This window comes from Podarcis melisellensis (genome assembly GCF_964234715.1).
Source record: "Podarcis melisellensis genome assembly, chromosome: 17".
NCBI classification, from domain to species: Eukaryota; Metazoa; Chordata; class Lepidosauria; order Squamata; family Lacertidae; genus Podarcis; species Podarcis melisellensis.
Window position 1 is genome coordinate 4,385,272 of NC_138534.1, and position 125,060 is coordinate 4,510,331.

The following is a 125,060-nucleotide window of genomic DNA, read 5'->3' on the forward strand; positions in this document are numbered from 1 at the left end:
GGAAGAGCAGCTCTATCTGGGCTGACATGGGATATGCAAGGAGGAGAGAAAAACACGACACCTGACCACAAAGAAGTTATTTCGAGAGTGGAAAGTAACCGTCCTCCAACACCCACCTCTAAGTAATGGAAATAGCCAAGCAAATTGACAAAGATAATGCCCAGCAATGGATTAAAGGGTACGGGAGATCTACGACGGCTGAATTTGAATTCTATACATCTGATGCCCTTAGGCAACCCTCATCCTCAGATGCGGAACAGTTATGAATGTCCTGCTAATCCCACAATTTTCATTAGTTGAAACCCCACCCCCCTGACCATTTCTAGAATGCATCTATGATACCACTTCTCCTTTTCATTTAACTTCCTCTTCAAAGCTAGATTACAACTTCCATCACGCACACCCCAACCATTACTCAAACTTACAATGTAATCCTATGCATATTTACTCAGAAACAATTCCCACTGAATTTCAATGAGACCTACTCCCTAGTGCGGGTAGGATTGCAAACATTAGCTAGTACTCATTCTTACTGCCCTATCAAACAATGAAACAAACCATTCCATGAAGACTTTTGGAGCAGAACATGCCTCTCTCCACCAAGACTAGAACAGAACAGGCATCTCCTTACCTCTCCTGAATAATTACAACACATGAGGGGCTCCTAGTTTTGGTAGGTGTGGGGGTGTGTGTGTCCTAATTTACTCCATTCTCTGCCTGATTGTTAATCCATCTCCAGCACTGTCCACCCAACCAGGCAGTGCAGGGGAGGGTGAGTGGGGTGATGAAAGGGAAAGTGGTCCATAAAATGGATTTGGGGCCATAGTTGAAAAGGTAGATTGAACTCTTTAGGCTGACGGGTGAGAAGGGCAGTTTAGTAGTAGTAAAGTCACTGTTTTCCTCTGGCACAAGATCAAACACCTTTAATTGAGACACTCAACACAGCAAACGATCACTGCCCTCAGAACAAACTGTGCTAGACGAGAGGACTGGGCACAAATGTCACCACTTTCCACCATGTCCCCTGTGGTATGCCAGACACAGCCAGCCTGGAAATAGTGAAAGGCAAGCAGACTGTGATCTATACTCAGCAGGCATTCTGCATGAGTAGTGAGAGCTGAAGTTGAACTAGCTCAGTGGTGGCCAACGTGTGGTTTTCCCACTGTTGGACTTTAGCTCCCTTCACCCCTGACCACTGGCCATGCTGGAGCCGGAGGCCAACAGGTTAGTGCCTGCTGGACTAGGAGGATACTGAATGTTGACGCAGCAGAGCTGGCTCTTCACAGGTCAGAGGTAGAATTCCTTTTGTTCAGACTGCTGAGCGACAGCATGGTCTGCATATACAATTCCTCACTGCCTCCATTTAACAAACTTGTTTAACGATGCAAAAACATTAATAAGAAATTTGTTTACCAGAGGCAACAGTAGAGAGGATGCATATATATTCTTACACACACTTATGCACACACAGGGAGGGAGACTACAATGCCCCTCTCATATTCCCTGTAATTCTCTGAAGAAAACGATCACCCAACTCCAAACTTTTTTTTACTTCATTATATAAAAAGCAAAGGTAGCCATCTCGGTCTATAAGAAAATAATAATAATCCAAAATCCACAGTTGGGCAACACCTTTATTAGGTCCTACAAGTGACATTTTGGTTGGTCGTAATAAAAGGCATCGCACAAGTGTGGATTTTGGAGTTTTTATTTGTTTCTGACATTTTCACCCAAGCCTTCAAGCACATTTCAGGGGCGCTAGCTTTTTTAAAAAATGTGAAAAAATCCTCCTAGGCTGCCTCCACGTCTGCCCATCACTCCACAAAGCCCAATTTCTGCAGCTCCTGGAAGGAAATAAGAAGAAAGACAGCCACACAGAACATATTATCTCTTTCGTTTTATTCAAACCCTGTATCCCTGGTGAATGGGAGAGAAGAAATGGGTCAGTTCCACCCCCCATCTTCCACCTCACAGTCAGTACAGCTCTACCTCTAAGCTCCAGAGGCACCACTCGCTGTGTAGAAAAACAAGTAGACAAGAAAAAAGAAAACAAAAAGGCCAGATGATGTGGATTCCTAACACACAAGCAGCCTCTGGGAGGTGTGTGCTTCTCACTTCAAAGGGCCCCTTTGGTACCCAAGCCACCCCTTGAAAGGTTGAGAGGCTGAGGCCTTGGAATCCACACCCCAGGGATGGGGGAAAGCACCCCAAGACCAGCTTCTAAGGCCTATGGTATCCGTCTCTTCGTGCCGGCCACAGCCAATGTTTTGACATCTTTGGTATCTGCCTCCCCTCACCCAGGAGCACTCAGGAGCCAGCAGAACAGAGTCTGTTGTATGCCAGGTTCCCCAAAACCAGCAACAACATCTCTGAAGTGCTGCTCAGGGCCACGATGAAAGGAGCCTGCGAGGCAAAGTCAGCCTGGGCCCGCTGGAAGGAGAGCTGCAGCACAGCCAGAGCCAGCAGGCTGTTCTGTACCCCAACCTCAATACTAACCGTCCGGCGCTGTGGCCCAGGCAGCGCTAAGCACCAAGCTAGCAAGTAGCCCAACAGCAGGCCAAAGAGGGGCACAGTGACGCCCGCCAGCACAATCGGGGCCTGCACATTCGCCAGGATAAAGGCGCCCATGTGGTACGCCATGAAGAGTCCTCCTATAATGAGGGTGAAGCTGAACGGCTTGATCAGGAGCAGCAGGAGGCGGGCGAGGCGAGGCAGCTTGCACTTGACCAACATGCCAGTGGAGATGGGCACAGCGATGAAGAGCAGGGTGATGAAGATCTTGAGGAAGGGGACGTGGAGAGTCTCGTGGGCACCCAGCAACCAGCCGTAGAACGTCGAGGAGAGCGGCATCAGCCCCGTGGCTGCAATTGTGGACAGGAGGGTCATGGAGATGGCCACGGTGACGTCGCCACCCAGCAGCAGACTGTACAGGTAGCCACCGCCACCGCCAGGTGAAGAGCAAGAAATGACCAGTCCCAAGGCCAGTGGCTTAGGCAAGGAGAAGGCCACGGACATGAGGTAGCCATACAGTGGCATGACCACAAACTGGCCTAGTATGCCTAGCATGACCGGGTGGGGTTGACGCACCAGGTTCCACAGGACCTCCACCTCCACCTTGCAGCCAAATGCACATTTGTTGAGGAAGATGAGAGGCAGGAGAGCATAGAGGATGGGGTTCTCAGAGAAGTGGCCCAGCCCCGACGATGCCACCGGCTCTGGAGCACTGACACGGATCTGGAAATCGGCTTTCTCGATAAGTCGGTTCTGCTCCAGCAGCTGCAGCTGCAGAGGAGCTAGGCCAGCTAAGCTGGACTGAAACCCAACCATAAAACCTCCTCCCCAGGAAGCGCTGACGTTCTCAACGGCAACAACGGTAGGTTCCAGAGATTCCGCGCTCAGCCAAGCGTTGGGCCCTGAATAGCGGCAGGAAACCAGCAAGACACCACGGCTGTTTGCAGGGAAGTCAAATTCCAACGCTGTCCCGTCCCCCACACTAAGGTAAGGGCTGTCAGCAGTCGCTCCCTGAGCCCAACCAGCCACCAGCAGGTGGAGAAAGAAGAGGGCTGCCCCACCCATGGCACCGCTGGCTGGCAAAGTCATGTAAAGGACTCATTCCATGCAGAACTTCTTTCCCTCTCCAGCATGGACAAAACATGGATTCACTGGGCAGGGGCCATTCTCCTTTTGGGCTCAGGTCCAAGGGCACCCTCTGCTGATGCAACAGTGATGGCGCAGAAGCATCCAACCTAATCAGGGAGTGGATAGGGAGGCAGAGTGTTCAAGCACAGTGCACAGTGTTCACCTACAAGGAAATAAACATTGGTTAATTCTTAGAGGCACACACCCCATGACCAAGTAAACCACTTCATCTGATCTCCTACCAGGGGTCAGCAAACTTTTTCAGCAGGGGACCGGTCCACTGTCCCTCAGACCTTGTGGGGGGGATATATATATATATATATATATATATATATATATATATATATATATATATAACAAATTCCTATGCCCCACAAATAACCCAGAGATGCATTTTAAATAAAAGGACACATTCTACTCATGTAAAAACATGCTGATTCCCGGACCGTCCACGGGCCAGATTTAGAAGGCCAGTGAGTTTTGCTACCCTTGGCCTAGAGCATCCGAAGTGAGGGTTGTCATAATACAAACTGCAGAACCCTCTAATCTTTAACAGTCTTGCAGCCACAGATCCTCCTGTTCCACTGTTCCCTCCATTCCCAACAACTGGAACAAGGAGGGCTCTCATTCACTTGACCCTAAGGCAGGAAGGCCCACAGAGTGGGTGCTGAGACAATGAGCATGGGCAGGAAACCCCATCTGGGGGCAATTTCACAGGCTGGCTTGAATATGGGAGGGTGAATGACATAATCAGGATTATGAGAGGGGCAGAGGGATTGCCAGAGTGCTCCCAGTCTATGCAACCCTTTGCTCAACAGAGCTAATCCAACAAAAAGGCAAGCTGGGCAACCACTGGGGCACCCAAATTCCAGGGGTGCCTGCCCCAAATAGCTAAACAATGGTATGAGGAAGCGCCTGCCTGCACTTTCAAGCTTGGCAGCACCCCAGTAACCCTCAGACCTTCATCGGCTGCCCTGTGTTAAAAGTAAAGACGGGCATAACAATCAGTGTGTCAACATTTCAACTTGCCTAGGGCGGCAATAATACACGGGGGCAGCCCATTTATCTTTTCTTAAAAACCTGACAAGGAAGTACGGTTCCCCTTAACCTCCCTTTTAAATTCAGCAGATAGTTTTAAAAAGAACCGTGCTACTTCCCCTAGGCAGAGAAAGACTAAAGAATGATTTCCCCTGCCTTTCCATCTCAGGATTGTTTTAAATAGCACCAGGCTTGCCATAAATGTACTCGCTCTAGGTGTGTTCCATTTGTTTTGGCTTGACCTCCTACAATTCCCCTTTCTATCTGAGGCGTGCGTCTTTAAGCTGCTCTGTCCAGGCCTGAAGTGTTTCCAATTCCTCCAACATTTTTAAAGCCCACGAGGGCAAGGTGTTTCCCACAGGAATTGGCCCACCACCCATTGCACTCAGTGGCCGCCACCCATTGAGTGCCCACCACCCATTGCACTCAGAGAAAGGGGCAGGGAGATGAAGGGGAGCAGGAGGCGCAGGGCACCAGCAGCCCCCCCCCCGCTTTGCTCTCCTGCTTCCCCTGCAGTTCAGCTGAGTCACTTCTCTCTCCGAGCCCTAAACACCTGTTGGGAAAGAGCCGCTGGCCACAAAACTTGCTTGCTCTCTCTCGCCCCTTTTTTCTTAGGCAAGAGGAAAAGCTCGCCGCGCTCTCGCAACACTTTCCTCCAAACCGATTCCACTTTCCCTGAAAGGGAGGCGGCCCGTCCCTTCACCCCCACCCAGTGCATCCTCTTATCTCTCTCCCTCCCGCTCCCCCCGCCAAAAAACCCGCTACAAGAGTCTTACCAAAGAAAGACCCCCCCCCCAAGTCAGCAACGATCCAGCAGCAAGAGCCTTGGGCAGCTCCCCCCCTCCCGATTCTCTCCCCAGCCGTCCATTAAACAGAGTCCTCTGCAAAGGAGCGCGCAGGGAAGCCGCGATCCTCAGCCCGGAAATCTGCCCTGGTCTGACCCCTCCGCCTCTATCGCGCTCCCACCGCCTCACCTGCCGCCGCTGCCGCCGCCGCCCCAGAGCTGAACTCCGCCGCTGGATTTGCTTGCGTTCTCCTCCTTCCTCCTTCCTCCTTCCTCTCCGACTCCGCCCCCCGGGGGTGGCGGCGCATCACAATCATAGCCACGCCCACAGCAACTGAATGCGAAATCATGGCAGGATCACCCCGGGAGTTTAGCAGGGCATGCTGGGATTTGTAGTCTCCCCCGCAAAAAACATAAATAAATGCTATTTAGGTGCAGAGAACAGCAGGGAAAACACTTCGGATCTGGTAGAAGCAAGAAGAATTCCCTGCCATGCGCTGGTTGGCTGGCTTGTGTGTGTTTTTAATTCTCAGAGAGCAGCAGGAGGCATTAAGCTCGCTCTGTGCCTCGATAAATAGGATCATAGGGGCTCTCTGGGTCCTGATTGGAGGAAGTGGACAACCACGTCTGTCCTAAATGGGAGATTAATAGCTACATTCTGCTCCGTTTAGCAAAAACCCTTTGCCGGGTTGGCTGGATCAGAAACTCGCTGAGCGCTGATTGGAAGACCCGGATGCACTCCACCGCTAACTATCTCAATGGGATTAGGCGGTGATGTGATGGAAAGGATTATGCTCATCCTTTTATTCGATTGGGCAATTTAAAGGCCTTCTATCCTCGGATTGATGGGATTGGGAGGCTTTTTGCTCTGCTGGGATTACGGATTCACTTGTATCAATTAAATGCATTTAGTTAGAGTATTTCCTGTGCTCAAGCAGAGGGTTTGGGATTATTATTTTTATTCAGGGATGATGAGAGGGAGGACTTTAATCATTGTTCCCCTTGTGCAATGTTGTGGGGAAGATATAAATGCAAGGAAGAAAACCAAAAAGCAAACAGAGTCCTCCCAGTGCCATTTCCTGTCAGGTCAGTAACAATATGGCACCAGAGGATGTGCTAAGCAGAGGTTGATAGAAGATAATGGGTGGAACTTAATATTTAGGATCTGGGATAGCTCAGTTGGTAGAACATGAAACTCCTAATCTTAGGGTTTTGGGTTTGCGCCCCACATTCCGCAAAAAGATTCCTGCATTGCAGGCGGTTGGACTAGATGATCCTGGGAGTCCCTTCCAACTCTATGATTTTCTGTGATTTATATACCACTTCAGATTGCTCAAAGCACTTTACTCATCATGTCTTTTGCAATACTGTACGTATTTACCTGGGCGTTATCCCTATTTTACTAAACAGGGCTTGCTTCTAAATATATATGAAACATAGCTGTCAACGTTTCCATTTTTTTAAGGGAAATTCCCTTCTTCTGAATAGGATTCCTCGTAAGAAAAGGGAAAGGTTGACAGCTATGATATGAAATAGGATTGTACTATTAGCCACAAGACTGTATCATTTGAACTTGCTAAATTATGTAACTCCAAACCACCACGTTAAAGTGGAACAAATGGCATTTGATAACAATGGAGGTTTTTTCAAAACACATGGTTTACCTGTGGTTTTTTTTTTTAATTTTAACATCTGCAGGGATTATGATTGGGACTGCAATCATAATTTTCCTCTTGTTTTATAGTCCCATCTCAAGACATTTCCCTCCTGCTTTGTAGTCCCATCACCTATTAAATGCTCCTATGATTAGGCCTTCAAAAGATGTAACAAGTATACCAATTTAACCACCTTAATGACTGGCAAGCTTGATTGCTGCAATTCTAGTCTTTGTGCATCTGAGTACCAGTCACTGGGAAAGAACAGCAGGCACACACACACACACAGTCATGTGACCTTTGGCAAGATGTTTTGGTGTGGAGAGGTGTGATTTTTGCACCCTTTCCTGGGTGGGGGCCAACCTAGCGGACCCCCTAGGTACGACCCTGTCTGTAGGTTCCCTCCAAGCCTGTAGTTTTATATCTGTAAAATGATATTCTGAAGAAAGAAAGGCTACTGAAGTAGTCAAACCAGTCTCTTAATAGCTCTAGCCAGGCCTGTTTAGCATCCCTTTGCATGACTAAGAAGTCCAAGTGACTGATTTGCCATAGAAACTATGACTGGAGATGCTTTCAGAAGCTGAGCAAAAAGTGGATAGGTTCCCTGCCGCTGCCCCACCCTTGAAGTGAATGTTGGAGGAGAGGAGATCATCAGCTAGGTCAGTTTTGGCTTTTGTGGAAGTCTGGAAACTTAATGGCGGAGCATGATGTGTTTGAGTGCTAATGCTGTGAACCCTTCCATCTTATACTCAACCTGTAGATGTGTGTAAATAAAACCATGTACTATAAAGATGTGTCTATAGCATCCTTATTTCTAAGGGTAGCACACTCAAGGTATTGGTATCCCCGAGATCTCGTACCACTCAGGAGTTTAGCCTGCATGTAAAACCCCACTTGTGGACTTCCCAAAAGCAGATCCATTACTATGGGGAGGCTAGCCAGGTTGTTGTTTTTTTGCCCTGGGTGAAGCCTCCAGAGGGACCCTATTGAGGCTCCCAGCCTGTGTGTGTGTGCAAATGCACATGGGGTGTGTTTGTTCCAAACAGGGTCTTTGACTCGGGTGAAATAAAGCCTAGTTTCACCCCCTGCCAAAGGTGGTCATTGTGGAGACAGGATGCCAGCTTACATAGGCCTTGGTTCTTCTTACGTATTTTGTCTGCATGGTAATGATCACTGTAATTGTGAGCAAAGATGAGGGACTTTGGTGAGCCAAAATAATTGCTTTAAAATTGCTTTCAGGGAAAGGGGCAGGGGAACAAAAGGAATATTACCATGCAGACAAACTACTTCAATCCATTGCTTGTTGCTGCCCACTCAGAAGTCACAAAGCTGCAACAGGAGACTACCAAGTACGTGTCAATAGCAAAAAGTGTGAGGGGACAGAGAGAGGGAGACAGCTTAGGGGTGCCTTGAGCACCCTAGAGCCTGTAGCCAGTCTTGGAAAGCAGAACTGAGAAACCCCTGGTCAAATCCCAGGAGAGCTCCTGTCAGTAGATCAACTGTTCTAGGGGTTAGGTGTGCCAGTTGTCCAACTCCATACAAGGCAGCTCCTTCTCTCCAGTGTGCTTACTTTGGTCACTGACCCAGCAGAAGGCAGAGCAAGCTCCATTAGTAAATCACTGGGTGAGAAGTTGGCAAGGTTTCTGACTCCCTATTGTTTAACAGTAACAACAATGGATTTTTGTATGGAAGGACTGTGAGCTCAGCTCAGTTCTGGCACTTAAACTAAATCCATTTGTTCAGCAGTGGCCCAGAGCCAGGATATTCTTAATTCTGTTTTTTGCACCAGGCTCCACTGGCCATGAGACATGCTCCTGTGTCTTGCTCCTCTGATGCATTTTGATTTTCTGCAGCTCAAGGAACTTGTCTAAGTTCTCTTCCTCAAACCATTCCCATTCCACAAGGAATTTATTGCACAAGGCATGGCATGGTAGGTATTGTTTCTTTACTAACGAAAACTGATTGCAAATCTGTGCCTTAGATGACCATAAGCATGTGAAGAGCACCTGTAAACCCAAGGCAGCATATCTTTGTTTCCTTCCCCCCTTTCCAGCAGAAAGTGATTGACCCAGGTCAGCCTTCCACAACTTGGTACCCCCCAGAGATCATTGGGCTACAACTCCCATCATTGCTGATCACTGGCCAGCTGGGAGGTGGAGTCCAAAACATCTGGAGGACTCCAGGCTGGGGAAGGCTGCCCCAGGTACTCGGCAACACTTGAAAGAATGGCTACCTATGGATCCAGAAGAATCCCCATCCCGGGCAGGCAAAAGTTGAGATTACCTGGAACTTCTTCTCCACGGACACCTTTTGCTCTCTGTTCAACAGGCAAAAGTGATTAGTTTAAGCTAGGCTTCCCTAAATGTTCCATTAAAACTGCACAACAGCAGTCATAGGATGCAGCCAGCCCAGCTTTTATGGACATGATCCAAGGGAAAACTACATGTTATTCACACTCTAGAAACATGTGTCAAGTGTCCACTATTTTAAAGAGAAAGCAGCTGCTGATCTGGATTGGGGCCCCAGTATTATTATTATTATTATTATTATTATTATTATTATTATTATTAAAATTGCATATTGCTCTGTAGATCTCAGGGCAGTTCACAAGGTCCCATGCCAGTTTCCTAACCTAAGTCTCCTTCCTCAGCTGCTATTTACCCTCAAAGGTGCCAATGAATGCAAACAGCACCTTTGAGGGCACGGTGATGTTGAGAAAAACCCCGATATGATAAGAAGCAAATACTGGAATGGGGCAGTGGCTACTTTTTCTTCAACATAAGTGGCTAGTTTTAAAAAAGAAGTGTGAGTAAAATCCAGTTTAGTCTTCAGCACAGAGACACATGTATGTCCCAAGTCCCAAGCGTCAGGGTGATTGTGAGATTGGTAGAAGTGCTTCCCCCTTCTGGATGTTGCTCCCAGTTACAGAGGACATCAGGCTTGTCCACCCTGCTGCTTGTCCTGTGCTTTCTAGGCACAGGTCTGAGCAGTTTTGCCTTTGCCACTTTCCCCTGGAAATCCTACTCTTTAGCGCTCAATTGGAACAAAGGCAGTCCACAGAAAATCTGACTGCCATTTGTTCCAATTCAGGGCTAAACAGAGGGTTTTCTTGAGGAAAGTGCTGGGGTAAACTAAGGTGTGGATAAGCCCATCTGGTGGCAACATGATTTGGATCACCATAACTCTGTACACAGTCTTATATTATGCTTGCGGTGATGAAAAACCATGGACAGGGTACATGTTGGGGAGAAAGCAGGGGAACAGGTGAGGGAGAAGATAGTAAGCCCAAATCCTGGAAAAGGGCTAGAGAACCTTACCAGCTGTAGTCACCTCTGGACAACTCAGTTGTGGGCAAAGGTGAGAAGAGCAAAGAATGTAAAGTTTTACCTTTGTACACTAGGCTAGTTTCTACTCACACTCTTCTTTGTTTTCCCTCCATCCAGGGAAGCAAGAGGCTTTATCTGAGTCAAGGACACATTCTAGCCAGGCTAGACAAAAACACTCAAGGAGAGCACAAAACAAGACTAGGAGGGGGTAGGGCTGGGAAGAGTCCCAAGGGAAGCATTTGTCTTCAGTCCCTAAGGTTCCCCACCCCAGCTATTAAAAGAGCTGCTGTAGCCCAGGTTCAGACATAGGTAGCATCCTTTCCTTCCAAGAATGTGTGGGCTGGGTCCTCCTACTGCAACAGGAAAGAAATTAGGACCCCACTCTCCAAGGGCAGATTAGGCGTTATCTGCATTGGAAGGCCAAAATGCTGGTGGCAGACCTCTACCTAAAGCAGAAATGGAAGAGTTTACAAGAGTGCAATCACTCTCTTGGCCACTAATTGCGGATCCCAAGGGAACAGCACTGGTTCTGCTCTTGAAAGAACAACAATTAACCAACAGCTGCTGTGCACATTGTTTATTGGAGACACCGTTTATGAACAAGTGTTCTGAAAAAAAGAAACTCAGCTTTGATTCCTTTCCACAACAATGTATGAACAGTGATCCATCTCCAATTCCCATCACAGTTTAAGTACCAACATTGTCTTTCAGGAAACAGCAACTTGACATTTTTCAAGAGATTCACCAAAACCAAAAAAAGGATTGTCCTTAATCTCCTTCCTCCTATATATTAGTGTCTGTAGTAGTGGAAGAACTAACTTAAACCACATCAACTATTATAGAAAAGTAGTGGTCCCTTTAACGCAGGAATGAAGAACCCGTGGGCCTCCCAATGTAGTTGGGACTACAACTCCCATCACCCCATAACCACTGGCAGGGCTGACTGGGGCTGATGGGAGCTGGAGTCCAGCAACATCCAAAGGGCCACAGGTTCCCCACCATGTGAGCAGATCACTGTGGAAAACGAAAGACTGTCACATAAATACACTTGCTTCCTCTGAGCAGAGGGCACCAATCTGCTCATCACATTCAGAGCAACAGGCAAAGGGGAAGTAGGATGAGCTCTTCCAACCAAGAGAAAAATAAGGCACTAGGGGAGAGTTGGGGGGGTGGCCTCACATATACCTCACTTCCTTTCCCAGGGTTTGGGCCAGACGTGCCTTTTGTGGAAAGGAAAATTTGATTGCCTAGTTGAGGCAGAGGCTGCTGGAGAGAAGGAGAATGGATAGCTGCCACCATATGGGAAGACAACAACAGGTGGACAAGCAAGGACCTTTCCCCCACCACAAAAAGACACCGCAGGCTTCAAGGAAACAGGTCCTCGCTAGACCTCAGCAGTTCGCTGTGGAATGCAGCCCTCCATCTCAAGTGCTTCAGGCCAACCCTCATACTTGTTGGAGCTCTTTTTGTTCTTGACGTGCTATGAAAATAACAAAATCAGGGTTTACATGGATATTTCACACTCCTCTGCTTCTCCTCCCAGATTTTATCTAAGGCAGAGGTAGAGAACCTCCAGCCCTCCATATATTGTTGGACTCCACCTCCCATCAGTCCCAGCCACCATGGCCAATAAGTCAGAATCAATAGAAGTTGGAGACCAACAATATCTGGAGTGCTCCAGTTTCCCTCATGTGTGAGCTAGTGATTTCAGGATTTCTCTGAAATACAGACATTTTAAGGTGACATCTGTGAAAAGGAAAAATGGTTCAGTACCTGTTCAAAAGGACTTTTGTTCTGCACCCCTTTGGCTCCTACAAAAACCCAGCTATCTCGAAAAGCTAGGTCTTTGGCAACCTTGCTGCCCAGTTCTGAGAAGATTTTACGGGTCTCCTCATTCATCCTAGAGGGAACAGAAAATGTGAGTAAACAAACCTCTACTATTCACTCTTCTGGCCCAACCAACACAGTAAAACATTATTCTTTCTGGAAAAAGTTCAGTGTGGTGCCAAGAAACTACTGTACAGAGCAAGACTTTCAACTGGAATTTCTTCTCCCATCCAAATGCTGTAGTGGTGTGAGAAGTTGTACTTAAACACAAGTTATTCCTTCAGGTGAAAAAGCCCTGTCCTGCACCAAGTCTGGCAATCTCCCTTTGATCCAATATTCAGCGATGGGGAACCAGTGCTCCCACCATGTTTCTTGTCTACAACTACCATCATCCCCAACGACTGGCCATGCTGGCTGGGAATGCTAGGAGTTAGGAGTCCAACAACACCTGGAGGGCCCCTGCTTCCCCATCTCTGTCCTAAACCATAATATAAAGCCACAATATCTTAATTTCAAACCCCCTCTCTTATAAGCTTATTCATACATGCATGCCCATCATTTGAAAGTTGCAGCATCAAGCACCACACATTGCCTGTGTGGAGGAGTCATTACCAATCAGATAGAACTTTCATATTTCATGTTTGCATATTTTCATATTTCATATTAACGTGCTTGTTAACAGGTCCAGGCTGCATGTTCATCAAGGTGTGCTGAACCAAAGGTGAACTGTTCCAGAGGCTTTGCTAATGCCATCTTGTTAGTCAAAATAACCCCACCATTAATTGGCAGTTGCTGTAGCAATGAGGTCATGTATGTTTATATACACTTGCTTTGATATAAGCTAATTGGCTTGCTTTGATGTTATCCTTATCTGTGGGCTTGGGGTGCTGGGCTCTGACCTCAGAAAGGGGAACTATCTGTAACACTTGGGTATTTGCCACCTATGCTGTCATTTGGGCAGAAGTGGTAGACAAAGTAACATATGTTGGATGATATGGAGTTATGCAACTCCCAAGCCAAGGAGAGAAGTACTGTATTTTTCGCTCTATAAGACGCACCAAACCACAAGACGCACCTAGTTTTTGGATGAGGAAAACAAGAAAAAAAATATTCTAAATACCAGAAGCCAGAATAGCAAGAGGGATCGCTGCACAGCGATCCCTCTTGCTGTTCTGGATTCTGGGATAGCTGCGCAGCCTGCATTTGCTCCATAAGATGCACACACACTTCCCCTTACTTTTTAGGAGGGAAAAAGTGCGTCTTATAGAGCGAAAAATACGGTAACTTAAAAACCTTTAGAAGACATCTGAAGGCAACCCTTTATAGGGACTTTTTATTGTTTAATGTTTTGTTATGTTTTTTATATATGTTGGAAGCCGCCCAGCGTGGCTGCGGCAATAACTAAAAATTGGGGTATGAATAAAAATTGTTCCGGCACCTCTCACCACACCTCTGGCTCACAAGAAGATTCTCCCTGGAGCGCAAAGAGGACATCCTCTATGGGCAATGGAGAGGGTCTTCTCATGAGCCAGAGGTGCACCAGGGCTTTAATGAGGCTCTTCAGCCTCCAGTTGATGCGCAGGAAGAAGCCTCCTCTGCCTCAGCTCTGCAAGCTGCCCTGTCTCTCCAGCTTGTGCAAGCAAGCAGAAGGGACAGGGCAGATTGCAGAGCAGATCTCCTCCTGTGCGCGGAAGCAGGAGGGACAGGGGAGCTTGCAGAGCAGACACACAGGGAAAAAGCTTCTCTGCTCATCTGCTCTCCCCCCTCCATAGAGTTGTCCTGCCCCTCCTGCTTGTGCGCGGAAGCAGGAGGGACAGGGCAGCTTGCAGAGCAGACACACAGGGAGGCTTCTTCCCTGCATATTATCTCTGCCCATTCACACAGCAGCCCTCCCTGCTCCTTTGGTGCAGAAGCAGGAGGGACAGGGCAGCATTCCCGCACCTGTTTTTCTAGAAAAAAAAGCACTGTTTATATTCACTTGCTTTGATATAAGCTAACTGGCTTGCTTTGATGGTATCGTTATCATTGGTTTAGGGTACTGGGCTTTGAGCCCAGAAAGGGGAGTTACATGTAAGACTTGGATATTTGCCAATCTATGCCTTCATCTAGGCTGGTCAAGTGATGGGAAATTCTAGACAAAGTGATGTATGCTGCTTTGTATATAAAGAATGTGTGCACATTTGCTTGGGTGCAGACAAGCCATCTCCCTGCTGCTGTGTCTGCCTCGAACATGTAACGGCTAGGAGACCTGGCAGGCTGTAAGTCTACTCCTTTCTTTAATAAAGCAATCTGGTGTTTTTGGCATCCTTCTTCAGGATACCTGCACTCAGCCACTCCCATGATCCCTCCTTTGGGCCAGCGGTTCAGGACACAAAGGCTGAGTAACCAAAGGATAAGTAATCAAGCCATGGGTATGCAGGTCTGAATAAGCCCTCAGTGGCCCCCATGCTAGATACAGGATAGACCACCCTCTCAGTCCTCTGAAGGAGACCAACTTTGGATCTCAGAGTCTCAAATGCTAGGCATCAAAAAACAGATGCAACAAACGGCTGTCTTTTCTCAATACACTCCCAATTTTACTTGAGTACCTGTTAAAAGGGGGATTCCCCAGCCTCCTCAACAACCGCTTTGCATTAGTTTTATATAAGTTAGGTAGCTTCCTTTCAGGCTGAGTACATTTTTACTACATGAGTTGAGCGTAACCTGTGCTGGCTGCCCCCGTTTTGTTTTTATTAAAGATTTTCTTGTTTTACAGAAGTAAGTATAACTGTCCCCCTGTTAACACTCACTTTGTGGCAGGATCATCGTATGAGGCCACAAACACCAGCGTCCCCTCGTGCAGCGGCCGGATAAATTTTAACAACTCGTTCACATCTGGAAGGGTAGGGAGAGAATGGAAGGAGATCTCAGAACAACTGTTCCTCCCAAGTGTCATAGACCAAAGGCTTGCATAAAGGCTACAATTCTGCAGAGATGGTGGCATAGGGTGTAGAATTCAGCATTATGAAAAACTTAACTATAAAAACTCCAAAGTGGTTGGGGCAGATATGCTCCAAAGTGCAAGTGGGCAACACCTGCTGAATTATTAGATGATAGAAGGGTGGCTGGACACAATTCTCAGAGGTTAGGTGTGAGGTTTCAGCACTCTGCTTAACCTCTAGCCCTTCCCCAGTACTAGCAGAGACAAATTAGGAATACATTGTGCAAAAAAGGGTGTAAGTATCAACACAGAAAATATGCAAGTGGGATCAATGTGCAAAGCAATTATTTTATGGCCATGACCCCTAAAGTCTGTTCCTTTACAAGGGATGGCCTCCACATCATCAATATGTTGTAATCTGGATGTGCCCTCTTGATGCATTTACAGTGTCTTGACCTTTGAGGAGCCTTCAGCACACGCACTTGTACTGGGTCTTTTGCTTGACTCAGAGCCCATTCCCCCCATTAAGCATCCAGAGTTGTGCTGGGTGTCAAAGCACATTCTGGTCCCCTTTCAGGTCCAGTATGCACCAGTACCACAAGCTATTTGCACAGCCTCAGGTGCCCCTGTTCACACAGACCTAGCCTGCAAATCCATCCACTGTTGTTCCGCCTTCTGCCCAGAGCTCTTGGCCTGGTGAAAAAGCAGTATAGAGTGACAGCAACCCTATGCTACAGCATCTTCTTAGGCAGCCTCTATCTTCTGTAATCCAGTGCATGTTAGTCAACATGGCAACCTTCCTTGAAATTATTTTGCCTTCCTCCTAAAATTGATGGACTATGCAGAACTAGATAAACTAACGGGAAGAATTCGAAACCAGCGGGACCGGACATTCACAGAAGATTGGCGTAAATTTACGGACTATTTGAAAAGTAATTGTGATGATCAGATTACATTTGTAGGTTTGCAGGAAGTTTTGTAAGGGGAATAATTTGAATTATTGCATTATTGAACGAAAAGGATGACGTTAATTATGATAATTAAAGGCAATATGAATTTAAGAACTGCAGAAGAAATCATAAAAATGGGAGATCATCAGAGGTGCTGATGGAAGTCCAAAAGATTGTATAAGAGGTGAAATTTTGTGGAATGTATGACAATTAATATGTTTTAAAATGAATAAAAATTATTGTTATTATTATTATTAAAATTATTTTGCCTTCCTCCAAATCCAAAGGCTGCTTGTGCCCCCATAACCATATTGGAACACATCCTTAAGATTTTGCAAATAATCCCTGTATCTCCCCTTCTTTTTGCCCCATCTTGAGTACCAAACTCCTACTAACACAGCACACTCACCTCCTGCCCACATGTCAAAGAACTTTGCATCAATCAGTTCTCCATTCACCCCTGCAAAGCAGAGCAGAACAGGACAGTGTTGGTGACTAGTTTTTATGTTGCCCTACAACAACATTATTCATGCCCACCACCCTCTCAAAAGCCCACCTTACCATTCACCAGTGCAACGTTCAGGCCCCGGCCTACATTGTTCTTCACGCTGCTCATTAGCCTGAAAGGAAGATCAGGGCTGGTCAGAAAATGTCCCATCAAGAGATCTAAGTGAGGCTAGAGTGGGGTCACATCTGGTTGGTAAGGCTTTCCCCTAGTTTCTTCCCCCACTCCAATAGCCACCCATAGGGGATTGCACCTGAGCAAGTAGATGCAGCCCATGAGCATCACCACCTCCAGTCAGGTTGGTTACAGAAAGGCTTTGAGAGCCACAGTCCTCCTCAGTGGCAATGACTCACATTTTATCCTCAAGGCAGATCTTGGGCCCAATGACATTAGCTGCACCGCTCATGATCCGGAAGGCGAACGAGTTGTCTGGGCAGGCCCGAGGAAGGCCACACTTGTACTTCTTAGGCCTAGGTTCTAAGAGAAATCCCAAAGCCCCGTCGTTACAAGTACCCTTTTGCGCCAAACAGGATGCTTTCTTGCCCTGTCAAGAGCTGGGCAATCTGCGGACTCCAATTCCCATCAGCCCCAGCCAACAGGGTCAATGGTCAAGGATGGGAATCCAGCAACATCTGGAGGGCCACAGGTTCCCCAACCCCACACTGCTGCATTGCTCTTAACTGCCGGTGATGAGGAGAGGCACAACAGTGCTTTAGTCATCCAGCCCCAAGATACAGCAGTGAACGTCACCTAAAAGATCCTGCCCACCTTATACATTATAATAATGGAATTCCTGGGGCAATCCTCTCTGGGAATGCCTTGCGGGAGATTCTGTGATGGCGGCCAATGCCACAGGGCTAAGTGATGCTTTTTGTCTCATTCCTCCCCAAGTAGGCTGACTTGTGCTTTCTTTTGCTTTTCTCACTGCAAGAGTGACCATCCTTCCCCCCCACCCCCAATTCTAGCAAGGAGGAAAAAAGAAGGGACAGCAGAGGGGGAATAACAGAGGCAATGGGCTTTTTTTCTATTAGGATAAGGAATGCTGTACAACAAGGCAAGTAACTTTTAAGGTAAAACTAGACAAGAAAGATAAAAGGCTTAAGAGCGGACCAGGCAAAAAAAAGGCCAAGAGAGGCAAGTGTAACTAATCTGAACTTGGGCAAGGCAGGGAAGGAACCAGGGTGGAGCCTTCTCTACCTGTCTCAGGCTTCAAAGCTGCATCAATTAACCCTGCCTGTCTTGAGGGAGACACCCCATGTCTGGACATCTCCCTTCCACTGACAGCCACTTTTTGACCAGCTGAAGGAAAGCTGTTGCCAGGAACTGAAGGAGACTTATGCATGGAACCGGCAACAGCTCTCCAAGAGGCCGGGTTGTGGATTTTCCTGACATCAAAGCAAACATTATTTTAAACCCAAAGACGGCAGAAAGTTACATGGAAAGCACGTGCTCTATGACTGAACTATGATAACACTTCTTCTTCTGACAGTTAGGGCAGGCCAGAACCTGCTCTTAAAGTAGGAATGAGGCTTTCTGGGTGTTCCTTTGGGACTCCAGCTCCCATCAGTTCCCCAGCCAGCATGACCAAAAGCAGAAAGCTGGGAATAAGTATTGCTTTGAACAGGCCTTCACATGCTCCACTGTACTATCCTCTACTTCCACCCTCTCAGCTCATCTGAACTCACTGCGGTGTCTACTGTTGCTGCCTGCTTTCTCTGCCGTGACCACTCTGATCTCATCAAGCATGCTGGCCAATTCTTGGCGAATAACCCGAGGACATTGAGGTAAACCAGTATTTTCTAGGGATGGCAAAACACACATAAAGAGCCAGAGGAGATGCACAAGAAAAAGTGATGTGGAACCCTCATTTCCCACTTACCCTAACAAGCAGGGATGGGCAAACCCTCTAGATCAGAGCTTTCCAAATTGTGTGTCATGACAAGTCAGTGTGTCAGCGTGTTGCAAGAATGCTCCTTGTGCTCCTCCCAGGGCTGGAAAGGGGTTAGTTTAACCTCTGGTTTGCTAGTAAAACTGTATTACTGTGTCGCAAAATGATGCATGTAAAAAATGTGCCACCAACATGAAAAGTTTGGAAAACTCTGCTCTAGGTGCTGTTGGAGTCCAATGTCCATCAGCCTCAGCCAGTATAGCCAATGACTAGGGATGATGGGAGTTGGAGTTCACAGTACAACATAATCTCTCCTGAACTGGTCACCTCAAACTCATTTCCTACCACAGTGGAGTGGCAGGGAGTCACTACCACCACATCTGCTGCTAAGGGAAATTAATGATTCCACTTTATTTTAAGATATACCACAAAGCCACCCCAAACTGAACCCCACTCTATCAGATAGCTACTGAGAACCGCAATACAGCACAGAACTGTCCTAGATAGCCAATGAAGATTTCTCTCTGCCACCCCCTTAATTTCTGTGAGCATTTTGTTTGGTCTCCCACCACTGCTTGGTAGTTGGTGCTACATGACAAACTGTATGTCCCTCAGCTGGTGGTGCTGTATGATGGGCTATGATGAGATAAATCTCCCATTTCCCCCTGAGGATTTCCTTGCTCTTTCCCTTTGCCTTCTCCTTGATCCAAAGTGACAATCAGCACTGTGAAACAAGCAGGATCTCTCTGGTTTATCTCAGTTGCACTATGGGAACTTTAAAAAGTCTCTCCATTAAGTGGCAAAACAGTTCAACACAGTTTAAGAGTGCCCAAGCTCCAAGACCTGTGTTGCTCCCAACAAAGTCAGAGTGAGTGATGAGTTTGCAAACCGGGTGTGTGTTAGTGTAGACCCCATAAGAATGTAGCCAAAGCCATCTACCTGATGTAGGAGGATTCTCAGGACCTGCAAGGAAGCAAAGAAACAGCTGTATCAGCAAGATCCACTCCAGATCTTGTGCCTTGCCTCATCACTTCAAGGATGTAGCAGCAATATGTCAAGATTAAAATTCTTTTACTCCTCAAAACACCCCAACAGGACAGGTGCCAAAGAACTGAATTAAATCCTCTTCGGTTTATTTATTTAAAGTATTTTATCCCACCGATCATCACAATGCAATGCTAGGTCAGGAGATATATATATATATAATTGTAAGGCTTGGAGGCGATACTCAAAAAGCAAGAAAAGAAACACTCTTCTTGCAAACTTGGAAATTATGTGGATTGTATCACTAGGCTGAGCTATCCAGTTTGCAAAATCACTCAATTTCATCATTAAAATAACAGTGTAATGTTTGCAGGGGAAAATCAGCTTCTTTATGGTGAAAAGTAGATTAGAACTTCCCAGCCAAGCAACCAAGGGTGCCAAAGGCTACCTGAGCATACATATATTCCATCACTGAAGAAATAAATGTGTAACATCTCTAAAGCACTATAAGAACTAGGCAAATGAGGATTTAGATGTAGGGTCTAGACATTTAACAGGAGTGAAATCTCAGGTGCCAGAAAAAAATGTAGATCAGCTCAGGGATGGGGAACCTGTGGTCCTCCAGACAATGCTGGATTACAACTCCCATCAGCCCCAGGCTGATGATGGGAGTTGTAGTCCAGCAACAGTAGGGCCACAGGTTTCCCACCCCTACTCTGACTAGTAAAATTTAATTATGTCAGTTAAAAAAACACCATATGGGATGGCTCCTGCATTTCCACACTATAAGCTGTGATAAAGGGCGGTATATAAATCAAATGAATGAATAAATGAATAATGAATGAATGAATGAATAAGTAAATAAATAAATGTGATCAAGTTTGACACTATCCACTTCAACATGGGTCTTCAGAGTCCAAATCTATGTTTCAGGGATTAGGCACCTGTGGCTCTCCAGGTGTTGGACTACAACTCCTATCAGGCTTGGCTACTGACCATGCTGGCTCAGGCTGATGTGAGGTGGAGTCCAACATCTGGAGGGCTACAGGTTCCCCATCTTTCTCCTACATTGTCACAAAGCTCACTCAGTGACCCTAAGGCCATCACTTTCTGTCTGATCCAACCCAGACTAGTAAACAAGCTCACAAAAAGTTAGAAGCATTCAAAATTTCTTAGCAGCCTGCTGGGGGTTTGCAGTGGAGGAATTGAGGGGTCCAGCTCCAAGGGCCTTCTGGCAGTTCCCTCCCTGCAAGAAGTGAGGTTACAGGGAACCAGTCGGAGGGCCTTCTCGGTAGTGGCGCCCGCTCTGTGGAACACCCTCCCATCAGATGTCAAGGAAATAAACAACTACCTGACTTTTAGAAGAAATCTGAAGGCAGCCCTGTTTAGGGAAGTATTTAATGTTTGATGTTTTATTATGCTTTTAATTCTGTTGCGAGCCACCCAGAGTGGCTGAGGAAACCCAGCCAGATGGCTGGGATATATCTATATCTATATTATTAAGCTCTGCATATTCTCCAGCATTTCTACACTAGGCATGAAGGAGACAGCTGCCCCCCCCCCCACCTCAGCAGCCTGCTTGGATCTCATGCTAGGTTCAGAGGTGTGATGGCGCACCCTGTCCATCTTCTACCAGCCTACATGCTATGGCTAACAAACAAGTGCTTAAATACAAGGCTGGCCTAACCTCCTTTACAGGGACATTGATAGGGGGGGGGGGGGGAAGTGTTAAAGCCCATGTACATGGCCCTCAACTCCCTTGAGTTACAAAAATTAGCAAGGCAGGGAAAGGGAGGAATAAATAAACTGCATTGGAATGGTAAGTGCAAATTCTGCAGAAGTTACATAATTAGTACTCTTGGAATTATTCATTAGAGTAACATCTCATGTCTGAGGAAGTAAGTGTGAAAACATCAGCAGAAAATAAATTGCACTCAGTAAATGTCAGAAGATTTTGCCATGAGGGAGCTTCTGTACCCTCTCTGCTTTAAGCCTAATTACTCCTCTAAAGTCACATGTTATAGGCACAGAGACTTTAGTGACCCTGCGACTGGGCTCCATAAAGGTCTCTAATCTCACTTCTTGTTTAGGGCCATGTAGAGCTAGCCCAAGACACTGAAACACTCACAGATACAATAGCACAGTGGAACTTTCTCTGCAGCTCACCATGCAGCCCTCATGGAGCAGATGACAAGCATGAAATGAATGAAGGCAGGGGCCTTCTCCCCTTGTCCGTCCCTAGCAGCTGGTATTTGGAGTTACACTGGCTGAAAAGATCCACTTGGATCTTTTCTTACTAGACCTATGCAAGGCTAAACTAAAAATCATCCTAGCCTTCCAGTTATTCTGCTGCCAGTTCCACACAGCCACCTCTAGATCAGGTATGAAGAACCTGTGGCTCTCTAGAGACTGTTGCACTCCAACTTCCATTAGCCTCAACCAGCATAGCCAATGGCCAGGGATGATCAGAGTTGGAGTCCAACAACATCTGGAGGGCCACAGATCCGATCCCTGCTCTAGGTTTAACAACCATAGTTGTCCTCTTTCTCCTTTTCCTGAACCCAACAACATGGCTGGGACTGAAGCATGAAGAAGCAGGCACAGGTAAGGCAGTGGCAGCTGCAAAGGCAACTGTTCCGCCATGACCCAGTGCTCCAACCCTTCCCCACCATAGCCCATCATCCCCACTCCTAGCTGTTCTGGTTCTTACTCCTGAGGAACTGCTGCAGGCGAGAGAAGCCACTCTGGGTACCCAACAAGACGCTGACAAGGATCCAGGTCAGTCCTGCTGTCAAGACGATCACAACAACACGAAGGGGACCTGAGATGGTTAAGACAGACAAAGTCAGACCTGCAACAACACCAGCAAACCCCTGAATGATTAAACCTAACTGCCGCCATAATTCAGTGCTTCTTACTACATCTTTCCCTTGTTGTCCCAGGAGCTTAAGGGCTCCAAAAGGCATACCTGATATCACTGGCTAAGTGCTGCAATTCTGTGTCTTAACCAAATCTAAATGTTTCTTTCAAGCTAAAACTTTCAATGCTTCTTTCAAGCTAAAACTCACCTGCTAGTCTCATGGCCCCTTGAGGGTGTCCGGAACCAGCGACAATCCAATGCTACTAGGCTCCTGAAGTGCCAGGGCAGGTGAGGGATTCTGAGATGGGTTAGTCACATGCACCCTTCAAACTACAAAGATCAGAAATGGTAATCTGAATCAGCGCAAAGAATTTTAAAAACGCAAACAGCCCATTCTGTAGTCTGCACTACTCAAAAGACATAAACATAAAAATGTCAAACAATATTAAAGTGCTACTTTCACAGCACCCAACGAGACAACCAAGATAACAATCCTGTACTATTTCCAGGCTATGGGCCATTTCAGACATTTATACAGCAACAAACCCTGGTTTGCCCTCTCAGCAGGCAGCCACACTCAAACCCAATTTTAATTTTATTTGAAATAGATTTATTCTGCCAAAACAGTCGATTCAGGCCCCTGTGGTGGCAAACTATTACAAATAATTTATGTACTAATAAATGAATCTGTAAAAAAACAAAACCTTCAATTACTAAAAACTGTTCTGAGGCTTTTTCTTACAATCAAGTGGTATGTGTATATATATATATATATATGCAGGTTTTGGTGTCCTCGGGTGTCTTCCCGTGTAAAAGTTGGGGTGTCTAGGCGACGTTTCGACGAGGTCTCACTCGTCATCTTCAGGCTGGTGCTTTCGGCTTCTTGTTACTGGAACAGAGCAGGATCTCAGTGTTTGAGTTCCTATAAATACTGTTGAGGGGGTGTGGTGTATAGCCTCCAATGTTCTGGGCAGAGAGGAAGTTCCCAGGCTAGTGTGCCTTTTCTTCTTTTGTTCCTTAATTACTTGAGGGATATCTTGAGTGATTTCTTGAGTGATATCCTGAGTACCACTTAGGTGGGTCATTAGGTGTGGATTAGTTGCTAAAGTCTTTGTGTCTTGACCTCTTGAACTTTGTGAAGAGTTTTTCTGAGAAGATGGCTGTACTGCACTTAGTTGTGCTCTGGCTTGGCTTCGTGTATAGGGGCGAGCTGTGGTTTTGTGGCCTGTGTCAGCCAGATCTGTGTAGGGATTGCAGGGGGGTGCAGCACCCGGAGGTGCCACCATGGTTTGGCTACTGGATGGTGTCTGTAATTTATCTGTGGAGAGGGTCTGGGTTTGGGTCTGGTGTGGTTGATTGGTGATGGCGTTCTGTGTGCCTCTGGATCTGGTGTCAGTTTTTGTGGGGAGGGCTAATTTCCAGATGTCTGGCAAGCGGGATGTGTCGTCACGCTTGTTCATGTTGTGAGGGTGTTTCTCTATCTCGATGGCTTCCATGATTATTCTCTTGTGGTGATGTTCCATGTTAAAGAGCAATTTGGAATCTGCAAAATTAATTTCGTGTCCTGTTTCTTTCATGTGTTGGAAAAGAGAGGAAGTTTTTTCTTCTTTTTTGACGGCATTCTTGTGTTCTGCGATACGTGCATTTATTCGTCTGTTTGTTTGTCCAATGTACGTGGCTGGGCAGACTTTGCAGGGTATTTCATAGACCCCTTGGGGGTCTATGAAGAAAAGGCACACTAGCCTGGGAACTTCCTCTCTGCCCAGAACATTGGAGGCTATACACCACACCCCCTCAACAGTATTTATAGGAACTCAAACACTGAGATCCTGCTCTGTTCCAGTAACAAGAAGCCGAAAGCACCAGCCTGAAGATGACGAGTGAGACCTCGTCGAAACGTCGCCTAGACACCCCAACTTTTACACGGGAAGACACCCGAGGACACCAAAACCTGCATTCCTGTACCCGTGAAAATCTACGAAAGCATATATATATATATATATATATATATATATATATATGTGTGTGTGTGTGTGTGTGTGTGTATAAAATGAAATGAATAAATAAAATATATCAACATCAGACTGCATAAAAAACCCCATCAACCCACAGGGAAGGGGAACCTGTACCCTCCAGGTGTAGTTGGACTACAATTCCCATCATTATTGCTTTATTACTTTTATATCACAAAGAGGTTCTCCCCCTCAGTTAATCCCAACAACCCTGTGAGGTAGGTTAGGTTGAGAGGCAATGAGTGGCCCAAGGTCACCCAGTGAGCTTCATAGCCAAGTGGAGATTGGAACCCTGGTCTTCCAGGTCATAGTCTGACACACAAACCACTATACCTCACTGACTGCTGGCCATGCTGGCTACTGTAAGGATGATGGAGCTGGCGTCCAACATCTGGAGGACGCTAAGTCCCCCAACCCTGTGCTAAACCAATTATCCAAATACTCTTCTAAAAATGAATAGTTTTCATTAACCTCCTAAGTATTTAGACCAATCAGGGGAATTCCATTTCTGGAACATCACAACCCTCAATCATGTTGTTGCCAACCATAAAGGGACCACAATTATACCTGCCAATTCCTCAATGGTGTATGACTGACAAACAGACCTGGCTTTCCCTGACCTCAGAGGCACCTAACATCTCACTGCTTTCTGAGTGACTTGGAGCTAGACAAAAATTCAGGTGAAACCCCTACCTACTCTAGTCCCAGACTCTGTCCTTTGTTTATGTTACAACAGGATGAAGTGTCTCATCCTTGCCTTCTACCCCAGCTCTAAACTAGGGGGGGGGGGGGTATCCTTGGACTTGTATTAGCGTCAGAAGCGTTTGTTGCACCTAAAGGTAGCATGACAGAAATGAGTTTTGCATTCTTTCTCTCCAGCTCAGAGCTACTAAGCCAACATTTGCAATACCCCTCAATCAAACATACGAAAAGTGAGCAGGTGAGGCGGTGGGGAAAGCGATGGCCGACAAGATCAGCAAAGCACATGTGGTGCAGCCAGGCAGAAACACTATCTTCTTGAATACTTAATTATTGTGGGCAATAAATGTGCAACTCAAGTAGGGCTGTTGAGGGGATACCAAATAGTGGTGAATGAAGGGCCAGGTGGTGGTCAGTCTGTCTAACAAGTGCATCTCCATGTCCTTGGACATGTCAGATGGGTTGGCCTCCAGATTAAGAAGGTGGGCAAGAAAGAATGTTGCCCCCAAACTCCCTCAACAAATGTTTTCAAAACCCAACTATGATCAGTAACTTCAGTAACTTAAACTTTCCTGTGAGTACAATTGAAGTTGTACAATTATTGGACAATAAAGTTACAGGCATGCTAGCTCATCCAAAAATAAGAAACCTGACAGCAGCTTTCTGCTGGTTGAAAGACTGGCTGCTTCTTGAAAACACTGATGTTTTAGATTTGGAAAGATTTAACAATGCTTTTGGATGGCATGCATATTTGTGGTATGACAAGGTTAAAATTCATAAGGCTTTCAAGAACCATATTGTCAGGAAAGCAGTGTTCAATGTCTGGATAAAATACAAAGACTTATTGGAAAATAAGACCCCAAGGTGGTTATCACCAATGGAAGCCAAGGCCCCGAAAAGACTCAATATGGAGGCCAAATGGCCGAAATATTGGGAAATAATAGAAAAAGATGGAGATAATTGGAAGTTGCAGAGTTTGGAGAAATTAAAAGATAAAGTGCGAGATTGGTTACATTATGCTCAGATCAAAGAAGTTTTTAAGTTGGATAAAAAGATAGGATTCCAGGTGGAAAAATCAAAGTTAGAAACGGAATTGTTAGAACCTAAGACTAAGGTACTCTCAAGAATGTATAACTTGCTGCTAAAATGGAACACACAAGATGAAACGGTCAAATCGGCTATGATAAAATGGGCACAGGACATAGGGTATAATATCATGTTTGCTGACTGGGAACCACCGGTGTGAGATTCACGGCATGTAATGCCTTGAAAGAAAATATTATGAAAATGATATATAGGTGGTACATGACCCCAGTCAAGCTTGCAAAAATATACCATTTGTCTGATAATAAATGTTGGAAATGTAAAGAAACTGAAGGAACGTTCTTTCACCTCTGGTGGACCTGCCCTGGAGTTAAGGCTTTCTGGGAAATGATATATAATGAGTTGAAAAAGGTATTTAAGTATGCCTTCCCTAAGAAACCAGAGGCCTTTCTTTTAGGCATTGTCGGCCAGAAGGTGTTAAAGAAGGACCGAACATTTTTTATGTATGCAACAACAGCAACAAGGATACTTGTCGCCAAACACTGGAAAACCCAAGATTTGCTCACACTGGAAGAATGGCAGATGAAACTGATAGACTATATGGAACTAGCAGAAATGACTGGCAGAATCCGAGACCTGGGAGAAGAGGCTGTGGAGGAGGATTGGAAGAAATTTAAGGACTATTTACAAAAATACTGTAAATTGTATGAATGTTAAGAAAGATGTAAGATTATCAACAATATGGCACCAATAAGTTAGTTAAAAGGAATATGAAGATAAATGAAAGTATAAGAAAAGATAAATTTTGGATAAATATTATGTTAAAATTAAGCTTCTAAGGTTTGGGTTAAATTATCTAAAATTAGGGATACAATATTGGAAAATTATAATATAAGAATTGAAACAAGGTAATAAATTGCTGGACAAAGCTCAAAAATTTGGAACGCAGGAATGAGAGTTGCGAGGAAGTCCAAAGAAGTGAAGAAAATGTGATACTGAAAAATTATATGTTATTTCGTTTGTTCTTTCTATTGTACTAAGAAAATCTTTAATAAATATTTATTAAAAAAAAGAGAAGAAACCTGAAAAAGTACAATAGTATGTCCAATAGGACTTCCTCTTAAACCTGTAAGGCAGGTTTGGATGTATCCAGATACGTCCAGTCTCCAGATACCCAAGACCCTAGCTAGTCTCCCTGGGTTCCATGGGACTTAGTCAAATATCAGTGGGTTTGAATTGAAGGTCAACTTATCTGTAACCAGTGCAACTCCTTCAAAGTAGGCATTATACTACAAGACTTCAAGCAAGAGTTTTGCACCTACATTTTTTAACCAATTGTAACTACTGGACACTGTCCAATCTCAAAGTAAACACAGCAGGAATCTTTATGGCTAGCTGTGCAAACAACTGTGTTCTGTTTTAAACATGTCTTTGTCCTGTTTAAAAATCCAACAACTTCAGCAAGTCACCATGGTAAAGATGTTTTACAACTGAGATACAGTGACTGAGGAATGTCCCAGAAATGTTGTCAAACCACTCACTGGACAGCAGTGAGGCCTGGTCTACAGCAAAACGAGGTGGTAGGATGGATTATACCCTTTTTGGCAGCAGCAATGTTTTGAATGCTCTCTCACATTAAACAAAAAAACAGGTGCACAGTAGACTGTGAGGGAGACCTGAACTAGAACTCTCCCCCCATTCTGCTAGTTTTTTAAGGTGGTTTCTGTTCACGTGCTTGTTTACAATGGAGAGTTTTGGGGAAAGAATGTGGCTTCTGGCCTTTTGACTGAAGTGGTACAATGCATTGCAGAACCTCAGAATTCTCTATCGCCCTCTCATTCTGCTGCCTGTCTGCAGACCAGGCTTGAAGTGGCTTCCACTGTATATTAGCAGCATTGGCCTAGGGTTCAAGTTCCTACTCCACTATGATCTCTCTGGTCACGGGATCTTGGCTAGTCCTGTTCCTCTCTGCTCCACATCATCATTTGTCCTCAAAAGCCACAGGGGCAAAAGGAGGTAATCACCTCAAAGAAATTGCACAGTACTATAGTTAATAACAACCCCCTGGATTCTGGGGAGTTGAATTGACCTCCATATCTTTCCTGAGCCCAGGATAGGGCGGTGGGGCCTGCCCTGCCACAATTGCCATGAGTGAACCGCTCCTTGTTTGACCCGGGGCCTCTTTTCCTTTTAACCTGCCCTGGATCACCTCTCCACCTACAGTTTCGGGGCTGGGGATCCAATGATCCACCCATCGCTCGGCACTGGAAGGGAATCTGATACACACAGAGAGAGAATTTAAAGCTGCTCGGATTTCCCTCCAATCTGGACCTTTTGGGGCAGCGGAGCTAAATCCCCCATCTTGTTCTCCAACCCTCCCCACGTTACTTTAAAATCAACCTTTAAAAATATTTCTCCCTCCCTCCCCTCAGGTGACAGGCGGGCCCCGAGCCTTGAACAGCTGCACGGGCGGCAGCGGCGCAGCTCCTGCAGCCTCCTTCCCGCCCGCCCGTCGCTGCGCAGGAGATGCTGCAGGGAAGCGAGACCTGTTGCACTTCTGCCTGCCGCGGCCCTGGAAAGGACGCCGGGCCCTCGTCGCGAGAGAAGGCGGCTCCCCCCGTTGCTCTCGCTCGACCGACAACCCCTCGCGCACCCCGGCCCCTTCCGCCCGCCCCCCAAAGCAGCCCCCTCGTCTCTCCTGGTCAAGTCCAGCGGCCCACATACTCAACTCCCCCGCCCAGCGATCTCCTCCTCATGGCGCCCCTCGATTCTCGCCCTGAGGCGCCGGCCTGGAAAAGCGCCTCCGAGAGGCCTCCGAATCCCGCCGCTCCTGCGCCGCCTCACCCGGATCCGGCCTCCAGCAGGATCTTCCTGCTACTGGAGCTCGGCGGCGGCGGCGGCGGCTCCTCCCGCCGGCTCCGCCCAGCGCCCCGGGGCAGCCGGCGCAGGCAGAGGTGGCAGCGGAGGCGACCGGCGCCAGCTCCACGGAGCGGCGCCCATAACCCCGCCTGCTCCTGGCGGGACCATCAACCGCGCGGGGCCTGAGAGCGGGAGGCCCGGGGCAGCTGCTCCCCCACCTCACCTGAGGCGGCTGCCGCTACCTGGGCGCCCTGAGGGAAGGCGGCAGGGACGGCGCCCAGTGCTGGCATGAGAGCTCTCAGTCTCTCGACGTTTTATATAACGTATATATAACCAGTGCTTTACAATGGTAAACTGCCTTGGGTGCCCTGGCAAAAATCCAATAAATAAATGTTGAAAGGTCACATAGCTGTTGTTGCAGGAAAAATACAGGGATTTGGCTTTTGCTGCCCAATTCCCCAAGGGACTGAGTCCCCAAAGTCCATCATGGGTCAGAGATGAATGGATGGAGGCAAGATCCATAGAAAGCAAGGCAGATCTTTTATTTTTTCTGTTTGCCACAGAGTCCCACCACCTTCTTGCAAGGAGGTAGGAGAGAGCCAGAAAAAAAGCGTGCAGGAACCTTTAAAGACTTGAGACATTGCCTAACCCCTTAGCCAAAGACCACCCTCAAGGCATCATGCGTACATCACAGGAGGAGGTGGTCTACACAACAACAATTTGAGAGTGAGGTTATCCCCTGTTTGCCAAAATTTCTGATAATGTTAAACTGATTACATTACCTAGGCAGTCTGATCATTCTTTTGAGATGGTAAATGCTTTAGTTCGTGAATCCAGGTCACGGGTCTACCCTATTCATGCACAAAATATGCCCTTAGGATTTGTAAGTGAAAGAACTATTGGAAAAGGTTTCTCTTCTGTAAAGGAAATATTTAGAGTCATCAGGAGAGCCAAGATGGCTTTTGGCGATTGTTTGGTGTGTTAAAATAAGGTGCAATTTTCTTAGGGAACATTTCCTAAATTTTGAAGGGCGAAGGATTGGTTTTCTATGGAGTGTATATCTGCTATGTTTGCGCAACCTAAAATTTTATAATGCTAACTACCTAAGATATTGCACTGTGACATCTGGGTGACTCATGCTGAACTTTGTCAAGGGTGTTGCAAGTTAAAGTAGCTTTATTATACACATACATTTGGGACTGCAGCTGGTGTTAGTTGCATTGTTTTATCCTCCAAAATTCAGATTTAATTTTTCACTGCAAGCTCAGTTTCAGTATTTTAAGGGGTCACCAGTAATAGGACCAGGGGCAGCTATTCCACAATGGGAGTTTTAGTCCCACAACATCTGCAGGGCCACAGGATCCCTATCACTGGTTTGGCATAAGGTCTGAACATCTGTAGGGACGCGGGTGGCGCTGTGGGTTAAAGCCTCAGCGCCTAGGGCTTGCCGATCGAAAGGTCGGCGGTTCGAATCCCCGCGGCGGGGTGCGCTCCCGCTGCTCGGTCCCAGCGCCTGCCAACCTAGCAGTTCGAAAGCACCCCCGGGTGCAAGTAGATAAATAGGGACCGCTTTCTAGCGGGAAGGTAAACAGCGTTTCCGTGTGCAGCTCTGGCTCGCCAGAGGGTCGCCAGAGCAGCGATGTCACGCTGGCCACGTGACCCGGAAGTGTCTTCGGACAGCGCTGGCCCCTGGCCTCTTGAGTGAGATGGGCGCACAACCCCAGAGTCTGGCAAGACTGGCCCGTACGGGCAGGGGTACCTTTACCTTTACCTTTACTGAACATCTGTGCATTCCCCACCCCTCACCTTGCCACAAGCACAGGCTCTTCTACTCCATTTACACAAGGGAGGAGGGACATTTATGCCAGCACAATAGTGGTACTGCAACATGCACTATATATATTCCCAGTACATAAGTGGAGAGAGGGCAGAGCCGCAGTAAAAAAAACAAAGCACACATGCAAAACTAGTGTAGAGTTGCCATATTTCAAACAATGAAAATCTGGACATATGGCAACCTTAAACTAGTGGCAACACTGTTGTCCATTACCATTTATGGCGTTGTAAACAAAATTTGCCCTTATTTCCTTATGGGGTACACAAGAGCCCTTATAGAGTCCTTTGTAGGTTCTCCATCAGTAGGAGAAAATAACAGAGGCCAACCAGAGAATATTGAGAAGCAAAGCAGCTAGTAAGCCTGATCTTTATTGAACAGTTGCAACAGGGTGCTCCCCCCACAAGCAGGAGAGAGGAGGAGGACCACGAACCATGTGTGCTTGCCATTATATAGCCATTTTTAAATTCCCCGCCCTGGAGCTTAAGACCACCCTTCCATACATCATTCATAGATCACAGAAGAGGCAGCCTACAACAGAAATTTGAATGTTGTTGTTTTTCCTGTCTGTCAGGTTATCTGATGATGCCATATCTGATTGCCTTTTCTGGTAGTCTTGCCATTCCTTTGAGATGGTGATTACTTAATTCCTAAGACAATGGGAAGGTTTTTTTCATTTCCTCTTTCCTTGCAGAGAAACATTTGGTCAGTTGGGGAAAGTTAAAATGGTTTCAGGACTGTCTTCCTGTGCTGCTTCAGACATGTGGTTTATATATTTATATATTTATGTACGTGTATCTTAGACCTTAAAATTCTTATGTATCTGTCAGGGAACTGACATCAGAGCGAGAAGCGGAGGCAGGGCTCCAGAGCAATGCCGGAGAGGGGACCAGCAAGGGGGAAGGAATTCAGCGTAACACCAATAGAGAAGAGAGGGAGATGGAGGAATTGGTGACAGGGCTCCAAGACCCTTCACCCGAAACTAGTGGAGAGAGCGCTGGCACGCCCCTGCCTTCCCCTTACTTGCGCAGACGCGTTCCGTGCAGGGAACATAGGAGGAGACTCAGGGTCAAACAGCTTTTATGCTGGAAGAGGTTCAAGAAACGCCCACTGACGGATTCTGCAAGTGACTAACAGGTCACGGAGGGCGAGCTCTGACCCTAAGCATGGTTGGGCAAGCAATCTAACTAAACTGAAGGCAATTTACGCACAAGTAACCCCTCACAACCATTACAGTATCTTATGTATCTAAGACCTTATGTATCCAAGACCTTAAAATTCTTATTACAATGGGTTACGGTGGTGACAACATCCCTGTGTCACTCCTCCAAGGAAGGAGCCAATCCATTTGCACTGATTGTACTGTGCTCCCATGGCACCTTCCAGATGACAGGGCACCCTCCACTGCACAGTGTACTGCTGGTCTCCAGGAGTTCCTGCAACACAGTGGTTCAAACCCTGTATACTGTTGCCACATACATGCACACTGCTCAAAAGAGCAAAAGGAAGGTAAGAGGCAGCACGGCATCCAAATATTTCCTCTATCTTTCATGAACTACCCATCCCAGAGTTTGTTGTACATAAGTAGGAAGCTGGCTCCAATACTTTGGCCACCTCATGAGAAGAGAAGAATCCCTGGAAAAGACCCTGGTGTTGGGAAAGATTGAGGGCACAAGGAGAAGGGGATGACAGAGGGCGAGATAGTTGGACAGTGTTCTCAAAGCTACCAGCATGAGTTTGACCAAACTGCGGGAGGCAGTGGAAGACAGGAGTGCCTGGCATGCTCTGGTCCATGGGGTCACGATGAGTCGGACACAACTAAATGACTAAACAACAAAAGGAAGCTGGAAGAGCTGGGGGGAGGCAGGAAAAAGTTAAATAGTAATTGGGGACAGTGGGAGTCAGTATTCATCCAGAAGCCCTAAATATGTAGGAAGGGTAAATTAGGTTTACAAAAACAATTTTTATTTATACCTTGCCCATTTACTGGGTTGTCCCATCCACTCTGGGCGGTTTCCAACATATATAAAAACATTAAACAATAAAAAGTCCCTATACAGGGCTGCCTTCAAATGTCTTCTTAAAGGTTTGTAAGTTACTTCTCTCCTTGGCTTGGGGGTTGCGTATCTCCATACCCTCTTTGTCTGGGATTTTCCATCACTTCACCTGCCCAAATGATGGCATAGGTGGCAAATACCCAAGTCTTACAAATAGTTCCCCTTTCTGAGCTCAGAGCCCAGCACCCCAAGCCCACAGATAAGGATAACATCACAGCAAGCCAATTACCGTATTTTTTGCTCTATAAGACTCACTTTTTCCCTCCTAAAGAGTCAGGGGAAATGTGTGTGCGTCTTATGGAGCGAATGCAGGTTGCGCAGCTATCCCAGAAGCCAGAACAGCAAGAGTGATTGCTGCTTTCACTGTGCAGCGATCCCTCTTGTTCTGGCTTCTGAGATTCAGAATAATTTTTTTCTTGTTTTCCTCCTCCAAAAACTAGGTGCGTCTTGTGGTCTGGTGCGTCTTATAGAGTGAAAAGTATGGTAGCTTATATCAAAGCAACTGAATATAAACATATATGACCTCATTGCTACCAATTAATGGTGGGGTTATTTTGATTACCAAGGTTACATTAGCAAAGCTGGAACACTTCACCTTCGGTTCAACACAAGGACAGAGCAAGCTTATTTTCTCCTCTCAAGGCTAGGACTGGAACCAATGGAAGGAGATTTCAACAAAACATCAGTAAGAACTTTCTGATAGTAAGAGCAGTTTGACAGTGGAACAGATTCCCACAAGAGGTGGTGGACTCCCCTTTCTTGAAAATGTTTAAGCTGAGGTTGGATTGCCATCTCTCGTGTATGATCTAGTTGAGATGCCTGCATTGCAGAAGGGTGGACTAGATGATCATCCAACTATAATTCGACGGGGGGGGGGGAGTTTCCTAGTAGGCAGTTGGCTCTGCTAGTAGGCAGTTAGCTTTCCACATTCAACAGGACAACGTACCCAGCTCTCCCTAGCACTCAACACACTTTGCTTTGCTTAAGGACAGGTATATTTTCTTCCCCCACCTCTATCTTCCATGTGACAGTCCTTGAGATATTTGAAGATGGCTATCATATTTCCTCTCAGCCTCCTCTTTTCCAAGCTGAACATACCTAACTCCCTCAACCAGAGGTTCCAGCTTAGGTCCAAGATTTAGGGGGTGGGGGCATCGCGCCATGCATGTGGGAGGACTGCTTCTGTGCTGCCAATCCAGACCACCAGGGGCTTTTTCTCTCTCCCCCCACCCACTGCCCTGGCACTTACTTGCATGCACAAGGCACAGGTTACTGCTGACCAGCACCAGGACGACTGCTGGCCAAGGTACAAATTTGAGAAGAAACAAATCTGACACTGAGCATGGGTTGAAATATTTGCCCTGTTTTACAATAGGAGCTTTAAATGTGCATATCTTTATGAGGGCATTATGGTTTTCACAAACATGGGGAAACCAAGACCATTGCAATATTCTCTACCATTTTTCTTCTAAATATATGTATTTGGGGGGGAGGGAGATAGAAGGAACTTTATGTGGAGTAATGGCCGTAAAAGGAAAATTGCTGAAGAAGGGAAATGGATTTAAAGTGTTGCATTTTAGTCATTTCTCAACATAGCTGCCTGAAACGTGGCAAGCTCATAGCACTCATCAGGTAGATATGTCATGATAAATTACAGAAAGTTTAGACAAGTTTTCTTCATTTTATTATTTTTTAGAACATCCAGGTTTTTATAATGGTGGAATATATCAAACCGTCACAAATCTCACCTGCCCCCAACTTTTGCCACTATCAGTCTGCTATTGTGGTTGAAAAGCCCCCTTTGAAGACCTACCTGGAAATAAAGTAAATGACTGATTTCAAAATGACTACATTTTAACTTTTAAAAGTAATTTTACTATTAACATGCTTCAAAAGTAGAATTTAACACAAAAATTATTGAGGTAAGTTAGACCCTGCAGTGTTAATTTAAATTCCTCATTAGGCTATCAGGAAGCCCTAGAGAAGAAAACAGAAGATGTACAGCAGAAGTGAAATATTGGGTTCATAGCAGAAAACAAACAAAAAATGCCTAGATGAAATATTGAGTTCATTGTAAATTGGTTTTTTTACTTGCCAACCAATAGGAAGCCTATTTTGGCATTAAGCAGCATATAAATAAACAGATCAATAAATAACTTCAATAAGTTCTCCCTGCCAAATTAACATTACTCAAATACCCCAATTCAGTGTTACAACTCCTGTGTCAAGACAAAGTCAACCTGGCACTGTATGACTCCCTAGAGTGGAATTTACTTCTGGGGTTCAGTGGATCTCAGCAGTGCTCTGTCACGTCTCCCTCCCTTTTTTTCTTTTGTAAACATGGGAATGAACTTCAGGTTTGTTTGTTTGTCTGTTTGTTTGTTTGTTTGTTTGATATAAAAAATGAAAAAAATATATACTCCAGTGTTCTTGAAGTAGTATAGCCACAAAAATGAGCATTAATAATCATTATAATAATTATAATAATTTTATTATTGATACTCTGCCCAACTGGCTGGGTTTTCCCAGCCACTCTATATCATTTATGATAGAGGCAGAATCCTAAGTTATTTTCCCTAATCTATTTTGAGAAGGTCTCTTACCTGTTTGAGACCCCAGTTACTTTAGGCATTTGGTAATTTTCCTTGCCCACTGATATATGGCAAAGGACCCCTGATAACTTCACTATTTCCATGTAATCTTAAAAAAAAGAAGAAAAAAAGAAAAACAATAAGGATAGATTGCACCAGTGATAAGCATTGGCCTGTATGCAACACACACTTGTAGACACAAGCAGTATGCAACACACCCTTGTAGACATTGTGAGTGTAGAAAGGAACATCTAATAGAATACTTTTCTGAAATTCTCAAACCAGGATACAGCAGCAACATGCCAACATCATAGTTGCTACCCGGCTTGTCGCCACCCGCATTGCCCTCCAGCATTGTCAAGATCCAAGAAATAAACTTCTATCTTATAGCAATTCCCTTAAGGACAAGATTGCCTTGCCCTGCGTGCACTGAAGAAGCTCATGCTGAAGCCTGTTGGATGGATTGCAATTAAAATGGAAAAGCCAGCTGCTGGACCAAGATATATCTGAACAATAGATTGCAAAGAATCGGGAGTCAAAAGTTTGACTTGACCTTGTTCCTAAACGCATCGCATATACGCCTAAAGGAGTCCGCATGAGGTGATCTGTCAACAATATGCAGCTATTGATCCTGCTGATAGAAACTGAACTGAATCGAACCAGCTGTGAGGTTCAGGCTGCTCTGACAACTGAATGGGTGGGGCTAGCACTTGCCCCGCCCACTCGACCGTCCTCCCCCCTCTTCCTGTTTTCTGTTCTCTGGCGCAGGCGCGATGCGGCCCTTTAAACGTGCGCAAGGAGTTCCAGCAACCACATTCCCCTGCTGGTTGAATCCTTCCGCCTTGGCCCTGAGGGACTTTTTCTTCTGCTTCCTTTTGCTTCTGGAGCTCCCGACGTAACTCAACGCACTTAGCTGAGCCGTTTGGATGGGGGTTCCTGCACGAGATAGGTCATTTTAGAGGCGCGCGGCGACATTTGGGGGAGGCTCCTTTCGTACCTGAGGAGAGTGGCGGAGGGAGACGCTTTGTTGTTGATGGCACAGCCTCAGCGGAGGGTATTGAGAAAGTCCAAGATGGCGGCGGCTGCCAGGCCGAGGGGACCCGGCAGGCCCTGAGTCCGGGAAGGGAGGGCTGTGAGAGCGGCACCGGGCCCGGAGAGGCACCAGGGAGACCCCGGAGAGGAGGCGGGAGCAAGGCTAAGGGGAGCGGCGACCCCGGGGAACCGCTACGGCCGAGCGGCCTAGTTAACCCTCTTCAGTCAGGCCTGCGGCTCGAGTGAGGGGGAGGGGCCGGGTATGGCCCCCTGAGGGGCCCCGGGAGGGAGGAGCGGGCGGGGGGCATGGAGTCCCGGGAGGAGCTGGGGGAGCAGACCGAGGCGGGAGACCAAGGCCCGGGAGACTGGGCGCCTCGCGAGGAGAAAGGGGAGCGAGGGGTGCGGGGTTCGAGGGCGGAGAGAGGCCCTTCAGGCGAGGGTTGGGAGCACGGGGATTGTGGGGAGCGTGGTCCCAGGTCCGAGAAGGCCGAGCGGGCTGCCAAGGGGGAGCGAGGGGCTCCCAGGGGCGACAAGGCTGAGCAAGGGGATGGGGGTCCCCGGGGAGATCGAGCTCTTCGGGCTCCCAGAGGGGCGGACCAGGCGGACCGGGGGCTGTGGGGGGCAGAGCAAGGCGAGTGGGTGGAGCGTGGCCCGGCTTGGGCAGGGGAAGCCGAACCCCTGTTGCCCCCGGAGGATTTCTTGCCGCCGCCCGAGTGTCCCGTCTTTGAGCCCAGTTGGGCTGAATTCAGCGACCCACTAGGTTACATTGCGAAAATCCGGCCCATCGCAGAGAAGAGCGGCATCTGCAAGATCCGCCCTCCTGCCGTAAGTATGGAACACTGTGGGCAAGGGGACACGAGTTGGGGGCGCCTGTGGATTTCGGAGTAGCCCGTGCCTGCCAGTGGGCATGCCGAATTTGGAGCAGCAGGTTCTTGGTGTGCGACAGGCAGGTGCTTAGAGCAGGTGGGGGCCGTTGGGGCTGGTGTCCGCCAGTGGAGTAGACTGAGTGGGAATTATATTGGGGTGCTCCCCTTTCAGTGGGTGAGAGAGTTCATTTTCAAGAAGCACCAGTGACAGAGCTTGGGTGTGGATAACATGACTTTAAGGATGTATGGGGCTGTTGTAACTCCTGAAAGGAACTATTGAGAGCTGTCATAAGGATGTATGGGGCTGTTGTAACTCCTGAAAGGAATTATTGACAGCTGTCATAGTTATGGAAGGAGTAGAGTGTGGTGTGGAAGATGTATGGCCTTGGTGGGTTTGAAATATTTGGGTTCTTCCAGCAAGTCATAGCAGTGGGAGCCAACCCAGTGCCCACCAGAGGTTGTTGAACTCCAGTTTCCATCAGCACCAACCAGAGTGGCCTAAGATCAAGGATGATTGGAGTTGTAGTCCAACAATATCTGGAGATCACCACATTAGGTGTTTTTAGTCTTTGGGATGCTTGTCTTGGCATGATAATAAGAATGGATACGTAGCATCTGTGGATGCTAGAGGCAATGATGCCAAGCATGCTGTTTGGGAGCTGAACCATCTGCATTCACATTGGAGCATCACTTGTGACATAATCAGTGAATGGATGCTGAGTAGATGAGCAAGTTGATGGAGTGATTGGCTTTGTTTGGAAGAATGTTGATTCTCTGTCTTCATAGTATTTGTATCAACCTCTGTCATATTTTTGTGGGCTTGGAAGAGGCTTCAGTTTCTGATTGAGTTGTCAAGATGTGGTGAAATGTGTGTTTTGATGTAGAGCTTGTTCTTTTGCAAAGTTGTAGAAGTTGTAGATTGGGTTATCTCCTGCTTCTATTACTTCATGATTATTTCTACATTCTGGTGTCTCATGAATTTCTTAGTTTTTCCCTTGCTGGGCCTCAGCTGTAAACTGCACTACAGCTAACAGTTTCATTCAACAGTGATGAGGTTAAGCTTATATTATTGATTTGCATGCATGTTATTTAGTTCTTTCCCTGTTGTATTATTTTGATGCAGGGGAACTGGTTATAGCCTAAAGATTTCAAACCCCAAAACAGAAAGCATTTCTGTAATGTCCAAGTGACATAAACTTTGTCTAAGAAGCAGTAGAGGGAAAGGCTAGTAAGTATTATTAGAGCAATGCTGCTTTTCTAGCAGAGATTGTATCAAACAAGGCATTGCATAGAGTTTTGATTCTTCTGTGGGACCAGAAGAGATGGTGAAATGGAATTCAGGTAGGTGTGTCTAGAGGAGGGGGCCCATCTGTTTTAGCATTTCTTGCCCTCTGGTCCCACTTAAGCTATTGAAACAACTCCACCCACCCTTCTTTCTCTTCTTCACTGAGAAACTATTGTGGTGTTTAGTCAGTGCACCAACGTCTGTCCAGTGAATAGCTTTTTTGTAAAGGTAAAATGGAACATTTTGAACGTGGTTTGTTCCACATTTGTTTCTAGAGAGGTATATGCTCTAGTTCAAACTAGTCAGTGTCCTCCATATCAACTGTTTCTGCTGTAGTCAAGCTTGATGTAGGATGGGAACCTGGACAATGTGAGTCTGGACAATGATGTGAGTCTGGACAATGGTGCCTAAGAGTTGTCTTGTTAGCATGTTTGGTTTTCCTCTTCTATTTTTAGGTTTTGGAATTTTAAGAGGCATAACTGTTTGATATCTTTGTCATGATTTTGTGTGTGCGCTAACATTTAGTAGAATGTATGGCATTGTAGATCTGCTTTATTCCTTAAGCAAGCATTTCACTAGAAATCAGCAACGTGATGAAATGCCTTGCAACTGAGAAATCAGGAATTTTCCAACTTAGCCTGCCTCTTAAGTTTGTTTTTTTTAGTTGAGTTATGCTGTTAGAAACCAATAAAATACTATTGTTTGCTGCCACAAGTCCAAGAAATAGCACATATTTATATGAATCATATAGGAAAGGGGGGGGGACACAAATCCGGGTGGCTGTTCAAGCTGATCGAAATTAAAATGTGTAACCATCAATTTGACCCACTTTTCTTACGAGACCTGGAAAATCTCAATCTCTCTCTCTCTCTCTCTCTCTCTCTCTCTCTCTCTCTCACACACACACACACACACACACACACACACACACTTTCACAGGCCTTTCCTTGTCTTTATGTCTGGCATTTGATGACCATAAGCAGTTGCCCCACCCTTGAAGTGCCTGTGTATCAGCATCAGCATAGTTCAGTTCCTGTATGTCCGGTGCCTTGGGGAAGAATATTGCTAATGGGTGAAAGAGACACTGATGATGTCCTGTGCTTCTGTCTGTATAAATGCTCAAGATGAAGACATACACATGCGCACCACTTTACACTGCCTAATGCATTCATGCTTCACTAGGAGGCATCCATGTGGAAAGCTAGGCCTCTTTCAAGTGTCAGCTGTGTCTCTGCTTGATCTCTCTTGTGTATGGGGGGCTGTTTTGTTGTTACATCAAGGGTATTCCCCCTTCTGCCAAAGTTTTCCTGTTTTTAATCTAACTAACGTGCTTAAGCAGTCTAAGCTTAAAATCAAATGTGATCCTGTGAGACTACTTTCTGAGTTTCAAGGCACGTAGATATTTAACTTAATCCTTGCTCATGGTGGTGTGTTGTGAGCAAAAGTACTGGAATCTCTTGCTGTTTAGATTTAAAAGATTTACATGTGTGCACACAGAGCATTGGGATCCTAACCACACCATCTTTCCCTCTCATTCTTAGGACTGGCAGCCTCCCTTTGCTGTGGAAGTGGATAACTTCCGGTTTACCCCACGAATACAGAGGCTCAATGAACTAGAGGTGAGTCTTGCAACTGTAGAGACAGAGAACTGTAAGGTTCCTTGCACATTTTTGATAAAATGAACAAGCTAGCTAAGACAGATGTCGTGCCTTCTTGTTTTTTGGTACTGGAAAAGGTTATCAGGAGAAGCCTTTAATAATTGCAGCAAAATTAATATAATTCGAGAAATATGAGAGCATCCTGGAGGATAATGAGAAATTGTGGGATTTCTGGGTTTAATGGCTGTCAATTTTGTATGTAGTATATTTGTTTGTATTGCAGTAATTGTATTACAATTTATTTTAAGGGTTTCCCCACATCTTCATTGCTTTAATTAGAGTATCTCTGATTCTCTGCTCTTGTTCTTTCTTCTCTTGTACTTTTCAAACGATTTATGTGCATAAGGTACTGGCAAGATGGTACAATCCTATACATGTCTACTCAGAAGAAAGCCCCATTGAATTCAGTGAGTCTTTCTCCCACTTAAATGTGTATAGGATTGCAGCTTGAGTTGTACTTGGTGAAATAAGTGAACATTCTGAGGCTGCAATCCTAAATGCACTTGTTAAGCCCTGTTGGAGGCACTGAGAATTACTTACATAGGATTGTGCTGTAGGGAGTTAAGGTGTGAGATGGTGACCTAGCACTCTAGCTTCCTTTTTGGAGTGAAGTAGTCAAAGTTTAAAGTCTTAGCTATGTAGATGAGAAAAGTTGAAATATGACTATAGTGCACATGTCTAAGCCCAGTTCAATGAGTGTGTCTGCTGTCTACAAAACTGATTTCATCATGGCACCATGAAAATATGTTGGAGGTCAGTAATTGGTGATTGAAAGATTCCATGATTAGTCGGAAACTAATGTAAGTCATTGATATGAGAAAAGCTGACTGCAGTTTGTCATGTCCCTATTGCCAGGCACAGACCAGAGTGAAGCTGAACTATTTAGACCAGATTGCAAAGTTTTGGGAAATCCAAGGTTCTGCACTGAAAATCCCCAATGTAGAGAGGCGAATCCTTGACTTGTACAGCCTCAGCAAAGTAAGTTGGAAACTAAATTCCTCCATTGAAAACAAGCTATTCCTTTAAAAACAGAGATGGGAGATAATATGTAAAGTTTAAAAGGGATTGTAGAATGAATGGATTTCATTACTGGTTTGGTGAAGGGACTGCCAGGGCTCAGCCTTGGGTTGCTGTGGATCGTGATTTGGAGACAGGGATAGGAAAAACCAAGTATGATCCATTCCTTTTGTGTGATGATTGTGTGAAATTAGCCAAGCTTGGGAGGAATAGTATTTCTCAATATATTTGTATTCCAGATTGTGATGGAGGAAGGTGGATATGAAGCCATCTGCAAGGATCGGCGGTGGGCACGAGTGGCTCAACGCCTTTCCTATCCATCGGGGAAGAACATTGGATCCCTTCTTCGCTCCCACTATGAGCGCATAATCTACCCTTATGAAATGTACCAGTCCGGTGCCAACCTGGTGGTGAGTAGCAGATCTCTTAAAACCTCATTGCGCTTGCCATTTCCTTCTTATTTTAGATGCTTATAGGAAAGATTGGAACCTCATGAATGTATTCCCCTTGGGAACTACTCTGTTCTGGAAAATGATTTTTTTGTAGGCAGGAAGGCAGAGACTTGAGCTGCAAAAAAATGTCATGTGCTCCCTTGTGTTAGTCTCTTGCTCTTGTGGGAGAGCTGGATTATGCACTTGCTATCTGATTCCTAGTGATGGGTCGGTGTAGTCATGAGGTCTGTTTGGTACTAATTCTACTCTCCCCCAGCAGTGCAATACCCATCCATTTGACAACGAAGAGAAAGACAAGGAGTATAAGCCACACAGCATCCCATTGCGCCAATCGGTTCAGCCATCTAAGTTCAACAGCTATGGGCGCCGGGCCAAGCGTCTGCAGCAGGAGGTGAGTATAAGACACACCTTCAGCCCTAATTACAATTTTTGTTCTGGGTTGGGCCAGTCACTAACTCCCAGGGCTGTTACACACATGCATCTCCCTGACTCTGCAGAAAGCCTTGTTTCTTCCTAGACCTGCTGGGGTGCATCCCTCCCACATAAAAAAGTCTTGTCCTCACAGGTCTTAAAGACTGGAAATGTGTGTCTTTGGCTCTTCTGGGACAAAGCATTGCTTTTGGAAGGAACAAGCTCAGTGATTTTAAATTACTATGGCAGGAAGAGAAAGGAATGGTGATAAGACCAAGTAGATGAGAGTTTACAGACGTGGGTGTTCTTTTCTATAGAAGGGATATTGCCTCACTTTTTTGTGTGCGAGTTTCATCTTTATGAGCTAACAATGTAGGTTTAAGCCTTAGTCAGCTGTGAACCACTAAAGGTTTATTGGAATGTAGTTTTGCGTTGTTGTTTTTTTAAAAAAAGTTTTGTTTTTTGTTGGTTGGTTGGTTTTAAGAAAGCAAAATCTGGCTATTCTTGTACCTGTATAGTACAGTATGTGTAAATGTTGAATCTAGTTGTTTAGAGCATGTTCAAGGGACAGGTGTGTTTATGCATTTTTATTAATTAAATTACATAAGCTGCTTTGCAGCAGCTTCTCTGAAAGTGGCATGCAATAAAATAACTAAAATATGATAAAGATTCAATAAAAGAACATCAGACACCATGTCATTAAGAGTTGGATAAAAATATGCTGGTTTGTGGAGTGTGGATTATTCCAAGATGAAGGCCTGCCTAAAGAGGCCGTCTTTCAGTAGAGGAAAGGGGTAGAGCAGACTCACAAGAGAGAGCATTCCAGTGTATGGGTGCTGCAACTTGAGGGAGCCCTGTCCTGCATAGCCACTTGCTATCCTTTTGTCCAGAGGTAGGGAAAACTCATAGGTGAAAAACCATATTACCCCAGTGGGAAGTTGTCAGCTGCAATCCAGTAGTGGGGGGGGGGGACCAGCCCCAGAAGTGGATGGAGCCAGACCACACAGTCATATTCACACACACTCACATGCAAAGCTATTTCCCATGGAAACAGAGACATATGTTATATTCTTAGTAAATCAGCTCTAGTTTCACCATTTCTAGTTTGTTTTTAAAAGTGTAAAAAAAAAGTTCTTCAAAACCCTTTATCCTGACTGCAAAAGCACACAAAAAACAAAAAAATACCCTATAATACCAGCAGAATAGTGCAGATAACCTCAATGCATCACTGAACTTCAGGCCCTGCTTTGCAGCTATTCACAGCCTCATTTCATGCATTCAGTTGCAATATGTACAGATTCTTTTTGCATATTTGCCAGGAACACAAGACTACCTCTTGGCTGATCTTCTTACAAAGAAAGGATCTATATTTGCACACTTTGCACAACACCAAAGCAGTCTTCCCTCTCAGCCATTCCCTGCTGAACAGCTGATAGGTGGGAGTGGAACTGGCGAGCCTGAAGGAGTTCCGCTGAGTTCTGTATCTGGTTCAGAAGTTGGCAGTTCCCCATCCCTACTTTAGGCAGTGGTGGAACATGGAGCAAGACCTTTCTGCCATATCTCAGCGGGTGAGCAGGATCATGAAGAGCAAACAACATTTTGGATGTCCTTGTCCCAACCTTTTAAGAACTTATCTCAGGGTTAACAGTGTGCAGTTGGAGCGTAGCCTCATATTTTGTTTTCAGTTATAAAATGAAAGACACAACCGATAATAGTAAAGGGGTTGGGAGTTGCTCATCTTTAGGAGCATGGAAATTTATTGGGCTATGTCTCACAAACAAGGTTAGATCTTTGGCTTGAATTAATCTGAAATAACCTCATGATTCCATGGTCTTCATCATGAATATGGATTAGAATCCCCACTTTGTCTGTTTACAGTGAAAGGATAGCTCAAAATCCACATTTTCCTACTCTCAAAACTCTGAAAGAACTAGGGTGACAGCATGGTTTAGAGGTGTGAATGGCTAGCTAATCTACATTAAGGTGCCTTGGGTGTCTATAGAGGATGAGGGGTGGTGGTAAGAATTAAAATTCCAGGATTATTTCTCCCTTCCCACGTTTTAAGCTTTGCTGTGTTGCTGAATAGTTCCCCTCTTGATTCCCCATCAGTAAAATGAGCCCAAAAATAGTTGTTGTTTTCCTCCCCTTTTCTTCTTCCCCCTTCCCCCACCATGACTATCCTGAAATTCTTGAGGAATTCCAGGAGAGAGTAAAGCCTAACCAGTTTTAGCTCCATTGTAGCAGATGGCTTTCAATTGTAAGGCACCTTAATTCCTTTCATTTCTAGATGTTCAAGAAAAAGAAGTCATAGACCAGGCAGCCATCTCCTTCATTACAATCCAGTACTACTCCCTTCATTAAAATTCCTGCAGCCCTGTTGTTGATCCCTACTCCCCACTCATTTTGTCGCCCTCCTACAGGAATCCGAATCGTGCCTTGAGCCTCCCAGCGCCCCAGCTCTGTTACCTGAGCGAGCGCCTCAAGCATGGGTACAGTTCCTGTTCTGTCCATCTCTCCTGCCTCTCTTTTACTCTTACTTACCCTGCTTCATGGCTGGAAGTCCATAGACCACATAAAATGGGAAATACAGCCTAAGGAGACTAAATCTCCCATAATACACTCTTGACTTTTGTTTATGTTGCAGTATGGCATGTTTCACATCAGGGATGTATGTAATCAAGAATTCTGTTGCACAATGTGAGGTTCTGCCCCAGGAGCTCAGTCACAGCTTAGCACTATCCTTGCATTATCCAGTTCTCCCTATGCAACAGTTCTTCTCCCCAGTCTATCTTCTACTGTTGCTTTCCTTTGCTGCTGCTTTCTTCGAGTGTTTGTGACACTGTTTAAGGCTGGTAACCTTATATAGTTATCCCCTTTCTAATTACACCTTCCTTGCAGCCAGAGCCAACAGAGGAAGACATTGAGAAGAATCCAGAACTGAAGAAACTGCAGATTTATGGTGCTGGGCCTAAAATGCTCGGTTTGGGGCTTGTGGCCAAGGACAAGAATATGCGCAAGAAAGGTGGGAATTGTGAGCTAGCCCTGCATTTGAAAATCCGGAGGCAGAGTCGGCCCTCTCCATTCCTAAGGTTATTTCTCCCCAAATATAGACAAGGAGATGCCTGAGTGCCCTCCAACAGTGATAGTGAAAGAGGAGGCCCCTGTTCCGGAGACTAAGCTGGAGCCCACATCACCCCGACGCTATGCAAACATGAAGGAGGAGCTGAGGCACAGTCCAGAACCTTGCACCAAGATGACAATGCGCCTGCGTCGCAACCACAACACTCAGTTTGTAAGTGGAATCTTCTGTGTTCCTACTCATTAGTCAGGTGCCCTCCATTTACCCCTCTATATCCTGCCTTTGAATTAAGTATCCTTTGTTGGCGGAGGAGGGCATCTAGAGCGGGTTACCTCCTCTCTCTTGTTCAAGGTCTCAGGATCTCATTTTCCTCTTTTATCAGTGATGAAATGGATCAAGAGTGACTAATAGATGCTGGTTGCAGGGAGATGTGACCTCAGTCACACTTTGCCTGCTTGTATTCAATAGCTGAATCACCGTCCTGTACTTTCCTTTGGAACATGCAGTGATGGTTGCTGTCAAAGAAACACTATTGATAGGGTTTAGCAGACACATGTTATTGATTCTTATATGAGTGCTTAGGGTTTGCTCTATTTTCTTCCAGATTGAGTCTTTTGTTTGTCGTATCTGTGCACGGGGAGATGAGGATGACAAGCTCTTGTTATGTGATGGCTGTGATGACAACTACCACATCTTCTGCCTATTGCCCCCCTTACCTGAAATTCCAAAAGGCGTCTGGAGGTGTCCTAAATGTGTCATGGCGGTAAGGGGTCCCTTTCTGCCTCTTGACAGCAGGCACAGTGGAACATTTTTTGCATGTCTAGATGTGAAGATTCCTCATCTAAATGGATCTGTTTTTGATTAAAAAATAATTATGAATCTACTGCTAACCTGATCATCATTGATAATTTGGTGGGAGGGGGCGGTGGCCATGTCTGAATCCTTTTACTTATTTTTTTCTGTCTTTGTTCTTCCATAGGAATGCAAGCGCCCCCCAGAGGCTTTTGGGTTTGAGCAGGCCACTCGAGAGTACACACTACAGAGCTTTGGCGAGATGGCAGATTCTTTCAAGGCAGACTATTTCAATATGCCTGTACATGTGAGTCACAGTACCCTCACTGTAGGCTAGGCCATGGGCTAGTAGGACCCAACTTATTTCTGGGAAGGTTGTGGAATATGCTGGGTGCTGGAAGGAAGGAACACAGCATCCTGTTCTTTTGCAGATTCTGCCATGCAGTTTCTAGTGTCTTGAGTTTAAAAATGTGGGGTCTGTATTCTTGACTTCTTCCTCTGCTTCTTTTCCCAGATGGTGCCAACAGAGCTGGTGGAAAAGGAGTTCTGGCGCTTAGTAAACAGCATTGAAGAAGATGTAACAGTGGAGTATGGGGCTGATATCCATTCCAAGGAATTTGGAAGTGGCTTCCCCATCAATGATGGCAAAAGGCAGCTCTCTCCAGAGGAAGCGGTGTGTACCCTATTGAAGGCAGACGTCCTCTTGCCTACATATCTTAAACCCCTCACCCTTTGTAACTTGAGGCTTACATTGTACTACTAGCCTTACCCTCTTTCTTAGCTCTCTACATGTGATTGCAGGAGTATGCAGCTAGCGGTTGGAACCTCAATGTGATGCCAGTGCTGAAGCAATCAGTGCTATGCCACATAAATGCTGATATTTCGGGCATGAAGGTTCCATGGCTCTACGTGGGCATGGTGTTCTCTGCTTTCTGCTGGCACATCGAGGATCATTGGAGTTACTCTATTAACTACCTCCACTGGTAAGACATCTGGGGTGGGGAGGGGAGGGGCCATGGAGGCTGGATTTGTTGTCGAGTGCAAGGCTTCTCTAAAGGCAGCCCATGTTGGAAGTAAGAAAGTCACTATTACAAAGAGTAAAAAATTAAAAATCACAAATAAGGGTGAAGGAATATTTTATTTTATTTTTATTAAATCTAAATAGAAAGACAGATGAAAGAGAAAATAGTGAACACAAGTCCGCTTTCATGGCACTTTGCATGGAATTTAGAGGACCCCAGAAAGAATTCTGCTATAATGGAGCTCACATTATATAGTCTTTAAATAATAAGCCTTTAAGATAAGCAGTGCAGAGAGCACGCTTTCTTTTGTTACTCTGTCAGTTTTCCTCTCTTTTTCTGACTTCCTTCACTACCACCTGTTTTTGAACCTTGATGTGAACCGGTTTGGGAGACAAAATTTGTCTGAAATAAAATTTGTCTCTTTCTATACACTTCAGTAACCATATGTCTTGAGGGGACATTTTGAGGCTGCAAATCAGTGGATGCTCAGGCTGCCTTCTCCCGTATTTTAGGGATAGCTGAAAGCAGCACTTCCTGACTCAATTTCTTTTTCAGGGGTGAGCCCAAAACCTGGTATGGGGTCCCATCATTTGCTGCTGAACATCTGGAAGATGTAATGAAGAAGCTGACCCCAGAACTGTTTGAGAGTCAACCAGACTTGTTGCACCAGTTGGTGACGCTCATGAACCCCAACACACTCATGGCTCATGGGGTCCCAGTGAGTAATCTATCTGTCTACGTAGCATGTATGTGTGTCTCCCTTGCACTGCCCTGTTCTCATTGCTTCCCCCTGTATGCTTCTGCAGGTTGTCCGAACCAACCAGTGTGCTGGAGAGTTTGTCATTACCTTCCCTAGAGCCTACCACAGTGGTTTCAACCAGGGCTATAACTTTGCTGAAGCAGTAAACTTCTGTACTGCTGACTGGGTGAGTCATATTTCTGCATTTTTAGAATATTTTTCTTGTAAGAAAGAATGTGGTGGGCTACCAAAGCAGGACTTCAGGGTGATGAACGTGGGTTGCAGTTTATGACTGTGGAGTATGTAAGGTTCACCTGAGAATCCTGGGAGCCAGAGATCCTCAGTTGTATTGACGAATGGACTTCTTTCTTTTTCTTCTTAGTTGCCAGCTGGTCGCCAGTGCATTGAGCACTACCGCCGCCTCCGTCGATATTGTGTGTTCTCACATGAGGAGCTTATCTGTAAGATGGCTGCTTGCCCTGAGAAGCTGGACCTGAACTTGGCAGCTGCTGTGCACAAAGAGATGTTTATTCTGGTGCAAGAGGAGCGCAAATTGCGCAAGGCTCTTCTTGACAAGGTGCAGGGAAATATGATGGGTATATGATGCAGGGGCAGGGAACAATTGTATGATAGCTGTGGATGCCTGAGCAGTTGATCATTGTTTCTTCCCACCCCAGGGTATCACGGAGGCAGAGCGGGAGGCCTTTGAGCTGCTCCCAGATGATGAGCGCCAATGTGACAAGTGCAAGACAACATGCTTCTTGTCAGCACTAGCTTGCTATGATTGTCCAGATTGTCTTGTCTGCCTCTACCACATCAATGACCTCTGCAAGTGCCCCAGCAGCAAGCAGTACCTCAGGTGGGCAGAAAGAAGTAGACTGCTTTGTTTGTTCATTTAAATGCATTTATAAACAAATTTAGACTTCTAAAAAACTCTAAGCAGTGTGTAACAAAAAACACACACACACAAAATTACATAAAAGCAACAAAACATCAGTTTAAAAGCACTTGAAAAGAAGAAATCAGGTAATTTAACCAGCCAGAGCAAAAAGACATGTAAATGAGTTATTTTGAACAAGTTCTTTGTCTCCACCCCTTATTTGTATTTGTTTCCCTACATCTGGCTGACTGGCCTTTTGAGTGCTGAAGGCCTGAACTAGGTGATTTGAGTATTATAGCATTGGAAACATGTGACACTGCTTTTTTTAAAAAAGCAGCTAAGATCTTAAGACTGTTTTCTTGGTGTCACTTTAGAGGAGAGGTGCTGAGTTGGACACAGGGAAATGTATGGTTTATGACTCCTGAAGTGTTACTAGGCTCAGCTTCTGTATAGGTGAAATCGTCATGACTGTCACACTTCATTCAAAAACAAAATTAACATAAGCAGCCATCTGTCTAGCACACAAAATTGGCAACAGTCACAACTGTTCTAGGAGTGATGTGTTTACCCCAGTGGTCCACACGGCAGCATCTTGGTACCCTGACTCAGATGTTGGGGTTGGGAGACACCATGGGGAAAAGGTGGGCTTGGGAAACTTGTTGAGAACATTGCAAGATAATGGCACATCTGTGCCTGCCTGACATTTCAGGCTTGCATGTGGAAGTTTGGAGGATACCTTATTACTATGTTAAGAGTGCTCTGAAGAGCTCCTATAAACCTATTGTCTGTAAAAAGGCTGCAGAATAGGAATGCTGAAGGTTTAACTTTTTCAGAGATGCTAACTTGGAAGTGATAAGCAGTAGCCATTAGTAATAATAATAATTTATTATTTATACCCCACCCATCTGGCTGAGTTTCCCCAGCCACTCTAGTAACTACAACACAATGAAAGTGATAGGAAGATTGACACTAAAATAAATTGTAGGTGCATTCAAAGTCTTAAAAAGATGGTGTGTTGCTTTGTGAGAGGAGGAAATAATAGTTTCAGTACAGGTTGTTAGGTATGATTTGAGGGTTGATGAATGGACTTTTGTGGGCTTTGCTCTGATTTTGAGATCAGACTGATCCCTTCTTTTTACTCCTCCATTCAGGTATCGGTACACTCTGGATGAGCTCCCAGCCATGTTACACAAGCTGAAGGTTCGAGCTGAGTGCTTTGACATGTGGGCCAACAAGGTTCGAATTGCTTTGGAAGTCGAAGACGGACGCAAAAGAAGTAAGTGACATTGGGCTTCTTATTTCACTGGTGTCTTCTAACGAATAAGGTTAATCTCTATGGTCTCAGTGGGGAAGTGTGCAATTATCCCCCAAGGCCCTGCATACAGGCTGAGGTATGATGTGAGCAGAAAGTATGCACCCTTGCTGTAAGCATTAGGGCTTCCTTTTGTAAAGCAGAATGTGAGAAAAGCAGTGACAAGTGGGACACGGTAGTAGGAACTGAAGCATAAAATTCAGAATGAGAGTGATGGAGCTGGGAATCAGGTAATGTGTCACCCACTGATTGAGAGACAAGAATCCCACAATTGTTGGGAAGCTTTTGGCAACTCATGGGCTTTTTTCTGACCTGGGTTCCTGAGGTTAATAGCAGGAGGTGTAGCTGAAGAGGTGTAATTGGCTCTGAACTTCATGAAGTGTGTCTGCTCTTGCAGCCTTGGAGGAATTGCGTGCCCTAGAGTCCGAGGCACGTGAGAGGAAGTTCCCTGAGAATGAGCTCCTTCATCGACTCAAAAGCTGCTTGAGTGAAGCAGAGAAGTGTGTCTCAGAGGCCCTGGGTCTGATAAGCAGCCAAGAAACTGGGTGAGTGAAGACTGCAGATAATGAGTTTTATATACAACAATATAAAGTGTGGATGGCATAGTCTTGCATCCAGCTTTATATGTCCATTGGGCTGAGGCAGTCCGTTTTCCAGGGTGCCTCTTCTGCAGGGATACTCTTCTTTGTTTTAATCGTACTGTATTGGTGAGGTGGCTGTTTTCTTCAGTAGTTTTCTGTGGGATCAAGTTTTGTTGTATTTCTCTCTCTATAGCTGCTAAGTGCATTCTGTCCTTTTTCCTGCTTGCTCTTACAGGGAACCATCAGTCCATATGACAGTGGAAGAATTACGTGTTTTCCTAGAGCAAATGAGCAACTTGCCTTGCGTCATGCACCAAATCAAAGAAGTCCAGGTGGGATAATTGGTGGTGTATTGTGGCCCCCTGCCACAACTGGAGATATATTGTGCTCCACTGGGAACACTGATGACTGGTGTTGCTTTCTAGGTGAGACATTGAGTGACTGTAAAGGAATCTGTTTGACTTGATGATATGTATCATATTCTAGGGTGTGTTGGAGAAGGTGGAAGCTTTCCAAGCCGAGGTTCAGGAAGCTCTACAGGACCTCCCAGGCAACTCCCCAGAGCTGCACAGACTGCTGGCTCAGGGAACATGCCTAGGGGTGGAGGTGCCAGAGATGGAACTACTGGAGAGACAGGTGCAACAGGCTGTCTGGCTGGAGGAGGTCAAGCAGACTCTGCGTTCACCCCAAGATAAAGTCACTCTATCTGTTATGAGAGCACTCATCACCTCTGGTTGTGGGGTTGCACCTAGCCTTGCTGTGGACAAAGCCATGGCTGAACTACAGGAGTTACTCACTATTGCCCAGCGTTGGGAGGAAAAAGCCCAGATGTGCCTGGAGGCCAGGTGAGGTTTAAGCACCATTGTTGACAGGGAAGAGTTCAGATGCCTGGGTATCCACAGCTCTTGTTGGGAGGGTTCACCTCAACAGAACTTAGTTATTTGTGTATGTGCCAAAACATGCCCATGAAAATCCTTGTCTGATGACTTCGCTCCCCATCACTTGCAGGCAGAAGCACCCACCAGCTACACTAGAGGCCATCATCAAAGAGGCAGAGAACATCCCAGTGCACCTGCCCAATATCCTGTCACTCAAGGAGGCTCTTTCTAAGGCACAGGCTTGGATTGCTGATGTTGAGGAGATCCAGGTGTGCTGTAGCCCTGAGGATTTGGGTAACTTTGCTGTAAAGGCCTCAGAATCACACAGTAACCTCTTCAATATGTACTATAACCTCTTTACAGAATGGGGATCATTATCCTTGCCTGGATGACCTGGAGGGGCTTGTAGCTGTGGGTAGGGATTTGCCGGTGCGTCTGGAGGAACTGCGTCACTTAGAAGTGCAAGTGGCTACTGCACATTCCTGGCGGGAAAAGGCTTCCAAAACCTTTCTCAAAAAGAATTCCTGTTACACGTTACTTGAGGTTAGTGATGAGGTTGTGCATGTGAGATGGGTGGATGCCATTCTAGGGCCTGACCTCTTGAATCAAAGGCTTCATACCTCGCCTCTTTCTCCCAGGTGCTGTGCCCATGTGCTGATGCCGACTCGGACAGTGTCAAACGCACCAAGTGGCAGCGGGAGAAGGAACCAGGCCTATACAAATCTGATACAGAAAGCCTGGGCCTCTCAGCACAAGACCTCAGGGACCCTGGCTCCGTTGTGAGTGGCTGGCTTGAGAGGGCTGTTTGTATTATGAATGGGGTCTGGGGCCTTTTCTCCTATGAGAGGTGTTGGTTCTGAACTAGCCCCAGGTTGGTAGGATTGTTTCTCATACCTTCACCTGCAATGGTGATGGATTTGATTTGATCTAATATTTCTGAGCTCAAAGCAGCTCACAATCATCACAATAGCATTAAAAAACAACAGACATTGCAATCACTATACTATCAAACACAGTAATACATGAATAAAGCAAACAACAAATTCATCAAAATGATTGATACAATTCAACAAAATCTTAGCAATGCTTATACAATTCAATAAAATCATAGCAATGCTTTAGATATTGCTGAGGTCCATATTTAAATTTTAATGATTCTGAAAGTAAGTAGGACTGCATTGCTATTGAAATATAAAAATTGATATGATGGACTTGTCCTTTTGCAGATGAGTACTGAAGAATCTGGGAAATGGGTAGCATGTCTGGATTTCTGCTAATAACTTACTTTAGTTCAGAGGTGAGGCAGCTGTAACCTTCCAGCTCCTATAAATACCCAGCCAGATAGTGCAGCAACATCTGGAGGACCACAGATTTCCCATCACTAATCTAGTAGTACCTTGTTTGGAGAAGGGGAAATTAGGTTCTAGTGAGGAGAATGGGATTTTGCTTAAGTTTTTACTTCTGTGTAATCACGACTATCTAACCTTGTGCCAGCAGATCTTGGCCTTCAAAGAAGGTGAGCAGAAGGAGAAAGCGGGGATCCTACGCCTACGTCAGTCAAATGCCCAGAAGCCTGTGCCATCAACGCACAGTCCTCCTGGGGGCCAGTACTGTGTATGTTCCCAGCCTCCAAGCCCTGCTATGCTGCAGTGTGAACTGTGTCAGGACTGGTTCCACACCACCTGTGTGGCTTGGCCCCGCCTTGGCAACCCCCGCCCCTCTCCTGCATGGTGGGAATGGGAAGCAAAATTCCTCTGCCCACTCTGCCAGCGCTCTCGCCGGCCCCGCCTGGAGACGATCCTGGCTCTGCTTGTAGCCCTGCAAAAGCTTCCTGTGCGACTGCCTGAGGGAGAAGCCCTACAGTGCTTGACAGAGCGAGCCATCACATGGCAGGACCGTGCCCGCCAGCTCCTAGCCTCCTCAGATGTAGCAGCTGCCTTGGAGCGTCTGGCAGGGCTGCGGCAGCGACTGGTTGGAGATTCGGCCAAGGAGGCAGGTGCTCTCAAAGAGAGCAGCTGTAATGAACAGACCAAGGTAAGTGAGTACAGGGGGAGATGGGTTGGTTTTTAGTGCTAACTAGCCAAGTCTGGATTGGGAGCGTAAGTGTGGTGCATGTATTTGTCTTTCACATAGGTGTGTTTGCTTTCCAGTGGCAGAATGTTCTTATTTTGTAGAAACGTCAGCTTAGCAATAACAATAAAAAGTAAATGTATAGCTTTTCTGTCCAAATAAGTATCTAAATGAGACTGATGGTTATAATCCACATGTTCCAGTGTAGAAAGGGCAGTGAAATCTTCGTATGGTTGTGCAGTCGGTGTATGGTGGGTGTTCATCCTTACAGCCTTTGCAATAAGAAACTTCTTTTGTTGTATATTTGTTAGTGCCCACGCCTACTGGCAGAATTCTGAATACACTTTACTGTATTTGGGGCCTTTGAAGAATTTGGTAATTTTGGCTTTTAAAAAAATGTAAATTACAAAAAGATACTGTAGAGAGGGAGATAAGGAGGAACAATAATCTTTCTTTTTTACAAAAAGAAGTGCTGGAACCATTAATATGCAAGAGAATGGAGCCACTTGGAAAAATACAATTCTTTGCCAGCTTTTGAATCTTAAATCTTTTCATCTGTTATGGAAACCAAATAATTATTTGATTCAGATCAATATGTGAAATTCATTTCCCACCCCTATTGCTTGGCCTTCATTTCCCTTGCCACACTGCTATAATAACAGGAGCCACTGCTGCCAGAATTTCCCCTTATACACCCCTGCCTGCCCACTTCCTGTTATTAATGCGCAGTTGTCCTATCGCCAGACACTGTGTGTTATTTTGCCCCACGTCCATCACCCATTGGTTCTTCAGGCCACTGTCTAGTTTGTCCCACTTGGTTTTAGCCACCCTCTTTCTGGACCACCACCTCCAGCATTCTTCTCTCTTCTCTCCTACTTAGTATGCAGCACCTCTCCTTAAGCACTGGAAAGTTCATTCAGTGTCCTTTTCTGCTTTTCTTGATTAGTCCCTTCTCTCAATTCCTAATTTTCTCTGCATTTCTGCAAGCCTTTTTCTCCTGACACTTTCTACAGGTCTCTCATTGTATTGCTTATTCTGAACCCCTCTTTCCGTAGCTGTTTCATGTCCTGGGACCTCCTCACAGTCCTCAGACTGTGTGTGAGATTTCAGCCTCGCCCAAACCTACCACGTTCTTCCCTCAAAAGCTGGTTTGCCAACTGCTTTGTTCCTTAAACAGCTGAGCATTCCAATCTATCACACCAGTTTTGCCACTCTGTCTCTCAAAGGTTTGAACATGACAAAGTGTGATGTAATATACATCTTTTGAATTGCCTTGCCTTGACTACCATGATCTCAAGTGAATCTCTCTGCAGGGCTACATTAGTCCCTGTGCAAAAACTGCATTTGTGACGTGGAAGTCCATTTCATCACGCATCTTCTTTTTCCTCCACCAGGTTTCCTTGGAGAACGGAGACTCCACAGCTCCAGAAAAGAATGTCTCCTGTGCCTCAGGTATTTCTCTAGTAAAGCCCTTATTTTGCCAGCTTCCCTACGTAGAATTTAGAAAGTTTTGTAGTTGAGCGTTCCCCTTATTTTTAGGCACCTTTGGTTCTGCCTGGTTTAACAATTATTTGGGGAAATTAGTCCTAGCCCTGTTGTGCAGCAGAGGATTCTAGCTGTTTCTTCTCCTCAGTTGCCTTTCTGCCCCTCTCACAGACCTGGAGACACTCTGCTCTTACCTGCCACGGCTGCAGGGCCCTGTGCTGGAGGTGACAGATGCCATTCGCCTACCCCTGGAGGAGCTGCTAATGGAGGGAGATCTTCTGGAGGTGACGCTAGATGAGAGCCAGAGCATTTGGCGCCTGCTGCAGGCTGCTTCTGCTCCCCAGCTCGACAAATTCCACCAACTGCTAGATGTAAGTGACCATGCTTTCCCCCCCTCTGGGGGCATATTCTAATTATCATCAGAAATCCTGATCTGATTCCTTATTTGTTGGGACTTCTTTCACTAGCCATGAATTCATTATGGCCTCCTGTACGAGGAGGACTCGTGGATGTGGCATTTGTCAGTGAATTAGGAGTAGATTCATACCTCAAGGGACTCTTATCAAAGCTGGAGTCGCTCATGAACTGAGCAGCTGGTTGTTGTTCATTTTTTAAAAAAATTGTTACATTTGTATCCTGCCTTTCAGCAAAATGGTGCTCAGCTAACAGCAATAAACAAAAATACAATGAAATTCCTTGGGGCACCTTTAAAAAATGTCATATTTGTTGCACCTTTAAAGTGCTGCAACATTCTTTGTTGTTTTCCTAACATGGCTTCTTTTATCCAACCTGCTCTCTAGCAGAGAGCAGATCTAGAATCCAAAAAAACTGAAGGCGGTTTATTAGAATAAGTGGTAGACTTCTGGTGTAGAGTAAGTGTGCCTATAGTTGCATTACCTGTGTGAAGGGGCCTGAGGAAGGGCTTATCATGTAGTCAGTGCAGAGAGGTTGAGTCATAAGTTAACAGCATTGTAGAAGCAACTGATTACTATGTAGGTATTAGAATTACCTGCACAGGATTATCTTGGAATTAGCTTTGAATCCATCCTTTTTCTTTTTTTTCCTTTTTGCATTTTGCAGTAACTGCAGCAGTTGTGTGATATTCTCTGGAAGTCACACAGGGGCAGAATTGGAGCACCCTGGCCTTCCTCTATATGGCATCAAGGAAATCAGCCCTGCCCATTGTTGTACCTTGTACATTTTCCCAATATTGGGTTTCTGAATAGTTTGAATACTTTCGAATACTTTGAGTGAGTTGGCTGCAGCAACTTCACAGGCACAGATGAGTGCCCTCATGACAGATCAGATTCTGTGGTGTAGTTCTGCCATGAAAAAAAAGAAAGAAATTAAGCCAAAGCTTGCAGTAGGTTAGGATATTACACTTTGTATCTGTAAGAGGCATAAACTACATAATAACCCCACATAAGCATCAGAAAAACAGGATTTGTCAGCCCCTGCTTTCTTGTTTGTTCCTTTTCAGCTGGAGCAAGCAGAGCGGCGTGGCACCCGTGGGAGAGGCCGAGACTCTGAGCGAAGGCGGAAGCGGAAGACAGAGCGCGGCGACTACCCACCCTTGCCCAAGGAGGAATTAGAGCCAAAGAAGATCCGGGGGGCAGACCCAGCGCTGCCTCAGGGTGGGGCTCCCCCTGCAGCAGGCACAGATTGCAGCCACAATGGAGTTGGGGTAAATGTGCAATGGGGCATGTTCTGAGCTAGTAGTGGAGCACTCAGGGGTTTGGTGTTTGGTTTTTTTTAAGTCAGGCGAATAGTTAATGTGTAGTAACTGTCTTCCTTTTTCCTAGCAGTTGTGACGGCTCGATGATGCCTGGATTTCCCCTTCCTGGACTATACTGCACTGCAAGGGACTCTGGCAGCCCCATGTCACCCTGTTGGTTTGACTAGCACTCTGCATGGGGGGGAGGCACCTAGTCCCAGAAGCTGGAGGCTACAATCTCCCCCACCCGGACTCAGCACTGGCCCTGCACCAGACTATTTTCAGATGATGTAATATTTCATTTTCTTCTTTTCCTCCTTTTGTATTGTTGATACCTCGGCAGGGGGAGGCATTGCAGGGGTCACCATGGGCACCAAATGCAGGACCCACCAGTTCCCTTTGGTGGAAGCAGCAGGGTGCACCCTGTTGCTGTAAGGACTAGAGCCTTGCAGAGACCTGTTGTGGGTGGCGATAACAGTGTGTGCTGGGAAAACCCCCAGCTCCTTGCTTCTGGCAGTAAAAGGAGTCAGGTGCCCTCTTAAGGGCAGCGCCCTGCTCCTCGTACCAGCATTCCCTAGATACAACAGGGGCAGTGCCTCCTGTTGCACAGAGGGGCAGCTCTCCCCAAACACCCTTATCTTCCTCCTGGTACCTGTTGGGTTTTATAGGAACTGGGGTAACCACTTTGTTCTTTAGGGTGGTGGACGGGGCAAGGAATCTTCCCGTTCCACTCCAGCCTCTACTCCACCCTGACCTTCCTACCCCAAATCATGGGCCCCATGCTGCCTCAGGCTCTGACACTAAAGTCCTTTTGTCTTTCTCTTTTTAGTGTTTTTCCTTTTTTTCCAGCAGGGGAGGGTGGGCTGTTGAGGGTAGGGAGGGGTGTGTTATTTTATTGTATTATGATTTTTTATTATTATTAAACTTTGGAGGTTAATGAACTTACTTGGATTTTGGGGGTGAACGCCACCTCATCCGTCAGGGGTGCTTTTAGCAGTTGTCATGTAAAATGTAGGCATGCACAGGTCTAGTGACTGCTCCTGTCTTGTAACTTCCTGCTATGTAGGAGGGTAGCTGTGGAGCACTGAGAAGCCCTGATTAGCTGCTTTCTCCTTTTGAAATTCTGAGTTCTGGCACCCTAGTTTTCAGTAAAAAATAGTGTGATATGATTCTCCCAGGTGCCTAATAGTCACTGTAGAGCCAGAGTGGGGAACCTGCAGCCCAAGGGCCGCATGTAGCTGTCAGCCTAATCCCATACTGCTGGTGATGGTGGGGAACCTACCAGAAGAGGAGAAGGAGGGGGATGGAAAATTTCACAATTGATCAGTTCAGTCCTGTGGCAAATGTAATCTGTCCCTTTCCCTAGCAGTCCACTCTCTAGGGAGAAGTGGGTGGCAGGAAAATAGAGAAAAAGGTTGCCCACTTTTGGCAGCAGCCTGGCCCATCATTGGCACATGGTTCCTGACAGAAAGTTTCCCATACTCTGGCTGTAGCAAGCCCTGCTCTCCCTCCAGTAGTGAATTGCACATCACCAAGAAAAGAGAAAGTCCTTTAGGCCAAACCTACATACGTTGCCAATAAGACACAAAGAAGGAATTTGAGGGGCAAATTGTTATGGCTCTGAAAATGGATATTTAAAACTTTTTTTAATACTTCAGAAGCCCTGCCACCCCCCAAAAAGCCCAGAGAAGTAGAAGGAGCAGTAGGTGACAGAAGGGTACTGAACAAAGACAGAAAGAGTCAGGTTAATAGATTTCTCTGTGTCAGATGATCTTTGAGACTTTACAGCGAGTGCACCTGAAAAGCTGTTAAAGAGAGGTGAGAAAGGATGATATTTCAGAACTCAATTGTCAAATAAAAAATTAACATCAGCTGGGCTGGGCTGCATGACACTTTAACCAAGGCATTTTTCCTCCAATATTAAATCATTGATATTTTGTGTAAAACAGGAAAATTATTTTTTTCCTTTTTTTGGAGAGGAGTTGAAGGCAGGCAGTGGAATAACAGGGTTTTTAAACATCCAGGAAATTAGAAAGCCATTTCCCCAGGTAAACTGGTAGAAAGCATTATTTAAGACTAAGATACTTAAGTCTACATAGGACTGGCCTTCCTGGTGATGAATCAACATGGAGGAAGTCTTGCCTCCTTAACATCTTTGGAATTCAGTGTCTCGAACACTGAGCTAAGACCAATCAGCATTAGATGCTTGGGATTCCAGAATGCTTTTGACTGTCCCTCCCCATAGCTTTGTAGGAAAGCTTTGCAGTGAGAGATGAGAGGAAGAATTTTCCCATGGACCAGTAACTGGCTATAAAGCAGGGAGAAGCAAAGGGTAGATGTGATTGAGTAGTTTTCACAATGGAGAAGAGCAGCCAGTAGTGTTTTAAGTGTCCCTCTTAGAATTGATGCTATGTAATATTTTTAATCAAACTATAGGCAGGGAATAGTAAGTAGCCAAGTTCTGCAAATAACACCAACTTGTTCAAAATGGTGAAATTCCAAGGAGTCAGCGCAAAGCTTCAAAAGGGGCCTCCGCAGAGGTGTATACTATTTTATGCTACGTGTAACTAGCCTACACAATGTGCTTTTAGTTGTTATAATAATAGCACCAAGCTTCGATGGCTTTTAAAAAGGATTACATAAATGTGTGGAGGACAGAACTATTGCTACCCATCAACAATAGAAGCTTAATGGAAATTACATGTGCCAAAACAGTGTTCTGGAACACCAGATTTTTTTTGGAGGGGGGGGGGGAATGGTAAGATGGCTATTGTTTCCAGCAGCTTCTGCAAAACACAATGTTGAACTAGATGGGGCTTGATCCATCAGGGAAACCTTTGGTTCTTGAGCTAGATACATGTCCTTCTGGAGCCTTTGTAGCACCATTGCTAGGTCTCCCCCCTTACCCTTCCTCCTTGGTCCAGCACTTGAAGGTGGGTCTGCAGGGGTGTAGGCAGAACCCTCCTACAACTGAGGCATAAGGCAGTTCCCCTACCGTGGGGAGAAGGAGTCTGCACACACAGAACATGTAAAAGGGTGTCTTTCCTGCTGTAGACAAAACAGAAAAGCTGGAGAACTCCAATCATCTGAATAACCTGCAGTCCAAAGCCTGCTACTGCATTTCAGTTCAACAAGCATTTTATACAGGACTCAAAAAAATAATAATAAGCAAAAGTAGCCTTGTCTTATAAGAAAAACTCCAAACTTCACATTAGAGCAACAACTTAACCCAACCAAACTCTCACAAAATTGTTATCCAGAACACTCTCATCAGGCTAGATGGCAAGCAAAGCAGGGGGGACTGTAGACGTCAGCATTTGTCAGTCTTATGGTGGCATGTAGAAGGAGGTGGCAGACATTAAAATGAGAGACTTGAGCCTGATGACTTGTTTCCCCAGACTATGAAATGAGAGCCCAGGCAATCCACCAAGGATGGCAAAAGGCATAAATGCACCCATTCTGCTGGTGACCAGCAGTGTTTGCGGGAACCATTGCCAAGGCAAAGAACCGTGTGATCTAGTTGAGATTCCTTCCTTGGAGGGGGTTGGACTAGATGGCTTTGGGAACACTCCCAATGCAAGAGTTCCATGATTCAATGAGGTTTTGATGATTAAGCGGTATATAAAGCACATTAAATAAAATGCTATAGTTGCAGGTTTCAGGTTGCATCTATGGCTGCAGGGAGAAAAGGCACACATGATGGATGAAACCTGCAAATTACCTAGCAGTGTTTCATTTGAATGTCTGCTACATCCTCCCACATTCCATCTTACGATTCTGACTAAATGTAGTCTCCATGGTTTCAGCACTAGCCAATTCTCCCCTCCCTGCTTTTGTTTACCTGAAGAAGCATTCTAAAGAATTTGAAACCTTTATAACATTTTGGTTCACTTAATAAAAGTATTTTCCTAAGTTGGATATTGAAATATACAGAGCAATTGGTCTTCCCACTCATGCAAATTAACTGTTTTTGCTTATTTGGCCAGAGACCAGACAAAACCTAGGATAGATCTGTCTGTTGATTACTTCCATTCAAGGGTAAGGGTCAGTTTTATACCTGTGTTGTAGCCAAGGTAAAAGTCAGCTTAATAACATGTTTTTTATCCTTCTCTGGTGTTGACCCCTCCCATTCTCGGTAGGTCTTTGATCAAACTGGATGGGGCATTACAACTACATTTTAAATATAATTTTAGGATCACTGTGCAGGAATGTTGTTACTTTCAGAAATTCACCATGGCCCTCTGCATTTTGTTTAGAAAATAAACTGGCATTTTTATTCTCTGCAGTCTGCTCCTGTAACAGAGGGATAATAAACCACGAGGTTAATGTTGAAGGAAGCCCCACCATTTTCCTATCACAGTAGGAAAAACAGTTTGTCATGTGGTGGTGGTAGGTGGGTGGGAGTGAATGAGCATTGTAAAAAATAGACTCTAAAACCAAAGCCCCTGGAATCTGCACTGGTCATGTATCTACAGCTGTGGGAAAAGCCAGTGAGCCTTGGTCCTGCAAAACCTTGGAATTAGCCTGGACACACAACACAACACACACTATTAGCATCAGTGCTGTCCCCTCAGTTTGAGGAGGAGAGAGGTTTCCCCCGTCTCTGTATCCACCCATCTCTTACAAAGAGTCCCTTGGAATGTCATTCTCTCACGCCAGAGAACGTGGGTTCAAATCCTCTCCCCGCTCTTTCCCCTCCCATGAAGCTCAACTCCGAGGAGGGGAATGGTGGCCTGTCCATGGCTTGGAGCGGTGGTGGTGCTGACGGCGGCGGCTACTGCTGTTGATGCTGCTGCTTCTTTGGGAGTGCTGGGGACTACTTCTGGTCCAGTTCAGAGAGTGCTGGGTGACTCTGTACCAGCTGCTTTGCTGTTCCGAGTCCCACAGACTAGGTCCAGTGTGGGACTGGCGGCCGCTCCGACTACGCCGTGTATCCTGGCCTTTGTTGAGCTGTCGCCAGTAGCTCTCGCAAATGCCAAGAGCAGGGGCCTCCTGGGTGATGGCCCCCTCCAGCAAGGCATGTGGAAGTACGTGCAAACGAAGACGGCGCAGTGTGTGGCGGAATCTGTTCTCTGTGCCTATGCACTGGTAGAGCCCACCATCAGCCGCTGTCACTGGGCCTAAAAGCACACCCTGGGGCGTGCGCAGCAACACACGATCACGGGGCAGCTGCAAAGGGAAGAAGAGAGTGAGGTAACTGAAGGGATTTAAATTTTCTCTTTAGAAATTGCACTCTCCGTAAATTCCTGCATCAGCTAGTGTAGCTGCAGTTTTTGTGAGCTGCTCCCAACATTCCTCTAATGTAAGAGATGCTATCAGACTGCTAATTTTTTTTTTAAGACATGTCAGTGTGACTACTCTCCCCCCCCCCAAAAAAGTTTAACATCTCTGCAGTCCACACACTCATAGCTAAAGGCTATTCAGGATGAGGGACTTACCACCTTGCGCTTGTCAGAATTATCAGCTTGCATGAGCCACTTGATGGAGGCATGGGGAGAGCGTGGTTCACACTCTAGGAATACACTTCCGCCTTCTAGTCCATATTGAATCTGCTCATGTAATTGTTGCTCTACTGTTAAAAAAAAAAAGGTTGCAAATAAGTCCAGGATTTGTTGAGTGTTATAACCCCACTGTAATTCTGTATGTTCTGCAAATTTGTCTTGGTTAGCACAGAGGTTTGCTTTTCCAGAATTGTTGCTGCAGAAATAGTTAACTCAAGAATTCAGCAGTCATCACCCATGCCTACACCACATCTGTGTTGCCCAAAGCTTCATCTCTGTTCCATGTAGTAAGAGATAGCAGTAGGAATTCCCCACAGCCTTGGAACTGGGCACCATGACTAAGTACAGCTACCTGCAGCACAGCCAGTTTTAGGCTACACCTACGTTGATTAGAATATAGGCAGTGCTCCTGGAAAGGCAGTAAAATGACAAGCATTACAGTTTAGCACAAAACAGAGCACTTCTGCACCTGTGAGGGAGATGTGCAGACAGGGCCAAATCCTGGTAAGTCTTCAAAAGCAAAGCAATGAGCTCAGTTAATGAGAGGCCCAACCAGACCAGCTTGTTCAATGGTTGGGAATATAAATCACAGGAGGACCAATGCTTTTTTCTGCTAGACATTTCAAAAGTCAACATAATTTCATCCCAGTCTTGTTAAATGAGTGGTGTGGGTTAGGAGCTATGGATCACACCAGTGATGCTTTACTGAACGCCTACAAGCAGTCCTCATTCTCCAGTGCTTCCAACAGATAGGAATGAGTTGTTCAAGAACCTACGAAAAACACAATCCAATGGTGCCTTTGATTTAGATCAGGCATGGGCAAACTTGGCCCTCCAGATGCTTGGGGACTACAACTCCCATCATCCTTAGCTAACAGGACCAGTGGTCAGGGATGATGGGAGTTGTAGTGCCAAAACATCTGGAGGCTGAGTTTGCCTATGCCTGATTTAGATACATCGTAATAAGTCTTCCAATGGAGGATTAGTAAAGCTGCCAACCACCTGGCAAGCAGTAAATACGTTGGGAGATCACACTTTGCTGAATTTGCAATAAATGTGACAGAGCTGAGCAGCCAAGTCAGTCACCAGGAAAAGAGCTAGTGCTGGATTCTGGACCAAAGTGTAAGTAAGGCTCAAGCAGTATTACAAAAATTTAGGAGAGTCTGTCACAACTTCAACAGAGGCTAATCATGAACAAAAAATACCCACCATATCTGTTTAAAAATGTGTTGCTTTGCATGGGGACATATCCTCAACTGCAAAAATCACAAAAATTAAATAAAAACCATAAATTTGCTGCTTTCCTATTGGAGATCAGAAATGCAACGGAGACTAAGTTTGCCTACCACATTTCAGCCCACCTTCCTTTTAGTTTGACTCCATTTTGTATCCTGTATCTTCTGGGCCATCAAAAATACCTTTCATTCCCCTCTCCAACTTTTCTACTTTCTGGAGGACAAGAGGAATGACAACCATTACCAATGATACCACACCTCACAACGCAGGAAGACTGCCAAAATTGCCAAATTAATGTAGAAAAGTCCAGGAACAGGGATGTACAGAGTTAGCTCTTAGGAAGTGTTCACTGCCAATTTGAGATAAGGGAATGCCTTCATTGTGGAACTGATGTAACATCTTTTTAGTATACCCAAGATAAAACATTCTGCATCTGAATAGGCGTATGACAAAAAAAAACACTCTTGCAGCCAGAAGCAGCAGGCAAGCAACACTTAGAAATCCCTGATATCCAAGAATTTAATAGAAGAATTTAACCTTCAGATAAGCTGTGAATAGCAAGAAGTACTAGCGCACACACCCTGCTTTGATAGCTGAGATTCCTGTGATCCTCAAACCTACCAAGCTTGAGATGATCCTGCAGTACAGTTGACAAAGCAGAAACTGGATGTTCACAATCTCAGCCCCACTCAAGCGCCAGCTAAGGCAGGAAAGCGAGCAAAGCTGGAAACACCACTTCAGCAAAACTGTGTATGATTACATCTTGACCGTCCTGACCTGGCTTAAAAGTTAGATTGCTTTGCCACAATTTGCATAAGATTTGGCCCAGAAGACTGCTTAAAGGGGCAGGCTAGTGATAAAGAAACATTCTCCAGGGAAAGTACAAAACAACTTTAAAATTAAGCTTTGCATACCATTTCTCCCGTTGATGAAACTGTCAGCCACTGAGTTAGCAACTAACACATCCTGACCATGACTGATATCACAGCCAAATCCTCTCAGAGCTGGCCTAGAGGTGCAAAATCCCACACTACAAGAGGGATAGGGAACCTATGGTCCTCTGGATGTTGCAGCACTAAAACTCCCATTATCCCTGGCTCCCATTATTGGCTCTGCTGTCTGGGACTGATGGGGGTTAGAGTCCAACAACATTTGGAGGACCACAGTTCCTCCATTCCTATTCCTTGAGAAGGCCTTGCCCATTGCGACAGTTTCCACACTCCAAAAGCAAAGTACACCAAAAATGACCACTGTATCTAAGGAAGGAGGCTTGAGTCCATCAAAGCTTGTGCCATAATAAAGTATTTTTCCTTGTTGTTGTTTAGTCGTTTAGTCGTGTCCGACTCTTCGTGACCCCCTGGACCAGAGCACGCCAGGCACCTCTGTCCTCCACTTCCTCCCGCAGTTCGGTCAAACTCATGCTGGTAGCTTCAAGAACACTATCCAACCATTTGTCCTCTGTCGTCCCCTTCTCCTTGTGCCCTCCATCTTTCCCAACATCAGGGTCTACTCCAGGGAGTCTTCTCTTCTCATGAGGTGGCCAAAGTACTGGAGCCTCAGCTTCACGATCTGTCCTTCCAGTGAGCACTCAGGGCTGATTTCCTTCAGAATGGAGTGGTTTGATCTTGCAGTCCATGGGACTCTCAAGAGTCTCCTTAAGCACCATAATTTCTCTTTAAGGTGCCACAAAACGTTTGTTGTCTTTGCTGAAACAGACTAAGACAGTTGTATTTCTGGAAACACTAACATGAAGACAGGCATCAGTCAAGATAACCTTTGCATCTCACATTCTTCCACCAATGTTTTCACTCGGAGGCAGGCAATCATCTCAGGCAACAAGCTGCTCTGATGAGCCAGCACCAGCGAAGCACACGGGAACGCCATTTACCTTCCTGCTATAAAGCGGTACCTATTTATCTACTTGCACTTAAGAGTGCTTTCGAACTGCTAGGTGGGCAGGAGCTGGGACCGAACGATGGGAGCTCACCCAGCCGCGGGGATTCGAACCACCGACCATATGATCGGCAAGTCCTAGGCGCTGAGGTTTTACCCACAGCACCACCTGCGTCCCTTTGCTAGTGCTAAGTTTGTTTCAATTTCAGCCCCAATCTGTTTGTGTGTGAGGAGCAGGGGACACCATCTTGTTCTTTGCCCCAGGAACCAAAACATCTTGGGCCAGCCTTAGACAAATTCCTTTGGAAAAAGTAAATAAATTGCAAGAATCTTGGTCAGAAGCTGCCACTGATAACAGTAAGAAAGGAAATGACTTGGCAAGCGCTTCTACTCAGTAGGCTTTTAGTAAGCCTTCCTGACGATAAGCCTTAATAGTGTCAGGCCACCCTAAAATCCTTAGGAGGATTTGTCTGGAGGGAAGGAGGCAGAGTACACCTAAGTAGCAATGAGGTCACTAGGATAGAGCGGCATACAGTCCTAATTGAACCCACTTCAGCAGAGCACAGTGCTCAAAGAGGTGCAGAAAAAGATAACCTCACATGATCAAGGGGTTAAAGCATCATCACTGCAAGCCTAAAGTGTCTGATGCCTTCGTGGCTTACAGTGCAGGAGGACAACTAAGGGAACCACAGCAGAAGTTCATAAAATTATGCATGTTGTAGGTAGAGAGGTTTTTCTCCCTCTGTCATCACATTAGGCCACCCAATGGAATTCATGGGCAGCAGATCCCCGGACAGATAAAAATAAGCAATTTTTTTTGCAACCAGTGCATCATTGGTTTATGAAATTCACTGCCTCACAACAAGGTGAAGGCCATTGTCTAATCCTCCTTTAAAGTCATTTATGCCAAAGTCACAGAGGATGTAGCTATTAGCCATGAGGTCTATATGGAACACCCACTTTCAGAGGCTGAATTTCAACTACTGTGGGGCAAGCAGCGGAGCTGTGTTGGCATCATGCTCTGTTTGCCAGGAGCATCTGACTGGGATGCCAGACTTAGGCGGACCTTTGTTCTGAAGCAGCAGGGCTCTTCTTACACTTCTATAAGATTTCCGTGGCCTCAAGGGTCTTTAACAAAGAAATTGAGCATAATATTCAAAATAAACAATTAAAAAACAAGACTCTAAAAGGATCTCCCATCTTTCACCTTTGTCACCAAAAGGATGAAACAGAAACACAGGTTTGGAGCACCTTGTAACTTTATTAGAGAGCAAGACTCTCTTTCAGAACCAGCATACACAACCCATCACAGGTGGCATTTCTTCTGGTAACTCGCAGCAGTTCTTGTGGGGGAACCCATCTTGCCATTGTGCAAGAATTACTCTTCCATTACAGGAGTATCATGCATAGGGGTAGTAATGTTTATGTCTCTTTTTCATTCCCCCATGGCCAACCTTCTGGAGTCTTGTTGGTTGGCAGTGCTGCCAACCAACTGCTGGTGGTTGTCAGTGACAGAGGCCAAAGGGGGTGGAGATGCTTACTTTTGCCAATGGACTACATTCCAGCCAGCCAAAAGACGAGATTTCTACCTCCACCCGACCTCTCTCCATACTTTATCTGAGCAAACAAGAGTTCTCACGCTCCAAGGACACGTTCCCACCAGGCAAAAGCACAAAAGGGGTATCAAAAGTGGCCTGGGAAGACTCCTGAAGGCCAGGTAGAGATATTAGGAGGGCTTTGTGCCAACTTACACAAATGCTTCCCATGGGTGGAGATCACATTGCTTGCCCATGCCACCTTTCCCTGCACAACCCCAGTGCTGGCTCTTAGCATTATTCCACTCCCCATTCCTAATCCACTAGAAGGTCATTGTGCTCTCCTTTTGAAGATCCTGGCACCCATCTCCCCTGCACTAGTAAATCCTCAAATGGTCAATTCAGTTCATTTCCCACCCCCACAAATCTCTAATCTAGATCGTCCTCTGACACTCAATGTAGAGAAGAAATACCTTCAAATTTATCTTCTAAATCCTCATTATGTTTAACACAGCATATGCAATCCTCCCCTTCTAATTTGGAATTACATTACTTTTAGGGGGAAAGGCAGCTGCCTTTTACCCGGTCAGAATATTTATCCATCCAGCTCAGTATAGTACTCTGACTGGCCACAGCTATCCAGGGTTTCAGCCAAGAGTCTTGCCCATCACTTGCTAAACCAACCCTTCTTTAAAAAAAGCTGTAGATGCCAGGGATTGATTCTGACACCTTCTGTATTCATCCTATGTGCTATGGCCTCTTCATTCAGCAACAGAGCTGGCTTTTATAAAGCCAGGAGTTGCTGCAGCAGCCAAACCACACAGAGTTTTCTCTCAACCTTTATTACATTACCTCCTTGCAGAAGCAGTGAATTTGTTTTTCTTTTGAGAGTGCTGAGCAGGCATGTCCTGGTCTGAGCAGCTGAGATAACCCTTTCCTCCTGTGGCAATTAGAAACTGAGCTTGCCTCTGCCTTTTGATCCCCAGAGGAGCCGGACTTCCCATTCCACGCAGCCCTCCCGAGACTTGCCAAATTTTGTCAACATTTGCGTTAAGGGAAACGGCACATTTGTTGGCAAGCACTTCTTCACACAGCACACAGTTGGACTATGGACTATGGATCTCCATCAGCTTGGATGGCTTTAAAAAAAGGATTAGACAAACTCTTGGAGAATAAGGCTGGGATGGTGCTGTGAAAACTTACCTTTGGCATTAAAACCCCGGCACTGCCGCAGAGGGTCACCATGTTTTATGTCCTGACGGCGACTCCTCCTAAATGAGAGGGAAGAGGTCAAACTCATTCCCTTTTCCAACCCAGGAGACTTCCTTTTGAGCAGCTAAAGGAAATTAGTAAACACCGACCAACCATAATCATGATGCTAGGTAAAGGTAAAGGGACCCCTGACCATTAGGTCCTGTCGTGGCCAACTCTGGGGTTCATCTCACTTTATTGGCCGAAGGAGTCGGCGTACAGCTTCCGGGTCACGTGGCCAGCATGACTAAGCCGCTTCTGGCAAACCAGAGCAGCGCACGGAAACATCGTTTACCTTCCTGCCAGAGTGGTACCTATTTATCTACTTGCACTTTGATGTGCTTTCAAACTGCTAGGTTGGCAGGAGCAGGGACCAAGCAACGGGAGCTCACCCCATCGCGGGGATTCAAACCGCCGGCCTTCTGATCGGCAAGCCCTAGGCTCTGTGGTTTAGCCCACACCACCACCCACGACCCATCAATCATTGTGCTTATTATTTTTCTGTTTAACAGCCAGGGATGGAGCACCTGTGGCCCTCCAGATGCTGTTGCACTACAACTCCCATCATCCCTGACCATTGGCCATGCTGACCAGGGCTGATGGGAGTTGGAGTCCAACAGCATCTGGAGGGCCACAGATGCCCCATCCCTGATTTAACCGACTCATCCTGCCTTCCTTCAGTTTAGTGCTTCAAGGCTGCTTCTATTTGAACAAAATAGTTTTCAGTCCAATTTCCACATGCAGACCCTCCTCTTAGAACAAGCTGCCTTGCTCTCTGCGCTTTGTCCACACTGGAGAGACACACCACAGGCAAACAGGGCAAGGCAGGGAGGGGAGGAAATCTCAGTACTGGTGGCAGCAGCGGGGCTGGGGAAGCCGACTCGGAGCAGCCACCGCCCAGACCAATCTGAGAGTGGAGGAGAGAACCGCCAGGCCAGGGATACTCCTGCCACAGCCACAGTCATACATTACAGTGGTACCTCTAGTTAAGAACTTAATTTGTTCTGAAGGTCTATTCTTAACCTGAAACTGTTCTTAACTGTTCTTAACTCACTTTAGCTAATGGGGCCTCCCACTGCCACCGTGCCGCCACCACACAATTTCTGTTCTCATCCAGAAGCAAAGTTCTTAACCCAAGATACTATTTCTGGGTTAGCGGAGTCTGTAACCTGAAGCGTATGTAACCCGAGGTACCACTGTACTTTTGCTCAGGCATCAGACCTGATGGCAGTAAATAGCCCTCATAGGAGTGGGCTTGGAGAAACTGACGCTTTCTCTTTCCCTTGCCAGTGGTGTTTTTGGGTCCCTCTGCCAGAGCAAAGAGCAAGCCCTACCCCTGGAATGGAATTCTCTCCCACAAGATGTAGTGATGGTCACCGCCGACATGGATGGCTTTAAAAGAGGATTAGACAAATCCATGGAGTGGCTGCTAGCCTTGATGTGCTACCTCCACTGGCAGAGGAAGCATGTCTGTGAATTGCTGGGGTCCGGCTTGGGGTCTCCCCACAGGCACACGGTTGGCCATTGTGAGAACAGAACGCTCAACTCAATGGACCACTGGCTTGATCCAACCTCCAGGCTCTCCTTACATCCACGCTTTCCTCCCTCCTTCCCACGGCATTTGCGTTCCCAACGTAGCACTCTCAGGATGTTACCTTTTGGCTGTGTGGCTGTAGCGTGTGCAGCGCTGCCCATCCCAAGCGCAATAGGGATCCCTGGCCAGGCAGCAATCGGCACAAGCTTCACCGTATTCACGGCACCGATGGAGGCTCAGCTGGGAGACCCCCACGTCTGAGGAGGCGTACAGCTGTTGCTGCAGAGCAGAGAGGAGAGAGCATGGGAACCTGGATTTCTCCTCTTGTTGCCAGACCACCCGCTTGCCTCCTACAAGACGAAGCCAAGGGTCCTGGTCTTCAGCCTCTGCGTAACAGCAGCAGAACCCTAACCTCATAGTTGAAGGACTAAGCTCACAAGGTCCTTCAGGTACCTGCACCCCTGTCAGAGCAGCGACCCAGAGTGCTCATCTCCTACTTTGCTCCTCAGCAACAGGTACCTCAACCACCTACCCGTTTAGAGGATATCCACAGGGTCTTCACAGGTGCTCGAGCCTGTAGGACAAAAAGAGGAGAGGCCAAAGTTGAGAAGGGCAGAGACGGCGGCAGTGTTAGGGCAGCAACGATAGGGAGCCACGTGTTCACTCACCCTGAACACTTCCACCTCCTCCAGGGTCAGCTCTTCCAAGTTGCCCTGTTCCTTCGGCAGCACAATCACCTTCTGCACTGTGCCCTGGTCTGGAGGAAGAAGACCCAGACATCTTCCTTCAGAAGCTATGGAGGACATTTTACTCCAGTTCTTCAAATAGTTGAACTGGTTGCTTGTGGACGGTATTTAGGGACAACTTCAAAGGTGTTGGTGTTTACCTTCAAAACCCTACGCTAGGGATGGGGAACCTGTGTAGCTCTTTAGATGTTGTGGGACTCCAACTCTCTCAGCCCCAAGCAGCACGGTCAGAGATGATGGGAGTTGTAGTCTGAGAACATCTGGAGAGTCACAGTTTTCCCATTCAGCCGGGGAAATTAAGAAAAAGAGAGAAGTCACTCAGGTCACAGCTGGGAATTCAGTGGTATTCAATATGCACTTGAAGCACCTATTAGCACCTTTAACAAGAACAGGTCAAGTGGTGAGTTTTCTAGGTGACTTCCACCACAGCCTGACTGATGGGGGCGGTGGCTGAAGAGTGACAATGTCAGAAAGCATCCCTAGCTAAGCACTCTCCAGCAACTCTAGCACCCATTACTTACCTGTCCCAAGAAAGAGAACCTCATAGCGCCCGTCCACTGCATCCACTAGGTCCACGGCCAAGGTGGTGAAGCTGTAAGGCACATTGGTCCTCACAAGCAGGGGGCGGCGCTGCAGTGGGTAAACAGCATTGTACATCAGAGGGTGGGCACGCACAAACGTCACCAGCTCGTCCGAAAATTCGCGTGTGGAGCGGAGTCCTGGGGTGAAGGTTCCTCCTGGGCACTGAGAAAGAGAACCAGGTAGTAGAATCAGAGTCTTGGCCAGGGTGGGAGGAACTGTAGGGGTCCAGCTTTCCTCACCCTACCCTGCTAATCTTCTTTGTACCCATAATGCAAAGGAAACACACAATTGAGTGTAAAGCAGGCGAGGGGGTAAATATAAGGAAGAAATTGCAAGGAGCTTAGGGGAAATGGAAGGAGAAAAGGGAGGCAGACAGTGAAATCCAGGCGCTGAGGGGACTAACACATTAGGAGAGGGAGAGGCCTTGGTGACTCACAGCTCCAGGGCGAGGGTAGGGCACCCGTCCCGTGTAAGGGCCCCACTGGTAGTTGTGTCCCTCCTTGTGGGCAAAGGGCCCATTGAAGACTGTGCGAATGTCGGCCATGGAGTAGACGCAGACTGCAGAGCCACGGAACACGGACCTGGGGAAGGGAGAAGGGAGAAGGGAGAAGGGAGAAAGGGGCACACACCTGTGTGAGGCCCAAGGCCTGCTGAGCAGGCTAAGCCCCAACACTGAAGCCCGGCTGTCCCCACCACGGGGCGCTCACTCACCCCAATGAGGAGAACACCCCATAGAGCAGAGGGTGCTTCTCGTCCTGAGTCGGCAGCAGGAAAACGTCACCTGGAAGAGGGAAACAAAGAGGCAGAGCTTCTTGAGGGAGGTGGGTAGGTTGTGCGTGAAAGATTGCCAGTCCCCATCTAGCCTATGGCCAACCCCCTGCATCAGGTGTGACAACTTGAATAAAATATTTGGGGGAGGGGGGTAAGCTCTGCCCTGCATAATCAATCACAAGACGCACACACACCATTTGAATGGCAATGCTCATCAACTTTAGGGGGGCAGCCTCAGCCCCTAGAAGTTGGTGCCTATACCTTGCATGCATCTCCCAATTGCATCTGTGCTGTGGCTTAGGGGGACATACTGAAGCAAATGGCAGTGAACAAGTGGCATGGCAAGGGGTTGGATTAGATGATCCCCAGATCCCTTCCAACTGTCTAATTCTATGATTCTATGAACACACATGGAAATCCAAGGGTTCCTTCCAAAGGGTCATAGGAATGGATCAAGTCCAGAGAAATAGGTTGCTTACATCGGAGATGGGATTGATGGGAGTTGGGAATCCACAGGATCCCCATTCTTGGCTACACAGTGAATTTAGGGAGATCTACAAATGGCCAAACGAAGAAAAGCATTGTTCATCCCAATGGCCACTGGAATACACAGGGCTGGGGTCTTCCACCTTGACCTGGAATGCTAAGAACAATAAGCATCTTGGCAGATGACTTTTGGAATGGCCTCAAAAACCCCTTGAAGTCGGCAGAGCCAAGATATTTCAATGGCCACTCTCTGGTTACGCCTGGCTTTAAGTCATTCAAGCTAATTCTTTCTCCAGAGCTTAGGGTGCAATTCTGTCTCCTGACCCTCTGCACACACAGAGACAATCACTAAGCCTCAGGTTTCTGCACCAAGGGTGGAACCTGAAATCCTTATGGCCTTAACCTCCCCCCGCCAACATAAATCATTTCTGTCCTGCCAAAACAAAATCCCTCTCCAAAACAGCAGCTCACGGAGCTCATCAAAGAAAGTCTCCACGCCGTCCTCTCCAATCACCGAGCAGACAAGCCGAGCTTTAAGGAAAGTCGTCCACTTGTTCACCAAAGAGCGCTGCCCGCCATCATCATTCTGAAAAGGCAAATGTACCAGGGTCTGTCAGCTAATCCCTACAGTGGCCAAAGCGAATCACATGCTTGGTCTCTGAGTGCACAGCTTTTCTTGCAGAAATAGACAGCATGTAGAGCCCAGTCTGGATTAGGATATTGGGGGGGGGGCTTTAGTTCTCCCCCGCCACCAGTATGCTCCCATTCTGGAAAAGAGGGTGATGTACTTGCAATCTGCACTGGATCAGGGGGAAGCTTTCATTCACCCCTGAAGAACAATAGATTCAGCAGCCACCTCTGGGCTGGAAGATGAAGAAAGCCATTGTTTGTACTGGGACCTCTTGCCTTAACACCAACATGCAAGCAAGAATCAGAAAGCTTTTTTAAAAAAATTAGAACATGGAGGGCATGGAATAGGACATGATAGGAAAGTTTTATCACAGAGGAGCAGAGAAAGCCAAACAGAGACCTTAGGATTTGGAGATCTAAGAGCAGCAGGAGACTCTTAGTTGATTCAATTAGGGGGTGGATCAAAATTCTCTAACCCAGGGATGGGCAGGCTTCAGGCTTGAAATATTTAACTGTATCTTTTTTTTAACCAAAACATCAAGGTCCACCCATCAGAGCAGTGTGCAAAATAGTGGCTGGTGGGTGGGGCGGGGGAACACAGAAATAAGGAACAGGGTACCCTCTGAAACCTTTGCTGATCCACTGCAAATCAGCCAGAGATCTATCAACAGTGCTTGGTCTTTCTGTCTACCCCTGCACTAACTCTTTCAGCAATAGCACGGTTACCCATAGAGAAGACAGTTGGGTCAGCACTAATTTCCAGAGGAGAGCTCTTCACAATCAACTTTAATTGTGTGACCTGAATTTGCTGGTATCTGAAGTGGCACCATTTCAAGATCTACACAGTTAAAAGAATCAGAAACTATGGTGGACCTTGGAAAGTGAAGGACTCTCCTTCCTTGGAGGTTTTTAAACAGAGGTTGGGTGGGCATCTGTCAGGGATTCTTTAGTTGCGATTCCTGCATTGCAGGAGGTTGAACTAGATTCTCCTTGGTCCCAACAATTCTATGGTGCTATAAATATATGGCCCCACCACCCACTCACAGCACACTCTGGAAAAACTTAGAGGTTACAAAAAGAAAGCACATGGGTCTGGCCTACTTTTCTTTGAACCATACCTTGATTATTGAAAAATAAGGAAGAAAAGTTAAAAAATAAAAATGAACTGGCCAAAGGGACAAGAGTAAGTAAAAGGAATGCCAGGAAACCGGGAATTATGTTCACATGTGGTGGGGGTGTAAATATGTACAGTTTTTTGGGCAAAGGGTGTTAAGGAGATAACAGAAATCACTGGGTAAAAGCTGACCGAAAGTCCAAAGGTAGCATTATTATCAATTTATGACGGGGTGGAAAGTTCGCAGGCTATGAAGGACTTGCTCACAAATTTATTGACAGCTGCACAAGGAAGTGGAAGGGGCAAGGTGAATATAAAATGGAAGAATGGTATAAAGAGGTGTGGGATATAGCTATTAATGATAAATTAACATGTGCTATTGAGGTAAGACAGGGAATATGCAAGAGAAATGATTTTGAGGAGATATGGAAGGGGTTTGTAGAATTTGTACTGTTAAAATGGAAAGGGGTCAAACCATCGCAAGAGAGGTGTTGAAATTTTGGGAAGTTGGATAGCTACAATGGAATGGTCTTGTGGGTGGGGTGCACATTTTTATTCTTTATTTATTATTATTACTTTGTCAAAATAAATAATAAAATAATTTTTTGATAAGGATGTGGGGTAATCTGTTCAGGCATCCTTTATTATGTGCTGCTGGGCAAATCATTAGGCTAAGTAAAACAGGTTCCCCCCACGCTGGGTAGGGTTCTGTACTTAATGTAATTGAGAGCATTTCAGACCTGAACAACAGTTTGAACTCTCATGAATGTCCTGTAACTCAGAATGTAGTGGCTCTTCCCTAATCACATGACAGGGTATCAGTGGCCATGTGTTCAGTTGTCAGGGAAATTTAAAATATTAATCACACACAACCTACCAGGAAGTTCCCTGCACAAGCCACAATGAAAGGATGAGGGAATCTGGGCTCTTTTCCAAGCTCCCATGAATTTCAATAGGGATTTTGCAAGAAAACATTTGAGTTAGTTGTGGTCACAGCCTGTGCACAACGAAGACCAGAATGGCTGTGCATATACCTACACCTTCCACAGGCTCGCTATGGTGCACAGATATGCCACAACTGGCATAGGACCAGCGTGCTTGCTTGCGTGTCTGCATCTCTGTGTGCTTGTGGAAGTGCAGAGAGTAATGTGGAAGTGGGGAGCGTTCCTGTTCAGGGTTCCAGCCCGCCAATAGTGCTCTCTTCCACAACACACCATCACCCAACAACAACAGACACTGAGTGTTCATTGGGCTGTTAGCTTTTCTGTGTTGGTTTCTTCATTGACACACAAACACATGCCCGGCCAAAGATAGCCTGCACTTCTGTAAACTCTGAGGTTCTCCCAAGCATGCTGACACCTCCCTTTTATTCCTCAGTTGCCTAATTTGGTGCTGTAATCCTGCTGACACTCAATAGCAGAGTTCACTAGCTGAAAGGGAGTGATATGGCCCAAAGCAGATCCCTGCTGGAACAGACCAATGACAGTTCTAGTCCATTATCCTGTTCCTTGGGGAGTTTACAAGCAAGGCATCAGGCAGCTCCTGCTAGATTTTCCCAACAGCAGCATCTGCTATACTGCCTCTGAATTCCCAGAGTACAGTAAAGCATTGTCTGGTTATTAAATCCAACACACTGTATGGTAGCCAACTAATTCATCTTGTAAGTGTGTGGATTACCACTAGCACAACAGGACTCCCTCCCCATCTCCTCCCCCTACACGTGCCCCAAAATTTGCTCCAGGGGGTTGGAGGAACCCTAGAAGAAATTTAGATGTATTCAAAGGTAGGATGGGGGGAAGTCCCATTGAGCAAGCAGTAATCCTAAGGCTGGTGGGACCTTGACTTAGCTACACTTAAGGCAGCCCAGAATTTGGAACCCTTTTCTAGGATCTCCAGGTGCAATTTTAGCTCTACAGGAGCGGGGACACAGCCATCGCCACCAGCAAAACACACGCTCACACACCCCTCAGGCGGCAGCCCCCGGCCTGCTCCATCTTTCTCAGCCTGGTTCCCCATGCCTCAAGCCAAAACTCAACCGTGTGGGTGGGTGTCTCCCCCACTCCAAGCGTCGCTCACCAGGCAAACCCGTCCCACCCGAGCGAGCACAGCAGGCCCCACGGCACCCTCAAGCGCTTTCTCACGGAAAAAGAAGTAGAGCTTGTCATCGTTGTGGTCGGAGCTGTCGGGGATGACGTGGGCGTGGAGGAAGACAGGGTCTGGTGGGGAGGGGAAAAGTGCCGTTACCTTGGTCCGCCACTAGGCAGCACAAGCAAACACTTTAGCCCAGTGGCTGCCAACCTTTGGCGGCAAGCGTGCCACAACAAGCCAAGTACAACATCTAGGAAATTTTCTACACTTTAGTCCAGGCTTCCTCAGCCTCGGCCCTTCAGATGTTTTGAGACTACAATTCCCATCATCCCTGACCACTGGTCTTGCTAGCTAGGGATCATGGGAGTTGTAGGCCAAAAACATCTGGAGGGCCGAGGTTGAGGAAGCCTGCTTTAGTCTGTACTGTAACACATATTCTTATGCATTGGGGTAATGCTCTTTGTGCACTCAGCTTTAAGGTTTTTTTTAATGCCATGAATCACTTTAACTCACTTTTGTGAAAAAAGTGACAAATGAACACAAATAATAATGAAGATGAGGACGGGCGTAAGTCTGCTGAGCTGAGTGGCAGGCAGCAGCCTAACAGAGAAGCAGGCTGGGCTGCAGGTTTCGCCTCTATGGCACTGCCAAGTCCAAGGCTCTCCAGGTGTGCCGCAACACACACCTTGCTACCTGTGCCACTCACACCACAGGAGGTGAGCCATAATTCTCTCCATTATCCACAGTGTGCTATCCCAGCACTCATCCCCACCCACTTCTGGCTACCTCCATCAGCCTCATACCATAGAGCCAGCGGGAATCATGTTGCTCGGTGCGCACAGCCGGTCGAGGCCCCATCGTTCGGAACACAGCAGCATCAGTGCCCATGAAATCCACATGAACTCCAGCATACAGTGTGTTATCTGGGGAGAGGAGAACGGTGGAAGAGGCACATGACAGCATTAGTCGAATAGACACAGAGACACATGTAGACATATAGCCAATGCAAACCTGAAGGAAAGGGAACTGGGTACATGAGCGTAGACCTTTGGTCCATCTGCTCCAGTATTGTCTGCTTTAACTGAGAAACAGAAATCCAGAACATTAGGCATAGGTGTCCTAACCCTCTTTTTGAATCTCCTTTCAACTGTGGTTAAACATGGGACCTTATACTTCCAAAATATGTGCTCTGAAACTAAGTTATGGGCCCTCAGCAGCTTCTTGTTCCCTGCCAATCAGCTGTTTAGCGCTAACTGGCTGCTTAGCTAATGCAGCATGTCTAGTAAATGCAAGAGCAAGACAAGTCATCAAACAATGGTGGCTGTAAACACACAATGACAAGGTCTCTGGCTCAATTGGGCAACCTGTGGCCATTTATATGCTGACAAGCAAGATGGATCACACTCATCTAGAGCTCTCTTGTAAGAAAAACAAGAGTTAAAAGACAAATACATGTATATGCACAGCACTACTGGTACTTGATAGAGATATCTGGTAGCAGGGTTGCATCCAGGGACACGTGCAAACTCACTCAAAGTCACTTACTGACAAGCACAGCCGTGCTGTGCTGCCGGGGGTCATATGGGCACTTGCCCTTCCCGGGCTCCAGTGAACGAGGCACCATGCGGAAAAGGTACTCCTTTGAAGGGATGAAAAAAGAAGAGAGTATGAATATTAGCATGGAAACCTACCTTGAACACCTAACCTAAAGCCCAGCTCATTTCCAAAACTGTGGAGGGACAAAATCCCACTCTTGACCTGCTCTCCTTTTCAGAAGTACCCTCTCTCTTCAGAAGCTCACACAGGTAACTGCCTTAAACTAAGGCTGTGTACTCACTAAAGCACATCTGTAGAACATTCTTTCCCTCAAAGAATTCTGGGCACTGTAGTTCACCCCTCACAGAGTTACAACGCCCAACAATCCTGAGCAAACTATAGAACCCAGAATGTTTTTAACGGTATAGGATGTATGCAGCGTACATTTGTCTAGCGAACTATTGGTCCCGCTAACTTGGAAGGCTTTAAAAGAGAATCTGACAAATTCATGGCGGAGATGGCTATCAATGGCTCTTGGCCATGACGGCTATGTTCTGTCTCCACAGCTGGAGGCATCAATGTTTCTCAACTCCAGTGGCAGGAAACTATGGGAGGGGATGGTGCTCTTGTGTTCAAATCCCACTTGCAGGTTTCCCACATGTATCTGGTTGGCCACTGGGAGAACAGGAAGGTTGACTAGATGGGTCATGTGCCTGATCCAGCAGGCTCTTCTTGTGTTCTAACTCACTATGGTCAACAACAGGGAAACCTGTGGGTCTCTAGATGCTGTTGGCTGCCAACACCCATCAGTCTCATCCATGTCCAATGATCAGGGATCATAAGAGCTGTAGCCCAGCTGTATCTGTGGGGCCATAGGTTGCCCACACCTGAGTTACATTGACTCAGTTACATTGGGCAACCAAAATGGTCAAAGGCCTGGAAACGATGCCTTATGAGGAATGGCTAAGGGAGCTGGGCATGTTTAGCCTGGAGAAGAGGAGGTTAAGGGGTGATATGATAGCCATGTTCCAATATATAAAAGGATGTCACATAGAGGAGGGAGAAAGGTTGTTTTCTGCTGCTCCAGAGAAGCGGACATGGAGCAATGGATCCAAACTACAAGAAAGAAGATTCCACCTCAACATTAGGAAGAACTTCCTGACAGTAAGAGCTGTTCGACAGTGGAATTTGCTGCCAAGGAGTGTGGTGGAGTCTCCTTCTTTGGAGGTCTTTTAGCAGAGGCTTGACAACCATATGTCGGGAGTGCTCTGATGGTGTTTCCTGCTTGGCAGGGGGTTGGACTCGATGGCCCTTGTGGTCTCTTCCAACTCTATGATTCTATGATTCCATGATTCTATGATTCTATGACTGGCAGTGGCACTCCAGGGTTTCCGACTGGGATCCTTCCCAACTCTGCCTGGAGATGCCAAGGATTGAACCTGGGCCTTTGGGCATACAAATAATGTCTCTACCACTGAGCTGTGGCTCTCCTCCCAGCGGGAAGCAATCCAGGTTCTCTGCTTACTTCAGAGCGCCAGCCACGGTTGACGAGGGCACAGACTGGGTGGTAGGCCCCTGTTCCACACACGTACAGGTGAGTGCGGTTCAATGGCTGCATAAGCCGGACGTAGTTGAAACATTCACCCTGGAGGGTAAAGAGGAAACAGGGCATGAGCTGGCAAACATCCTCCTGGCAGCCAGACACTGGCTCAAACCCCATTTTCTCACCCTGTCCCTTCCCCAAAAAATATAGAGGAAGGGGAGCTGACCTCTGGTGGGGGGCATTGCTCAGAGATTAACTTTCAGATTGGGTAGTGTTGTTAGAAACACAACAGCTCAGAAACAGGCTATGCAGGATCAATGGATAGCAAAGATGCTGTCATGGAGGTAACAGCTTTGTTTGCTTTTTGGGGGGTAATATTGTTCTTAGAGGTACACAAGAAAACCCAGGAGTATTGCCTGAATGCACATCATCTTGTTGAAGGTAAGCAATTCTGGGCCTGGGAGCCACATGCATGCCTCCTCAGGTTCCACAATGGAAGAAAAGCAGGATATAAATGTAAGAAACTAAAATAAGGAGTCAGATGGATTCAGGGACAGCCATAGCCACATTGACAAATGGTCTTTCCACAGGGATTTGGGGCATTTAGACCAAAAAACCCACTAGCTGTTGTGAGGTGATACCCAGGGTGATAATAAGAGAGCGATGGAGCAGCAACTACGACTCACCCTCTGCCCCTTCCCTGCCAGGCGACACTCATTCTGGTGGCTGGGAAGTGCTGGCCAATGAATCTGTGCAGAGAGAGACAGAGAGAGATGAACAGGATGAGGATTGGCTTTGAGAGACTGGAGGTATTTCTCCCTCCATGCCAGGCCTTCACGCACTTGCAGTTAGCTGCCTTCTGAAGCTTGGCCAAGAATCCAGGGTGCCCATCTCCCTGGCTGCCTCTGCTCCAGCCGATCCCATGTTCTTCTTCACCTCCTCCACCAACCAAACCCAGCCTTTTCTGGACGCATCCAACGGACCACAGCCCAACCCCATAAATGCTGGGCAATGTGGCCCCTTTCGTTCTGACCAAGCGTGGCTCTCCTTGAGGCCCTCTGCAGCAGAGCTTACAATGAGTGGCTCCTTGTTGATATTGTGAAGATCCAAGGCCACCAGGAAGTCTCGTGCCCCCAGGTAGAGCCGCTCCTGGTCTTGGTCCATCAGCAGGATCCGATAATCGCTTGTGTTGAAGGAAAAGCTGAAGGGGCGGGCAGTGCGTGTCTCCAGGAGTTCTGGGGAGAGACATCCTCGGAGTCAAGTGTCAGTCCCACAAGCCAGCCCACTCCCTCAGCCCACTGGCCTCCAAAAGGAGGGTAAGTCTCAAGCGTCCTCATCCCCCTTCTTTCTTGCTGCCTTCCCCATAGAATGGGCAGCAGTGGGAGCAAGCTAATCTATGTGATCCCTGGTCTGGGCTCAGGCCGAGCTGAGCTGAGCTCAGGGGGTATTTTGGTCCCATGAAGTGGCTAAGGCGGAGCCGACGTGGGTGGTGGGGGGAGGGCGATCAGCGGCTGGTACAGCAAAGAGCCTAAATCCCCCAGCAATCCCCCTGGCCACATTCCAGAGGCGAAGATCAGAGAGTGGCCTGGTGAGCTTCCCACCTGCGGTGACCTTGGGGATGTGGCCAGAGGACAACCAGCCTCTTTGCCCAGCTACTTTCTGCAGCCAAGTCTGGGCAAGAATTCAGAGACCAGGGACAGAAATTGGCCTAATCCCTGTGGACAAGTGGGCAGAAGAGCAGATTTCCGGGGAGCTCAGAGAGGGAGACAGGTGGGGAGCGGGGAGGGAAAGGAGCCTGAGTGGGATGAGGAATTAAAATGAAAGGAACAAAAGTAAGTGCAGGAGCAGGACTCCAGGGCCCTCTCCTCTGTTCCTTCTGCTCCGATTCAGCCTACCGACTGAGTCTGAACGCCGGAGACAGAACCCGGAGAACCTGGTGGAATTCCCCAAGCATTAACACATGGCAGGTGGGAGACTATCATTCCCCACTCTGCAATAAATGTCAGGCAGCCCCATGGCAGGATGCCCAGGGCAGGGTGTGTCACGCATACCCAGATCTGATGTATACAATGACCATTATATAACACTGCATACACCAGCAGTGCTGGGGACCCCTTTCAGGGATATACACACAACCAAGCAAAACTGGATTATTTCTTAGGCATTATAAGCAGCGACTTGAGAGGGCATGGGAGAGTTTTTCAGTCATAAAGGAGGTGGTGGCGGTAAACTTGTGACCCTCTGGATGTTGTTGGACTCCCAGTATCCTTTGCCTTTTGCCATTCTGGCTGGAGCTGATGCGACTTGGAGGCCAACAGTATCTGGAGGGTCACACACTCCCCACCTGTGCCATATGAAAACTGAGTGTTATATAATTACCAGTGGAAAACCGTCAGTTATGATAATTAATTATTAGGTGTTAGGTGAAGGTACAACTTCCCTGATTTTCTCCTCCGACAGGAAGGGGAGAAATACCACAGGGTGCTCTTGCCATGCCAGCAGCAGTTTGGGAGGCTGTCTATATGGGACCCCAGAGACTTTGGAGAAAGAATGTGTTTATGACGTTTACATGGGATAAATCTGGAATCTCTCTGGAAATAACATGCTGTTGTTTTTTCTGTCTGGGGAAATTCATGTGGTGATTCTGTTGCTGGGTAAACAAAGGCATAGTTGCTAAGGAACACAAATCTGCAAGGAAAAGGACCTTTTGGGGCTCTGAAAACCCCTCACGTCTTCTCTCCTTGATTGGGCCCAACAGTGGCAATGGATGAAGAGTTTGGATTTGATATCCCGCTTTATCACTACCCTAAGGAGTCTCAAAGCGGCTAACAATCTCCTTTCCCTTCCTCCCCCACAACAAACACTCTGTGAGGTGAGTGGGGCTGAGAGACTTCAGAGAAGTGTGACTGGCCCAAGGTCATCCAGCAGCTGCATGTGGAGGAGCAGGGAATCAAACCCAGTTCACCAGATTACAAGTCCACCGCTCTTAACCACTACACCACACTGGCTCCACCACACTGGATGGTGCTTTAGATGTGTCTCCACCACAACAATACACAGAATACTTTGAAAGCTGCCCCTAATTTGCACAGCCAAGGTGGAGGGAGGCTTCTACCAGCCAAAAACCAAACAAATAAAAAACATCATTTCCTGTAACCGCACAACAGGCATTTGGGCAACTTTCTCAGGAGCGTGCAGGAAGACTCCCTGAAATGTATATCCAGACCAGAGATGTGCCACTAATAAGAGCCTTGCTAGATCAGACCAGGGTCCCATCTAGGCCAGCATTCTGTGGTCACAGTGGCCACCCAGAGGTCCCTGAGAAGCCCACACACCAAATATGAGTGCAATAGCTCTCTCTCCTGCTGTTGTCCTGCAAAGACTGGAGCTCAGAGCACATAGCTGCTATCATGATGAGTAGTCATTGCTAGCCTTATCTGCCATGAATGTGTCTAATCTCCTTTTCAAAGCCGTCTAAACTGGTGACTGTCACCACATCCTGTGGAAGCAAATATCATAGTTTGAGTATGTGCTGTGGGAAGAGGTACTTCCTTTTGTCCATTTCCACACAGAGAAGGTATTAAAAACTGTCACCAGACATTTATTAGAACCAGGTGGGGTGTCCTCTTGCAAGGAACCATGTTTGGGGTTAGTGTTTGGAGGAAATCAGTTGGGGCATGAAATGTGGGAGGCAGTTATGGATTGACAGTTGGGATGGTGATCAAATTTTGTCGGCTGACAGTGGAGGGGGGAGAGGATGAAGGGTAGAGGGGATTAGCTGAGTGGGAATGTGTTTAGGAGATTACTAGTTCTAATTGCATTCATCCCAGACTTCAGCTGACTGAATTTATTTTCATTGTTCCTCAAATAAAGCACTTGGTTGTTAGCCCTGGATAACTGTTGGTGAAAAACATGTTTAAATGGTTTGAACACCTACTCCAATACACCTATTCACTACCTGACCATGGGGTTGTAGTGGATAGGTCAATTAAGACGTTGTGAAAACAGCGTGGAACAGTTGCTGCCGCTGCCCCGCCCTCCCCCAATCTCATGCTAGGAACCACTAGGAACGGAATTTGAAATAAAACTGTCAATATCATTATGCCTTTATACAATTTTTTGGCGCAACAGCACTTTAAATACTGTGTGCAGTTCTGGTGGTCTCACCTCAAAAAAGAATACAGTATGGTGGAACTAGGAGAGGTTCAGAAAAGGTGACCAAACTGATCAGGGAGATGGAGCAAGTCCCTTTGAGGAACAGCGGCAACATAGGGGCCTTTGAGTTTAGAAGAAAGGAAAGTAAGAGAATACAGTGGTACCTCGGGTTAAGAACTTAATTTGTTCTGGAGATCCGTTCTTAACCTGAAACTGTTCTTAACCTGAGGTACCACTTTAACTTATGGGGCCTCCCCGCTGCCGCAGCGCGATTTCTGTTCTCATCCTGAAGCAAAGTTCTGAACCCGAGGTAAAGTGGTACCTCTGGATACAAACAGGATCCATTCCGGAACCCCGTTCACATCCTGAAGTAAACGTAAGATGTGACTGTGTGTCTGTGAATGCCATATTTTGCCACTTCTGTGCATGTACGTGACATCATTTTGAGTGTCTGTGCATGCGCGAGAAGCGAAACCCAGAAGTAACACGCTCCGTTACTTCTGGGTCGCTGCGGAGCGCAACCCGAAAATACTTAACTTGAACCTACTTCAACCCGAGTTATGACTGTACTATTTCTGGGTTAGTGGAGTCTGTAACCTGAAGCGTCTATAACCCGAGGTACCACTGTCCATGGCAGAGGTGTATAAAATTTAGCATGGCATAAGGAGAAAGTGAACAGAGAAAACTTTTTCTCTCACACATAACAGTAGAACTTGGGGACACCCAATGAAGCTGAACGTTCAAAGATTCAGGGTGGGCAAAAGGAAGTTCTTCTTCACACAGCGGAGCCATGGAATCCAGTCCAACAAGATGCAGTGATGGTCATCAGCAACCTGGATGGCTTCTAAGAGGATGAGGCAGATTCATGGAGGAGAAGGCTATGAGCAGCTACGAGCCACCAAGGCGATGTTCTACCTCCACAGTCAGAGGCAGGATGCTCCTGAATGCCAGTGGGTGTGAATCCCAAGTGGGGAGAGTGCCTTTGCTCTCAGGTCCTGCTTTGAGGCGTCCCATAGACATCTGCTTAGCCACTGTGGGAAGAGGATGCTGGACTAGTTGGGGCTATGTTCTTTTCCCAATAAAACTGCCTTGACACCTCCTGCATCTACATACTACTGTTAGCACAGCAAGACTACAACACTTTTGGAAAGCCATGAACTTTAACAAGCCTCTGGAAGTCAGCACGAGTGGCAAATGACCCTTGCAATAGAACTTGCTGTCCCCTCTGCCCCAAGCTCACTGGGTGGCCTCACTGGTTCTACTTTATATCACCAAAAAATAAAATGTTGTTACATGCCTTGGCACAGGGTAGACAATCAGTTGGACATGAACAAAAAAGTGACCTTCCCACATTGTGCAACAGCAGGAGAACCCACCATATCAAAGGCACACACAAGCAGAACCCGCTTTGTAAAGGTGCATGGGCTCTTCATGCGGCAGACGTGTTGAACAGCCACAAAGAACATTGCGCCCCCAGCACAGATCTTTGCCACACCCTGGCCAAGCCCACAGTGCAATCTAGGCTGCAGCAACAAAGCGGCTTCAGTTCACAAAGAGCAACTGCACAACGCTCTTCTCCCCACACTGTTCCCAAATAGTAATGCCCAGCCATACTTCCACTGCACACCCTCCTGCCTTCATGAAACATAAGCTGGCCAGGCTCCACATGAGATCACTGACTCCCCAAGCCTGCAATCCATGACATGCGTCCTCACCACATGCAGTCCTATGGGTGCACACAGACACAGGCAAACACACGTGTCTATGCATGTGTGCATTCATGCGCACGCACACACTGGGCAGAGTGGTGTTCAGGGCTTTGCCTTTTATAGGCAGGATTGCTGCTGCCAAAAGGAATGAATTGTCCTTTGGCCAAGGATGTTTCTCTCTCGCTCTCTTGCACACACATGCACACCCATCCACTTCAAGGGCTGGGCTAGCACCAAATGCCTTAGCTGAAGGAAAGGAGGGGAAAGGGGCTGCAAAGAGGACAGAGGGTTGGGTGCCCGTAATGGGGGTTGCGGCACGCACTCCCCCAGCAATTAAACAATCTCCTCTCTGCCCCAATCTCTCTCACTTCCCCTTCCCAACAATGTGCTTTGAAAAGGGGAATCCATCCAAGTCTGTTCCAGCCTCTTCTCTGTATGGCATGCTGGGTATTTTAAGCCCTTCTGGGAAATCCTTTCCCCCTGTGACTGGCAAGTAACCAGATCCCGGAATCCCCGAGAACAGAGAGTGTAGGGGGAACCCAGCAAGGTCACAGGAGATGTATTTGGGGATGGGGGGAGGGCAGCAGCAGAAGCCAACATGACAGCAGAGGACCCACACATACAATGGCATGCGTTTGTGCAACTGGGGAAAAACCACACCTGTAGTAAGGCACTTTCCACAGTAAGAACACGGTCTAGGCGATTTTCCTGCCTTCTGGCGGTATCTCAGCATGCAAGGGCATGCCTTGAAGGTGACGCTTGTGCCAAATTCGCAGGTGTCATTGGCACATGAATTGACATGATTTGCTGCATAGGATGCCATCAGGGAGAGAAACTCACACAAGCAGACTTGGCCCTGCGCACATTGACTGCATGACCCACTCGTGCTGTCCTACACATGGCACAAAATGCTGCTTATATACATACAACTTATGGCAACCATTGTGGGAATGTGTTCACTTTTGCTCATGTGTGAATGGCTTTATAGTTCACATGTATAGCTGACGATCCCTGTCCAAAGATCTGCTTGTGGCTAAACATTCCCATTTAAGTGTAACCAACTGCTCACACACTTGCCAGCACACGAAAAGGTGTTGCTTATTGTGAGACTACACACATACAGCTGCAGGAATAAGGCTGCATGATTATGTGGTGACTATGGGATTTATTGCCACATGGTGGTGTGGCTGCTACAATGAGAAAAAAGCAATTTTTTAAAAAAATCACAATTAGATGAATGTAAGGAAAACAGACTTTGATGGTGGCTTCTAGGCATAATAGCCAAAAACGCAGCCACCATAAAGGAAAACAGCATCTCTCTGGCTACCACATCAGAAGGCTTAACAATGAGGGGTGGACATGGGCATCAGACTGTGCTTGCAAATCTCTCTGAGGATTCTGGTTGGCTGCTGTTGCCAGAATTCCAAGCCAAAAAAATCCAGACCATTGGTCAGATACCAACAAACAAATTTCCTGATCTGACAGGAGACCTTTTCCTGTTGCCCCGTGGAGGGACCCACTGCACAAGCATAAACATAGGTAGAAAGGGGTACCTATTTTCTAGAACAGGAACGTCCAACTCCCAATAGACTGGAATCTACTCACAGTATATAGAAAAACTGGCAATGATCTACCCATTGTCATTGGTTGGACTAAAGTTGTTGAGCTTTTTTGGGAAAGGCAAAGTTGTTGAGCCAGTTGTTTTCCCCCTTTTTTTGGGGGGGGGAAGGAGATCACTGAGGGGACAAAGATCTACCAGGATCTACCAGGTACACCCCGCCATCTACCAGTAGATCATGATCTACCTGTTGGACATGCCTGTTCTAGAACACCTTACTGTGGGCTATGTGGTTCTCATAAAGGAACATCCATGCTTCCTTGCGTCAACCAACTTTCATGGTGATAAATGTGGCATTGTTCCTTACGGGCCTCATCCGCATGCAAAAAGGGCATCTTCATGTCCTCCTCCACTTGCAGATGGGCAGATATCAACATTTATAGTCCACCTTTGTTTGAGCAGCTCATGGCAGCACACAGCACCCATTATATCCTCACGGTCTCCCTGTGAGGTGGGCTAGGATCAGAGATAGTGACTGGCCCAACATCGTGCAGGAAGTTTTAGAGCCAATTGTATATCTCTCTAGCCAAGTGGCCTTGCGTCATGCTAGAGTTGTGAAATGCCTACATTTTACACACACAACCCAAAGCCCTTGTCCACCACTGCCACAAGCACCTGTGAATCTGCCCCTGTTTTTCTTCTTCCCTTTCATGTCACTGCTTACTCACATACAACCTGCCTTCTGACTGATCAACACACAATCTCCTCCTCCTCAATGAATGGCTATGACTTCAAACAATTCCAAGGATCTTGGAGTACAAACACAGCAAGTGAACATTATAGAGAAAGCCACGTGTGGAGATCCTCAAGATGAACTCAAGTGCAAATTCAAGGAGTGAAAGATCTCTCTCCCCAAACACCCCCTCCACCAGGCTCATAGCTAGCAACGTTTCCCTTATTCCGAATAGGATTCCTCGCAAGAAAAGGGAAAACTTGACAGCTATGACCAGGCTCCTGCACAGTAATACTGCAGTATTATTATTAGTAGGGCTGAAAGGTTTAGCCAGTCAGTGAGACTGAGCAATTCAAAATCTTGTAGATATACCGGTAACTGAGCAGCAGATTTAAAATAATTCACTAGCTTTTACCCATGCACATATGTTTGAATTCGCAGGCAGCAAGCACATTCAGATGAGAGGAATCACCCCCTTCCAACTTTCTCCCAAGGAGGGAATGCCTCTTCTGGGGTGGGGACACCCACATGCACCCACTATTGAAGAATGCTACACTCCTGCCTCAGAACTGTAGTTTTATTCATATGCAAACCAATGCAGATACAGTCAGTTGCTCAATTGATTAAAAATCTTGCATGGCTTAATCAGCTTACCGGTTTCTTTCACCAGCTGACAGCCCTAACTATCCTGATCTTTTGGTGCTGCCTGCTGCCATGAGAACCCCATATTAGGTTGGCTGACAGAAGCAAACATACACATTATAGTATGGAAAGACAGTGTTGTGTAATGGTTAGTGTTGGACTAAGGAGAGATTGATTAAAATCTCTGCTCAGCTGCGAAGTTCACTGGTTGTCTAGTCATTACCTCTTTCCCTAACCCTACCTCACAGAGTTGTTGAGAGGATAAAAAGGAGGGGAACCAGAACTGTGTGCAATGCATTGCCTTGAACCTCGAGACAGGATATCAATAAAATAAAATAAAATAATGCAATGGGCTCTAGCCAACTAAGTTCTACTCAAAGTAGACCCATTGAAATGAATGGACCCAAGTTAGTAATGTCCATCAATTTCAGCAGGTCTACTCTGAGCAGGACTAACACTGGATACAATGCAATGAAAACCACACACCCCTCCATGACAGTTCTCAGTTCTAAGCAGCGCCAATCCCAGAGTTGCCCCAGTACCAGAGCCGGCACTATCATTAGACCAACTAGGCAGCTGCCTCAGGTGCAGACCTCTGAGGGGCACGATTTGATACAGATTAGTTTTGGTTACATCTTATAAATTCCTGATGTTTTACTTTTATATTTTGAAGAATCTTATGTCTACAAGACGTGCGTTTCTGAAGAGTGAAGTTAGCAATTTGAGAGGCGGGGTGCTGGATACTTAGCCTTGCCCAGGGGGCAAAACAGGGGGCACTGCCCGGTGGTGCCACACCTCCCGCTACCCTTCCGTGCCCACCTGGAAGGCGACGCCCACGCGGCCTTGTCCTCCTCCACCCCCAGCCCTGAGCCTCACCTGAGTCCCGCTGAGCCGCCCTCTTCTCCTTCTTCTTCTTACCTTTGTAGGTTAGGTAGACCCGGGGCGCGCCGGCGAGGCTGCTCTGGCCCAGGCAGCAGCAGCGGAGCAGCAGCAGCAGGAGGGGTGCCCAGGGCGCCATGGCCGAGGGAGTCCTCGGGACACCTGGGTGGGAAGAGAGAGACACCTGGAGGCGCGCCCTCCTTCTGCCGGGCTCGGGGCACCTGGCGAGGGAGCGGGCGAGGGCTAGGCGCGCGCCCCTGGGCGCTTGGCGGGGAGAGGCCTAGAGGGCGCTGCGTCCGAGGGCGCCAGATCAAAGGCGCTGCCTCGCCCGCCCCCCCCCCCCGGCGCCCGGCCAAGGCGCTGTAACCCGAGCGGGGCCGCGGCTCCTGGGCACTTCAAAGGCTCGCTCTCCCTCTGCGCGCCCCGCCTGCGCGCTCCCCCCTCGCCATTCTGGCTCTCTCCCTCAGGCCGGCGGCACTTTGAAGTTGGGGGAGGCGGGCTGGGAGTCCCCAAATGGGGGCTGGATCCCAACCCCCCCCCAAAAAACCCTCTACCTCATTGGCCGGCTCCTGGACCCCGGGAAATGGCGCCCCCTGCCGGCGCCCCGCCCGGAGCCCTTCGCCTTGGGCCGGCCCCCTTCATTCTGGAGAGGGCACCGATGTTGCGGCGGCGGCCTCCTGACGCCATCACTCTCAGCCCAAGGGGGCAGGAACGGCAGCAATCCCTCCCCGAGCCCCAGCCGGGCTATAATCTTCCCCATGCCACACGACAGGTGCCAGGGGACAATGCCAGCAGCACCCCCTCCGCGCGCCCCGCCAGCACGCGCAGCTCCCACTCCGTGCCAGCGGGGCTCGGGCTGGGCGCTTTGATCCGCCTGCCTGCCTGCCTGCCAGTCCCGTCCCTTCGGCTCTCCCTGCCCTGCCCTGTCCCTAGTTCCGCCGACGTGCTGCAACCTGTCGCTTCCATACCTGAGCCAGGTGCAGCTAAGCGGAGCAGGGCATGCTGGGACATGGAGTCCCCAATGGCCCCAGGAGCCCGAGGGGCTTGGCTCGCCCCCGAAATCGAGGGCCCCTGCTTTGCATGTTGGGCCACATCTCTCGCGCTCTCCCTCGACACGCAAGAACTCCGTGTCCCCCTCGGGTGCCAGACTCAGGTCCGCGCCCAGATCCGCCACACTTTTGTTTTGAGCAGGACAGAAGCCTCCCGTTATTTGCTGCCCGGCCCTCACCCCAGAAGCGGCTGCATCGCGGACCAAAGCTGCAACCCCAAAGTTGCGCGCTTTCCCGGGAGCGAGTCCTACTCAAGCGCCCGCGGAACGTCTTTTGGGTAAAGGCGCGCAGAGCCAAAGCGAGAAGCGAAGTAGAAGCGGCGCAAAGTGTGCGCCCCCCTCCCCCGCTTTAGAGGAAAATAAATAACAGGAGTGGAGAGGAGGAATGCTGCAAGCGAGGATTGCCGTGGAGGTTGGTGGGGTGGCAGTCTGTTCCTCCTGGGACACAGAAGGGGCGAAGGAGCAGGGCCAGGATCGTGGCCGGGGCTGCGGAGACTCCGGCAAGGCGCAGACGCCACTCACCGCCCCTCGCCCGCGCTGCTCCCGCTTCCCGACCAACGCGGCGACTCAGAGCCCGCGGGCACGTCCCCCCGCCGGCGCGCCCGAAACTTTCTCGGTGGGGCTGTTCCTCCGGAGGGGAGCCGCTCGCCGCGAAGGGAAGAGGCGCATCGCTGCCCGCCGCCTCCCCAGCCGCCGGGTCCGGGCTTTTGTCGCTCTGCGGAGGGAAAGGGAAGCGGCTGCACGTCGCCCCGCCGGGCAAAGCCGGCGTGCAAATCGGCGTGCAAGTTCCTGCTCTGCCTCCTGGAGCCCGAGCGCAGAGCCGCCTCTCCCGAGACGGGCGGGACGCCTTAACCCCTTCGCTGCTCCCGGAGCCGAAGAGGGAAGCGCTGCCGAGGCGGCGTGGCGCCCCCTCCTTCCCCGAGCAGGAGGGATCCGGGCAGAGGGGCGGGGGATGGGGAAGACCTTCCCCAGCTGGGGGTCTCAGCCCTGCGCCCGTGTCTTTGATCCCTCCTTGCCTTCTATGGGGCGCTCCTCCAAATCTGCCCCATAGCCAGTGGCGTAGCGTGGGTTGTCAGCACCCGGGGCAAGTAATTTGCACCCCCCTAACACGTGGATTTGCGCCCCCTAACCCTAACCCCCAGATGTTGCGCCCCCTGCACCCCCCACGCTACGCCACTGCCCATAGCCTTTGGGTGGTAGGGGGGGGGGGAGAGAATCTGGCTCCAGGAGCAAAGTCCGGAGGAGCTGAGAGGTCTTTTACCTGCGCCAGGATTGTGTGTCACAACCGCCCCCTCTCGTGCCAGGCGGGCCCAGGAGGCTCCGGGGCGCGCTCCTCGGGAGCGGTTTGCATCCTGCCAGCCGCACCTTTGGCCTCTCCCCAGCGAGGAGGAGGCGGCACCTGCAGGAGGCCGGGAGAGGGGGGTCCCTGGCAGCGGAGCCGGAGAAGGCGGGGTGCGAGGTGCTGGAAGGAGCCCGGGGCAGATCCGGCTGGAGGAGGAGAGGCGAGAGAGACGCCTTGACAGGTGGGCAGACCACCCCCCTCCAGAATCCAGCTCTTTCCCACCAGCGCACCCTTCGCACCGGGCGACCCACCTGATCGAGCTCCTCTTAAAAGACAGGATGGCGCCAGTCTTACTTTGGCATCTAGCGGAGATGGGATGGGGCAGCTCTTGCACAACAGAGCCCAGGATGTAGCTTCCAGGAGTGCAGCTCACAGGAGCAGCGCGGCACATCTCTTGCCTCCTCCTTTTATATATATATATAAATTTTTATTAAGTTTTTCTTTAACAAATAATTTTGACAACCATATTTACCAATTTACAGTTTTTGAACTTCCACCAGTACCTCCTTCAATCATCCATTTTTCATATCTTTACACATTTTCTATGTAGTATTGCCGATTTAATAATAACCTTCCAATCTCTTGCCTCCTTCAATGGGCGCAGAATCAAAGAAAGTCTCTTTCTCCAACCTCCCCCCCCTCCCTGATGCATCTCTACTCTTTATGACCCAGTGGGTTTTGAGAAAGTGGGGCTGTCAGGAAAGGACAGCAGTCTGAGCCCCCAGAGCGCCACAGGGCTGTCTCACCGCATTTTGAAGTTAGCGAAATAATATACTTTATTGTTCAATGTTTGAGTGCCCAGTAAGACCATTTAGGGTGGCCCAAACATACCACTGTTCTGAGGTTGCTTTCCTGAGCTATGGACCACATCTTACATACAAGGCATAGCGAGCCCAAGATCCCGCCCTGAAAGTTTGCTCTAATGATGCCTCCAGGGTCATCTCTGGTGAGGCTGTTGCATCTTTTCCTTTGCTACAGTACAGGAGAAACACTGAACTCTAAAGGAAAGACCCCCAAAGGCAAAGGCCTGTAAATATAGCCAACCACAGGCACTACAAAACTATGTAAAAAACATGAGTCAGTGAACTGTAAAAGAAACACAGCACACATGATTTATACCAAATATGGTCTTGTGTTGTGCAGGGATGGGGAACTGGTGCCCCCCCCCAGATGTTGGTGAACCATCGCTCCCACCACCTCTGATTATTACCTGTCTGAGGCTGATGGGAGATGGCGTCTCACTCTGACAACATTGAGGGCCACAGATTCCCATTATATTTTCACAAAGTGGGTCATTGTGAACCTTGGTCTATGACAATGCAAAAGGGAGGCCTAGCAGCTTGCTCATTTCATTAACCTATTGATGAGGATGCATAATTTAAACATTGCACATCACATTGTCATGTAATAATACTTTATTGAGCTAATACTTAGAGAGTACCGATTTATTGGGTACCAGATAGTGCCCATGAACATGAGCCTTCTAGATTGAATTGATTGAGCAATATGAGTCATGTAGTTCTTCAGTTTGGGTGCAACCTTCCAGCCCATGTGAATCCACAGAATCCTTTAATTTTTACAAAATGACTTGGTGGCGGCCTGGGGGGTAGGGAAGGCGTGGTTGGCCATCTAACAGAATATTGTTGCAACGCCTAGCTAGAATCAGAAATAGTCAGCAGGTTCCTTGCCTCCTTGTGGGAGACACCTAAAGGCTGCATAGGGAAAATATTCTTCAACCAGGCGTTTGGCCATTAAGCAGTCTTTGGCCTTTTAAATATTTGTGGGGTGGGGGTATATTGTTGTTGTTGTTAGCATTTTGTGTTTTTATGTTGTAAACTGCCCTGTGATCTTCGGATAAAGTGTGGTATTTAAATTTGGATGAAATGTGGTATATAAATTTAATTAATTAATAGTGAAGAGCCATAATTCAGTGGCAGAGCACGCTGGTCTCAACTTTAATCTCTAGTTAAAATTATTCAGATGATAGGAAAGACCACTTTCTGCCTGAGACCCGGTGAGCTGCTTCCAGTCAGAGGAAGCAAGCAATACTGGGCATGATGGATAAACAGTCCTAGTACAGTGGTACCTTGGGTTAAGTACTTAATTCATTCTGGAGGTCCATTCTTAACCTGAAACTGTTCTTAACCTGAAGCACCACTCTAGCTAATGGGGCCTCCTGCTGCCGCTACGCCGCCGCTGCACGATTTCTCTTCTCATCCAGAAGCAAAGTTCTTAACCTGAGGTACTATTTTTGGGTTAGTGGAGCCTGTAACCTGAAGCGTATGTAACCTGAAGCGTATGTAACCCGAGGTACCACTATATATCTAACAGATTCATTTTTTGAGAGACTCTGCAGATCAGTGCTGGAACACAGATTCAATTCCTGGCATCTCCAGCAGCAGGTCTGGGAAAGACCCCTTTGAGATCCTGGAAATCTGATGCCAGTCACCGCAAAACAATACTGAGTGATATGGACCAAAGGTCTGACTCAGTCTAAAGCAGCTTCCGATGTTCTTCATACGACCTTCTCCCCAGGAAGGCTCAGTATAAACTGACCTTGAGAAGGAAAAAAAATACTCTGTTCAAAGGCACAGGAAGCCAACACCCTTCTTGTATTAAGAAAATATCACACCAGAAGATAATATTTGTGAGCGATTACAGTTGTGCATTGTATATTTGGAAGGATTTCAAATGTCTTGTGTACACTGGGCTTCTGAATGACCATTCTCACTACCTTCCTTCCTTCTGCTCAAGCAACCTTCTATTTCAACCACAAATGTAAAAAAACAGAATCAGAGCAGGTGGGAAAGGCAAAGAAAGATGCGAACATGCTCACTTATAAGGTTGCCCTTCAAAAATAAAAATGGGAAAACAGTTATGCACAGAGTTGGGAAAACCCAATTCCCTTCCCTGTGCTCAAGAGTTCCCCTCCCCCACCCCATGCCCAGATTTCCCAGACTACTGCAAATGCCTCTTTTCATGCTACAGCCTTATTGTTAGGAACTGCTGCCCAAGCATGAGCTATTCCTGTCCCCCTCCCCATCCTGTGTGCATGCCACACACAGCAGGAATGGTTCCCACGGTTCCTGGTGTCCCCCCCCCCAACCTCATGGAAGGGGGCTGCAGGGGAGGGCATTACTAAAGGGAGAGGGAAGAGGATGTGTTGATAGAGATGAGAGAGAAATGAGCCTGATTAGGGGAGGAGGGTTTGATTATTCCCATTGCCAGCAGGTGCTGGCGGAAGGAGTTCCATGGGAATGGGGGTGCCTAGCAACGCTCTCTGGAGCGCAAACTGGGCGGAGGCAGATGGGACCTGAAAAACCAGCCGAGGAATGGGGGGAACCGACATACCCCCTTAGAGGAGTTTAGGTCCCAGGTCAAATTCTTTGGGCCAGGAAATCTATTGCAATCCACAACAGAGGCAAATCCCAGAGAGAAAAACAACTTGGGCATCCATTCTCGCCCTTCATAGAAGCACTCTCCAACCTTCGCTTTCGACCCTTGCTGGTAAATTTGGAAGGGAGTTGAGCCTGTTATTGGGAAAGCCGGAAAGAGACTTCTAGACCTTGTCTACATTGTGTTCAGGCTAACCATTATGTGGGCCAAATACAGATCTACACTTAAGGTCTCCTCGTTGTCCCAAGACTGTGGGCTGGAAGAGGATAGAGGTGAAGTTGAAAACCTGTAAATGTAGAAGGTCTCTGATGATATGTTATAGATTCTCTCTCGGCTATATCTATTCTTAAAGTATATATAAAGCACATGGTTTCCTTCAAAGAATCTTGGGAAATGTAGTTTGTTAAGGGTGTTGGGGATAAATTCTTCAGGGATAGCCATGTGCTTTAAATGTTTGGTGTGGATGTGACTTTTGTCTGTAATGTCTGGCTGAATCACCCAGTTAATTATACTGTGAAGGCAACCCTTGACACAGTGCATCTGGTGGAGTTAGGGCAGAGGCCAGGACTGAGAATCAGAACTCCTGGATTCTGTCACTTGCACACTCCAAATGTGGTAGCTATGCCTAATGTATGCAGAAGACACTATTTTGCACCTTTCCTGAGAAGAACTTGGTACATGTTTTTGGCTCCTGCATAAAGTGGAAAGCAGAAGATGAGGGTGTCTGTGAGAACAGGCCACTTCCAGACGGCTGATAATTTCGCAGGTGGGAATCAGCTGCATACTGGGAAATTCAGGCAATGCAGTTAAGATGGATTTGTTGCTCAGGCTTAAAAATAAATAAATAATGAGAGTAACAGGGAAATACACTGGGAAATGTGGGATAACAATGGCTTAATGGTGACATTCACAACATACATTTTATGCATCATTATACCACTTTAAGGGGATACGGGTGGCACTGTGGGTTAAACCACAGAGCCTAGGACTTGCCAATCAGAAGGTTGGTGGTTCGAATCTCCGTGACGGGGTGAGCTCCTGTTGCTCGGTCCCTGCTCCTGCCAACCTAGCAGTTCGAAAGTATGTCAAAGTGCAAGTAGATAAATACCGTAGGTATCGCTCCGGCAGGAAGGTAAACGGAGTTTCTGTGTGCTGCTCTGGTTCACCAGAAGCGGCTTAGTCATGTTGGCCACATGACCCAGAAGCTGTACACTGGCTCCCTTGGCCAATAAAGCGAGATGAGCACTGCAACCCCAGAGTCGGTCATGACTGGACCTAATGGTCAGGGGTCCCTTTACCTTACCTTACCACTTTAAGAGCCATGGCTTCTCCCAAAGAATACTGGGAACTGTAGTTTGTTAAGGGTGCTGAGAGTTGTTAGGAAACCCCATTCCCCTCACAGAGCTGTTAAACCATTTTGGGAATTGTAGCTCTGTGATGTGAGTAGCACCCTTAACGAACTACAGTGCCCAGGATTCTTTGCAGGAAGTCATGGCTCTTCAAGTGGTCTAACAGAGCTTTAAATTTATGGTGTGGACTTGAACAATTGTATAGATTCCCTGCAAACAAATCAGAATGAACGCTCGGTAAATAGCTGCCATCATAGAAGGTCCCCAGAACCTTTGTGCAAATGAATAATAATGAATGTTCAATAAGTAGGCTGCCTGCAAGTGACCAAGAACAGCTTGAAGGGCAGGACATAAAAGCTGGAAGTAGGCAAGGTGTGGAGGAGGGAAGAGAACTCAAAATTACATGGCAGTTCAGAGGGGAAGAAGGTAAATCACAGATTCCAGCCCCAAGGGCCTTGGCTGTGGAATGCCAGGTATTCCTTCCCCCTCCCTCCATGTCTGCAGTAATTGTCTGCTTTGCTTGTTTCCCTTGCTCTAAACCTACATGCACCACCACTTCTTCTCTGACCCTGCAAGTGATCCTGCCACATTTCCAGTGTCCTTTGGTTCCCCCCTGTCCCTGCCCTGGCTTTAAGGCAATGGTCAGCAACTGACAGCCCCCATGCCAAATCTAGCCCACAAAAAACTGCCAGCTGATATACAGACCATGGAAGCAACAAGCCATGTTCCAGATACAGACATACAGATATTTGCTTACAAACCCCAAACACACCAACCACTTCCTCACAGCTTATTGCATGCCTCTGTGAAGTTTCTGCCAGAAAAGGGGGAGGGGCTGAAAATGGTTCCTGTGGGGGGATCCTTTGGATGAAAAATGTGGGATAACCAGCCTCATATAGCCAACATGTTTAAGTCTAAGTAATGCATGAAGGGGTTAAATGCCATAGAGTAAGCTGTCTGCCAAGCTTAGCTAGGGCACTCCCACTCTCCTTGGGAGGAGGGTAATCAAGGCTATTGTTGTACCTCAGTCTACCTGAGAAGCTAAGCATGTATGAGGTATGATCCCTGGTTGCTCTAAGCTCAGACCGCATGGCTCTAACAAGCCACTCTTATGTTCCTGTACCAATAATTTAGGAACTTTTATCACTTTATAACGAAACCAAGTTTTACTGCCTGTGTAACATTTTCTGAATGCCATAGGAAAGTGCATGAATCCAACCTTTGAAGAGTTTGCAAGCAAATCATTTTTAACTTACCAAACATGTGGTCTTTTTCCATGCCAAGGAAAGTGGGGACTATTTTGGAACTCACAAGGGCATATTTTAGGTCTGAGAGCCTATATTTCAACGCTTTACTTTGCTGCATGTTTTGTGATTGTAAATCTCTGCTGGGGTTCTCTCCCCAAAGAATACTTGCCTAAAACCTGGATAATGTAATCTGGAAAGTGTGTACAGCACACACCCCACCTCCATATTTTTTCCTTGCCACCAACAAGGAAAAGAAGAACTTGAAGTTTCGGTGCTAGGCCCTATATTGGCCTTATACCGACTTGAACTCTACAATGTATTTGAGAGCATTTTTTTTTATTGATTCATAGTTTTAATTATAAGATTAGAGTCCAAGTGCTGATATCAGCTATACTTCCCAATTGCAGACACATATTCTATGCAAATACCATGCTTCGGAGAAGGGGAGACTGCACAAATCAGAAGTTATCTGGAGGGTCTACTATGTATTGTATGGAAAATTCTCCAGAACGTCTACCATGGTTTTTCTATCTTTCTCCATTAAAGTCCTTGGGATGATGCCTTACATATTATTGAAATATCTCCATCTCATTTTTGTTACTTTCTCATTTACTGAAGCAATAGCTGGCGCAGAAGTCCACAGTAGCCTCAAGACTTGTTTCTAGATTCTCACTCCCAGGGACAGGCCTCTAGCTGATGGCATTATCCGAAAAGGTGCTCATGGGGGCCATCCCAGCTGAGACTTGATAGACCACTGCTGGAGGCAACTGTAGCAACTGCCCTTCACCTGGCAATTTGTTGTGGATATCCCATGGTGCCTGCAGAGATGAGGAGAGCGGGGCCACCTCCAGCACGGAAAGTCATGCACCCGGTAATCGACTCCAGAAGCTGAATCGTCCAACGCAACACCTTCAGTAGGAATGAGAACACACTAATACGTGGGCTCAACCTAACTCTGCCTCCCTAAACAATGACAGGATCAGGAGGAGGATCCAGCTACTTGGTCCACAGGCTGCTGCTCTCCCACGGGGCAGGAATAATTGGTGCTTGGCTTGTCTGGAGGTTTTTTCTATCCAGTCCACATAGGAGGTGATGCTGGAGGACAGAACAACCATCTGGGATCCCGGAAAGGGCTCACTCATCAAGCCAACCTGGCTCCATGTCATGCTCTTGGCCTCCAAGTGGCACAGCAGGGCTGCACCCTCACCTACCTGGGAGAAGAAGAAGAGAATGAAGCAAGAATGGCCCATCACAAGGTGTGAAGGTGAGTGCTTGGTTGGAGGCTGTTTGGAGAGATACTCACAGCAGCACCAGGCAGGTAGCTAGAGCTATTTCTTACAACACAGTACATGCCTGGATTGACCCCAGGATGTTCCTTGGCACAGTCTGAGGGCATCAGAACCTTGACTTGGTATGCGCTGGAGTCAGCCTCAATTTCACCTGTCAAAAGATGGGTGATTAGCCAGCAAACTGCTTCCAATTCACTTCCCACTTTTGGGAAAGAAAACTTCCAGAATCCTTCCTCCATCCTATGGCATACTGCCCCAAGCTCCACCCTGTCAGAATCCAGCCTTGACTCCCAAATGCCTGGACTCTACATTTGTCTGCTGAATCACATCATTTTATCCTGAACTAATTTGTCTTAGGAATTGTGCCCCCACCCCACCTCTGCTTCCATCACCACAATAATAATCTAGTTTAGCACCACTGAAAAATCCACAACTTCCCTACGCTTTTAGCCATATGCTTTCATCATATCTACGCCATAAACACAGGGCCTAATTTACATGTTGTGAGGGACACGTTACCACAGACATATGGTCCCCTCCTGCAACTGCCAAGACGAGATATATCATCATTGCTTTCAGTGTTTTTTCACTGTACTTCATTGGATGATATTTGCAATGTGCATGATGATGGCATGTAACATGTCATTTAAGAAATGTTACTAGGGAGACACAAGAGGTGCCGTGAGGCAGAGACAGTCAAGAGTTCCTCTCAACATCTTTCTGGTACACTTGCACTAATTTAATAGCCATTCCTTCTCCTCAGATAACCCTGGGGATGTTTTGCTCTGTGAGGCATCGCTGAGAAGCCTCAGCACCCTTGCCAAACTACAATGCTCAGGATTCTTTTGCAGGCAGGCATGGCAATTGCATAAAGATTGATGGAATATAGATTTGGAGAGTAGATGTGTCCCTGGTAGGTGTGTCTTCAAGGACTGTCCACTTCCACTCAGCACAGCTGATCCTTACAGTTCACACACAAGCACACACACATGCGTGTATACACGCACACACGCGCACACACACGCGCGCGCACACACACACACACACACACACACAGTAGTTGGGGGCAAAAGCCAGATTAAGCTCCATTGGCTGCCTTCACAAATCATGCTGCAACTTGATGCAGTGTCACAGGGCTTCCAAATGAATGTACTAAGGGATATTTGATGTTAAGGAACAGAGACTGTTTGAAATAGTCTTGGAGCATACAACCCTAAACAATAGCAAGGTCCCTCTCTTCTCTTCCTCTCCCTCCACCCCACTCCCACCCAACTCCCAGTCAGTCTTCTGGCATACCAGATTGCATCATTTGTAGACCCATCACTTTGCAGCTATCCCAGGGCTCCTTTGGGAAGTACGCCATAGCAGCCACATGTTGGTCAAAGGCGATGGGCTTCTGGAGGAGCAGCAGAGCCACGTTGGAGCTGCCAGAGAGACTGTACTGCGCCGTCTCCTCATAAGGGTAAATTGCAGCAACATGGATGCCTCTGGCGTGGCCCTTGGGGTGTGTCAGCCTCACAAAGACAGCTATGTTTGCTGGGTTCCTGCAAACAGTAAAGGGGGGGCCTGGAATAACTCTGTTTTGGGTCAAAGGAAAAGCAACAAGGCAAAGGGAATAGTGTAGGCCTTGGTGGCTCTGCCCCACCAACCTCAGTCTGCCCTAAGCCCCTACCCACCTGCCTTCTAAGCTACAACCAGTTCAGGTGATGGCCCTAGCTGTCTGCTTCTTCCTCCTCCTTAGTTTCTGTGTTGCCCTTGCAGAACTCCGCAGGGAGCAGTATGGGGACAAAACTAGAATCAGTTGGCTCTGGCTGTTATCGACTCCAACTCCATTGTGAGCTCCCATTGCTCTATCCTAGCTCCTGCTAACCTAGCAGTTTGAAAGCACGTCAAAGTGCAAGTAGATAAATAGGTACCACTCTGGCGGGAAGGTAAACGGTGTTTCCGTGCGCTGCTCTGGTTCGACCCGGAAGCTGTACACCGGCTCCCTCGGCCAATAAAGCGAGGTGAGCGCTGCAACCCCAGAGTCGGCCACAACTGGACCCAATGGTCAGGAGTCCCTTTACCTTTACCTTTAGGACCCATAATGATGAGACAGGGCAGGCAGCAGGCTCAGCTATGTTTACATAGTTTATTCAAAGTAACAACTTCTTCATAAACTATGGTAAACTTGATGTTAACCTATGTTAAAATTAATCTGCGCCTTTTTCTTGCTTCTGTTCATGTTGTCTGAGCTCATCGGGCAGCTATATCCTACAGCAGGGGTCAGCAAACTTTTTCAGCAGGGGGCTGGTCCACTGTCCCTCAGACCTTGTGGGGGGCCAGACTATATTTTGGAGGGGGAAAAAGAACAAATTCCTATGCCCCACAAATATCCCAGAGATGCATTTTAAATAAAAGGACACATTCTACTCGTGTAAAAACACGCTGATTCCCAGACCATCCGCAGGTCGGATTTAGAAGGCAATTGGGCTGGATCCGGCCCCTGGGCCTTTGTTTGCCTACTCATGTCCTACAGCCTTGGTGAACAAAATAGGTGTGCCTCTTTCACATTCACCCTGTAATGAAATGTCTCCCTACCCTCCCATGTAGCACAGAATGGGTGAATACAGTGGTACCTCAGGTTACATACGCTTCAGGTTACAGACTCCACTAACCCAGAAATATTACCTTGGGTTAAGAACTTTGCTTCAGGATGAGAACAGAAATCGTGCAGTGGTGGCACAGCGGCATTGGGAGGCCCCATTAGCTAAAGTGGTCTTCAGGTTAAGAACAGTTTCAGGTTAAGAACAGACCTCCAGAATGAATTAAGTTCTTAACCCAAGGTACCACTGTATTGGTAATGAACTAAAGTCCCGCAAAGGTCATGGGCTCTGATCTCCTAACAGAGGGCTAGAGAACCTCTAGCCTGTGGGCCTAAGTTGGCCCGCCATGCTTCTCCCATTTGACACTGATTCTGAAGAAGGCCAGGAGAATGGGGGCATCACTTACGTCTGCTGAACACACTGTGCTGTAGTCAACACCCAGTAGCGGTTCAGAATTGAGCCCCCGCAGCTCTGATTCTCACATGTGGCGATGAGCACTTGCCAGGGCAAGGACAATTGTGCTGAGATCCATGCAGCCAGGGCTGAAGAGGGCAAAGAGGCTGGGTCAGTGTTTGGTGGGGGAGAGGACAATAGCAGGGCAAGGGAAGCTAACTCTACACAGCAGGAAATGTACATGGAATGCCATTCCTGTTAGGGGTGCTCTGGAAGGCATTGTGCCATCGTATGTACAGGCCACAGTGACCTGGGGGAGAAGGGACACATGTTTTAAAGCAGCTCACATGAGAAATTCCAAGCTATCACTCACTCTCTGGTTTCTGTAGCTGCCTAAGATTTTTTGTAGGCCTCGGGTGTTTCCAAGGAACTGTGCGATTGTAACGATACCCTGCAACCTTTGTGGTCCTCTCCAGCCAGGGCAGGTAGTGGGGCAGACTGCTGAAGACATAGGGGCGAGAGCAGGCTTCATCAAAACTGCTCAGCACCCCCAGCTGAAGCCAGGCCCCACCCTGGGGGTCAGGGCAGATCAGCGGAGAGCCCACATCACCCTGGATAGGAGGAGGGAGAAGGAAGAGAAAATGAGAAAGAGAAGTACCGGTAGGTACAAAAGAAACTTCCCAACCATTACACTCTTTCAAACAGCAGTTGACCTGCTTTCTGTGGGGCACTTTGTGCTAGAGCTGGCTCAGTGGCTGTCTCAAACAGCAGGAGCCCCCAAGGCTTTAGCCCAGCAGGTGCCCCACCTGACCCACTGTTGGCACAGAAGTGCTGCTAGTATTGGTGCCAATTTTGGCTGAAATCGCATCCGAAATTTTGCAAGACCTTGTGGAGCATGTACCATCTTGTGCAATTTCAGTGATATCTCACCCAAAATTGGCAGCAGGAAAGGGATGCGGGTGGCGCTGTGGGTTAAACCACAGGGCCTAGGACTTGCCGATCAGAAGGTTGGCGGTTCAAATCCCCGCAGCGGGGTGAGCTCCCGTTGCTCGGTCCCTGCTCCTGCCAACCTAGCAGTTCGAGAGCACGTCAAAGTGCAAGTAGATAAATAGGTACCGCTCCGGCGGGAAGGTAAATGGCGTAATGGTCAGGGGTCCCTTTACCTTTATGGTAGCAGCAGTGGCAGGGCAAGGCGGCACTTCCTGTTTTGACATGCCGCCTCTACTTTATGCAAACCATGTCTCAAGCTAATTTGTAAATACTCATCCACTGGATCCATGATAGCAGTATGAGAGAGACAGAGAGGCAGAGAACATGCAATATCTAGGTGCTGTTGTACACCTGAAAAAGCTATGTGTGGCAGGCAGGAATTATGTCTTTTAACCTCTTCAGTTTAACAAATGGGTGAGGAGACTGACTTTTTAATCCACAGCCAGCTGATATCAGCGCCGAGTCAAAAAGCGGTGGAGGTGGGTCATAATGATGATCTCTCTCACCGTGCAGACTCCTTCTGGGCCCATTTGAGCCTTGATACAGAATATGGCATTGGAGAGCTGCTCTCCAAGCTGGTCGCAGCTGGTGATGCTCAGGATGTCTAGGGGATGTCTCAGCAGCACAGCAGGGCCTCCTACAGCAGGGAGAGAACACATGGGGGTAGCACCATCTGCCCTCAAGTTAGGCAGCATAAATCCAGGCCCTCAGTGGTGGCCACCAGCAGGGCACAGAGATGAGGGTCCTTTCACCTTCCAGCTGTTGCCAGACTACAGCTCCCATCATACATGACCTTTGGCAATGTTGGCTGAGGCCAGTGGGAGTTGGAGTCCCTTAGCAACTGGAGTACTGCAAGTTCCCCACCCCTATAGTAGGATAAAGAAAGTGAACAGATGGGAACAGGAGGGCTGAAAGTTGAAGTGGGCAAGAGGAATAAGGAGAAGAGTCCAGACCAGGGCAAAAGAAAAGGAATATTGGGATAGAGAGTGAACAATGGACAGGATAGAGAGTGGACAGGAGTGTCCATGAATATGAGCTGTGGAAGGTTGATATTCCCAGACTTATCTGAAACAACAAGCCAGCTCTTTGGCTGCTCGCAAGAGTGATGTGACACTGGCATTATACCTTTCATGCACAATACCAAACAGACTTATCTTTCTTGGGTATCTTTTCTGGGGACCCTAACTACTAACTGATATGCAATCTTGCTCACAGAATCACAGAGACTGGAAGAACCAACAAGGTCATTTAAGAGAGCCCCTCCCTGTGCAATTCAGATCACAGTGTACAAGGAGAAAGCAAGTGCACCACTCACCTTCCAGCACAGACCAGCCTGGAAGCCAACAATTTCTGAAGTCACCTATTGCATCTGCCTTGTCTGAGAGACACACGGGTGCAACAAAGGGACCAAATTCCAGTGGCTCCTCCAATTGCAAAAGGCCCAGGTTGTGAAGGTCCCTGTGCTCCAACCAGTTTGGGTGTGTCAGAGACTGGTGGGTCTGCACTGAATATGTTGCCTTGGAGATGTCAACTAGACCAGCCTGCACCAGGGCCAAAGCTTCTGATTTTTTTCTGAAACAGAGATACAGCAACATAATACTGTAGTTTCAGCAACTCCACACAACATGTTGCAGAAGCAGGTATTAAGCAGTGGCGTAGCGTGGGGGGTGCAGGGGGGCCGGCCACAACATCTGGGGGTTAGGGTTAGGGGGCGCAAATCCATGGGTTGGGGGCGCAAATCCACAGGTTAGGGGGTGCAAATTACTTGCCTTGCCCCAGGTGCTGAGAACTCACGCTACGCCACTGGTATTAAGCACTCTATTGTAGATACTGTTGTTATTTGAACTTTTATTATATGAACTGTGAACTTTATATAAAATGCAATCAAATAAAATGTGCTTCTGTGGCCCCATAACACCTGCACAGCATGTAAAACAAATGACATATATTTGGGGTGGGAAGGTTATTAATGCTACATAAGGACTTCCTACTTCAGTGGGCACAGAATGATGAATGCATGTTCCAATGTGGTGGCTGGGTAACTTTTTAAGGCACAACTCAGCACAAGTCTGGAAATCACTGGGAAGGATAAAAATGCATACTGTTCTAGCATGCTAGTAAACACCCTGTGATCCTAGGAAGAAGGGCAGTATAAAACAACAACAACAACAACAACAACAACAACAACAACACCACCACCACCACCACCATAAAATTCAGCATTTTAAAATAGATGCGATACTGGTAGCAAACAGGTGCTTGGGGCAGCAATATATTTTGTAAGAGTGAACAGCAGTAAAAAGGCAAATGCAATTCAAAGTAAAATGGCAAATGCAAATGTATACATGGGCAAACAACAACAACTTCATTTGACTTATACACTCATGGGCTCCAAAGTGGTGGTGATTGACCAGGAACGAGACCAAGGGGTCATAGTGGATAGCTTGATGAAGATGTGTGGCAGCTGTGGAAAGGTAAATTCCACTTGAAAATAAAAATGCTGATATCACAATGCAGTTATTCAAGTCATAGTACAAACACCTTTGGAATACTGTGTACAGTTCTGGTCACCACAGCTCAAAAAGAGTATTTATTGTAGAGCTGAAAAAGGTTCAGAAATGGGCAACCAAAATGATCAAGGAGATGGAGCAACTCTCCTATCAGGAAAGCTGATAGGAGCTTTTTGGGGCTTTTTACTTTAAAGAAAAGATGCGTAAGAGGAGGCATGATAGAAATGCATAAAATTATGGAGGAAGTGAGTGGTGTTTCATAACACTAGAACTTTGAGACATCCAGTAAGCTGAATGTTGAAGGATTCAGGGCAGATAAAAGTACAGTTTTGAGTAAAACCATTGAAATTCATTCCTTATATCTTTAGAATTTTGGTCTACCACTGCAATTTTATTTATAATATTCTGTTTCCCCCCTTCTGCAGTTGCCATGCTATGTATGGCACCGAAAAATTAATTTTTCAGCTTGTTATCAGATGAAAGAGAATATATTTAAAAATTTGTATAGGTGGTACCTGATGCCCACAAGATTCATCAAAATGTACAAAAGGGGCTCTAAACCCTGTTAGATATGCTCAGAGGAGGAAGGATTCCTAACACATATGTGGTGACCTTGCAAGAAATCAAAAAACATTGGGAAATGATCTATAATGAAATTAAAAGGGTACTCAAGTATACCTTCCTGAAAAAACCAGAGGCCTTTCTCTTGGGCATGGTCGGACAATTGGTGCCAAAGAAGGATAGAACCTTTTTTATGTATGCTACGACAGCAGCAAGAATACTTATTGCAAAACATTGGAAGACACAAGATTTACCCACCCGGGAAGATTGGCAGATGAAGATGATCGACTACATGGAAATGGCAGAAATGACCAGCAGAATTCGAGACCAGGGAGAAGAGAAGGTGGAAGAAGATTGGAAGAAATTTAAAGACTATTTACAGAAATTTGGCAAAATTAAAGAGGTTTAGAAAGAGACTGGTATTAAACAATTTGACTTTTGCATAAGTTATTTTTAAGATTGTGTGTAATATAATATTATGAAAAAGCAGGTAATGTTAAATTAGAAGGATTTGCTAAATCAACAAATTAAAATAGAATGCAAAAAAGGAGGCGAGAGGAAGTCAAAGGAACAAGTTAATGAAAGGGCATTTTGGAAAGTATAATTTTATGTGTTGTTTTTCTTCTTCTTTTTCTCTTATACGCGTTTGACTGTCTATTTTTCTTTTCTGTTCCAATTTTTTCTTTTTTGTATCTGTGTAGTGTGCAGTGGTTTTTGTTGTTATTGTAATTGTTGAGTTTATTGTTAAAACTTCAATAAATATAAATTAAAAAAACAACAAAAAACATTGGGAGATAGTCTATGAATAATTTTTAAAAAATGTTTAAATTCACCTTCCCCCTCAAAACCTGAAGCCTTCCAGCTAGCCATCATAGGAGAGGAGCTACCAAAAAAGGTGTGTAACATATTTTTATATGCCACAGTTGCTACAAGAATTATGTATGCAAAGATTTGGAAAGACAAAGCTATTCCAACAGAAAAGCAATTGTTCGATAAACTGACAGTTTGCAGAATTAGCAAGCATGACTTCTAAAATAAGGGATTGTGATGAAGGGAGGACAAGGGCTGAGTGGGAATATTTCAGAGAGTACCTAAAGAGAAATGATATTACAACTGGCCTGCAAGCAACCGTTTGAACAACAGTAAAATAAAACGAAGGAATTGGTAGAATTAAAATAAGGTGTAGAAAACAACGGAAATGCAGCAAACTAAGATTCTGTTAATGTCACTGAAGGTTAGGTTGGGAAGTCTGTAAAAAATAGTATAAGGTAAAATGTGTATGGTGTACTGTAAAATTGAAAATGCAGAGAGAGAGAGAGAGAGAGAGAGAGAGAGAGAGAGAGAGAGAGAGAGAGAGAGAGAGAGAGAGAGAGACCATGACAATGCACCCATCTTGAACTAGATCAACCTGAATAACAGGATACTTACATAAGGTTGGCACAGTTGGCTGAGGTTAAAATCCACCAGGGGTTGAGAATGGAGCCAGCACAGAAATGCCGGATGGGCAGCTTGAGAGCAACAACCCAGGGAAATTCCCCCAACTCCGCCTCAGAGCAGCTTGGGCATTTGGGCACAAAACCAGGCCGCAGCCCACATCCTGAACGGAAAGACCAACATATTAGAAATGAATTTGCTTGCCTTCAGTTCTCAGTTTATCTAATAGAAGTCTGAAGTAATATTATCCAGTACAGTCTATTTCCCGACAGAATGACGGGGGAGCAACTGGTGGCACACACATAACCAGTTCCTCAGATCTCCCCATTATTATTATTATTATTTTTCAGGGGTGGGGAGTACATGTACTCACCAAATTTGCGATCCGTAAGAACTGCCATCTTGTTAAGTTGGTAGGTATGGGAGTTGGCATCCCATGCCAGTCCCATCTCACACTGTTTCAGCGTCACCTGTACAGGGAGTTGCAAGTTGGGCATTATGGTTACACTAGGTGGGGCAAGTAATGCTAGGGAAGGGCCAGGAGATGGGCCTTCCTCGCGTTTACTCTTGGGGAACTGTGGCCTAGCTACAACAATATGAACAGGAGCACCTTGGTTGATGTAAGTGTCTGGTATGGATGCTACGGCTGTTGAAGGAGGCGTTTGCGGCTGTGAAGTGGTAGCAGGTATTATTATTATATGTGGCTGTACAACAGCTGACATTTCTGTTGAGTGTATTGTGGATGTTACAGATATTTGGTTGGTTGTAGAGGATGTTGTGGACGACTGCCCTGTTGTTGTGGACGACTGCCCTGTTGTTGTGGACGACTGCCCTGTTGTTGTGGACGACTGCCCTGTTGTTGTGGACGACTGCCCTGTTGTTGTGGGCGAATGCCCTGTTGTTGTGGGCGAATGCCCTGTTGTTGTGGGCGAATGCCCTGTTGTTGTGGACGACTGCCCTGTTGTTGTGGGCGAATGCCCTGCTGTTGTGGACGACTGCCCTGCTGTTGTGGACGACTGCCCTGCTGTTGTGGACGACTGCCCTGTTGTTGTGGACGACTGTCCTGCTGTTGTGGACAACTGTCCTGCTGTTGTGGACGAATGCCCTGTTGTTGTGGACGAATGCCCTGTTGTTGTGGATGACTGTCCTGCTGTTGTGGACGAATGCCCTGTTGTTGTGGACGAATGCCCTGTTGTTGTGGACGACTGCCCTGTTGTTGTGGACTGTCCTGCTGTTGTGGACGACTGCCCTGTTGTTGTGGATGACTGTCCTGCTGTTATGGATGAATGCCCTGTTGTTGTGGACTGCCCTGTTGTTGTGGACGAATGCCCTGCTGTTGTGGACGACTTCTGCACTGTTGTGGATTTTAGTGCATTTGTAGATGTTGCAGAAGATAGATGTTCAAGTGTGGAAGACACTACAGAAGATGTTTCTCTGGCCATTGTAGATGTCTGTCCAGTTGTTGAAGATGATAAAAATGGGGAGTGTCTGGTAGTTGTAAGTGTTACATGGGGTGTTGTGATATTGGGGAGGGACTGTGTTGTTGTGGATGTTTTCTGAATTGTTGTGGATGTTGTGAAATTTACATGATTATCTGCTGCAACTATTGTGACTACTGACTGTAGTCTATTGAGTTCAGATGTAGAGTGCACTGAAGTTGTAGGTATTACAGTCAATGGTTTTGTAGCTTCTGGCGATGAGAGTTCATTTGTAAAGGTAGAATCCAACAGTGGGGGGTTGGATGTCAAAGCTACTTCTGATGGTTCAACAGGTCCAACTGCTTCAGATGCCTCAGATTCTTGTTCCACAATTGGGGGTGTTATAGACGCTTGTGGGACTTGTGTGGTTGTTTGTGCTGTTGATGTGAATACTATGCCTGTTGGGAATGTTACAGATTCTCCAGTTGTTGAAGATAATTTTCCTTCTGTTTCAGACAGAGCATATAATGGTGTGATTGCTTGGGGAGACAATTCACCATTAGGGGTCTCGCTATCTTTCAGTTGCGGACCAAGTGCTCCTTCTTGACTCAGCCACTTCAAATGGGATAAAATCTGAGAAGCCAGGATAGGAGCTGTGCAGTCGTGTAAGCTCTGGGACACAACACCCATCACTTCCCAGTGCCCGCTGCCAGGGTCACGACAAATCACAGGACTGCCTACAGACACCTGTAGCAGAAAAGAGAGCATGATAATCAGATATGGAATGAGACAACTAAAGCAGATGATAAAAAAGGGTCTGTGCCACTAAAAGCAGTAAGAAAGGTGGCCTCTTGGGAAGCATAGGAGCTCAGTAGTTTTTTTCCAGCTCCTCAGCTATGCTGCAGTTGGCATGAAGAGGCAATTATTTTGTTTGATTGTGCTGTTTCCTGTCCGCACCAGCAGGTGAAACATGACAGGATGTGTCCAGAATGAAGAAAAGGTGTCCCTGTCATCCCCGCCCTTCATTTCTTCCACAAAACTATTTGTGCTTTCTGGTAATGTTTGTTGGTGTCCTATACACTCACACTTAAAAAAATAAATCCCATTAGAATTCTGGTATTTCCAAACCTTGGCCAATCTTCCCTTCCCCTCTGCTGACTGTAGTTCCTTTCTAATCCCATTGGTCCTATCAAATAGTATAAGACCAGATCTAACTTCCCACATATACAAAATGGTGACTAGAAAAGGGAAGTACAGAATGGGCACCCACTAGAGAACTGATGAGGTAGAGTTGGTTTGGAATACAGAATCACAATTTGCTGGCCGTTGCTGAAGTATGAGGGAAGTGCTGCCCTTCTCATATGGAGCTGCCTTTTTGAATTTTGAACAAGGACCCCAAATCAATAGGGATTTGCCTTAACACATCTTCCTGCATCACAAAATGCAAAGAGATATGACAACAACAATAGCATTGTGTGAAGTACTCTGTCCTCGTACCCCATTTGCTGGAGAAAAGGCACCTGGCAAGGGATCCAGGAAGAGAAGAAATGTTAGCAATGCTTAAGCTCCTGGGTTTTTCTGGAGACAGGTTGCTTTGTACAAGAGACTTCTACTCTGTACAAAGTACCCTTTCTCCCTGTTTCCCATGGCCAAGGTTCCCTTTTGTGAGCCTTATGTGTACAACATGAATTCAGAGAGATACAGACACATGCTGTGCACCCTATTATCTGGTCTCCCTGTGTGGGATTTATATACAAATGGTAATGAGCTGTGATGGGTTGATGAGTGAGTCACCCCATATCCTATACTCTGTTGTGGAGATGTGGTCTGGACAATTTTTGTGTGTGCAAGTGGCCATTGTTTATTCCCTCCTCCCCAACGTGATCAATGGGAAGGATTTTTTTGTGGCCAGGTCTAGCTCCTGCCAACCTAGACGTTCGAAAGCATGTCAAAGTGCAAGTAGATAAATAGGTACTGCTCTGGCGGGAAGGTAAACGACCCAGAAAAACCGTCTGCGGACAAACGTTGGCTCCCTCGGCCAGTAAAGCAAGATGACCAGAGTCTTTCATGACTGGACTTAACTGTCAGGGGTCCTTTACCTTAACCTTTACTAGGGCTGGTGTAAAGTGTGTGTGTGTGTGTGTGTGTGTGTGTGTGTGTGTGTGTGTCCATTCACACAATCAACCCTGAATCCATTCATAAGGGATTACCATGCAGTTTGTGTCATTAGGTGCCTCTCTTGAAACACACAAGTTCCATGATTTGCCTATGTCAGGCCATTGCTTGGCACATTCCGATGTCACCAAAGTATGCACAATGATCTCCTTCACTGACCATCTGAAGGACCCTGTGAAGAAGGAGAGATGACTATAAACTGCAAGGCCTGTTAGCCAAACTCCAGGGATCCACTCCAGCACTCATCAGTCTCAGCGCTGTGCGTGTGTGTGCATGCGTTTTTTTTTAAAATCAAATTCTCCTACATAGCCTTCTCTAACTTCTAAGCCTTCACTGACCATATTTTTTCTAATATTTCCATAGCCCTAAGATATATAATTTATATTATATAATAATATAATTATACAATAATATAATTTAGTAATAATCACCCCAACACTCTCAATATATTAAACTATGTGCCAAATACACATTAGTTGAGTACAGTGGTTCTAACAGATGTGACACATACACTTAGTCTTTTTAAATAACTTGTAGACTTATTAGTACCTATGACTTTGACTCTGGGCTGTGGTCACCTTCCCCACTAGCACAACCCCCTCAGACCTTGACAGGGCACCTCCAAACTCACCGTCGTGTCTCCGCTCAATAATCCTACATTCCTCTTGTGTGTCATAGGGTTTTTCTTTCCGAATGACACAAGCTGGCCATATGTCTGGCTTCCTTAAATCAACTGGCTGGCCAAGCAGAATGAGTCCCAGGTCATTGTTGGGTGGTGCATCCCAAGAGCTGAAACCCCGGTGTGAAATGAACTGGCTCACTGTCTTGGTGCTGAAACGTCCGTGAGCGCCAGTGAATTCTACGTTGCTTGGCTGCCTGCAAGGCAAACATGGAAGGTCATTTTATAATCAACCATAGCTATCAGATCTTGAATGGCGAGACCTTACTCCACAACAGCCTGTTCATTGTTCAGGCACTCTGTTTCATTCCAGAACCAACCATCTTAGGACCAGAGCTAGCACTCCATTAGGAGAAAAGCACTTCCAATCTCTCACATTACTCACATCAGTAGGAAACAGTTGGCTGCTGTCAGGACCCACCAGCTGCTCAGGACAACTCCTTGGCACCTTTTGCCATTGCCAAATATGTTCACTAACCATGGTGCTTCCAGGGCTTCTCTCTCTTCTGGGGAGGGAGACTTGTCCCATTTCGTCCAGGGATGCCGGATGCTACAGACTACAGAGGAACAGTAGAATATTGTAGGATCTCCCTGCATCTTGTCTGTGGTACAATGTGTAATACATGCTTTAGTTGGGGCTTTGGATATTGAGCTGTGGTTAACCCCAATGGAGGAGTCTTTGATAGCTTACCAACACGCCAGGCCAGTTCTAGAGTTAACCTCTAATGTAAACCAGTATTGCACACCCTCCCTCAATATGGTACAGGTTAAAAAGGGTAAAGGGACCCCTGACTGGTCCAGTCGTGGCCGACTCTGGGGTTGCGGCGCTCATCTCGCTTTACTGGCCGAGGGAGCTGGCGTACAGCTTCTGGGTCATGTGGCCAGCAGGACTAAGCCGCTTCTGGCGAACCAGAGCAGCACACAGAAACGCCGATTACCTTCCTGCCGGAGTGGTACCTGTTTATCTACTTGCACTTTGTGCTTTTGAACTGCTAGGTTGGCAGGAGCAGGGACTGGGCAATGGGAGCTCACCCCGTCGTGGGGATTCAAACCACCGACCTTCTGATCGGCAAGTCCTAGGCTCTGTGGTTTAACCCACAGTGCCACCCATGGTACAGGTTAGTCAAATGAATTAATTGGCTGTGCAAATGAACGCCACATGGTACCTTTTTCTTTTTTAAAAATATAAGCTTTATACATAGTTCATTGTCAGGGGCTAATGTTCTGTACTTGAAACCTCCCATTCAGTTATACCACTTAATCCTAAAGAGTTTCTGGGTTGCACACGCCTTTTTGCTTCCCATAACATGGGGAACAGAACTCAAGTGTGCTAGCTCTGACTGTGGTCACTTACAGGTGGTGGAGGAGGACAAAAACAACTGGGAAAGGGCAGAGAGCCCAAGGAGAAGCTCCATCCTTCCTCTCTATGGCAGAGGGAGGCTTTGGGGTCATAGGGAAGATGAGAAGAGGTAGTGTAATCCACAGGCCCCACTGAGGCAGCACATGAGTTGTCTGGGATGGAACATTTAAGCTCACAAAAGACTCACCTGTGACATCAACTCCATAGAACTCTTGAGACCTGCTTTGAATTCTAGCATGCCTTAAGACTCCAGTTCAGTGTTCCTGTCACCTCTTCTGATCCTTGAATGCAGTTCTCTTTCAAGGATGCTGCTGTTTCCAGCACTGGCTGGAGCTGATGGGAGCTGGAATCCAAGAAAGATAAGAACATGGGAAAAGCCTGCTGGACCTGCCTCACCTAGTCCAAGCAACCTGTTCTCACAGTGGGCAACCAGAAACATATGGGAAGCGCCGAAACAGGACCTGAGTGTAACAGCACTCTACCCATTTGTGATTCCCAGAAAGTGGAATTTAGCAGGGGCTAGAACATGTGGAGGACCAACTGTGACCTGTATGTTAAAACAGAACTGTTGTGCAATTATGGACATGGCAGCAGTTTGCAATTAAGGATACTAATTATGTTTTATGGCACTCTTACACTCTAGAATACGGTGCATTTAAAATAAGGTTCCCCTGAGCCTTGTAAATAAAGCCGCAGGTGTTACCAATCACCTGCAAAAAATGTTTACTAGCCTACTGGGAGGCAGACAGGAAGGATGGAGAGCCCTCTCATGTGTGGAGAGTGCTGAGTGCTCCATCTCTCCTCCATAGGCCTGTTCTCTCACTTTCATTGAATTCCTAGTTGCTAGTGTTTAATACAGGGCTGTGTTATCTACTGCTGTGTGAATACACATAGTAGTACCTTGGGTTAAGAACTTAATTCGTTCCGGAGGTCTGTTCTTAACCTGAAACTGTTCTTAACCTGAAGCACCACTTTAGCTAATGGGGCCTCCTGCTGCTGCCGTGCCACCAGAGCACGATTTCTGTTCTCATCCCGAAGCAAAGTTCTTAACCCGAGGTATTATTTCTGGGTTAGAGGAGTCTGTAACCTAAAGCGTATGTAACCTGAAGTGTCTGTAACCCGAGGTACCATGGTACTGTAAAACGAGCATGCTTTAGCTGTATTTGTTCATTAATGGAATTCTCCTACTCCCCATATCAGTGTTAGCCGCTAAGGGGCACTTCCAGATGAGTTTGTGGAATGAGTGCTACTCAGTGCTATTTTTCTAGCAGTGCCAGAACTGAGTTCCAGACGGAAAAAAGCTCTGGTGCTACTCATGCATGCAAGTTTTTAGTTTGGATTTGGATTTGATATCCCGCCTTTCACTCCCCTTCAGGAGTCTCAAAGCGGCTAACATTCTCCTTTCCCTTCCTCCCCCACAACAAACACTCTGTGAGGTGAGTGGGGCTGAGAGACTTCAGAGAAGTGTGACTGGCCCAAGGTCACCCAGCAGCTGCATGTGGAGGAGCGGAGACGCGAACCTGGTTCCCCAGATTAGGAGACTCTTAATCACTACACCACACTGGCTCTCTCTAGTGTATCAAGGTGAAGTCATCAGAAAACTAGCCCATGCTCCCCACCCCATTTAATATTGATTGCTCCTTAGCACACAAAAGCCAGTAAGTATAACATGTTATACATCTGCAGTCACTGATGTTGAAGCTCCTTAGTTTTAGTGGGAAGTTTGTCATGTGGCTGGCTTCTATCACTACCCCCTTTGCTCTGTTTTGCTGCTCAGCTGAGGATCATAACCTAGCTATTTTACTGCTGGTGCACAAGGGGAATGTCCAGACTGATATCTGCAACTCAGCGGCCACTTGCCACAACCAGGCTGTTGTGGAGGCTGGCTGGAGTGGTGGCTGTGGGAGCCATGAACCCCAATAAAGGCTGTGGAAACTTGCACTCATTCTGCTCCAGCTTCTTTCTTGGAAAGTAAATGGCTGGTCGAAGGAACCTCCTCACTGGAGCAGGGGCAATATTTTGATAGAGGTCTTGCATAAGAGCAAACTTGCACAAGATCCTTTTAAAAAAAATGGCTGATATATGTATTGTGACTATCTTTAAGCAACAGGATTTGGGACCTGGAAGTGGGGTATTGTTGAAGGGAAACAGAGTTAGCTCAGGTGGGCTTAAGCTTTGAGTACTCTGGTGATCTTCATAAAGTGAAATGCAGCTGCTGTATTCTGGTCCTTTATTATATCTGGAACCCATAGATGGGTGGGATTTGATGTTCCCTTGTCCTCCCCCACCCACAGCACAATCCTCGTTTCCCCACACTGTGAAATATGTCTATAATACTGTATCTGCTCTTGTGCAATTCTTGTCAATCTTTTTCTAGGTGTGCATGTTTAGATAAAGAAATACCTGTGTTCATACCTAGAATGGAATAAATAGTGGAGGGGCAGAAAGGATTTATTAAGAGAAAATTCACACAAATTTTACAGTCACCTGGTTTTAGGGTGCTGGTACGATTGAACTTATTTTTTCAGTTGCCAACTCAACACATTCAAAGGGCTCAGGTTTGTGTGTATGTTAAACATTATTTAGAAAGAGCAGCCAGAGTGGGGTTGGGGGGACAACATATAAAATGCCCACTGAAAACAAAATACCACATAGTGTTTTTATGCTTATTCTCAAAAAGTAAGGTCTGCACCAAGCGTCATATTCCTGCTCTTAGTCACCGGGATTTGATATTTTGAGTTAGATATTATTATTATTATTATTATTATTATTATTATTATTATTATTATCATCATCATCATCATCATCATCATCCCGCTTTTCCCTCAGACTGCCACCATGAGGGAAGTCATGTTTCACATGGGCCAGTGAGGTGGGCAAAGCCAGCTTTCCCCTCACGCTTCAACTTGCCCTCAGACCACCCGAAATGTTCAGAAGAGGGCCTTGAGTCAACAGCGCAGGGTGCTTTCCCTGGCGACCATCCCCACAGCTGCCATTCCTACTTGGCCTCTCGCGAGTGGGCGAAGCAAACACCTCCCTTAGCTGCCTAGGGATCTGTCCCCTCGCCCCTTTTAAAGATGGTGTCGGCCCCGTGAAGCTGTTCTCCATGAGGGCGCCTTTGCACCCCATGCCCTCAAGATGGGTTCGAAGGAACTGGCACTCGAAGATTTTGCCCGCCCCAACTGTCTTTGTGTTTTTCGCGGTTCATGAAGAAGCAACATATGTTTTCCCAAGCAGAACCATCTGAGGACGTAGGAATGGCTGCTTCACTGGGAACAGAACGATAAAACCAGTTAGGGGCAGAGGCTATCTTGCAAAGGAAGGCAAGATGCAGACATGTTTGTGTTTCTGTCCTCGACCAGCAGATGTGCATGAACATGGGGGGGGGGGATGTGCATGAACATGGGGGAAGCGCTGCCCTTCAAATTCCAATATACTTTTGAATTCCAGCGACAAAATAATTGCATTCCTCGACTGCTTAAGTCTCACGAGGGTGCGCCGTCTAGCTAGATCCGCTTCCACCCTCACGTTGCTTCTGTGGCAAAGGGAAAACGGGACACCAGAGCAAAGATTGCTGAAAGATCTCATGGGGTGGAAGATGACAAGTCTTCATCATGGATTTCCAAAAGGGCAACAGGGAAAAGAGTAGAAAGTCATCCTTCTGACACACACACACACAAACACACACGCACATTCTTCTTTCTACCCTTCACATCCAGCGTGTGAGACTTGTTTAGAACTGGCACTTAATGCTCAGGACAGAGCTGTGCTGGATGCAAACAATCCTATACATGTCTCCTAAGTAAGTCACATTCAATTCAATGTGACTCCATGCCTATGATGCAGGATTCCATCTTTAAATGTGTTTAGCATTCTGTCTGACTCCTTCCTTTTCCCAGGGCTACAACTCTTTTGCACAAAGATACAGCAACTCGGGCTTTCAGAGGATCTTCTGGGCGCTGTGGCTTTCCCAGTTGCCAAAGACCATGTTAAAAACTAGGCTGTGGGACATAGATCGCCAGGAACTAATCTCAGCTGCGGAAAAAACATGCCCCCTCTTTATTTTCGACTCTCTTGGGCGCAGGAATTTAATCTTAATTACTTACAATTTTTGTTTAATCCGCAAGAAAGAAGGCCCTTTTCACTAGCCAGGTTCAATTCTAATCCTTCTAACCTCCTTTGGGGCAGGTTTGCAGGTATGCCAGAAGGAGATAGGATCTGCCCATGCGATGCCCACCTGGTGGAAACTCTAGCTCACATGGCCCTTAACTGTAAAATGTATGATGATCTCCACCAACAATTTCTAGACCATCTATATATTCCAACATAGAAACCAGAGACGGAGGTCATGCGCTTCTTATTACAGGGGAGAGACCAGGAGCTCACCAAGACAGTAGCTAAGTTCCTCTATTTGATTTTTCGTCGCCAAAGTATGCTACAGGATCCTGCCCTTGCTGGAAACCCACAGAGATGAGGTGGATTGCTCGCCTCTTCTGCCCTTTGGCGGGTGACTGTGCTGTTGGGGTGGCGACAAGATCGTACTAGCCTATCTATTCTGAATGTATTCTGAATGTTCTTATGTGATGCCAATAAAGGTTACTTGACTTGAATTCAATGTGACTCCATGCCAAAGATGCAGGATTCCATCTTTAAATGTGTTTTATCCTGTTCTGCCACTTTTCACCCCACCCCCCAAATTCCTGGGTACTCTGCCTAAACAAAAGGGCCACTGGACCAACTTAAGAGCTGCCGAGAGGGGGAAATGCAAACAGATGCAGTCCAGCGGTCTAGCACTAAGCAATAGAACGATACTCCCCATCTCTTCCCCCTCTTTCTTCTCCACAACCACAATATGTCCATGACATTAGTGTCTCATACTGAACATTAAGTTGTGGAAAAGACTATGAATCAAAAATGGAGACGCTATATGTATTTTCCCTTATTTGTTTATTTTGTAACACAAAATCTTCAATAAAAACCTTTTTTAAAGGAAGAATGCTGCACTGAACCACACTAGGTGGCTCTCCAAAAACAGCCACAAACTTCACTGCTTCCTTCCTTAGAGGTTGTGAGCACCTCTGGTGGTGCTAAAGATGTGCATTCCTCTATTACAGCTGCTTTTGATGCTGCACTGTTTGCCTATAACCATGAAGGTACAATATGCCTTTGAGGCAGAGAGAGAACAAATTCAAGTCATATATGAAGCTCACACAATTGCTCCCCCTCCTCCTATATGCTTAGCATGTAGGTGGTTTGGCTATGGGCAAGTGGCAAATTACAAGGCAGGCTTATACACAGACTTTCTCACTCTCATATATCATAAATGGTTAGTTACAGCCACACTCTGTTCTGCATCCAATCTTTACTTGTTTTGACTTGAGCTCTACTTAAAAATAACAAATGTTTCTCAGTAATGAGGTACTAACTTCCCCAAGAGTTCTCAAAAGCCAGCCTAGGAAAACTAAGCAGGATGTTCTGTGTCTCGGACATCCTTTATAGCATTTGCTTCCCACCCTTCCTGGAAGGAACTCCAGGCAACATACGTAGGATTCTCTAATTTTAAACTCACAACAGACCTGGGTGGTAGGTTGGACTCCAAAATAGCAATTTGATAAAGGTCACCCTGTGAACAACATAGTCGAATAAGGATTTGAATCTGGTTAAAAACATCAGAATCCACCTATGGAGACATCAAGGAGGCCCCTCCAGATACAGCTATGTCTGTCACCAGACACAGGAGAGCAATTAAAGACATAACAAATAGAGACACCTTCCAAGTGATATGGACCCCTTTCTTTAAGCTTGTTAATGACAAATATCAAGACCTCGTTATACAAACAGTTCCATATTTTCAGTTGGAGAGGTTACTTTAAGTAATACGTTTGAACATTGAATGTGGAAGTTTATGTCTAGAGTCAATGGATAGAACAAACACCGTTAGATGTACTGCTGGATGAGTGCTTAATGGTTTTTGTATTTGTTTAAGAACCAATAGAAATTTGAGGTTTTTTTTAAAAAAGGATGCCCCTCCAGACTATCTCCAAATTTGCCCAAATGCCGAGTAATCACCTTTTAAAGGTAAGAAATAACTGCACTCTCTCTTTTTAAAACACTTCTGGGACAAGGAAACTGTAACAGACCCCAACCCCACTCCATCTGCTGCGGAAAATCTACAATCTGAAAGTACTGCCTTCTGTCATTGAGAAAAACAGAAAGGAAACTGATAGTTAAAAGTGTCTAAAGCAGAGTGAAAAGCCCAATTTATGGTTGACAAGAAAGATTAAACAGACGAGAGGAACCCCCTATATGTGAAAAATCCTTAATCCTTTTTCTGTTTCCTGCCACTAGAGAACTGGAAAAGCTGAAAGTAAAGTGATCATCATTAGCTGTGAGAAAGGAATTTGCTTTGAGATAAGACACAGTTGCAGCTGTGGAAATATTAAGGGGGATTTAGTTGCTAATAATATCTAGTACATCAAAAGCATCCGGTATGGTTAAGGTACTTTTGGATCTCCCAGTGACCGCTGGTATTGTTCAACAGTTGATGGCTGAACAATTAATAATGATCAGATCAATGTTTGATGAAGAAAATGAGCCAGAGACATATGATATGGAAAATGGGAATGGGGAACACTCAGAGAATGCAGACCAAATTGATGAAAAAGTGGCAGGACTGGATCATGAAACAGTTAAATTTTTAAAAATGGAAATGTCTTCCATACAAGGATTTGGAGAAGGAGAAGATAAAAATGGTGAGATGAAGAATTATTCAGATATGGTACTGGTAGCGTTGAGAGGGGGAAAAACTTTAGGAAAACTTTAGTCCTGGCCTTCCTTCAGTTCTAGTAGGGAGATAATATTCTGCATATGACCTGGAGCGAATTTAGAGAATGATGCTATTAAAATTATGGTTACTCTTTCTGGAGAAAAAGCAAATGGAAGGTCATAGATGATGAGATTAGGATACTATCGTAAACGCAACAGGAAATGAAAATACAACAGGAAATGGAATTGAACATATGGAACTGGACACGACCTAATGCATGTTTAATGGGGGGATATGGAATATTGGCCCAGTGTGTGAGCACAGTGGGGAGACCTTAAGATGGACATGGACAGAAAAACTTGTTATCATTCAGTATGGAGTAATGGTGGTGGGGATTAACAGAAGTAAAGTTTTAAAAAATGGTTGACATTTATCAATAATAACAATTAGGGAATCTATCTTTGTCTTTTCACGGGAAAAAGACAATAAATGAGATACCTTGACTTAAAATAAATATTGTTTAACAGAAAGTGGAGAAAATGAATGTTAGCATGGACTGAATGATAATATTTTTTAATGTAACCAGCAGATGGAAAATCAGTTTTCTTTTAGTATCTTTTTGTCTCCCTGCCTCCTTTTGTTTTTCTTCTTTCTTCAGTCAACTATGCTTGGGGCCCTTATGAACACCCAGAGATCGGATACTCATAGGGCTGGTAGATGGTTGATGGAGGACCCCGTGTGAGAGAAAGGGAAAGGTCGGTCTCCCAGGGTGAGAGGCTGGGAGGATAAAGACCCAGGTGAGACCTGGGAGGAGCGAGTGTCCGTTGTGGGTGGTAACGGCTAAGAATTACATTTTAAAACTTTGCATTCAACTTATTTTTTTTGTAGCTATAATTTTACTGTATTATGGGAATCTCTTAATAATTTTTTCAAAAAGGGGTGGGGGAAGAGACAGAGCACTAAGAAGGCAGCAGGCCTGGGGGAGTCGGGGAGAAGAGCTAGGCTGGAAGAGTTCAATGTCCATTGTGCCGGATGATTTGGAGGAAGCATTCATTCTGTTACTTATTCACATGATTTTTATCCAACCAACTGGTCTGAGCACATGCTTTGTATGCGGAGAGCCCACGTTCAATCCCAGCATCTTCAGCTAAATAAGGTAACATGACAGGGAAGGAAGGACCTTGGCCGGAGGCGCTGGAGAGCAGCTGCTGCCAGAGCAGACAGAATGAGGCTATTTGGACTAAAGTCAGACCAACATGGCTGCCTACCTGAATCTGGACTAAAGAAAGTATCATATGAAGATTGGAAGAGCAAACTGTCCAAGAATGATGGGAAGGAAAACTGAAGCAAGATTAAAGGTAAAGGTACAGGGACCCCTGACAGTTAAGTCCAATTGTGAACAACTCTGGGGTTGCGGCGCTCATCTCACTTTACAGGCCGAGGGACCCAGCGTTTGTCCGCTTCCGCAGACAGCTTTTCCGGGTCATGTGGCCAGCATGACTAAGCCGCATCTGGCGAACCAGAGCAGCGCACGGAAACTCCGTTTACCTTCCCACCGGAGTGGTACCTATTTATCTACTTGCACTTTGACGTGCTTTTGGAACTGCTAGGTTGGCAGGAGCTGGGACCGAGCAACGGGAGCTCACCCCATCGTGGGGCCTCGAACCGCTGACCTTCAGATCATCAAGTCCAAGAAGTTAACAGTGAAGACTTTGGCATATGGATAGCCTACACTAAAACTGGGCTAAAGCCCAGCCCTCACTAGTACTGACAACGGTCAGGGGTAATGGGAGTTGTACTCTGCAGCATCTGACTACCTTTGCTTGAGCAGGAAGAGTATTGCCCCCACCTAGCAAAACAGCCTCAGAGTAAGCAGGAAAGAGACATCATGGCCAATACTGAGGCACAAGGATTGCCAACTGTTTGGGGCCCATTTGGGATTTTGAGAGTGCCATGGGCATCACTTCCTCTTCAGTTGCTTCTTTCCCCCACCCCTGGCAGATGGAAAGAACAAGAGCACGTTCTGTGTGTTCTCATAGGATCTGGGTAAAGGTTGCATCGGACCCCTGGACAGTTAAGTCCAGTCCAATTTGACTATGGGGTGCGTCACTCATCACTGCTTTCAGGCCAAGGGAGCCAACGTATGCCCACAGACAGCTTTTCCTAGTAATGTGGCCAGCACAACTAAGCTGCTTCTGACGCAAAAGGACACCGTGATGGAAGTCAGAGTGCACGGAAATGTTGTTTTCCTTCCTGCCACAGCAGTAACTATTTATCTACTTGCACTGGTATGCTTTCGAACTGGCTAGGTTGGCAGCTGGGATAGAGCAACGGGAGCTTACCCCATTGTGAGGATTCGAACCGCCAACCTTCTGATCTGCAAGTCCAAGAGGCTCAGTGGTTTAGGCCACAGCGCCACCTGCGTCCCATTAGGATTAAAATTGAACTTCCTGAAATAAAGCTTACATTGGTGTACTGCGCAGTAAAACACTAATCTTCTGCTAGCCAGCAACAGAAAAACACTGATTCAAGGCATGGATCCTCATGATTTTTATGTGGGATAACAAAAAAACCCAATAAATCACATAATGGTGGCTTTGAGGGACTACCTTGCAAATATTATTTGGGCCTATGACCATCCATTTTTTGTATCATGTCAGTGGTGTAAGCATTGAATCCATTATTTTTTACAGTTCAGTCAGTTTAGACATGTTCTGTTTTGGGGGGTTGGGGAGGAGTAACCTGTGAATAATTTCAAGAGGATTCTGCATCTGACTCGTGTGCGCATATGATTCTCTCTGGTTCTTCATTGTCTTTGCCTCTCACCCAATCTGACACCACTCCCTCTTTTTTCTGTCTCCACTCATCCTTCATTCTTGCTCTATTCCAGGCTGCCTCAACCTCGGCCCTCCAGATGTTTTGAGACTACAATTCCCATCATCCCTGACCACTGGTCCTGCTAGCTAGGGATCATGGGAGTTGTAGGCCAAAAACATCTGGAGGGCCGAGGCTGAGAAAGCCTGTTCTATTCTGTCTCCTTTCATGACATACCACTATCTTGCCCCTGCCTTCTCCTCAGTCAGGCCATTTCCCTTCCCTTTTCCTCCTATCCTCCCCCCCCATCATCCACTTTCTGTTCAGCGGAGCCTTGAGAAGCAGAGAGAGCTATAAGAGGAAGTGGGAGAGTCACTCTTCCCACTTGCTTTCTTGTGTCATTTTTTTGAGGAGGAAACAATAATCCCCATTGCCAACTTATGGCAAAGGGGACAGAGGACAAGAGCATTTCCCCTGCCACTCACAAAACCTAAGGATATAGGCATCATGTTGTTAAGCCCAGCTGTAGCTTCACTACTAGTTAAAAAGTCAGCAAATTAGCTGTTGCCTCCCCAGTGCAGATCTCTGTAACTTCATTTTGAAAAGTTCAAGCAGATTGCCGAAAAGTGCTCATCTTCCTTTCCTCTGAATGACAGTTTTGCCTTTCTTAGGAGAAATCTGTACAGTAGGCCCAGCTGTTATTGCTGGGGAGACAGAAACTGGACAAACTTGTTTCCGCCCTCCTGACCACAAGCATGAAAGTAGTAAAGGGACCCCTGACCATTAGGTCCAGTCGTGACCGACTCTGGGGTTGCGGCGCTCATCTTGCTTTATTGGCCGAGGGAGCAGGCGTACAGCTTCCGGGTCATGTGGCCAGCATGACTAAGCCGCTTCTGGCGAACCAGAACAGCGCATGGAAATGCCGTTTACCTTCCCACCGGAGCAGTTCCTATTTATCAACTTGCACTTTGACGTGCTTTCGAACTGCTAGGTTGGCAGGAGCAGGGACCGGGCAGCGGGAGCTCACCCCGTCGCAGGGATTCGAACCGCCAACCTTCTGATCGGCAAGTCCTAGGCTCTGTGGTTTAACCCACAGCGCCACCCGCATGAAACTGGACAAACTTGTTTCCTCCCTGCTGACCACAGGCATGAAAGTAGTAGCGTCATTCAATTTTGCCCTAAATGAAGCAGTAGGGTACAGAAAGGAATAGACATGGAAATTTTAAAGAGACTTTCAGAAGACAGAAAAGAGGAGTGGGCAAGAAGCCATTGCCTCTTACATAAGAAAACCATTCAAGAGGTTTCATCAGCATTCTGCTGGCTCATTAACTGCCTCTGAGTGATGTTTCTCCAGGTGGAGTGCTGGGGTTAGTGACCTTCTAGGTGATGTTGGGACCAACATGGTAAATGGCCACATATGATGGGAGATGCAGTTCAACAAGATCTGGAGAGCCAGTTTCCCCATTCCTGTTTGCCCTCTTACTACCAGACCACCCATTTCAAAATCTGGGAGTCTTAATCCTCTACCAAAGCAACAAACAATAGGTAGTGATGCAACATGTATTAATATTAGGTATTCGGAAATAACAAAACACTCCACTTTGAGATTCAGTGCCCAGAATAAATGATTCAGAAGTTATTCTGGTCTTCCGAGATTGTTCACTGAGTTCACAGAGGAATTTCTGGGAAGGACTCACGTGGCAGAAGGGATAGAAATAGGATGACAGGAAACTGCATTGTGGGGTGGAGGAAAGGGAGCTTGTGTTGGCCACTCAAGCCCCAACCTGTTAAATGAGAAGCATTGCCAGCTTCTTAGCATCTTGCCTTTTCAGACATAACTCCAAGGTATTTTTGCCAAAGCAATGTGTGGTACAAACCTGGTTAAAGGAAGTGAGGTTTGATTGCTCAGGATGCAAAATGGCATGCTGGCTAGTGATCTCATAAAATGCAAGGATGCCATGCGCTGGCTGGACACAGACGAATGGTTGGAGGCGCCGGCTGGGGAACCACCAAGGGAAGAAGACTCAGAGCCCAGGGAATGGTGCTGGGATGACGATGAGTGGTCAGAGCGCCAAGCCTGGAAGGAGGAGGTGTCAGAAGCTGAAAAGGTAACGGTTTAGTGAGCAGGGAGGGTCTGTGTCAGAGAGAAGTCCAGAAACAGAAGGTGAAGCAGGAGAGGAGGGAGTCCAAGAGGCAGAGATGAGACAGGCTGGTGAAGAAGCTAGGATGTCTCCCCGCTGCCTGCTGCAACAAGCCACTTATCTCCCTGGTCACCCAGGACCAGAAAAGGGGTGAAGGGAGAGGAGCAGAGACGGGCATGTTGGCAGAGATTGTTAGGAAAGGACGGGATTTAGACAGCTGAGGGAAGGTGTGGATCTACCAAGAACTGTTGTGCTCATTAGGCCTGGCTCCCCTGAGCAGACCTTGTTATCTTCTAATGAAGAGTTAATTTCACATATTCTGTGTGATTTATTGTTGGCTACGTCTGATACACAACTAGAGATGCCACCCTGTCTTCCCAAAACTGCCAAAATCAAGAGCTGCTTCCCTCTCACGCTGAATATACACACCCCGTTTCCAGCAAATAAAATTAGTGGTGAAAACTGGCACAAGAAGCTGCCTTATACCAAGTCAGACCATTAGTCTATCTAGCTCAGTATTGCCTACACTGACTGGCAGAGGCTCTCCTGATATTGAGATTGACGACATTCCCAGTCCTACCTGGAGATGCTGGAAACTGAACCCAGGACCTTCTGCATGGAAAACAGATGCTCTACCACTGAACTACAGTCATAGGTGCTAGAAGCAAGATCTACCCCAGCTTGCCAGAACACTAT

At 46.7% G+C, this 125,060-nt stretch overlaps 5 protein-coding genes and 1 long non-coding RNA gene across 19 annotated transcripts; 2 read left to right on the forward strand and 4 right to left on the reverse strand.

Annotated features, from left to right (window-relative positions):
- Positions 1 to 1,882: 1,882 nt before the first annotated feature.
- SLC10A3 (solute carrier family 10 member 3) lies at positions 1,883 to 5,989 on the reverse strand. The gene is made up of 2 exons (XM_081894510.1): positions 5,652 to 5,989; positions 1,883 to 3,802 (listed from the first exon to the last, which is right to left on the reverse strand). Exon 2 carries the CDS (start codon positions 3,598 to 3,600, stop codon positions 2,308 to 2,310), a length of 1,293 nt encoding a protein of 430 aa, XP_081750636.1. The 5' UTR covers positions 3,601 to 3,802; positions 5,652 to 5,989; the 3' UTR covers positions 1,883 to 2,307.
- On the forward strand, positions 4,114 to 11,668 carry LOC309360452. Its single transcript, XR_014164163.1, has 3 exons — positions 4,114 to 4,624; positions 8,906 to 9,046; positions 10,560 to 11,668. It is a non-coding gene; the product is annotated as an uncharacterized lncRNA (long non-coding RNA).
- Positions 11,005 to 29,034, reverse strand: FAM3A (FAM3 metabolism regulating signaling molecule A). Of its 5 annotated transcripts, none has more exons than XM_081894773.1 (11): positions 28,856 to 29,034; positions 22,585 to 22,706; positions 22,227 to 22,337; positions 19,472 to 19,495; positions 18,330 to 18,443; positions 16,998 to 17,121; positions 16,701 to 16,759; positions 16,549 to 16,599; positions 15,059 to 15,143; positions 12,216 to 12,342; positions 11,005 to 11,922 (listed from the first exon to the last, which is right to left on the reverse strand). In XM_081894773.1, exons 2-11 carry the CDS (start codon positions 22,595 to 22,597, stop codon positions 11,827 to 11,829), a joined length of 804 nt encoding a protein of 267 aa, XP_081750899.1. In that variant the 5' UTR covers positions 22,598 to 22,706; positions 28,856 to 29,034; the 3' UTR covers positions 11,005 to 11,826. The 5 variants fall into 5 exon arrangements, with proteins under 5 accessions (XP_081750899.1, XP_081750901.1, XP_081750900.1 ...); XM_081894775.1 differs by having other exon boundaries at positions 28,976 to 28,996; XM_081894774.1 differs by lacking the exon at positions 28,856 to 29,034 and adding an exon at positions 28,678 to 28,767.
- A 7,258-nt stretch (positions 29,035 to 36,292) lies between these two features.
- On the forward strand, positions 36,293 to 61,024 carry KDM5C (lysine demethylase 5C). 7 transcript variants are annotated; one of them, XM_081893710.1, is made up of 28 exons: positions 36,293 to 37,329; positions 40,197 to 40,274; positions 41,169 to 41,291; positions 41,570 to 41,740; positions 42,039 to 42,173; positions 44,614 to 44,682; positions 45,092 to 45,215; positions 45,304 to 45,485; positions 45,877 to 46,035; positions 46,252 to 46,371; positions 46,579 to 46,737; positions 46,866 to 47,047; positions 47,642 to 47,804; positions 47,893 to 48,012; positions 48,208 to 48,402; positions 48,503 to 48,684; positions 49,857 to 49,981; positions 50,415 to 50,562; positions 50,834 to 50,930; positions 51,085 to 51,443; positions 51,607 to 51,745; positions 51,840 to 52,019; positions 52,115 to 52,255; positions 52,971 to 53,510; positions 54,941 to 54,998; positions 55,203 to 55,402; positions 56,512 to 56,715; positions 56,834 to 61,024. In XM_081893710.1, exons 1-28 carry the CDS (start codon positions 36,811 to 36,813, stop codon positions 56,840 to 56,842), a joined length of 4,881 nt encoding a protein of 1,626 aa, XP_081749836.1. In that variant the 5' UTR covers positions 36,293 to 36,810; the 3' UTR covers positions 56,843 to 61,024. The 7 variants fall into 7 exon arrangements, with proteins under 7 accessions (XP_081749836.1, XP_081749838.1, XP_081749840.1 ...); XM_081893711.1 differs by having other exon boundaries at positions 36,295 to 37,329; positions 52,974 to 53,510; XM_081893715.1 differs by having other exon boundaries at positions 36,295 to 37,329; positions 42,042 to 42,173; positions 52,974 to 53,510.
- On the reverse strand, positions 59,866 to 91,654 carry LOC309359830 (semaphorin-3F-like). Of its 3 annotated transcripts, none has more exons than XM_081894025.1 (18): positions 91,552 to 91,654; positions 88,907 to 89,029; positions 80,266 to 80,426; positions 79,878 to 79,940; positions 79,174 to 79,293; positions 77,658 to 77,751; positions 76,916 to 77,035; positions 76,101 to 76,240; positions 72,752 to 72,866; positions 71,735 to 71,804; positions 71,460 to 71,604; positions 70,963 to 71,185; positions 70,364 to 70,452; positions 70,228 to 70,269; positions 69,817 to 69,974; positions 68,114 to 68,181; positions 62,184 to 62,317; positions 59,866 to 61,914 (listed from the first exon to the last, which is right to left on the reverse strand). In XM_081894025.1, exons 1-18 carry the CDS (start codon positions 91,646 to 91,648, stop codon positions 61,453 to 61,455), a joined length of 2,424 nt encoding a protein of 807 aa, XP_081750151.1. In that variant the 5' UTR covers positions 91,649 to 91,654; the 3' UTR covers positions 59,866 to 61,452. The 3 variants fall into 3 exon arrangements, with proteins under 3 accessions (XP_081750151.1, XP_081750153.1, XP_081750152.1); XM_081894027.1 differs by lacking the exon at positions 91,552 to 91,654 and adding an exon at positions 91,177 to 91,303; XM_081894026.1 differs by lacking the exon at positions 91,552 to 91,654 and adding an exon at positions 90,438 to 90,785.
- A 5,910-nt stretch (positions 91,655 to 97,564) lies between these two features.
- LOC309360534 (uncharacterized protein) lies at positions 97,565 to 112,801 on the reverse strand. Of its 2 annotated transcripts, none has more exons than XM_081895092.1 (13): positions 112,638 to 112,801; positions 111,762 to 111,840; positions 111,236 to 111,480; positions 110,640 to 110,776; positions 107,385 to 109,176; positions 107,006 to 107,174; positions 103,822 to 104,078; positions 103,013 to 103,143; positions 101,890 to 102,127; positions 101,530 to 101,665; positions 99,835 to 100,082; positions 98,553 to 98,689; positions 97,565 to 98,460 (listed from the first exon to the last, which is right to left on the reverse strand). In XM_081895092.1, exons 1-13 carry the CDS (start codon positions 112,696 to 112,698, stop codon positions 98,194 to 98,196), a joined length of 3,897 nt encoding a protein of 1,298 aa, XP_081751218.1. In that variant the 5' UTR covers positions 112,699 to 112,801; the 3' UTR covers positions 97,565 to 98,193. The 2 variants fall into 2 exon arrangements, with proteins under 2 accessions (XP_081751218.1, XP_081751217.1); XM_081895091.1 differs by having other exon boundaries at positions 111,669 to 111,840.
- Between the last annotated feature and the right edge of the window lie 12,259 nt (positions 112,802 to 125,060).

What these genes read in the sequence shown, in the direction of transcription:
- KDM5C (XM_081893710.1), top strand. Translation starts at nt 36,811, where the DNA reads ATGGAGTCCCGGGAGGAGCTGGGGGAGCAGACCGAGGCGGGAGACCAA. An exon ending in TCATGGCTCATGGGGTCCCA is followed by an intron (nt 47,805 to 47,892) that starts GTGAGTAATCTA and finishes ATGCTTCTGCAG; the next exon opens with GTTGTCCGAACCAACCAGTG. An exon ending in ACCAAATCAAAGAAGTCCAG is followed by an intron (nt 50,931 to 51,084) that starts GTGGGATAATTG and finishes ATCATATTCTAG; the next exon opens with GGTGTGTTGGAGAAGGTGGA.
- FAM3A (XM_081894773.1), bottom strand. An exon ending in ATCTGCCTTGAGGATAAAAT is followed by an intron (nt 16,760 to 16,997) that starts GTGAGTCATTGC and finishes TCTTCCTTTCAG; the next exon opens with GCTAATGAGCAGCGTGAAGA. An exon ending in CTTTGACATGTGGGCAGGAG is followed by an intron (nt 15,144 to 16,548) that starts GTGAGTGTGCTG and finishes CTACCCTTCCAG; the next exon opens with ATGTGAACGAGTTGTTAAAA.
- LOC309359830 (XM_081894025.1), bottom strand. Translation starts at nt 91,648, where the DNA reads ATGTGCCGCGCTGCTCCTGTGAGCTGCACTCCTGGAAGCTACATCCTG. An exon ending in TGGCAGGGAAGGGGCAGAGG is followed by an intron (nt 79,294 to 79,877) that starts GTGAGTCGTAGT and finishes TTTACCCTCCAG; the next exon opens with GGTGAATGTTTCAACTACGT. An exon ending in GGGTGGGACGGGTTTGCCTG is followed by an intron (nt 72,867 to 76,100) that starts GTGAGCGACGCT and finishes TTGCCTTTTCAG; the next exon opens with AATGATGATGGCGGGCAGCG.
- SLC10A3 (XM_081894510.1), bottom strand. Translation starts at nt 3,600, where the DNA reads ATGACTTTGCCAGCCAGCGGTGCCATGGGTGGGGCAGCCCTCTTCTTT.
- LOC309360534 (XM_081895091.1), bottom strand. Translation starts at nt 112,698, where the DNA reads ATGGAGCTTCTCCTTGGGCTCTCTGCCCTTTCCCAGTTGTTTTTGTCC. An exon ending in TTTGTCCTCCTCCACCACCT is followed by an intron (nt 111,841 to 112,637) that starts GTAAGTGACCAC and finishes GTTCCTCTGTAG; the next exon opens with TCTGTAGCATCCGGCATCCC. An exon ending in AGGCTGGTCTGTGCTGGAAG is followed by an intron (nt 103,144 to 103,821) that starts GTGAGTGGTGCA and finishes TCCCTGCTGTAG; the next exon opens with GAGGCCCTGCTGTGCTGCTG.